This window comes from Coffea arabica, chromosome 2e (assembly GCF_036785885.1).
Source record: "Coffea arabica cultivar ET-39 chromosome 2e, Coffea Arabica ET-39 HiFi, whole genome shotgun sequence".
In the NCBI taxonomy this organism is placed as follows: Eukaryota; Viridiplantae; Streptophyta; class Magnoliopsida; order Gentianales; family Rubiaceae; genus Coffea; species Coffea arabica.
The window spans coordinates 1,448,961-1,576,817 of NC_092313.1; the positions used below are offsets into that span (position 1 = coordinate 1,448,961).

General features: G+C 36.9%; 14 protein-coding genes, 1 long non-coding RNA gene and 1 pseudogene across 32 annotated transcripts; 8 read left to right on the top strand and 8 right to left on the bottom strand.

Moving 5' to 3' along the window:
- The first annotated feature begins 2,382 nt into the window (after nucleotides 1–2,382).
- LOC113729954 (probable trehalose-phosphate phosphatase 2) lies at nucleotides 2,383–6,931 on the top strand. Of its 3 annotated transcripts, none has more exons than XM_072078033.1 (9): nucleotides 2,383–2,518; nucleotides 3,797–3,986; nucleotides 4,143–4,283; nucleotides 4,430–4,501; nucleotides 4,698–4,823; nucleotides 4,927–4,983; nucleotides 5,199–5,300; nucleotides 5,444–5,662; nucleotides 5,798–6,931. In XM_072078033.1, exons 2-9 carry the CDS (start codon nucleotides 3,807–3,809, stop codon nucleotides 5,939–5,941), a joined length of 1,041 nt encoding a protein of 346 aa, XP_071934134.1. In that variant the 5' UTR covers nucleotides 2,383–2,518; nucleotides 3,797–3,806; the 3' UTR covers nucleotides 5,942–6,931. The 3 variants fall into 3 exon arrangements, with proteins under 3 accessions (XP_071934134.1, XP_027110120.1, XP_071934133.1); XM_027254319.2 differs by lacking the exon at nucleotides 2,383–2,518 and adding an exon at nucleotides 2,951–3,112; XM_072078032.1 differs by lacking the exon at nucleotides 2,383–2,518 and adding an exon at nucleotides 3,144–3,710.
- A 2,755-nt stretch (nucleotides 6,932–9,686) lies between these two features.
- Nucleotides 9,687–12,656, top strand: LOC113729956 (abscisic acid receptor PYL8). 3 transcript variants are annotated; one of them, XM_027254326.2, is made up of 4 exons: nucleotides 9,687–9,874; nucleotides 10,295–10,545; nucleotides 11,404–11,619; nucleotides 12,131–12,656. In XM_027254326.2, the coding sequence occupies exons 2-4, from the start codon at nucleotides 10,417–10,419 to the stop codon at nucleotides 12,347–12,349; spliced, it is 564 nt and encodes a 187-aa protein (XP_027110127.2). In that variant the 5' UTR covers nucleotides 9,687–9,874; nucleotides 10,295–10,416; the 3' UTR covers nucleotides 12,350–12,656. The 3 variants fall into 3 exon arrangements, with proteins under 3 accessions (XP_027110127.2, XP_027110125.2, XP_027110126.2); XM_027254324.2 differs by having other exon boundaries at nucleotides 9,693–9,874; nucleotides 10,201–10,545; XM_027254325.2 differs by having other exon boundaries at nucleotides 9,727–9,881; nucleotides 10,201–10,545.
- A 1,848-nt stretch (nucleotides 12,657–14,504) lies between these two features.
- Nucleotides 14,505–24,407, bottom strand: LOC113729955 (ATP-dependent zinc metalloprotease FTSH 11, chloroplastic/mitochondrial). Of its 3 annotated transcripts, XM_027254322.2 has the most exons (18): nucleotides 23,528–23,957; nucleotides 23,164–23,449; nucleotides 22,733–22,886; nucleotides 22,307–22,399; nucleotides 21,987–22,075; nucleotides 21,782–21,905; nucleotides 20,734–20,853; nucleotides 20,603–20,653; nucleotides 19,352–19,413; nucleotides 18,780–18,837; nucleotides 18,452–18,577; nucleotides 18,293–18,373; nucleotides 17,522–17,651; nucleotides 16,887–17,035; nucleotides 16,168–16,449; nucleotides 15,946–16,035; nucleotides 15,809–15,862; nucleotides 14,505–14,910 (listed from the first exon to the last, which is right to left on the bottom strand). In XM_027254322.2, exons 1-18 carry the CDS (start codon nucleotides 23,835–23,837, stop codon nucleotides 14,752–14,754), a joined length of 2,418 nt encoding a protein of 805 aa, XP_027110123.1. In that variant the 5' UTR covers nucleotides 23,838–23,957; the 3' UTR covers nucleotides 14,505–14,751. The 3 variants fall into 3 exon arrangements, 2 of the variants coding, with proteins under 2 accessions (XP_027110123.1, XP_027110122.1); XR_011840044.1 differs by having other exon boundaries at nucleotides 16,862–17,035; nucleotides 23,164–24,189; XM_027254321.2 differs by having other exon boundaries at nucleotides 23,164–24,407.
- Nucleotides 24,408–26,438: 2,031 nt separating this feature from the next.
- LOC113729957 (uncharacterized) lies at nucleotides 26,439–36,790 on the bottom strand (annotated as a pseudogene).
- Nucleotides 36,791–37,090: 300 nt separating this feature from the next.
- LOC113733396 (bidirectional sugar transporter SWEET3-like) lies at nucleotides 37,091–39,095 on the bottom strand. Its single transcript, XM_027259767.2, has 6 exons — nucleotides 38,856–39,095; nucleotides 38,699–38,735; nucleotides 38,244–38,466; nucleotides 37,939–38,100; nucleotides 37,566–37,685; nucleotides 37,091–37,464 (listed from the first exon to the last, which is right to left on the bottom strand). The coding sequence occupies exons 1-6, from the start codon at nucleotides 38,890–38,892 to the stop codon at nucleotides 37,285–37,287; spliced, it is 759 nt and encodes a 252-aa protein (XP_027115568.1). The 5' UTR covers nucleotides 38,893–39,095; the 3' UTR covers nucleotides 37,091–37,284.
- An 8,658-nt stretch (nucleotides 39,096–47,753) lies between these two features.
- On the top strand, nucleotides 47,754–51,103 carry LOC140037313 (uncharacterized). Its single transcript, XM_072081462.1, has 2 exons — nucleotides 47,754–48,636; nucleotides 48,729–51,103. Exons 1-2 carry the CDS (start codon nucleotides 47,754–47,756, stop codon nucleotides 51,101–51,103), a joined length of 3,258 nt encoding a protein of 1,085 aa, XP_071937563.1.
- Nucleotides 51,104–51,211: 108 nt separating this feature from the next.
- On the top strand, nucleotides 51,212–52,154 carry LOC140037319 (uncharacterized). The gene is made up of 2 exons (XM_072081463.1): nucleotides 51,212–51,354; nucleotides 51,443–52,154. Exons 1-2 carry the CDS (start codon nucleotides 51,212–51,214, stop codon nucleotides 52,152–52,154), a joined length of 855 nt encoding a protein of 284 aa, XP_071937564.1.
- A 123-nt stretch (nucleotides 52,155–52,277) lies between these two features.
- On the top strand, nucleotides 52,278–54,587 carry LOC140037327 (replication protein A 70 kDa DNA-binding subunit D-like). The gene is made up of 10 exons (XM_072081464.1): nucleotides 52,278–52,421; nucleotides 52,518–52,788; nucleotides 52,872–52,968; nucleotides 53,078–53,202; nucleotides 53,302–53,380; nucleotides 53,477–53,583; nucleotides 53,780–53,843; nucleotides 53,948–54,068; nucleotides 54,141–54,369; nucleotides 54,460–54,587. The coding sequence occupies exons 1-10, from the start codon at nucleotides 52,278–52,280 to the stop codon at nucleotides 54,585–54,587; spliced, it is 1,365 nt and encodes a 454-aa protein (XP_071937565.1).
- Nucleotides 54,588–59,341: 4,754 nt separating this feature from the next.
- Nucleotides 59,342–63,791, bottom strand: LOC113729958 (RNA polymerase sigma factor sigE, chloroplastic/mitochondrial). The gene is made up of 6 exons (XM_027254327.2): nucleotides 63,586–63,791; nucleotides 62,009–62,819; nucleotides 61,747–61,893; nucleotides 60,825–61,061; nucleotides 60,103–60,366; nucleotides 59,342–59,694 (listed from the first exon to the last, which is right to left on the bottom strand). The coding sequence occupies exons 2-6, from the start codon at nucleotides 62,753–62,755 to the stop codon at nucleotides 59,497–59,499; spliced, it is 1,593 nt and encodes a 530-aa protein (XP_027110128.1). The 5' UTR covers nucleotides 62,756–62,819; nucleotides 63,586–63,791; the 3' UTR covers nucleotides 59,342–59,496.
- A 3,670-nt stretch (nucleotides 63,792–67,461) lies between these two features.
- On the bottom strand, nucleotides 67,462–70,816 carry LOC140036491 (uncharacterized). 3 transcript variants are annotated; one of them, XR_011840047.1, is made up of 3 exons: nucleotides 70,677–70,816; nucleotides 68,760–70,353; nucleotides 67,462–68,149 (listed from the first exon to the last, which is right to left on the bottom strand). It is a non-coding gene; the product is annotated as an uncharacterized lncRNA (long non-coding RNA). The 3 variants fall into 3 exon arrangements; XR_011840045.1 differs by lacking the exon at nucleotides 70,677–70,816 and adding an exon at nucleotides 70,497–70,635 and having other exon boundaries at nucleotides 68,760–70,385; XR_011840046.1 differs by lacking the exon at nucleotides 70,677–70,816 and adding an exon at nucleotides 70,497–70,629.
- On the top strand, nucleotides 69,421–71,416 carry LOC113729959 (probable WRKY transcription factor 53). The gene is made up of 3 exons (XM_027254329.2): nucleotides 69,421–69,797; nucleotides 69,910–70,038; nucleotides 70,577–71,416. The coding sequence occupies exons 1-3, from the start codon at nucleotides 69,421–69,423 to the stop codon at nucleotides 71,202–71,204; spliced, it is 1,134 nt and encodes a 377-aa protein (XP_027110130.1). The 3' UTR covers nucleotides 71,205–71,416.
- A 7,364-nt stretch (nucleotides 71,417–78,780) lies between these two features.
- On the bottom strand, nucleotides 78,781–80,900 carry LOC113729223 (transcription factor SPEECHLESS-like). The gene is made up of 3 exons (XM_027253546.2): nucleotides 80,432–80,900; nucleotides 79,550–80,056; nucleotides 78,781–78,966 (listed from the first exon to the last, which is right to left on the bottom strand). The coding sequence occupies exons 1-3, from the start codon at nucleotides 80,873–80,875 to the stop codon at nucleotides 78,901–78,903; spliced, it is 1,017 nt and encodes a 338-aa protein (XP_027109347.1). The 5' UTR covers nucleotides 80,876–80,900; the 3' UTR covers nucleotides 78,781–78,900.
- A 7,542-nt stretch (nucleotides 80,901–88,442) lies between these two features.
- LOC113729960 (dihydrofolate synthetase) lies at nucleotides 88,443–92,698 on the bottom strand. Its single transcript, XM_027254330.2, has 10 exons — nucleotides 92,157–92,698; nucleotides 91,631–91,728; nucleotides 91,363–91,513; nucleotides 91,106–91,168; nucleotides 90,703–90,864; nucleotides 89,827–90,018; nucleotides 89,563–89,662; nucleotides 89,176–89,307; nucleotides 88,926–89,057; nucleotides 88,443–88,834 (listed from the first exon to the last, which is right to left on the bottom strand). Exons 1-10 carry the CDS (start codon nucleotides 92,445–92,447, stop codon nucleotides 88,491–88,493), a joined length of 1,665 nt encoding a protein of 554 aa, XP_027110131.1. The 5' UTR covers nucleotides 92,448–92,698; the 3' UTR covers nucleotides 88,443–88,490.
- Nucleotides 92,699–93,981: 1,283 nt separating this feature from the next.
- Nucleotides 93,982–97,563, top strand: LOC113729961 (uncharacterized). Of its 6 annotated transcripts, XM_072078037.1 has the most exons (4): nucleotides 93,983–94,161; nucleotides 94,261–94,384; nucleotides 94,552–96,365; nucleotides 97,056–97,563. In XM_072078037.1, the coding sequence occupies exons 3-4, from the start codon at nucleotides 94,672–94,674 to the stop codon at nucleotides 97,246–97,248; spliced, it is 1,887 nt and encodes a 628-aa protein (XP_071934138.1). In that variant the 5' UTR covers nucleotides 93,983–94,161; nucleotides 94,261–94,384; nucleotides 94,552–94,671; the 3' UTR covers nucleotides 97,249–97,563. The 6 variants fall into 6 exon arrangements, with proteins under 6 accessions (XP_071934139.1, XP_071934138.1, XP_027110132.1 ...); XM_027254331.2 differs by having other exon boundaries at nucleotides 93,983–94,384; XM_072078034.1 differs by having other exon boundaries at nucleotides 94,261–96,365.
- Nucleotides 97,564–102,698: 5,135 nt separating this feature from the next.
- Nucleotides 102,699–108,370, bottom strand: LOC113729963 (mitochondrial carrier protein MTM1-like). Of its 5 annotated transcripts, none has more exons than XM_027254334.2 (11): nucleotides 108,163–108,370; nucleotides 107,287–107,585; nucleotides 106,716–106,805; nucleotides 106,068–106,196; nucleotides 105,795–105,854; nucleotides 105,509–105,679; nucleotides 105,172–105,271; nucleotides 104,640–104,731; nucleotides 104,381–104,530; nucleotides 103,597–103,655; nucleotides 102,699–103,124 (listed from the first exon to the last, which is right to left on the bottom strand). In XM_027254334.2, the coding sequence occupies exons 2-11, from the start codon at nucleotides 107,503–107,505 to the stop codon at nucleotides 102,989–102,991; spliced, it is 1,206 nt and encodes a 401-aa protein (XP_027110135.1). In that variant the 5' UTR covers nucleotides 107,506–107,585; nucleotides 108,163–108,370; the 3' UTR covers nucleotides 102,699–102,988. The 5 variants fall into 5 exon arrangements, with proteins under 5 accessions (XP_027110135.1, XP_027110136.1, XP_071934140.1 ...); XM_027254335.2 differs by having other exon boundaries at nucleotides 107,287–107,601; XM_072078039.1 differs by having other exon boundaries at nucleotides 108,159–108,370.
- Nucleotides 108,371–115,777: 7,407 nt separating this feature from the next.
- On the top strand, nucleotides 115,778–118,845 carry LOC113729964 (plastid division protein PDV1-like). Its single transcript, XM_027254337.2, has 2 exons — nucleotides 115,778–116,400; nucleotides 117,994–118,845. The coding sequence occupies exons 1-2, from the start codon at nucleotides 116,020–116,022 to the stop codon at nucleotides 118,507–118,509; spliced, it is 897 nt and encodes a 298-aa protein (XP_027110138.1). The 5' UTR covers nucleotides 115,778–116,019; the 3' UTR covers nucleotides 118,510–118,845.
- The last annotated feature ends 9,012 nt before the right edge of the window (nucleotides 118,846–127,857 follow it).

Below are 127,857 nucleotides of genomic sequence, written 5' to 3' on the forward strand. Positions count from 1 at the left end.
GATGTGATAGAAAGGGTTAAAAGTAAAACTACGCTGTACTGGTTTGACCCTTGGGCTTCTTGTTGGCTTCAGATTGTGACTTGTTGGTAGTGGTGGTAATGACTCTGCCGACCACGGTGTAGTGCTAAATTATTTCTTTTTATTTTTTCCCTCTTGGCGTAGTGGCGAAGTATGAGAGTTATGCTAAGAATATTTATTTTTTACAACAATTTTCGTTAGATAGATTTCCCTACTGAAATTAAGATCAACGTGAAGTTTTTCCCTAATTGTTTTTCATCACAAAAGAATTGATGCTGTCTATCCGTCATTTTTCCTTCTTAAAGACGTCCACGATGACAGGGCTCTGGCCTTGTGAGAGCAAGCGATTGTTGGGTAAGTTGCGGGTCCGGAATTACCCTTTACTTTTGTCACTTGTATGTTTATCTTATATGCATATATATATATATATATATATATATATATATATATAGAGGATAAAATGCAGACGCGAGCGAGGCTTTATAATTTGTTCCATTTTGTTTTCGTCTAGCCGTCTCGGTGCTAACCGGAGCCATTAATGAAAGCATGGGAATCAAGAATTTGTCGGGGGAGGCGGAGGTGGGGGGGGGAGTTTGAGGGGCGTATCATCATGCATGTTGCCCTTACGGAGATGGTCCAGTAATAAACGAGTTCTTAAGGACTCTTATGATTTTGAATTTGAATATTACTCTGGATTTGAACTTTCGTAACTCGTTTGGGGTTGTTGTGTAGGGCCATAACGTACTCCTCTGGTTTGATGTGCCGACTCGAGTCCTAAGCGCTCAAGTTGGGACATGTTTCGAATTATCAAAAAAAAAAAAAAGGGCTCGAGTCGCAAGTATGTTCGGAATTAAAAAAAAAAAAGGATCATCATGCATGTTGCATGCTAGTTTTATGACACTAAATGACAGGTGGTGGTAGAATGGTGTGCCGTAAGCATTGACGTATATGCTGATCTTATCATTTCGGCTCTGACAAAAAAGAAAAAGAAAGAGAAAAAAGACTTCTGGTTTCCATGATGAACTTTGGTTTATTCTACGAATGGTTTTACTAAAGATTCATGCACTTGTTAAACAGTGTTGTGTTCACTTGATCAGCTTTACAAGTAAAAAATTTTTGGGGTTTTGTCTTTTGATGAGAAAAATCTGATTGTACGATCCATACTAAGTCCCCCCTGGCAGCTTCTACTACAATATAATTTCCTTTACCGACTTTCCATGCTCAGCTTCGGATGCATTATTAACATGCTTCCGTTATTTGTTCTTAAGAATCTTCTTGTTAATTTTACCAATGCAGTCTTTTCTTTCTTTTTAAGTAAACGTAATTTTCATAATCAATTTGAATGCGGACACTTACCTTTTGTTCATCCCTATCATATATATATATATATGTATGAACCCTTCTTCCATTTAACTTTGCCTATTAAGAATCTTGCACCACATCTCCATTTAATCCACCTATTGAGGGTTACACCTATGAGTACTCGTTAACAAATTTAAATTCCACCCGACCTACTGTATATATGCCAATACTAACAATTACTATTACTCTCTTTTATATTTTTATACTTTTTGTAATTAATTTTATATTTTTAAAAGTCTAACGTGCTAAAATATTACATCTTGACGATTGTCCAATAGATACGGGTCAAAAAGACCCATATAAATTTTATCTTAAAACCGCACTGTTGCACGGACTTATTATCGCCGTACCGGTAAGAGAAGCAACTTAGAAACATGTAATAATCTTGCGAAAGATGCTGAAAACGCGCAAGAAATTATGCCTGTCATTTTCATTCTGCGCGGTAGAGACATATGTTTAGATCTCCCAACGGTTTGGCATTCAGTTAAATGGAATCAGGGTCAAGACGGTAGTTAAGTGGAGCCAGCGGCATTTATCGCATCGTATGAGTCCTTTTTTTGGGTATTCGATGGGGTCTGGCGATTAAACCTGTAGCTCATGTCGGTGTAACCTCAGCCATTTGATTAAGACCTTACTTGACTAAAGCAAAGTTTTCTACTTTTTCCATATCAGGTCGAGTCATCAAATCTAATTTCCGCATCGTCCTGCTGTGGTTCCACCTCTCCCTTCTTCTTGGTCTCCTCGAGTTAAACTTTTGTCGTAAAATGACTTCTGAAACTATAATAATAATAATAGGGGTCCCGTACAATGGTCACACAGCTAATCACCTGGAACCACTTGTAACCTTGCTGCGTCTTTCTTCTACTACTCTATTTGGATTTTCGTTCGACTCACACGTCAAAGAAGTTCTTTTTATTGAAGCTTATTATACACTATTTTTCATATATATATATATAGTCTCATAGATGCAGGGACTCGTTATTAGCACTACTGTTTGTGAGGTGTGAGTACTCGGAAGCTTATCGTCCACTCAACTCGTTTGGCAAAAAGTTAACGACTACTTTTTGGGTTTTAACTCCTCACCAGGGTTGAGTATTTAGTAGGTTCATTTGGCAAGTGCTTGCTCCGGAGAATCCAGGTGCGTCTTCTAACGAATTTCTCATTATTGTTCGATTTTGAGTTACTCCACATATATGACATCATATGTTGAGGTGAGAATTGTGGTCGGTTTAATGATGAACCTCCCGAAATTGGTGCACCCACCCCCCAACATATTGCTTGCTTTATTCACAGTACGTAGAAGTGGGGTGGTGCATTGCATCTAAATCGCTCCAGTGAATTAGATATTGAAGTGGAGGACTACCGTGTCCAATTTAGCAGCTGGTTGGAAAAATCGTTCGTTCCTTATTTAGGAAGTATGATTAAAGTGGAACTCCTTTTTGAATTCTTTTTTTTAAATAGTGGGGTCCGTTTCAATATATTAGTTGGGGCTTTTTCCTCTTCTTTTCCTTTCTTTCTTTTTTTTTAAATCTAATTTTGAAGAAACCAATTTAGTGTAGGTAGGTGTTCGAACTTGGTTAGGATTGGTAGCCCCGAAGTATTATATAAGATATCCGAGGCGCACGAGCGTATTTAGCGCCTGCCTCAGCCTTCTTCTTATTCCGTCTCTTTCATCCTCCAGTTTTATTGTCGGTTACGTTTGCCCCAACTTAAAAAGTCTCTCCATTAACTGGTATGCTCACCACAACTTTCTTTTCCTCTTATGCTCCAATCTTTACTTTTGCTATCTTAAGTTGAATTCTTACTAGTATATACATACATATATATATATATACAGGAGTACATTCGGAATTTTTCATGAAGAAGTTCTTCGTCTAATTTACTGGATATCCTGTGTGTTTTCCATTCGTAAGATATTATCCATTTAAGGCTGAAGCCCAATACAATCCATGTTATTAATTTTTCTTTTGGGTCTAGTCCATTGATGGTTTCTTTAAGTTGGGTTTCTCCGAACGTGGGAAAAAAAATCTGTTTTCTGTTAAAGGTTTGGTCGGTTTCTTTCCTGTTTCTTAGCCGTGATGGAATTGTTGTTGTTGTTGAGATGGCAGTTATATACTGTAGAATATTCTTTTCCCCCTAAGTAGAAATACAATACCTGGGTCATGTAGAAGACCCGTATGGACGTTTACCATTGTAAGGCCCAACGAATGAATAGTACAATGCCTGACAACTAGCCCGAACGAACGCTATGGTCAAAAAATGTTCCCTGGTTCAGATGAGTAAATGGCCTAGAAAGCCTTTAACCCAACTCTTGGTGGCACGCAGCGCAGGCAAATTTTAAGAACTCTTCTCTCTCCTTTGCAAATGCGCTCGTCAAAAATTTGATGAAGTTGTGCATGTTAAACTCTTGCTACAGGTAGTAGAAGATGAGGGATAATTTTGACAGGCTCTATATGGGATTCAGCAGATTGTTTGGCACGACGGCGAGGTATGGTGTAGGTTACTTCTCAAGAGCAAGAACCGATAAGATTGAACCCCACGAATACATTGAGGATGGTAACCCCGACGAACTCAATGCAGCTGATTCCAAGTACAGTTATTGGTTGGTGAGTAAATAAAGCATTGTGCTCATCTCCTCAGATAGCAAAGAAGAATCCAAGATGATGTTTTCCTTTGGAATTCAATTCCTTAACTTCCTTTATTTATTTATTTTTTTCTTGGGATCTGGGTATATTATTTATTATGTTTTAATTTGAACGTAGAAAGAGCACCCTTCTGCATTGAGAGCATTCCAAGGGATCATGAAAGCAGCAGTGGGAAAGCAAATTGTCATTTTTTTAGATTACGACGGGACTCTAACGCCGATTGTGGATGAGCCCGACCGTGCATTTATGTCTGATGCGGTAAACATTTGGAATTATTCAGACAGCATTTGATAAGAAGTTATAGCCATCAGTCCACCACTAACCGCCTATCGATATCGATATCATCAGCGCAACCGCCCATGACTCTTTTCGCTTATACAGTTTTGAAATGTTGTGATATGCAGATGCGTTCGGCTGTAGGGGGAGTTGCCAAGCACTTTCCGACCGCTATAATAAGTGGTAGGAGCCGCAACAAGGTAATAAACTGCATGTAATAATGCAGCAATATTTACGTTCATTAAAAAAAAAAAATATTTTTTATTCATTTACCTACTTCTTATCCGAAAGGAAGCAAAACATAATTTGCTTCTTCTTTCCTACATTTAGATCCAAATATTTAATTACAGTATGTTATTTTGTTTCTTGTGTTTAATTTGTTTTTTCGCTTTTCAGGTATATCAATTTGTTAAGCTAGATGAGGTATACTACGCTGGGAGCCATGGGATGGACATCATGGGGCCTCCTACGAAATTGAAGTCCTATGAGGGCAAGTATCACACAAACGCCCTTGATAAGAAAGTATGTAAAACAGGGGTTGACCGTATAATGAAAATACTTGTATGTATATATATATATATATATATTGACAAACTAGCTAATACCGCTGGATAAAAATTTGCAGGGTGATGAACTATCCATCTTCCAACCTGCCAAGGAGTTTCTGCCTGCAATTCGGGAGGTGAGCTGACTCAAAAACACAATATAGGTTTTTTTTTCCCCGTTATTCGTTCTAAGCTTAAATCTTGACGTTGACAACTACAGTAGTAAATATGAAGGGCCGACCTTTGATGTTTTGTGGCGAATTTTGCTTTGAATTTCCTGTGATGGTGATACAACTGCTATATTTTGTTACTTGTTCGGATTCAATCAAGCAAATTTCTTGTGCTTCACCAGATATTAGATAAGATGAAGAAGGGAACCAGTGACATCGAAGGTGTCTTAATCGAGGATAATGGGTTCTGCATTTCTGTTCACTACCGACATGTTGCCCACGTTGTAAGTTTTACAGCATCGTTCTTGTCACTTGAATAATCAGCCCAAAAATGATGACAAATTCGGACTTTGTAATAAATACCCATTAATTATACGTACTTAATGCTCAAAAAAAAAAATTTTTTTTTTTTTGGGGTTTTCCGCAGGATTATGGTCCATTAGAAAAGAAGGTTCTGTCGGTACTTGCAGGGTACCCACGCTTTCATCTGACGAGAGGCAAAAAGGTTTTAGAAATCAGGCCATCGATACAGTGGAACAAAGGCAATGCACTGGTTTACTTGCTTGATACCCTTGGCTTTGCAAGTTCCAGCAGTGTTCTCCCAATTTATATTGGAGATGACAAAACTGATGAAGACGCTTTCAAGGTAATCAGTAGTATTTTTTGAAGAACCGTGATTTTTACTGCTTAATATGTACTGGTAAATTGTCGAGATTAGACTGTTTGATGGCTGTTAAGGCACACGAAACACGAAAGTTTAATTCTTGATTGGATTGTCCAGGTACTTCGACGCAGGGGACTGGGATATCCTATTATCGTCTCTTCGGCCCCAAGAGACACTCTGGCTTTATGCTCCTTGCAAGATCCTTCAGAAGTGTTATCTTTCTTGATACGTCTGGCGAGGTGGGTGTCAGCTTCTGATTAATTTTCTCTTCAGAAGTGTTTTCGGGGATGTGGCTGGTGTACATAGATGAGAGATACATCTTCATATGGTGACAGCAGCATATCATGGGACTTGAAGTTTTAGGCAAGTCCCAATAGACACTAGGTTATTATTTCGTGTACAGCAATCGGAAGGTCTGCACTGCGGTTTTTGGTCTAGTGCAGATATCAGCAGCAGCCTGAAGTTTTTCAACCCAAGACTTTGATGGATGAACCCATGACAACAAGAATAAAGAAGAAACAACACCCCCTGTCCTTAGTATTATGTCTGAGCTGAATTTTAATTAAATTTATCAACCATCCTGAACTCCTGATGCTAAACTATCCATTTCCATGCTCTTTGTAATATATATATATATATTTGAAGTTGGCTGTATTCAAGTATAGAACAACTCTTGGCAGCAAAGATTTGCGATGCCCATGGATGCAGGTTTCTTCCTTGTACAATTTTCTATTTGGGTCAAGAAGTCTGGGCTGGTTTTGGAAGTCCTGCTGATGACGAATCTGTGGAGATTTTGTCCAGTTTATCGCCTTGCGCTATAAGAGCATCTTTAACATTTTTGAAGTGGGTATTAATTCAGCAATGATCAGATTTTCACTGGCGGCCCATGTTCTTGTTCTGTTCACTAGATTTGGACAAACGGAGCTTGAAGCTCTGGGTATAAATCTACGCCAAATAGGCATCAATCGTTTTATTATTAGCTTGGGCAAGAGAAGGAAACGTGGGCGAATCATAATCAACCCTCAACCCCCTCTAGAAAAACCTACGTATGGCGGGTGGTACGGTGAGGATGTGTACCCTCCAATGATTGGGTTGGATGAAGCCCAGCATCAATGTCACGTATTCTCACTTGTCTTCTCCATCTACAGGCTACAGGCTACACGCTTTTTTTTATAAAAAAAAAAGAAGAAGAAGAAAAAGGGTGGTAGTTCCATCTTCTATGTAGAATAACGTATGTGTATGATTTCACTACTACTGTCTCTTACCTGTCGTCACTTGCCTTTGATTAATCACTTCACCCACCAAATATTTTTCTTTGTATGATTTGCAACGGCACGCGTGATAACCGATCGATTGTCATTGTCAATTGGTAGTTCTTTCAAAACCTGTCCGTTTCAGAAAACAAAGAGTGATGATACCCAAATTACAAAAGTTCAAAATTGTTTGGATCGCTGATTTTTTCAAAAACTAGTTTTTCAAATACTATTATTAAAATTTTTAAAAAATATCTCAAAATATATTCTAAAAACTCTTCTACTCTTGAATACTCCAAAATATTTTCTAAAAATATTTCAAAATATATTATAAAAACTCTGTTACAGTAAAATTTTTCAAAAAATTTCAAAAACAGTTAATCCAAACGCAATAGCGTATTCTTCCCTTTTTTTTTTTTTTTTGGGGACTCAGAAAAGGGTATATATATATATATTTTTTTTCTTTATTGTCATGTCATGGGGACAACATCAATCAAATAATTTTAGCTCACTTCATTCTCTTTTGTAGCCTACTATACTAGTAACTAATAATAACAAGTCGTAGTTGTACATCGTGGATGCTCCTCCCAACCACCGCTTGGGATGTATCAAAAATTAGAACTACCCTTCTATACTCGGATGCTAAAAAAAGCAAGGGCGGCTAAGCAAGGCCATTGGCCCCTGGCCCAACTTGGAACTCTTTCTTGGGTTGGACACGTTTTGACTCTTTTGCCTTTCCCACCCAAGCACCCCACTCAGGATCCTCGTGTCTTCAGCAATCGCAGCTCAAGCTAAGGCAGCTGACACATAACTACCAGCGACTATGATTCCCATTAATTCTTGAAGTAAGTAATTTAACTAATTTTTTCTTTGCTTTTTTTTTTAAAAAAAAAAATAATAATAATAAATAAAGCGAGTATGATTAATTTGGTGATTTACCAAGTCCACTTGTGGATTGATTATCGATTCAATCCTCATTTTCTCTTCTAGAACAGAACCTAAGGTACAATTGTAAAAGACTTTCAAACAAACGCATTTCATGTATGTCCAATGAATGGATTACCTGTTAGAAAGGGTTATCATCCGTTTGTTCTGCCGCAGAATCTAGTCTAGTCAATGGAGCAAGTCCGTGTCCGCTTGTTGACAATCAAACAAATGGTACTCAAGTGCCAGTCTCATCCGAACAAAGAGTGGAAATAACGGATGACAAAGGACCTACCATTCCAATTCTAACCCAAGTTGAATTCGCGGTCAATTCTGCTTTAAAAAACCTTTCTTTACCGTAAACAACGAGTCAAGTAATTACAAGAAGAGGATTTTTTTTGTTATGCATCTTTTTCTTTTTTTTTTTTTGGGTTAGGAAATTAATTGTACGTAGTGATGATATTAGAGGAGTCGGGTTTCCTCACATGGTTGCTAACAACTATATTACCAACTAATTAACATATTCCCTTTTTCTCGCCCAAAATAAATAAATAAATAAATAAACGATGAGTTAGTTACTTTTATTGCAAAAAAAAATCGACTCTTGTCCAACCATGCAATACATTTCATCTGTTAAACATACATTTCATGTACGCCAAGGAACGTGAGAAGAGCCGCCCAAAAAAAGGTAGTACTACTTTTCTATATTTCTTGGGCGCGGCAGGCAAATTGCATGTGTTGAATGCATGCTGAACACGTTATATATTTACTTGAGAGTGATAAATTGAAGCGAGTTTCAACTCGCCTAAAAAACTTAGTTTTATTTATTTAATTCAAATGTTCTATCTTTTGTTATCAAATGCATTTCAACATGTTAAAATTTGAATTCATTAAATTTAAGTGATGGAGTAAGTTATACCAAATAGTGTCTTAGTGCTGAATAATTCAATATGTTAGCGGGTTCAGATTTCAAATTTCAGACAGATTTCAGTTTTATCAAACAAATCCGTAACACAGCTAGAAAATTAACAAGCCATAGGAAGGACTTATCACCTATATAAGTCGTCTGGTGCATGAGGTTGAGGAAGTGATTAAGGAGTTTCAGTTTTTGTAAAGTGCCTCGTGTTTGTGGGATTGAAAATCTTTCATCCCATTTACTTGCTTAATATATATGCCTTTGGAGTTGGTTGTGCCATGATACGGTGATAATTTTCCTTCCCATAAACGATTCGATGAAAGAATGGACATCTGGTTTTTCCTAAAAAAAAAGAAAAGAAAAATCAGTAATTATTAATACATTTAATGGCGCACTTACTAATAATAATAAAAAAATAGTATTGATACAATAACGTGTCAACGGCGCTAACAATGTGGTACCTGCTTAAAAGGAGCATGCAATAGCCTTCCTTTAGGAACAAGGAAAAAATAAATAAATAAAACAGAGCACAAGTAATTCCGTATTGGTGGAGCGGGGATAGGGATTGGGAGAATAAATATGAAATACAACTAACAGCGGTAGAGCGTGGCAATCTCAAACTTAACGCTCTCGGCGGCGGAAAACGACAAAATGAGCTGCAGTCCCCCCGCCGCCCCCGGGGGGCTGGGTTTGGATGTAACCGTAACGGTGAATAATCAGAATGAGCCAGCCATGACCACGAGCACGAGCCAGCCAAAAAAAGAGGAAAGCCACGTGAACCGAAGACGTAAATACAGGGCGAGGTCGGGGTTATTTTGGTCTCCATGAGATTTAATCTCAATGGCAGCGCAAGACGACAAAAACAGTGGCTCGCCTCAACAGATATAAAGTGTATTAGGAAGGTATTGAAGGGCAAAACGGGGAAAGGCAAGAAAAGCCGCGGCCAGTCTCTCTATCTCCCTCCCTCCCTCCCTCCCATACAAGGAAACGGAATGGATGATTGTGGATTGAGTGAGATGAGAAGCATCGGCGGCAGCAAATACTGCTACTACTAGCAAAGACGACGGCGACGATTTATGCATAAGACTCGACCACACCAGAGTAAGAAGTATATTATTATTCATTCTCTCATATAGAATACTAACGAATGTGTAGTAGCAGTCTGGTATTATAATCATAAATAAAATAGTATGTATCCTCCAATAAAAATTTCGGTCCCGTTAGTTGAATAGATATTGATGAGTACATACATGGAATAAAAAATATATATATTTTGATAAATAAAAGCGTGATTGCGTGAATGTTATTGAGTGCCCGCAATTTATATATTTTTAATTCCTGAAGTGATAGAATAATAATGATAATTTTAAGCAGTTAGTAGCAAGTATTATTGGGAATTGGCGATGAATTGGTGAATTCAATTACAGATTCAAGTCCTTGCTGCTTACTGCTGCTGCTGAGTTTGCAAGCCTTCGTCTGAGTTGAGTTGACTCGTCTCCTCTGTTCTCGTCTCCTTTGCAGCGTCCAAGATTCAACCGTACTTTCCTCCTCAGTCGTTTCTTCTTTAGGAGCAGTCTTTCGGCTTCGTGCATTACGGATACGGAATAATTTCGCCGGCGGGTCGTTGATTGTTGGATGTCAAGATGAACGCGGCCGAGAACGGATTTAGCGGAGCCGAGAGAGAGTACATTAGGAAGCATCACAGTCATCATCCGGCTGACAATCAATGCAGTTCCATTCTCATCAAGCGCATCAAAGCTCCCGTTCATCTCGTATGTTTTCCTTATCCTTTTAAGTCCTTTCTGTCTTCCGTTATAGGACTCTTGTTTGTTTGTCTGCTCTGTGACTGCTTCTTGTTGGATCGGCTGATTGATTAGTTTGATTTCTAGATTGAGCAGATTCGGATGAGGCTTTGTTTTTTGTTCTTTTCGACGAGATTTCTTCACGTTTTACTTTGCGATTCGTGAGTTTTGGATGATTTTCTTGTTCTTGAGTCTTGATGTTTGTGTTTCATCCGTTGACCTACTTTTACCCGGTGCTCTCTGTTTGCTAGAACGGGTTTGATTAGAACCTGCGACCAATTGGAATTGAAAGAAAGATTAGGAAATTCTTCTATCCTTTCTATTTTTTCAATATATTGTGATAAAGTTAAAATAGAAGCCAAGGATTTGGATCAAGTGCTGCTAATCTGAAATTATTGCTTTCCTCTTTTGTGTTCATTAAATTCCGTAAAATAGGAGATGAAGGGAGAGATTCAGAGTTCGTGTACTTATTAAACGTGATGAGCGGCATGCATTGGCTTTTTCTACGGGGACAATTACAAATTCTTGACACTGTACTACATTTCATGAAATTCATACGAAGACAATATTGTAATTTATATCAAAAATAGATTGAGAATTTTTACCATGATATGCCATATTTGTTGAGAATCACTTATAAATTTGTTGAAGAAGTGCAGATGAAAGTCGTAGTTCATTTGGAAGGCCAATATGTGTAATTTTCAAATTTGTTACCCTGTGTATTTAATTTTTATCTAAACATGAATAGATATTAATCTTTTCTGGTAATTCTTTTCTTCCCAGAGTCTCTTTTATGGTCTAACATTTGGTATATGCTGGTTTCTTAAGGTTTGGTCTCTGGTTAGGAGGTTTGATCAGCCCCAGAAATATAAACCATTTGTCAGCAGGTGTGTTGTACGGGGAAATCTTGAGATTGGAAGCCTTAGGGAAGTGGATGTCAAGTCAGGGCTTCCCGCCACTACCAGCACTGAGAGGTTAGAGCTTCTTGATGATGAAGAGCATGTGCTCAGTGTGAGATTCATTGGAGGTGATCATAGACTCAAGGTATAGTTCCCCATCTCTGCTCTTGAATTTCTCTTTCTTATGACCTCTTCACAATGACTAGATGTTTTACCATTATGGTGATTGATACATACTCTCTTGATGGAGTGGTCACTTTTTCTTGAGCGTTATGGTGATTGATACGTACTTGTGTATCAGCTTTCTAGTGGAGTGTGCAATAGTTTGGGCCTTATGTTGATGCATTTGTATAACAGTTTTCTAGCACAGTTTGAAATGGCTTGAACATAATGATGATTCATTTGTGTATCAGTTTTCCTACTTTCATGAAGTTCATTGAACATAGTATTATATTTACAGAGTTTGTTAAAGGAAGAAGAAAGGGGGGGGGGGTGGTTGGCCTTCTAATGCTTAAGTGTGAACGTTTTCCTTTTTGTATTCTGGCAACTTGTATTAGTTCCTTGAAATTCTGTTAGACTTCAAGTTGCTTGCCTTCCTTCTTCAGTAATACATCCATGGCTTAACACATAATTTCATGTTCCCTGCCCTCTTTCAGAACTATTCCTCAATTATTTCAGTCCATCCAGAAGTCATTGAGGGACGACCAGGAACCCTCGTCATTGAGTCTTTTGTTGTGGATGTGCCTGAAGGAAACACCAATGATGAGACTTGCTATTTCGTTGAAGCAGTGATCAAGTGCAATCTTAAATCACTTGCTGATGTTTCAGAGAGGCTTGCTGTGCAGGACAGGAGTGAACCCATTGATCGGGAATGAGGAAACTGGGAAGATCTATTTTAGGCTATATTCGCCAAGGATGAAGCTTCTATCAAGAGTTATGATTTTCTGAGGCTTCGGAGGCTGACTGGTGGAAGCTGGTTGTCCATATTGCAGAGGCTTATGCTGCTTTCTCGTTCCTCTTTTGTTCACTATGTTACACTTTTTTTTATTTCAAGTCTTATTGAACTCTCTGTTTGTAGTAGCCCAAGAACCACAGATTTTATAAAGGTTTCAAACCCCAAAAAGAATGTCAAATGCACGAGCAAAGCAATGCTTGATGTGTCTGTCTTTCTGGTTTTGACTCTGTTGGTATGTCATACTTTTTAAGAGTTGTAAATATAGATGTATGTGGCGGAGGGTACTAATGTAGCTATATTCTCTCTGCTGAACTTTTACTTCGCGTTACAATTGCAGTTTGGAGGAAACTATTCTGGGTGTCGGAGTAATGTTGTACATGCGTCTACTTGCATGCAATTTAGTGATTTGTGGCACTATGTGAACAGCTACATCGTCGACTTGCTGTACCCGTGTCTTATAATATCCATTCTTTATCAGTAGCTTGAGACTCGACTTTTAAATTTTTTTTGTACTTGAATCAATTTAAAGATCATGCACTTTATAAACCCTAAACCCTTGGGGTTATGCTGGATGAAGAAAACAGGCAACAAAGGGCCGCACTCTCTTGAATTGTCCTCGATCTTATTAGCATTCGACTAAAAAATGTAATTGAATCAAAATAACCAAAAAAAAAAAATTTCCGAAAAAAAAGACGAAAGAAAAAGTAATTGAACCAAAATGACAAAAAAGGCCCAAATACTAAAAGAATTAGTCATCTTCTCCCTCAAATACTAAAAGAATTAGTCATCTTCTCCCTCAACAATCAACATAACTAATTAATGCTGTAACAGTTAACCATTTAATCAACCGCAATAGTTGTTTATCATCCCTTGTGATTGTGAAAAAAAGACTTATCAACAAAACCATGAAAGTCAAGTCAAATATTTCACGATTCTCTAGATGTCCGACCACTGAACTCTTTACTCAAAGGCGAACAAAGTAGAGATAAGCTCATGTAAGATTCTATTCTTAGTAAGAAGAGGTTGAAACATTAGAGCACATTTTTTTCAACTGTAAAGCTAGAGAAGAGGCTTGGAAGACATTCCCTATCAAACGGGATGGTATTCAAGAAAGCTCGTGGAATTTCTGGAAGTGGTGGGAAGCGTTACAGGGTGCTAGAAATGGAGTTAACGGCATCAGTCATATAGAAGCCACAACAAACTTCTTGTGGCAATTGTGGAAAGCAAGGAATGCCTGCAACTTCAACAAGGAAAGTATAAAAGGTAACCTGATCTCAAGTAGAGCTCTAGAAGAATGGCTGGAGTACAAACAGATGTGAGACTTGGAGAAAGGGGAAAGCAAAAAGGATGATCCAGAAGCACCAACGATGACCATCACAAAAGAACTTCAAAATCAACATGCCATTCTTATGTTCACGGATGCAGCAATGGACAAAAAGAGAAGTAGAGGGGGATTGGGCATCGCAGCAAAGGACCATAATGGAAAACTTGTGAAAACTTGGGCAATCCCTACTGGAATGATGAAGGATGCTGCCATACTAGAAGCTGAAGCAATCAGATCAGCCATGCTCAAAGCTCTGGAAGAACTTGTGAAAACTTGGGCAATCCCTACTGGAATGATGAAGGATGCTGCCATACTAGAAGCTGAAGCAATCAGATCAGCCATGCTCAAAGCTCTGGAAGAAGGGTGGACATCTCTACTCATACATTCAGATTGTAAGTGTCTAGTGAGTAAAATTAATCACAGATGTTTTGGACTATCTCTGTTAGATGTGTTGATAGATGATACGTACATCTTAGTCGATCCTTTTGGCGATGTTCCTTCATATTTATTGGAAGGGAATACAATCGCACTAGTTATGGTTTGACAAAATTTGCCATTAACCTAATTGATGAAACAAGGTAAGAGCTTGACTTCCCTGTGTGGCTTAGAATTGAAGCCCAAAAAGATGTCCTGGCCGTGTGCCAGTGGTATGTATATACTAGGAATATTGTAACCTTGCTCACATATATATTAAATGATGACATTTTGACAAAAAAAAAAAAAAGATTCTATTCTTAGTAAATAATTTCAATTTCGTCAAACTGTAAGCGTCAAAATTTCTACCCTAAAGGTGGGCGTATTATAAACGAATATCAAAACTCTATCAACCTAATCGTTCATTTACAATTTTGCCATGAAGAAGTTCCTTAAATATGCTATAACAACAAAGAGGGCAGGAACAACTATAGACGTTTTATATGAATATTGCTGTGGGGTTTCTATACGCTGTACACGTCTGCCTGCCGCTGCAAAACAACCAGAAGAGATGCAGTGCCCAATTAAGCCAAAACAAGCTCCTCTTCTTCGTTTTGTTGCTGCTGCTGTTGATCTGTTAACAATCCTTCACCATATGGAAGGAGAAGCCGTTTAATTTGCTCAGAAGTTAAGGTCTCGTACTCAAGAAGTGCATTGGCTAGGACATGCAATGCTTTCTCATGCTGGCAAAAAGAACATCGAGAAAGATCAATTAATGTCCAGTTAATAATCAGATAAAGTTGATGCTACAAACAAATACACATGCAACGATATGTGACGTAACATGCAATTCCTTGGGTGACAATGTTTTGGCCAATCAGTTTCAAGGTACTGACTACTTATTTTCAGTCGTCTCTTGACTCTTAGATCTGCAGACAGATTTACTATGCCAAAAGAATGTCTCTCTTCCTGGCTCTCACTCTTTCGATCAGTTCAAACACATTTCAAATATCAGAACTTCACCTTTGACTCAATAACCGCATCCGTGCAGGAAGACTACAACTTTTCTCTTAATTACAATCCTGAAACCTGACAAAAGGATTCTACCAGTTGAAGTTTGACTGGCCAGCAAGATGTAATACATGGGATCAATCATTGCTGCAACGTTGTTGTCAACATTAAAATATAAGCTCTTTTTCCTCTACATTAGTCAATGAAATTGTTAAGACTCGGACATCAAAAGTTTTCCAAACACAAATATAGCATCTCTTTTGGCCATCTTCCCCCAAAACTCCCTTTCACAGATACAGAGACGTGAAAACCGTACCTTGTTGGCATTGGAAAAAAGCATATAGCAACCTAGAGCGTAACCATCCACTCCCTTATCCTACTTTTGATAAATGCACATGTTTTTGTTTTCTAATCTTAAAAGAAATAGCCCATGTTTAAATGCTCAAGGATATTTACTACTTCCCAATTAGGCATTTTGCCATGATGGTGACAAAATTACTAATTTGACTACTACAGAGATTCAGAGTGAAAATTTGCTAATGTGTAATGCATTTTGCATGAAAAGCACTTTACAACGTTTGCAAGAATCAAAGAAGAAAGGTCATATAGTCATATGTATCTAAGACCAACCTTTTTTAGCAGTGCTTTTACACGATCATAAGCTTCTCTCAAGAGCTTAACCACCTGTAAATGACCAAAAATACAAATTGATTACCAGTGAAAAACATTTCACTACACCCTAAAAGCATCAAAATCCAAAAGCATACTTCAGCATCAATCCGTGATTGCATTTCTGAACCCGGCCGCTCTTTGATGTGGATTGGTCCAATTGCATCACTCATCCCACAGGTAGATACCTGAAAAGTAAAGGAAGTACATCTCATACAGAAGAACAATGGAGCTTTTTCTTAGATGAGGCAGACAGAAGAACAAAACTAATATTAGCCACTAAGTTTGGAGAGAGATAGGAACATGAAACAAGCATCAACCATATATTGAGCTAATTCTGTAGCTGTGTGGAGGTCACTACTAGCTCCAGTAGTAACATGGTCCTGACCAAAGATAAGCTCTTCTGCAACCCTTCCTCCCATACAAACATCAAGTCGAGCTAACAACTGCTTCTTGCTGATTGAGGTCTCATCATTTGATGGAAGCTGTGTAACCATGCCCAAAGCAGATCCACGAGGCATGATTGTTGCTTTGTGAATTGGATGTGCACCTTCAGTATTAAAAGCAACAATTGCATGGCCACTCTCATGATATGCAGTGAGCTGGAAAGATAAGTTCAAAATAATGTAACATTATAATGCCACATAACCTACATCATTCAAGCATTAAAATAAAGGTAAAGCAAAAATGATAAATTCAGGCCTTAACTGATGCTATTTAATATAAGTCCACCGCAACGCATCAAACAAGTCTTTTAAATACTCCTGTTTTCAACAAATCCTTCTTTACCATATTCTTTGACCATTAATACTTTCTCTGTACCATCTCCAATTTATCCAGCAAAAATTAATACAAAGAATCTGCAGTACACTTAAGCTGTCTATGTTGGTCCTGAAGCCTAATCCAGAACAGATACAGGAGGAAGCAAGAAGCATCTTGAATTTCAAGTACAAACTAGCTTAAAAGAATGAAAAGCTAAACTTCAGAAAAGCTGTCTATATTCTTAGAACCTACTGTTTGTAATAGGGATTTGGCACACCTTTTTTGACTCTTCAGACAGATACATAGTTTTCCGTTCCGTACCCATGATGATCCTGTCTTTAGCAAACTCCAACTGCGTTGATGTTAACTTCTCAGCACCTTCAACTGCAGCCTTGATAGCAGCAATGTTAACCAAGTTTGCAAGATCTGCTCCATAGTCATGTTTTAAGAAATAAGATCAGATGTAGTTCCTCAAGTGACTCACATGATCACAACCCCTTCAAAAGAAAGGGTGAACCAGACCAAATTCACAGAAGTAAAATTCAAACTATGTCCAGGTAACTGATTTTTATACCCTTTTTAGACAGATTATTAGCAAAGTAGTTGGGTTTGGAGGCAATTGACAGAAATTAAAGGATCAGGGATGTGATCAAGCATAACTAGTTTTGTTGCCAACGAACCTCAACCATGTCTAGACAGATAAAATGACCCAGATCAAGCAACTGGTCTCTTATGTGGCCCTAATACCACTATATGGTGAAAGTAACAATGACATCATTGGCGAGATACTGACTTTAGGAAGGAAAAGTAATTCAGGCCCGGAACTTCAAATTAACTCAAGTTGCAGAGATGGTTCACCTTGCAGAACTTAGTGAGGAAAAAAGAAAATGAAAAACATGAACAAAAACATGCCTGCCCCATTGAACCCTGGTGTACCGCGAGCAATTGCTTTCACATCAACATCATCAGCTAATGGTTTATCCTGTAAGTAAAGCTCCAATATCTCTTGGCGACCCCGCACATCTGGACTTGGAACAACAATCTAGAAATATTTCATCTCATTGTTAGTTAAAGAGACCTGAAGATAATGATTTAATTGTATCTCACTTTCATTTTTATTTTTGGTAAATAAAATTACTAAATTCAATACAAACATCTAACAACGTTGCAAGGTGGTTATTGCTGGAGAACTCAGAAAGACGAGCCTAACAGTTCCCTCAACAGGTAAAGAGGGTAAAACCAGAATGCCAATTTACTGCAGCCCAATAAATTGTTCAAGAGAGATGCTCAATAAAATAAAATACCTGAAGAAATAAAATTTTGGAACTTACATCAAGATTTCACTGTCAGAGCAAGGAAGTAAAAGAAATTTTAATGCAGTGAAATCTTTTCAAATAACAGGTACGTCAGTAGAGATTACAAGTCATTCTTGAAATGACAAAAGATGGGCTAATGAAATAAAGATAAAGAACTTTTTAGAATGACAGCAAAAAATTTTCGGTGTACCATCTTGCAGATGTAGAACAAAACAGATATTGACTAAACTTTAAAATTGACCTGACAATGCCCTATATCAAGTTCGATAGTAATCAACGATGAAACAAGAAATACTCAAGATCTCATGTCATCGTCTTTGTAGGTTTATTAAAAGACTTGCATGACCAGGTTTATCAAAAGACTTACATGACGATCAAATCTACCAGGTCTTGTTAAAGCTGGATCAAGTATATCAGGCAAGTTTGTGGCAGCCATCACTATTATTCCCTGTAATGCACAAGGAACATATTTGTACTCCACAAAGGTTGGAAAGAGCTAAATTTCTTAATGTCTAAATCAGTGTACCTCATTCTGTTCAAAACCATCCATTTCAACAAGTAGTTGATGAAGTGTTTTCTTCGTGTGACCTTCCCATTGCTTTCGAGTTGATCCAACGGCATCAATTTCATCAATAAAAATAATGCACGGAGCCTGGTGAGCCAAGAAGTTAAGGTTTAAATTTTGGGAAATTGCACATCTCAAAAAAAAATGTTTCACATGTTTCTCATGCAGTCAAAGGGATTTAGCGCATCTCAAAGTAAAACATTCAAACGGTTTATTTAGAGAAAGAAACACTTTTTATGATGATTAGTTTCATTCATATATCAAAGAAAGAAGCAGAGACAAAATTTACCTTTTTCTTAGCTGCTTGGAACAAGGATCTTACACGTCGGGCACCAACTCCGACAAACCTAGGATAAAGAAGAAAAATGAAACTTTTTCCCAATAAAATGGAAATTAATTAAACCCAATCACCGGAAATATTGGAATACATGAATTTAAAAGTCCTGTGAAACTGATGCATGTAGTAATCCAGCAATTGGCGGCATTCTTGTCTTCCATAGTTCCATTAACTGAAAATATATTCCCATTGTTGGAATGACTTAAAAGGAGGCTATTCCACCAGATATGGAATTACTTAATGAATGATATTCATTTTCATTTCCAGTAAAGCATCAAAAGTCGATGCTCATTCCTTAATCTTTAATTTTTAAGACAGATACTATCGAACATGGCAACAAAATGAAAACTTAAATTCTGGGACTCATACAAAACATCCAAAACGCATATGGCAACATGAACAAGCAAGATATCAAGGGTCATTATTGAATGGTCTCACTAAATCATCATGACTTACAAAAGAAATTACTCCAAGCCACAAAGACATGTAAAAAAGAAAATAAAATAATCAAACAAGTGGCTTACATCTCTTCAAATTCAGAGCCTGCTCTATAAAAGAACGGTACCCCCGCTTCTCCAGCGATTGCCTTCAATTGAGACACACAAACCAAAACTCTTAGAAGGTAATCAAAATATCAAGAAAAGGACGATAGAAATTTCAAAAATGGAAGTTTTGATTAAGTATCCAAAATGAGAACATGAGAAATTATTTTAGCACCAATAACAAAGTAAGGAAAAAGCATGTCTCTCAACTAAGCTTGAATAAATGTGTTACTCCAACTCCAATTTCTTGCCATTTACCACAGATAAATTTTTAAGCATACACTTGTAGTTTGAGATTGTGGTTTTTATACAAAAATAATCTTGAATTCCTTGCACTTTCCAGAAAAGTGTACTTTGTTTCAGAATCCTCAAATTAGCAAATCTTAAGCCACATAAGTTTAACTGCTTAAAAATGTACTGTGTTTCAGAATGGTAAAAAAAGGGAAAAAGAAAAGAAATTACTCTAAAAGTGAAAAAGACAAAGCAAGATCAAAAATTTCAATTGATAAAATGGGTAACCTTGGAAAAAGTTCTTACTCTAAAAGGGAAATAAACAAGAGATTTGGCATATCAAAACTTTCAAAACTATAAATAGGCATGCACTAATTCATAAAGCACGAGCAAAGGAACAAAAGGCAGGGAGCAAATAACCCGCACATGAACACTAAAAGAAAATACCAATTGTATGAGCTAACAGTTGCTACCCTAAATGGATCACAATAACACTTTGGCAAAACACACACACACACACACACACTTGGCACTGATCTAAGGTCATGAAACACACACACACACTTGGCAGTGATCTAAGGTCATGAAGTCTAGTAAATATTTTCATAAGGTCATGAAGTCTACACTGATTCCATATACTTCTTCAGGAGTTCCTATCTTTTTTTATATTTATTTTCATTATTTCGGGAACATGATTTACACTGATACGAGAATTTCAAATTGTTCAAGTGTAGATAAAGCAGTTCTGTTTTTTTTTCTTTTTCATACAATAGTTCCGTTAGCCAAGAATAGATTCCAAACACATAAGATCCTATGAATTGAAATTGTAAAATACCATGGACCAATGAAACATCACAAAAAAGGCAACTGCACCAACGTATGACTGAAGCTATATCAGGGGAAAGCAGGAAGCTGAATGATAAACCTAGCGATAGCCGCATCCAGATGTTCAAGCACACACAATCCATTATAAACAAAAATTTCAGGAATGCAACAGCTTACCTTGGCCAGTAAAGTTTTTCCAGTCCCAGGTGCTCCAGTTAAAAGAATTCCCTGAAACCCATTGCAATCTAGTGGATAACAACTTAGACAGACAGCTTTGATAATGGACAACAATATACAAATGGACAGACCTTTGGCAATTTGCCTCCTAGTCGAGTAAACTTTGAGGGGCTCTTGAGGTACTCAACAACCTCCTCAAGCTCTTGTTTAGCATCATCACAACCTTTAACATCCTTGAAAGTTTTAACATTCTGCAATTAAAAGAAATATGGAAATTTGAATTTCAGTTTAGTAGTCCAATACGTGCTATAAACTGAATTAAAATCCCATATCAATTCAGATCACATGCACTACCTTTGCAAATTATCAGATGCAATGCAGTACTTTATCAAATCACCATGAGCAGTAGAATTCGTAAGAGCAAAAATTTTGTAATTTATTATAGAATAGAACCAAAAAGATATGACAATTGTCAAGTTAAGAATCCACATGGCATAACATGCTGTGCAATCATCACATTTTAAGATATTGAAGCATGCCTTGCTGTGAAGCATTTTCAAGTGGAAAGTGTAAATGAAAAATCAGATCGAAAGAAGGGGGAATTTTAAACAGGTGAAATTTCCAGCTCTCTTCTGCTACTTTCATATATATATATATATATATATATATATATATATATATATATATGTAACTATCAAGAGTAAAGAAGGAATGAAAATATTCCTTTATGATAAATAAAAGCGAGAAAATTCAGGTCAAACCCGAATTTTCTTACTTAACTTTAGGTTAATTTACTTTGACGAAAGGGCAGAAAAATGTCCAAACCCTTTTTTAGTTTAGTTAGGTTTAAGTCTGTCGAGAATAATATTCTACGACTAACAATTCATTTATTTTCAAACCGACCCATTTACTATCTATTATTTGATTGACTAATCCTTTATATTGGAATGGGTGAAGGGTCAAATGGCTTGGCAATTCCTCTTGAGGGGATGAATCCAGAGATTTTTGAATCAGATCAGTTAAATTACCAAGCAGTTCTCTTATATAAAATACCAATAATTTAAAATAATGTGAGGCAGTGGACTCTGCCAAAAATGGAAAAGTAGACTTTGACTTCATATGAATTGGATGAAGGAAACAAGTGAAGAGAGTTTGACAATAACAGGTCCAAATACCCACCTTTTCAGGCATTACTTCTTTATTCAATTCTTTCGGGGCATAGGAAGAACTAGATCCAACACCTGAAGTTCCTATCCCACCTAAGCTCCCAATATATTTCTGAAGCGCAGCAGCACCCATCAACCTAAAACCAACTCAAGATTCCATAGACATTATAATTGCGCATATATCAAAACAAATTTGAGGAATAAACACAAAACCTTACCACACCAAACCAACAGCTATAGTGAACAAGATAGTAGAGATAAGCTCTTGTGCAAAACGTGATGATCTGTTGGAGACTTTAGGATCAACCTACAACAGAAAGCAGTTACAACCAAGATTCAATATAACAGATAGTGAAATGTAGATCAAAAACTATGTGGAGCAACTAGAAGGAGAACGAGGAAAATATAAGAATCCTACTCCAATGACCAGAGTTATGCTAAAGAGTTCTTTTAACAACACAAAATGCACAAGACTTTGCTCTTAAATGAAGAATTGGTGACAGGAAATTCCTGCAATTGCACTCATTATAATCATTACCATTACAACATGTAGTGGCTGCTTATCAGATATGCCAGGGCTAAGAAAAGGTTCATCCATGTTGCCTGAGGCACGTTGTTTCAGCTCTTGCAACTACATAAATTCAAAGGTAACCAAATGAGAGAAAACTGGCAGATAAATGGAACTAGTTAGACGAACAACAATGGAACATCTTCGGCTAATTGAATAGGAGCAATGGCAGCAGTGGAAATATTAATTGAAAATTTGATGGTTTCTATCCAAGGCATTGCAACAAAAGCTCATAACTGAGACACATCAAGACACAAATGGACTTTGATTTAGATGAGATTGGGCTCAACGAGCAGTCCCTATCACTTCCTTCCACTTTTGACGTTGCCATTAAGTCAGAGAAAAGGAATGGAGTGACTGAAGCAAAAATGGAATAGACAATCTACAAGCTAATACCAAGGAAGGAAGACTAGAAGGCTTTCCAGATTGCTCATCAGGAAGATAATCAGCAATGGCATTAGTTGCCACAAGAGCTCGGATGTACTCTGCAACCCCCCTACTATCAACTGCATGATCTCTTTGCTCAAAACGGCGAATAACTGACTCAGGGCTGAAATACCAGAACAGAAAATTACCACCAGAACCTAAGAACCAAATCAAAGGGAATAATATTCTAGCTGCAGGGTATTTGCTTTCGCTCAGTTTCTTTGTCCAAACATCAAAACCAAAGTAAATAACAAAAAAGGATATGCAGTCAACATATCATCCTATTAATGTAAGCAATACAATACTCCAGTTAAATTTTTTTTTTTTTTTTAAAAGTCCACCCTTAATTCAAGCTCCGAAACCAATAAGTAACAACAATATAGAAAAGCCAGGGGCCAAACCTGTGCTTATTGAGCTCGGCTAACAAAGCACTCTGCTTGGCTGCATCCTTGGGATTTGAGTCCGCCTCTGCAATCAAGCGCTCGAGGCGCTTCTCTTGGCGCCAGAAGGGCCACCAACTAAACCAGGCTGGCAACATAAGCTTCTCGAGCCCTTTCCTCGCCGTTGCAAAAAGTCCCATGAAAAACACCACAATTGGCAACTTACTCCTCACCCCCGTGGCGCCGCTGGCATTATCATCAGGTGGCCCCTCGGTGGCCTGAGGCGGTGCCGGTTCAGTCCCCGTAGCTTCACCAGAAGAAAGTTGACTACTAAATAAGGATTCATTACTACTAGTATTAACATTAAGTAGTTGTTTTTCAGAACCTGAATACAAATCATTCTTATCGGAAGAAGAAGAAGTTAAGTCAGTAAGGTCATCGGGATGAAACGCACAGGCGACAAGCAACGGACAATGGCGGCAAAATCGAGAAGTTGAAGCAGGATAACGATGAAGATGATTAGTGAAATATAGTTTAGAAAGTAGATACAAATGATGATCAAAAGGAGGAGGAGGTAAGGGACTAAGATGGTGGAGGCGTTTATAGGAAGATGACGAAGAAGATACGTTACGGCTAGAGGGGATAGGGAGAGAAGGGGGTTTGTAGAGAATAGAAGCCTGAAGCGTAGTGGTCATGCCTAGGCCTTCACTTGTTCGTAGGTTTTTAAATTAGTTGAATGCCGGAATAATTAATGTGATTACCGACGGTAATTAGGGTTTTAGGAAGAAGAAGAAGAAGAAGAAGAAGAAGAACTAATAGGGTGGGGTCACTTAATTGAATTCCCAAAGCAATAAATAGAATTTTGGTTTCACCAGTGGAAGTATATAGGAAGCGAGTGGAGGAGGAGGAGGAGAGGGTTTTGCAGTGCGAGCCAGACGACCCACACGAAATATTTTCTTTGTTCAACGCTTAACAGGCAAAGTGGAGTGGGGACTGGAGGCTGGGGAGCGGATCCGGTGAGGAAAATCTTCTACTACTCGCTAGTCGCTTGAGAATTGAGATGGACAGCCAGAGAAGAAACCTTATCCCCTACTCTTTTAACTCGACTGACTGAAATTGGCGGTCTGCCTTCGTGCTCCTTTCTCTTTACTTCTTCATTTTCTTTCTGGTTTCCTTTGTCGTTTCTTTAACTTAAGCTAATCCTACCATTGATTTCCAAGCGCACATCACTGCTACCTCCAAAATCCCTTTTTTCCCCCCACCCTAGTGAATACAAGAACCTCGCCACATGATAGTCCCAGCCAACTCAATCAATTAGGTGATGGGTACGTCCCATTTGTTCTATTCTACTCTTCTTTTGTTTTTTTATTAAGCTTATTGCGTTCTATTTAACTTGTCCTTTCGCCTAGTGATTAAAGGAGAGTTCTTAGGGTTTTCTTTTATGAAGTTCAAGTTCAAATCCTGTGCTTAACAAGAGAATTAAAAAAAAAAAAGTTGAAAAAGGAAAGTTGCCCTTGATTTTTTTTTTGGTGTCAATTCTCATCATATCCTTCGATTTTTAGACTGTAACAATTAACCGTTGTAATGTATACAACTGTTAGTCTCAACCCCTGATACTTTGGTACTTCTCTAAATTTTACCAGCGGCATTTTCTTGAGTCTTCTTCTGAAGTTAAAACTCGGGGTTCTTATAGCTCTGATTCATTCACCTCAAGGCACAAGTGATTTAACTGCTGTCTACTCGTTAACACGACTATCACAATGAAAGAGTGTTACGTAATTTCTTTAAATGTTAAAGTCAATCTTACATCTCTGCTTACACAGAAAGAGGTATTGCATAATTTTTGTAAATCTCAGGAGTTGTTTGGTAAATGAGTTTCAGGTCCATTAATGGGGTATCAAAGGCAATGATAGACGGAATTTTTGTTTGGTTAATGTCGATTGGAATGAATTAATCGGATTGATTACCCTCCACTGTGGGTTTTTTGATTACCTACTTTTTTGTCTACTTTCAACCTCATTCACCTTACTTTATAAAATATGAAAAACAAAAAAAAATTCAGAAAAAGCTCCCCTCTTTCTACTCTCTGATCCAATTTATTTTCTCCCTTTCCCTCTACCTCGATCTCTCTCACCCCATCGCCACTCTTCCCCAATCTTTATCTCTCTACCCCTCTCCTCTATTTCCTTCCCTCTCCTCCAATCTCTCTCTCCCTCGCCTCCTCTCATCACGCGATTTTTATTTGTTTACTCCCTCATTTTTTTTTAAATTTTAGTATTTTCTCCCCTTTCTCTATGCCACTCTTGTTGACCTTCCTATCTTTTTTCTCCCCTTTCTTCCACTTGTGAAATTCCCCCCCCCCCCTCTCTCTCTCTCTAAACACCTTCGGGTGGATGACAAACAAAATTTTATCAACCAGAGGCAAATTTCGCAAGCTTGATGGACCGTTGTTTTGGTTTCAAATTTTTATGATTGAATCTTATTATTTGGGTTGATTTTGATGCCTAATTGGCTATGGATTTTACTTTGTACGGTGAGGACCATTTTTGTTCGAAATTTCAAGAGTTTGGTCTTAATTTAGTTGGAGCGTTAGTGATGCTGCTGAAATTCATGATTGTGTTAAAGATTTTTATTTTTTTTCAAGAAATCAAATATGTATATCGAAGTCAGAATCGATGGCGTTGGGAAATATCCGACGATCTATGGCCGCCACTGGTAGTTGCACTTGTGGAGGTTATAGTACTTGTAATGTTTAATGGTCAAAGGGGAGGAGGAGGAAAGAGAATAAAAAGGCGGGGAAAAGAGCAAAAGCAAAATCAAAACTCTTGAAACTTTCTCCTGAATTTATATAATTACCAAACACTTTATGAGTTTTTATGCAAAACCATTGTGATTAACTAATTAATCATACCTATAGTGATTGTGATTGAAGAACTTTAACCAAACACCTCCTTAGCATCAATCTTACATCTCGACCGAACATTCAGCATAGCTACGTACACAAAACGCACACAAAGAAAACTTCAAGTGCCCCGTCATGATACTCAATTGGTTCACCAATGAGCCAGAACGAGTCAGAGCATAAAATTAGAAACAGCAGATATGCCGAGGGACTAAGAAAATTTGAGCTTGCCAGCCAAGGTCTACCGCTTTGTCAAGCACTATGAACCAAAATGCATGCTTACTACTACTTGGAAAGCTGAATCTGGGAATATAAATAGGAGAATTCCCTCCCAGAAGCTGGTCCAAGTAACAAATGCGGCCGTGCGGGGACTACAACTAAACGTAGCCGGGAAGAGGCGAAAAGTAATAAATTAACTGCAAACTAGTACGCCTGACGGCGAGAAAGTTATAAAAGTTAATATACATTACACCCAAGTCTACCGAGAGTTTTCAAAACCCATTTAAATCCACAAGAAGTTGAAGAGCAGAATCTTGCCGTTGAAATCCTAGATAACAGGTAAAAAGGAAAAAATATTTTATATTTTAAATTGACATCTCCCCATATCAGCCAGGCTTCACTTTACCTCTTCGAACTCTGCTTATCAGACGAATCACTTCAGCCTGCTCCAAACAACACACAAATCTATGATATCAAGAAGATGCAATTAATTGCAATGCTACTGTGGATGATAAGGAGGCATTGCTGCAGAATGTGGCAGACCGTTCTGGCCGTGCAATGGCATCATCCCAGGGCCCATTTCAGGTGGCATGTAAGGGTGATTATGCATTTGCATGGGCATTGGTGGAGGTACTGCCGGGGCAGAAGTGTTCCAGCCTACTGAAGGCTGCGGCATTGCAGTACTTTCAGGAGGTGGAGGATAGTGGGCTCCATTATATTGGTGAGCAGCAGGACCACCCATTGCAATTGGCTGCTGCCCCAAAATTGAAGGCTGAGAGCTCATCATGGGGGCATTTGGAATTGTGTAATCTCTACTGCGATCGTTGTTGACCTGAAATCAGCTTACGCAAAATTTAGGTACCAAGGATCGTAACAAATAAATTGAAGTTGTAAAGAGAAGGCTTTCTTTGCCTAAAGATTTTGCACCACAATTCTCCATTATTAATTTAAACAATAATTTATAATGCCAACAATTCACTTTCATGCAGAAACAGTCGTAGATTATCCACGTAAGCCTGAGCTCAAATTTTGCCATGCATCTGTGTGAAGAGCTAGACATGATTATGTAAACCACACCAGAAAGATGTAAGCAAGCTGATTTGTTTGCCTAGTCTTTTATTGAACCGATAAATCATGCAGGAAAACTATCCTTGATCGTGATATTTAGATGCTGCATCTCAGGTGGACTAGCATCAAGGTTGACAGAAATATTCCCCTACTCAAGATACATCTCATGAAATGACACTGTAAACCTCCCGATCTGTGGATTATCTGGCAACAAGATCGAGGAGGAAGAGTGATACATATGAGATGCAGCATCAAACTGCAGTGTATCTGAAAGAAATGTTCTGCTCATTCAAGAAAAGTAACTCTGGGGAAACAGTGAACAGGTAAGCCTTAATTCTTTCAATTTGCTGGAGATGAGTCAGATTTACAGGCAGAAACAAAATTCGATTATTAAGTTGTCATGTCATTTATTATCAAATCCTAGGCCACCTGAATGTAGCAGCAGAACAAAGTCTGACAAAAATTTTAACCAAAAAACATCTAGGACACATGGAAGATCTCGCTGATGTAACTCCATATCCTTCTCCTAACAGCAAAAGAAACATCTGACTCTAATTTCCCTTTTCCTCCTTTCAATTTTCTTCTTTTTTATATATTAAGAAATTTTCTGTCTCTTTCCCTTCTTGTTTCCTTTTTTGTTGGGCAGGAGAAGAGGAATAAGGATGAGGGGGAATTCTTCTTCCACTTTAAATAAAAAAATGCAAAGATAGAGCACATAAAATTCTAGTAAATTGTTGCTGATAAGAAACAAGAATAGCCTAATCAAAACTCCAGGCTACTTCCCCAGTTTAAGAAATATAACACAGCATGTTCACTACTATATTGCTCAAATATGGAGATGCAAAGCCATATCATTAAAGCTTAATTGTAGTACCATCTCTGAGGTTTCTTGCCTTCATGATAAGAACTAGGTGCAAAATGCCAACCATCGTAGGATGTGGAGACCAGAAAAGGAAATATGCATCAAGTGCTAACCTTTCTCTCATAGGAAAAGCATTTCATAAAGGATTTTCATGAAAGATGAAAATACTTTCTTGCTGACTAATGGATTCAAGATAAGACAATTGATCTAACTGTTCAGCCACCAAAAAAAATGGAACGAAAGAGAAAAGAGTGATGTACCTTTATACTGAGATCAGTGTGGCGAGAATAGGAAATATGAAGCTTGCAATACCCACCATCATATATGCAGTGTCCCTCTAGGGCTTCCTTTGCAACAACAGCAGTCTGGACATCTGGAAGACTATTGGTTAGTACTTACTGCACAATCTAAAGATATGCTAGCAATCAAAAAACAGTTTTTGCATTTTATATGTTCCTTTTCTTTCTAAAGTTGATTGGACCAATGATTGATGTTTAAGAAAACATGATATTCAGATAAAAGTACCAAGAGTTTTAGACATCAGAAGAATGAAATAAAACTGACAAACTGAAGTTAGATGATCAGATTACTCTGTTAATATTTTTCCCCTTAAAGCAATCAAGAAACCATAATAACAAGCATCTAAGCTCTTTTCTCAGGAAAGCAACCATGAAAATAGGAACTAAACACATCATCTTACTGAAGATTACTACTATTTCAAACTCATTACGACCTGTGCAGACTTATTTGGTTAGTCTCAATGCTAAAGAGAACCAAAGAAATCTAATCCCAATAACCAAAAGAATAAGTATAGGCTCTATGTTTTATTACCAGGATACTGTATCAATGCCTGAACGCCACCATTCTTATCAAACATCGCAATCTTTAACACAGGGCCAAAAGCAGAAAAAACCTGAAAGCAGATTAAATACAACAATCAACAATTAAGCAAAGTTGAAAGTTACGAATTATTTTAAAGCTTTCTCACAGCCATAGGGCTTACCATATGCAAAACATCCAAGGTCACAGCATATTGCATGTTCTCAATGGAAGCAAGAAGAACATTACTCTCAGGCTCTAATTTCTTCCCATCTAACCCTAAACTGAGCTGAAGTCAGAAAAACATTAATTAGATTATAGTACCAATGGAGTCCAATATTGAAGAGGCCATTTGCTATATATACTTATATCACCAAAAGCAAGCATGTAAGTTTAGAAATTAGAAGAAGACATCCAAGGCTGAAAGAATAAGTGCAATTAAACTACTGTATCCAAAAAGGAAAAAAATTAGATTACCAATTTAAGTTGGTCGAAATCTAATTTTGCAAGTATGCAAAAGTAATAAAAATAACATATGATGGTTATTAAGCCTGTTTCATGCTACAACGGGTGGACAAAGAGGCAATAAGACGCAAAATAGAGGGCATAGTCCCAAATGCTATCCCCCAGGTGATACTTACTATCCATGACTAAACAAACTTCAAGTATTGTAAGAAACAGCTCTTCCAATTGCTTACCTGACCACTAGCATCTATTGCAGAAGGTGCCACAGGGAGGTTAGGATTGGTGTAATCCCTGAATAAAAGAAGTTATGGTGCAACACTTCAATCAAGAGACATCCAGCATAAGACAGGCATAAGAGAAAATAAAAAACATGAAACAGGATGAAAAAAGTATGAAATGATTGACAGAAGAAATTACCATTAACAATACCTGCTACGATGGGACTGAAATTTAACACTCAAATCAGTATGTGCAGAATATGTGATTCTAAGGGTACAAGGTCCCAGCTGCGGAATTAAATACCTGATACATGGACAAAAAAAAAAAGAGTCAATTAATGCACGTGTCAACAGGCTGAGCATTTACTAGCAAAAATAAGGTTAAGAATGTACTCTGAGCACATAATTGGGATGCAGGACGCAGATAAGTTAAACAACAGGAAAATGGCAGTTCATTTTCAAGCAATGAACGAAAATCACTTGGATAACCTATCAGGTATATTTTCCACGGAAACATGATGATGGAAGAAATGATTTATAATCAAGATCATTCCACACACAAGGAGCATGCACAAAAGAAGGCAACTGTGAAGACTACATCAACCAGAAAGTTATAAAGGCCTCTCTATCAGTTTACCATAGCAGAAATGTGGAGTTACAGGGCAACAGGGGGTATGCTAAACCAATAATAATTATCATTACTCAATAAAGTGATGTGAAATGATAAAAGAGCAAGAGGTAAAATGGGGTAAGGAGCATGCATGTACCCCGTTATGGTAGATTCTTAAAAAAAGCTCCCGAAAGATGTCCAGCCCCTACACATTAATGATCCACAAGACTGGGCTACACCCCAAGCCCAAAATTAAATTCAACATCACCTGGGAATGCTTCTTCCATCAAGGGCATCCTTCGCAGAAGAAGCAGTTTGAGCATCAGAAAATTGGACTAAAGCCTGGAAAAGAAAATAATTCATAAATGTGACAAGTTGGAACCAAAAGTACCTAGTATTAAATTCCAAAGTCGTAGCAGTTACGCAAACCTGAAATCCAGCTGTCTTCTCAAACGTTGTAATTTTGTGCACAAATCCAAAGGCAGAGAATACCTGAAAGATAAATTTAACTTTCAGGAGAATAATCCAAGTTGGAAATTTTCGAGAGAATAAAACAACCAGAAGTACACAACACATCCTCTGCAGTTAAACAGGTTTTTATCCATGACCACGCTGAGGATATCGTACCCAAAGAAACCAGAAAACTTGTGGAAGTTCCAATTTCAGTGCCATAATCATAATTGAACATTCAGCTTCCACAAGAAGTATTAACTACAACGGAAACAGAAACAAGGCAGAAAGCTGGTAACATGCAACTGGAAAAAGATGAAGGGCAAATAGACCAACTTAACTGTACCCAAGCCAAAGGAAATGAAAGAAATTTTAAGTTTCAGGAGGGTTATCCGAGTGGGAAAAATTTTCCAGAGAATAAAACAAGAAGTACGAAAATATCCTCTGCAGTTAAGACAACTTTTCATCCATGACCATGCTGAGGATATAGTACCCAAACAAACCAGAAACTTGTGGAAGTTCCAATTTTAGTCCCATTACCATAATTGAACATTCAGCTTCCACAACAAGCATTTACTACAATGGAAGCAGAACAATATAGAAGGAAGAACACATGAAACCGAGAAAAGGCAAACAACAAATAAACCAACTTAACCATACCCAAGGAAATGAAAGAAATGGTTTTAACAAGAAAAAAGAAGCGATAGTAAGAAATTATTTAGACTACCAGAGAGAAGAAAAAAATAATTCTCCTTTACAAATGTTAAAAGTTAAGAGAATAAAGTGTTGAAATATTCTTTTTCTGTATATAGTTTTTCTTGATCGAAAAAAGATTTATTTCAGTGGCATTGGTAATGAAGAAAATAAAAAATTTCACTAAAAGACCAATTTGTGTCTCATGACTTCTCTTCATTAGATCTTTTTCCCTGTTCCTAGTTCTGTCAAATAAAGTTTGAAACTTGAATGATAATTAATCCAGAATCTAAGGATAACACTGCACCTGGATCATTAAACTTAACAGCTGCACAATGAAGTCTATCAAACTAAAGAGCAAGAAAATTGCAACAAAAAAGAGGACTACGACATTACCCTACAAAGAGATGGAACAATCACATTGTTTATATTCAGCATCTAATAATTCTGCAACGAGGTGACGGGAGAGACAGGGCGTATACAGGAAACAAGAAAAAGAGTTAAAAGTATTTCACACCCTTCAAAAGAACTAGTCACGGAAATATGAGTAGGAAGTAGGGTAGAAAGAGCCAGGAAAGAGAAAGAAGACAAACACACATTCGCTCTTTCTCCCGATGCAATAAGCTGCCATTGAAGATATTTCCTTGACATAAGCCTGCTGATCCATTCACATTCTAGTCAAACAACAGCTTCACAAAGCAGGACATATACTACAGCCAAACCACCAAAAACCCTAGACATTTGGTTCTACTGAAGATAAACCTTCTAATCAGGAACTAATAACAAAAGGTACGTTATTGCTTACCAAGTGAAGAACATCAATGCTTACGAGGCGTGCATCATTACCCTCAATTGTCACCAAGAGTACATTCCCAGCAACATCTGCAGTAGTTTTGTTGTTCACTATTTCTTGCCTGTTCGAATACTGTAGGTAGACGGTTTTCCCTCGTACCTGAGCTGGTTCGGAAGATGAAGCATAGTATGATATCATTGCAATTGCTTGATTCAATTCTGCCTGCACCATTGATAGAGAGAAGTAAGAAGATTAAGGTCGAAAGTAGAGCAGAAAGAACTAGGGCAACCAAAAAAAAACAATGAGTGGGAAAACTTACAAACTCTATAAAAGCTTGATTACGATTTGATCCAACATTACACTTTGTATTGACGACTTTACCAAATGGCTTCCCCAATTCAATCAGTTCCTCCTCTGTACACTCCCATGGTAAATTTCTTAAGTGGAGAACCTTGGATGGGGGCTGTGTGTAGCGGAATTGAGGCTGACTGGAAACAGATGCCATTCCGCACCACAAAGCCTAGCTACAAACAAGAGAAATTCATGGTTTTATCTTACTTGTACTAAAGATCGTTAAAACTCATATATCATCCATGAAAATTGAAACTTAGAATCGTTTGACCAATCAATAAATCAATCACAAATTACATCGCAAGTTATGCATTACAGATTCTCTTACTACAGTGACCCCCACCAAAGCCACCACACTCAGATTAATACGAATATGTCAAAGTCGATGGTATAGTTCAGCGGTAAAAGAAGGACGAAAAATGAAAATCAGACCACGTCAATAACCTCAAGTAGAGAAACCAAAAAACTAATTCAAAGAAAGAAAGCAATCGACACATAAAACTGAACAATAAGCAGCAAATTACTTCGGTACATAGCAAATATTTAAGAATTGACAGATTATCGACGTCAATCCAAAATCGATCTTGGATAAAGACTTCCACATTCAACGGCAAACAATATACAAGTCCGTAGACGGGACCGGGAGGCGGTGCTTAGGCGGAAAGGAGAATAAATTGGAATAACTGAAATTAGGGCACCAAAGGGGAGAAAGGAGGAAATTGGAAAAATTCGGCTGAGGGAACTTTTACCTGAGAGATTAGAGACGAACGTAAAAGTCGATGGAAGCTGCGAGGATATAGACGGCTGTAAATCGGTAGGTCGGAATTGCCGAATCGGAAGTGGGAGTCGAGATGCGAAACTTGGCGCCGGGTGGGGCGTAGGTATGCACCCTGCGGAGGTTAGCGCAATGAGATAGGAATCTCGAAGCTGGAGTTTCCAAGCACAGGAGGCCCGGCCTTATGGAATGAGAGTCCTAATACCTAATACCTAGTTGTTTCTTGGGATAATTTCAGAAACCTCCCTTGAGATTTCTGACAATTTCATTGACCTCCCCTGAGGTTTCCACAATTACACTGACCTCCCCTGACAGAACTTGGAACCCAATTGCTGACATCATATAATGCAAAATTACTATTATACCGAAGATATTGTGTGGTGTTATGAGACTAAAATCTGATAAATAAGTCATTAGGGTACAAATTAAATCTTTCAATTTCATTAACCAACTTACCAGTTAGAGTTCATCCTTTCCATGTTCTGCATATTAACAAGATGTTGTCATTTGTTGGGTACTTTTATGGGAAAAAATTGAAACAGGAATTTTAACAAGATGTTGTAAAATCAATAATATATCGATCGATACTGTAAATTGTTTCATTTCACACGCGCTCAGCCATTATGGATATCCCTCTTACTTGATCTGCTACAGCTTTGCTCGGCCCATTCCCTGTTAAATTTCTCTAATTGGGCTTCAACGAGCGGAAACCCAAAATAAGGAAAAAGGGTTCACTTTTTGCCCCGAACTCAACCTATTATTAAATATATTATATGCAAAAAATACTAAGCTTATATATTTATGAAGTATAATTTTAAATTTATTAATTATATATTACTTAATTAAAAGAATAATGCTTTAAGATAAGCACACAATTATTTTACACACTCTTATTTATTTTGCAACATGTATAAGTATTAAACATATGAAATATTTAATTCACTATTATTATTTGAGTCTGACATAGTTTATGTTGAATCCACTATTATGCAATAACTTCAATATTATATTGAATCCTAAACTCATCAATTATTTTTTTTTTCACAAATAAATATGAAGGAAATTAACGAGTGTTCTCATTCTCGCCACCAATGGCACATTACGAAGAGCCAACTTGGAGAAGCATTCAAATGATTAATCATAAGGAAATTGCATGTACAAACGAGCGCTAGGAACAAATTGGGCAGTATGATTGGTTACATATTTCTAAAATATTACTACTTCAGAATCATGCGGAGAAAAAACAGGTATAGACAGACGATATTGAAGCACCAAATACTCAGGTCTGACTAAGGAGAACATCTTTGTAAGGAGTTGCAGGGACAATAGCAATCTTCCCTTCCTCCGCAGGCCTTTCCCTCCTCCTAGAGGACTCCTCTAAGATGAACGGCACCTGGCCTTCTCTCAAGTCAAGCAGTCGCTCTTGTGCTCCACCTCGCAGTTTCTCCAACTCTAATCCATCACCTTGCTGCATCTTGAACACTTTTACAAGATTTGCTAGGCCCCCAGCGAAGAATAACAGGCTCCCAAATATGCCAATCCATACCCACGTCAAACCCTGCGAACCAATACGTGAAATATAGAGATCAACTTCCCGAATAGAAGCAAAGCCGGAAGATCAGTCAAAAAAGTTTCAAGCATGGGTACTACTCTTGTCTCTGGCCCAGGATTTTGTGCTCAGCCATAAACAATTTGACTTACCAATAATTTCATACCGTGATGGATATGTCCTGTCTGCTCTCTGCTGTTAAGGATTGCTCCTACCAGAAACAACAAGCTTCCCATCAAGAATGGAATCTGGATGCTCTCTTGCAAGATCTGAACATGCCCACCAGCTCTCTCATAGATCTGACAGGAGTTTTGGATTGAACCAAGTAGCCATAACGCTGAGCCAGCAATCAGCATGTTCAACGCATGCCGCTCTTCCTTGTAGTAGTAGCCATAGCCTCTTTCATCCTACGCTTGTGAAAAGGTTTCCACACGAAGGAATTACCAAATTAAGTTATCGAGTACAGAAGCAATGTGTAATAAACGTCTTCGACCTTTATTATAACCTTCACACAGCTTCAATATAATTAAAAATGGTTACGAACCTAAAAAGCAGCTTAATTAGCTAACATTTACACATGCCTTTCAAGGCATAAATTGTGCGTATGAAAAAAATCAACGAAATGCAGTCTCGCAACTCTTCAAGAACTGAAAAATTGTGTTGCAACATTTATCAACAGTCACCACGCATTGGATGCAATAGACAGGAGCTAACAGTCAAATGTAGTGTAAGGGATTAGCTTGGAAAAAAAGTTGATAATGCAATTATATGATCGAATTCCAGGAGATCACTGAAATTGGGAATCAATATTGCAGCTATATGTTCCTACCGGCCAAAAAAAAAAGCAGCTATAATCAGAAATGATAAACCCTAAATTGGCAAATTTCCTCCACATGTAAGCCCATTATGGGGTTCGAGTTGGAATATAAAACATCTCAATCCCAAAAACTATTAAAGCTGCAAACAGAAATTGATCTAATTGATCCTAACTAGCAACTGGAAAGGCTTTCTCTGCTTAAAGAAAAGCTGATGATCTTCTCCTAGTCGTAGTATAACTTCTTGATTTACCCCGTCAGACAGTCTGCTCTGCTTACATGTAACCAGACTGTAGCGTCAGATTTGATGCTTTTGACGCTGAAGAAAGGGGCATCTTTTAAATTCGAAGCCCTTGGAGAATAAGATGTCCATGCATTCCTCAAATGATGAGCAATAAAAACAGGAAGTGCAGTGAATTACAGTGCCGTCATTTTGGCTGAAGCCAATCGGTATTTGCTAACCAATTCACCGGCAGGGAGAGTATAATTGGTTCCCTATCCTTTGGATTTACCAAAACAAACAAACAAATAAATAAAGACGTAGCGAAGTCGGAGAGTTACCCGCAAGAAAAGAAACAAAATTCCTAGGAAAAAGAGAACGGTCCCGAATGTCTGAAGTACAGGTGCAGCAAACTCCACAGCTGCGAACTGGGTATCAAACTTCAATATGTTCAATCTACAATCGATCCCAGAAAGGTGAGCAATAAGATCGTGTACATTCACTAAAGCAATAACCGGGAGGGCTACGAGTAAAAGAACCAGCCCTGATCTGGGCTCTCCGGAAAGCTGAGCGGCAAACCCACTCAAAAGCACGACGGTAGCAAACGCGTATAGCCCAGCGTTGATGTACTCTAGCCTGTTCCGGGAAGATCTTGGCCCGTACATTCGGCTCTCCCGGGCTGATGCAAGCTTCACCATACTCAGCAAACACGCGAGGGATTGTGAATGTGATTTCGCGAGGAGGAAAAAAAAAGAGTGCAGCAGATGAATGTAGAATTAGTCAGAGATCGAGTCTTGCGAGCCAGAGGAACTGGAATGCAATATCCGCTTCAAATGGAAGAAAGAATTGAGAAGCTTGGGGGGGGGTTACGTGTCTTCGTGCATGTAGTACATCAAAGCATCCTCCTCCTCATCCCTCACGGTTTTTTTTTTTTCTTCCAATATTATAAATCGAAAAAAAAAAAAGAAAAGAAAAAACCTGAACCCGGGATTCCGATTAAATACTACACCAGTACTTAAGACACTTATGTGTTATCTTGAGAATTTTGTGTTTAGATACACCAATTAACTCTACTCCTCTCTTGTCTCAAATTCATTCGATACTTCTCCAAGCTAGCTTTGATTGACAATATTAGTTCATGGATTTCTTAAACCATGACTTCCTTTAAAAACCGAACGAACGTACACAGTCATCATCTTCTTAGTAGTTTAGTAAACTTTATGGACAAGCGGTACAAAATTCTTGAATCCTTAACATTTGAACTGAATTTCACATAGCCCTTATTCAGGGAGAAGTAGCAGTAGATTAATTTCATATCTTGGACTCGGCAACCTCACTGAGCAGAAGCTGCATGGAGTTGCTCTTTTGGCTTCTCAACATCTGTCGCTTCACTTTTTCGCCATCCTTTTGCTGCATCCCGTTTCAATGCTTCTTCCATGAATCCATTTTTCCTGTACTTGCAGTAGAGCAAAAGCTGAAAGATGCCTAAAGGGCTGCCAACCAGATTTGGGGACTGCAAATATCATAATTGAATTACTTTCTTAAGTAACAAATTCGGCTGGAAAATCCATAAGGAGAAAAACTATTCGTTGAGCTCCTGATATTGAGACAAACCGCGAGGAAAAGATCATGGCTCAGTAATCCGTAAGTCATCCAAAGGGAACTGGCAAGAAACGAGAAAAGGGACAAGTAGAACGGCATAAATTCAACGCTCTTGGTTTGTATCACTTGTTTCTGTCGCACCACACAACAAATATTAGTGGTCAAATTAAATACTAATGATAATAATAATAATAATAATAATAATAACAACCCAGCTGATAAAAATGTGCCTTGTTTCCAGAACTTCCCTTGAAATGAACCCCCCCCCCCCCAGCCTTTTCCAAAACAACAACAACAACAAAAATCGTTAAAACCACTATAAACATGTCGATTTTGAAGAAGCTGAAAGACCTGAAACTGGATTTTGCATTGGAAAATGACTCACCACAACCACCAGAGGAGAACCATACATTGCCACTGATGCTATCAATCCAATGGTTCCTACGAGTATCTTTCGGTGGGAATGATCGTGAAATGCAAAGACTGATAGTAAAGCAATGACGCAGAATCCAAGGATAACTGATGTTGTTAACATTGCAACCTTCTTCTGCACAGCGCTCATCAAAACAAAGAAAGATCAGAACTTTGTTTGTTTCAAGAAAAGGCCAAATGTTACAGTGCAAAATCATCACAATGGAATTGTGTTGTCGCAGGGTGCTTTCCATTATTCCTGGGCTAGAAGTAGCTTGCCTTGGCATTTGCGGGGGCAAAACAGAAGTATATGAATACGAAGGAGAGCTCCAAAAGAATTCCTAAGCCATTGATCGTGACCACAGGGACGTTTTCCCAGCCATTACTCACAACCGGCAAGCCGTACCATGTATAGAGGAAACAGTTCAATAACGCAATGGTGTATGGAATGCAAGAAAACTCTTCAGTACTTCTCTTTCTCATGACTCGAGAAAAAGTCAATCTGCAAGAATAAGTATGAAGATAAAATATATATCAAATCAGTAGAATGTTATAAATTTCTTGAAATATTTTGGAAACTTGTAAAAAATTAACACATGCACGAGCATGTTTGGATCTTTCAAACAAAAAGAATGGTAAAACTTTATGAGATTCAATTTGCCCGTTGAAGCTATTCTTTCCCAAACCAAAATATTAACTTCAAATAAACATCAGAGCAAATCAGTTTGAGTTACATAGGAGCAGCATAGAGTAACATGGAGGCGGCATTCCCTGCAATAAGAAACACCGTGCAGCCAATAAATTCCTAGACACAAAAACCAATTGAAATTCCATGTCATAATAATTACCTGGAAGACAAGATGAAAAAAAAAAGAAGATACGTAGGTATACCCATAATTCCCACAGCCAAACGCAACCTATCTCCCATGTTATAATCTTTGGAAACGAAAAGTCGAGGAAGAACAAACACACCAGAGGAAGCTGGGCAAATGGCAAGGTATGTTGGAGTGTTGCGCCTTCACAGTTTCAGTGTCAGGGTCATATATATATAAAACCATGAAAATAATATATTATCCAAATACATAAATAAAAAAGAAATTAAGTAGAAAAAATTGTGGATGGAAATAATCAGTGTTTTTGCATCGCCCGCCGAATTTATACATGGAAATGCTCCATAAGCAATAGTGTTAGCTTTTGATAATGAGACAGAGAATTTATTTTGTTGCTAGCAGTAATATTTTGGTTGCGTCAGTGGAAGTGTCACTGGACTTCCCCTAATTTTTTAGGTTTTGTTTGGCAGATATAGCACAGGAAAAACTAGAGACCCAATACTTAACCTTTGTCATGGCACTGGTTAGCATGTTAAACATTTAATTTCAAACAGCTCTTCTACAACTACAGGATCAACCTCTAGTAAAACTTATACAATTAAATTGGCAAATTCCGCGTGTTGAGGTCTAATATTTGCTTCAATTTTCCCAATATTCAGAACAAGCATCATAATTGAAGATGTAGCTCTGAATTTTCAGAACAGGTATCATCCTCTAATGTTTAATTTATGTTCCTCCATATTGTATAGAGAGATCCTCAGATGCTTGGCGGCCAGGAGGAAACAGTTGTCGTGGTTCCTCAGATGCTTTGCGGAATCCATTTGATTCTGCAAGTGATCAAAGAAGAAATTCTACAGCAGCGGATCAAACTTCTGGTGGGTTCTATTCCATGGCGAATTGGATTTAACTTTTGGAGCAGAAAATCAATCAGAATGAAACCAGAGTAGTAGTCTACTAGTATTAATGGGCTATTATTCATTTACAGGGAAGAAGCAGTTGCTAATCAAATTCTATTATGTACTGTACGAACTGCGAAGATGGGACACCTTTTAAGGATGTCTTTTTCATCACTTCGGGACTCTGATGCTATGCAGCATTTCTTCTGATGCCTGTGAGGACTAAACAAAGGGAAAAAAAAAAAGGAGATGATGAGATATGGTTCCCTTTAGTTCTTCTACCAATAATAAAGAACATTCTCTATCTCTTCAAGCCAAGCATCAGAAGCAATCAGCTGTTCTGATGCTTGATGCCAACATTATATTTAACTCTGGTGCTTGAATGTTATTCCAAGAAATAGACATATTAACTTTTCTAGTAATGATATTGTTAATATCCCCTTTGGGGCTCAATGTCATTGTCAAATCTACCATAGTGATTCCGGGTTCAATATCGTTAAATTACAGCGTGCTTTTCTGCAATTTTGTGGTTCTTGACTGGCTGAACCATGTCCGCTTTAAAGTTGTATAGGTGTCATGCAGCAGTTAGTTGAGTCAACCACACTCCAATTGATATAAAAATGTACTAGTAAGGGTTGGCACAGCCAGTGCCCGCCTTGAAGCGTTTTTTTTTTTTTTTTTCCAAACGCTTGAAGCCTTGAAGCGTTTAAGGTTAGCAAAATTTGATGGAATGTTTGTCAGTAGAGTCTCGAGTGTGAAAGAATACGTAAAATATGTATATTACTGAAATTGAGAGAAATTGGATTATCAGTATTTAAATTTGAACAAATTAACTTTGTCATTTTTTTGTCAATTTTTTTGAGTCATTAATATATTAATATTTAGTTAAAATATGAGTCATTAATGCTAACTGAAATTACCACCAAGTATACCATGCAAATTTGATGAGAAAAATATATACGTCTTTATTACATTTCATTAAGATACTTTTTTTTCCTCTTTTAATGATAGCTTTCAAATATACATTTTTTTGTCATTGTTACTGGATTTATAATTGGCTACATTTTTCATTTAACAAATTTAATTCAGTGTCCAAATTAATAATATACTTATATACTCTTTTGTTTTAAAATTATATGTATAATTTGTTTAGCAAATATACATTGAGAAATTGAAAAACAGTAGGATTAATAATGGTTAGCATTTTTGCAGAAGTTTTTTTTTTGTTTGATAGAGGGACATCTATATATGAATTGGATTTATAGCTTATCAGTAAATTTGCTTTTCAAGGCAAAAGAGAATAAATTGAAGTACATTAACATAAAGGATAGACAAATACAAGATAACAGAATTAAAACATACGATAGGTAGCAAGTCAAAGCAGCTAAGTCGAAGTACATTAACACAAATGATAAATAGATACAAGATAATTAAATTAAAAAACAAGTAGTTCAATTATTAAGCACATAAGCATTATATTGTTCGAAACTAATTTTATGCATAATCATTGTGAAGGTTCATTTAAGTCTTCTGGCCAGCTGGGACTTGTTCAGCTTCATTAGGGTTAAAAACGAATCGAGCCGCTCGTTCGAAGCTTCATTAGGGTTAAAAACGAATCGAGCCGCTCGTTCGAAACTAATTTTATGCATAATCATTGTGAAGGTTCATTTAAGTCTTCTGGCCAGCTGGGACTTGTTCAGCTTCATTAGGGTTAAAAACGAATCGAGCCGCTCGCGAGCGGCTCGATTCAAGCTCGAGTCGAGCTCGAGCTGGAACTGGCTCGAGTCGAAATCGAGCTCAAAATATTAAGTTCGTTAGCTCGCGAGCCAGAGTATATATATATAATATTTTTTATTTTTTTATTTTAAGTATATATATATTTTTTATTTTAAGTATATATATATTTTTTATTTTAATAGTAAAATTATATATATATATCCTTAATATTTTTATTATTTATTAAAAAATATTATTTTATTTATTTTTTAAAAAATAAAATAATTTTTTTTTTTATTTTTTCGAGCTCGAGCTCGAAATTGCCGGCTCGTCGAGCTTGGTAAAATTTAGTCGAGACTCGGCTCGATTAGCCCAAAACTCGATTCGACTCGGCTCGTTTGCAGTCCTAGCTTCATAGCTTATGACAATGGTAAAAGATGTTCCTTTGATTACTTTTTCTCTTGGAGTTGTTTTCTTAACAAAGCACAGGAGTCTCTTTCTTTGGAATATATTAAGTGGCAATGTTAGTTCAATTGTATAACTTTAAATGACAATAAAAACATGAATAAACATAAAGTCAAATGTTACTAAATATTTGAACATGAACAAATCAAAATAAATTTGACACAGAAAAATGTACATTGCATTAAGCAAAAATAATAATCTTGTTCTTTATAATAGGATAGAATAAATTTTAAATAATATTTTTCTTTACATTAACTTTAAACGATAACTTATTTTGACAAATATAATTTTAAATAATAAGGTTGAAAACTCGAATAGAAATAATTAAATCTTAAGTTAATTTGTCAAATATAAGTTGAAATGTTAATGTAAATAGTAATAAATATAAATTCTAATTGAATTATATGTGTTCAAAATAGAGAGATTGAAAAGTCTACTCAAAATAATTCAACCTTATAAAGAAATGGTAAATGCAATATAATTTGGATCATTGAGCACATTTAAAGCAATGCAAATCCATAGAGAAAGCAAAAGAGAAAACTCAAAATTCAGACAATAAAAATATGAATAAACATAAAGTCAAATGTTACTAAATATTTGAACATGAACAAATCAAAATAAAATTGACACAGAGAAATGTACATTGCATTGAGCAAAAATAATAATCTTGTTCTTTATTATAGGATAGAATAAATTTTAAATAATCTTTTACTTTACATTAACTTTAAATGATAACTTATTTTGACAAATATAAATTTAAATGATAAGGTTGAAAACTCGAATAGAAATAATTAAATTTTAAGTTAATTTGTCAAATATAAGTTGAAATATTAATGTAAATAGAAATAAATATAAATTCTAATTGAATTACATCGGTTCAAAATATAGAGGTTGAAAAGTCTACTAAAAATAATTCAACCTTATAAAGAAATGGTAAATGCGATCTAATTTGGGTCGTTGACTACATTTAAAGCAATGCCAAGTCCATAAAGAAAGCAAAAGAGAAAGCTCAAAATTCACGCAAAGTGCCATGTGTCAGCAAAAGGGATTGCTACAGTAACTATGGCCTTTTGTTTATGTTATAGTACTAGGAGGTTATTGGCTGTGCTAAGCACAGCCTAGGCCCCTATAATCTGTTGTCATATCCAAACTTTTTGCATGTTTGAAGAGGGTTGTTGACCTGCTAGGTTTGGTAGCATAGGCGGCTGGAATTGGACTTGCTGAGGATAAATGTGCCGAATTTGTGCTCAGAAAAGCCGTGTGGTAGAGAGAAAGGAGGAAAAGGGTTCAACGGCAATTTGGGAAAGAAACAGTGCAATGGCAAAAGAAGGAAAAGAAATAGAAGGCTTGAAGAGGGGTGTTGACCTGCTGGGTTTGGTAGCAAAATCTCCTCTTCTCCGTTTCTTCCACTCAGATAGCCGAATATGAACCTGCAAAAGATGCTACTGTTCTACCAATTTTCTGAACAAAGCATTGTACTTTCTCTCAGTTAGAACCACAAAAACCCTCCACATGCACGTGATTGCACTTGCCCCAAGAATCAGCTTCTTTTAGGGATTGTACTTGGTTTGAATTTACCAGTGAATTCGTCCTTTTTTCTGCTGCTACGAAGTGATTCAACGGCAATTTGAGAAAAAAAACATTGCAATGGCAAAAGAAAGAAGAGAAATAGAAGGCTTCGGACAAGAGAAGCTTTAGATTCAGACAATTTGCAAGAAACATTTTACCCTGCCATTCCTTAAAAAAACAAAAGCATATATTTTTTGTCATTCAGAAATTATTGCATTCATTTGCTCAACAAAAATTTTTGTTGTCAAAATAAAAGACAAATGTTCACATATCAATAAATTAAAATAAAATTTATTCGAAAGTGTGTATTCTGTTAGTTGGCTATTTCATTTTTGCATTTATAACAAATTGGAACCAATTTCTTTTCTTCTTTTTTTTTTTTATCATTTTCCCACTTTGAAGATATCTTTTTCTTTTCCTCCGAGTTCAAAAATAGCCAAGGTTTGATTAAGAAAATTTAAATATTTTTTTAGCATGTAGATTAAAATAATAAAATTCTTTCTATCAAATTTGGATATTTCTTTTAATTTTTGAAAATGTGACAATTTTTCTATCATTTTTTGACGGCTTCTAAAATAGCAAAAGTTATATTAACAACGTAGCAAAAAAATAAAAAAAATATAAACTTTCAAAAAGACGAATAGAATTCTATGATTTTTAATAAAGTCAAGTTAATCTGTGAAATATAAGTTTAAATGATATTTCAAATCGTAATAAATATAAATTCAAATAATGATAATGATAATAATATTATAATTGGATTACATCTGTCCAAGACCTAGAGCTTGAAATCAATTTTAAATATTTCTTTTTGTTTTTGAAAATACGATGATCTGAAAAATACTCTCTCAAATTGGCATCATAATAAATATAAATTGAAATAATGATAATAATAATAATAATTTGTAATTGAATTACATCTATCAAAAGCTTACAAATTGAAAAATTCAATAAAAATAATTGGACCTCATACTTGAATGCCAAGGCCAGACCAAATTTGGTCATTGTGCAATGCAGTCCAATCTATCTATCTACCGTTGCCTATAAAAAGAAAAGGAAAGAATGAAAGCTCAAAAATTCACCAAGGATACCATGTGTCAATGAGACAGCATGCTACAGTAACAGTGCAATGGCAAAAGAAGGCAAAGAAATAGAAGGCTTCGGACAAGAGAAGCTTTAGATTTAGACAATTTGCAAGAAACATTTTACCTTGCCACTTGTCAGATAATTAAGAAGCCATGTGGCAAGAGGAAAGAAAAACACTAAACCTTGCTCTTTTCTTATATACAAGGTAGATTTTCTTCTACCTATATAGTAAAAGCGCAAATGGGGTTGTCAAGTGTGGTGGTTTTGTGCTGACGTGGCTCGCTTTTATTGGCTGAAATTTGGTCGTCAATCGCGTGGGGCTTGTGTGCTCTTGCTGGGAAGTGTAATTCTTCTTCTCTTGCTTTTGTTTGTCCAAGAGAGAAGAAGAAGGACCTTCGGTTTTTTGGCTGAGATTTGGTCGTCAATCGCGTGGGGCTTGTGTGCTCTTGCTGGGAAGTGTAATTCTTGTTGTCTTGCTTTTGTCCGAGAGAGAAGCAGAAGGACCTTCGGTTTTGACAATATATATAAACGTTGCCAGCTGAGTGAGATTGGCGCCTGCTGATGGTTTGATTGATGATGATAGCTGTTTGGTGATGGGCTCAATGTGGTTGGTGTGCTTTGACGATACTGCCCTTCTTTTAAAATCAGATTCACCGTTACATCTGACTGAGTTTCTTCCTTCTTCCTTCTCTCTGCGCTTTGGTCAGAGAAAACTTCAGCTCTGCTCTATAGAGCTGCCGAAAAAACACTTTTCCCTCTTTTCTTTCTTCTTTGATGATTGACAAGACTAGGAGCTCTTTGTTTGTCCGATGTATGCAGGGGTTTCTAACCTCCTAATTTGGCCTTTTCCAGCGCTCGTCATCATGCACCGCGGTAATTGTGCCTCATTTCCATTGCTCTTTTTTCCTTGCCCTTCAGCTGCTTTCTTCTTCATTCTGAGCTATTGTCTTCTTTCTTTCCCCCGCTTTTCCAAGCCTTTCTGAGAGCTGCTGTCTTGCTGCCTTCTTGCATAAGGTTTATTTCTGTTGTTATTATTTAATTTTAGCTCCTTCTGAAACCCTTGTCTGCATTGTTGTGGTTATTTGTTTTTTTTAGCGGCTAAATTTTATGCTCTCTTGAGTTGTTACTGTTTAGTTGCCTCTTTGATTTGCTTTTCATCTCATTTTACTTCTTCCCTTTTCACTCATTCGCCCTAATTTAATTTGGTTTTTTCTGCCAGAACCTTTTCCCCTGCTTTTCCCGTGTTCCCCCTGTGAACAATTCTTGCATTGCTGTGCTTTCTTCACGTTTTGTCCTGCTACTCTTACTGCGTGCAAGTTATCCTTCCCCGCCTTCTACCTATTTTGAACCTCTTAGTAAGCATTTCTTATATTATACGCCATATATTTTCAGACAGCATTCTGAAGCGTACCCCTCCCTCTCTTACAGGAGGGATCTATTTTGTGAGAAATGCTTGTAAGGATTACTGTTTCAGAAATACTTATTAAGAGGTTATCTTCCCCCCCCCCTTCAGAAATGCTTGCAAAAATAAACCTGCCATCCATCTTATTAAGAGGTTTCAGAATTGCCTGCAAGAAATGCTTGTTCTACCGCATTTTACTCTTTGGAATTGTATCTTCTTACCCTTTTTTCCTCTTGTTGGTTTATTGGATGCTGAAGCAGGTTCTGGCCTCTTCTTTGTTGCTCTGCTGTTGGCTGATAGAGGCTTAAGGTTAAGGTGACATTACTTATCCTCCCTTTCGTATGTGCTTTTACCTTGCTCCTGTCCAATAATTATTTGTTACGTGGTTTTATTGGTTCACTTTTAAATGTTACCAGCTTGGCTCGAACTTTTATCTGCTTTTCCTTATGTGCTCTGTTCCATGCTCCTGTCCGAGGCCTGTGCTTTAACTTTGCTTCACTCTTATCCTTTTAAATAATAATAATACTTACTGAATTCCATGGTTCTGTGTAAGGACTGCACTTATCTTTCTTTTTTTATGTCTGCTGAGTTTCATTCTCCTGTGTGAGAGCTGCACTTTAGCTTTTCTTCCTCTGTTTTTATGCGTCGATCTTGGTTGAGCTTTGCCCTGCTTCTTACTTATTTAGTTACCGCTGTGGTCATGTATTAGACGTGTACGTTTGGCTTTCTTTTCGCCTACTCAAGTGTGTACCAATCAGATGGATAGGAATGCTATCCGCCGCAAAAAATATGCAGAAATACCGCCTCTGAAGAAAGCGGAGCTTCTGCGCTCTCGAAGGCAAGCTCGGGCCTCCAAGAAAGCTGGAAAAACTCCAGCTCCTCGTGTTCGCAAGGTCCCATTAGGATATGTGCAAACTGGTGTGTCATTCCCAAATGCTCATCATATGCCATGTCATAGTGAGGATCCTACGGCTGCTCATTCTCAGCCATTGGGAAATACACATGTTGTGTTTCCAGCTGATGATGACTTTGCGATTAGAGAGGGATTAGATTTCATGTCGTGTCAGCCATCTGGTTCATTTACTGGTCATCCTATCCCCGCCTTTGGAACAAAACTCAGTGATGAACCAGGTAGAGGAAAACATAAGCTCGTATTCTCCCTTCCGCCTGAAAATGAACAATCTGTTAACCTTTCACATCCTGAAATTATGCTAGGCTTATTTCCTTTGGATTCATCTCTTAAGAACTCTGAACGATCGATTCCAAAAGAAAATGCTTCTGCGCATCATTCTTTCCCTGCTGAAATCCCAGATTCTCCTTTAGAACAGCCTTGCGAAGGTACTGTCTTGCCTTACCATATACGCTGTGTTTGCAAACCTCCTGGTCTGTTTCGGCCAGGCTATAAATACTCAATAAACAACTTTATATCCTGGCCTTCCGGGAGCCTTCTTCCTTTGTTAGCCGGTGTTCCTTTAAGGGAATTGGAACTCTTTTGCCTACCTTATTCGGTTGTGCAATTCGCAGACAACTTTCCTGCTCACACAGAGGAGGTGTCCAGGTGTGAGCCGACATCTGGTCACTTGAAGAAAAAAACCAGAGAAGTAGCTCATTCTTCTGATCCATCTATTGTTCGCTCCCGTTACAAAAAACGCAGCACCCCTGAATCTGTAAACAACCGCAGCTCAGGTTTGGATTTGCTCCTGATTCTCTTTAACCGTTTGTTGCCTTCCATCCTGATTTATCCAGCTCACCAGTCATAATTAATAAACTCGTTTGTACGCGCAATAAAACTGCAGCGAAAAAACGAACTCGTGCACGTTCAACCATGTCTCGTCTTGGCAATATTCCCGATGCATCTCTGGTTCTACCTCGTGTTCCTGATTGTCAGCATTGTGGAGCGAAAAGGTTCCATTTGGAACCTCCTTCCTTTTGCTGTTCAGGAGGAGAGATTTCTATCGTTGCTCCTCCAATGCCTTACGATTTGAAACGTTTATTCATTGGCAACGATGAAGAGAGTGCTCACTTTAGGACCATTGTTCGCACTTATAACAACAACCTTGGCTTTACATCTTTTGCTGCAAAGTATGACTCTGAATTAACAAAGAACACAAAAGGTGTCTATACCTTCCGTGTTCAAGGTCAGGTTTACCACTTTCTTGATGGTCTTGTTCACTTAGGTGATCGACCATCTGGAATCCAATTATATTTTTTTGACACTGCTGAGGAATTAACAAAGAGGCTTGGTAACTCAGATAAACTACGCGAAAGCACTTTAAAACTGCTTATGCGCATCCTTTCTGACAATCCTTATGCTCGGTTCTTTAAAGGCCTTAGGGATGTTCCACACCTTGACAGCCTGAACATTATCCTTAATTGTTATCCTTCACTTGACCAGCGAGTATATAACCTTCCCTCAGCCTCGCAAGTAGCAGCTATATGGACTGAAAGTGAAGATCAGTCGTCCGATAGGCGCGCTCATATTCAGGTTTATTCTCGCTCGGCTGGTAGCCATAGGATTCAACATTACTATGGCTGTTACGACCCTTTACAGTACCCTCTCCTTTTCCCTCGTGGTGAGTGTGGCTGGCACCATGGAATTAAAAGGCTTTGCAAGAGGCAAAGAGGAGGGGACGCTTGTGAGAATGATATTAACATTGATCCAACTTCAGTTAGCTCCTCATCGGAGTTAATCGATTTAGAACAAAGAGGCGAGCACATTTCTCTCTTCTTATAAACTGCTGAACCTACCCATTGCGTTCCATTATTTAACCATGTACAACATCTTTTTCCTTCTTTATAGCTGCTGACCGAGGAAAAACAGAGGAAGGTACTGTATCTGCTAGGGAGTACTACTGTTATAGGTTCCAAATAAGGGACAATGATGATTCAATGCTGTTACACACTCTTAGGCTATTACAGCAGTTTTCAGTTGATGCTTATGTCAAGATTGAAACATGTAGGCTTGACTTTCATAGGCATCGACAAAACAATATACGTTCCGAAATTCTGCAAGGAGTTCTGGACAGTGTTTCTGTTGGCCAGACTGCTGCTTCTAAGGTTGGTCGTAAGGTCATTCTTCCAGCTTCCTTTATAGGTGGTCCGAGGGATATGAGGCGTCGTTACCTAGATGCGATGGCCCTCGTGCAAAAATATGGAAAACCAGACATTTTTCTTACAATGACGTGTAATCCAGCATGGAAAGAAATTCAGGAAAATTTGAAATACCATGAAAAACCTCAGGATCGGCCAGACCTTCTCGCTAGAGTTTTTAGAGCCAAGTTTGAAATGCTTAAAGCAGAAATTCTCAATAAGCAGATCTTCGGCGAGGTTTCAGCGTGTGTTTACGTGATTGAGTTTCAGAAACGCGGCTTTCCTCATGCCCATTTATTATTGATCTTAAAACCTGGTCATAAGCTGCTTAATCCAGAGTCGTACGACAAAGTAGTTTGTGCTGAGTTGCCCGACAAAGTTAGATATCCTCACTTGTATTCTCTTGTTGTGAAACATATGATCCATGGTCCTTGCGGAGCCATGGATACATCTTGTCCTTGTATGAGAGATGGAACCTGCAAAAATCGCTATCCAAAGAGCTTTTGTTCTCAGACGACTCATGGTGAGGATACCTATCCGTGTTATAGGAGAAGGGATGATGGCAAAAGAGTGAAGGTTCGTAGATTTACTCTTGATAATAGGTGGGTTGTGCCTTACAACCCTTACCTGCTTGCTTTATTTGATTGCCACATCAATGTCGAAATTTGTTCTACTCTTAAGCTCGTGAAGTACTTGTATAAGTATGTTTTCAAAGGACACGATCAAGTGAGCTTTAAGATTATTTCCTGTGCATCAGCGGATGATATTGATGAAATAAAAGACTTCCAGAAAGGTAGATGGGTTTCACCCCCAGAAGCTTTTTGGCGCATTTATGAATTTAAGTTGAGCGAAATGACCCCGGCAGTTTACACCCTTCAGATTCACCTTCCAGATCAGCAATTCATTTCCTTTGACAAGAACTCTGACTTGCTGCAATTACTGAGTAAAATTGACTTTTCAAAGACAATGTTAACTCAGTTTTTTCGCATGAACAGAACCAATCCTAAAGCACAGAATCTGAAATGCTTGTACAGAAATTTTCCTGAGCATTTTGTTTGGTCTGGTAAATATAAAGAGTGGACTGAAAGAAAGCGTCGAAAGGTGATCGGTCGCATGGTCACTGTTAGTCCAAAGGAAGGAGAAAGATATTATTTGAGGTTGCTTTTGACACACATTGCTGGCCCGACCTCTTTTGAAGACCTTTTGACTGTTAATGCACAGAGATTAGGTTCTTTTAGAGAAGCTGCTTTAGCTCTTGGCCTTCTACAATCCGATGCTTATATAGAGGAGACACTTCAGGAAGCGATAGCATTTCAAATGCCGTCTTCATTGAGGCTGTTGTTTGCCACTCTCCTTGTGTACTGTTCTCCAACAAATCCTAAATCGCTTTGGGAAAAATTTGAACATGAGCTTTCTGCTGACTATCATCACCAGCAGCCACTCCATGGCTTTTCTTCAGCTGAAATTAGGCGGAAAGTTTTGCAAGCTATTAACAGTTCACTTGAACAAATGGGGAAAAGCATTACTGATTTCCACTTCGTCTCTGACGATTTTACATGCAATTATGCTGAACGGTTAACAAAGGAGATTGAAAGTGAGAAAAGCTTAGCAGTGACACCTGAGGATCTGCTTTTGCCTCAGATGCTAAATTCTGAGCAAAAACATGCCTATGATCTAATCCTAGCAGCATGTTTTTCCTTAGACGGCCAGGCTTTTTTCGTTGATGGCCCCGGCGGCACCGGTAAAACGTTCCTGTATCGGTCGCTTCTCGCGACCTTACGGTCGCAGAACCATATTGCAATTGCAGTGGCAACATCTGGAATTGCAGCATCGATCCTTCCTGGTGGAAGGACAGCTCACTCGAGATTCAAGATACAACTTGATTTCTCAAAAAGTAAGAGTTGCCAGCTTAGTAAACAAAGTTCTACTGCAAAACTCATTTCAGAATCTAAGCTTATTTTGTGGGATGAGGCTTCAATGGCTAAGCGGGACACTATTGAAGCCTTCGACGAATTGCTGAAGGATTTAATGGACTCAGATTTACCTTTTGGAGGAAAGGTAATAGTTTTTGGAGGAGATTTTTGACAGACCCTGCCTGTGATTGAACAAGCAACTAAACAAGTTCTCATCCAGTCGACCTTTCCCATGTCTCCTCTGTGGCCTAAACTGCATAAAATCCGACTCGCACAAAATATGCGAGCTATGTTTGATCCTGAATTTTCGCGATTCCTTCTAAGAGTAGGAGAGGGAAGAGAGCCTGTTGATGATGAGGGTGAAATAACTTTATCATCAGATATAGTTATTCCTTATTACGATAAAGAGAAGTCCTTAAACAGGTTAGCTAAGTACATACAATCAAATTTAGTTTTTGTTTAGCAGCTATTCCTCCTGCTTCCCATTATCAATGCAGCTTCTTTTACACAGGTTACTAGAAAGTGTCTTTCCAGATTTGAACACCTATTCACCAGATCCTTATAACCTAATAAATAGGTGCATCCTTGCGCCTAAAAATAGCTCAGTCGATGAGCTCAATGAAATAATGATTAGGAGATTTCCTGGAAGCCTTCAAACTTATATTAGCTCCGACAAGACTGTTGATCAGCGGCACCAAGGTGATTACGAAGACTTCCTCAATTCTCAAAATCCTAAAGGTCTTCCTCCTCATAAGTTGCTGTTGAAGGAAAACTGTCCGCTGATGCTTCTAAGAAATCTAAATCCAGCTGAAGGCCTTTGCAATGGCACAAGGTTAATATGTAGGGAACTTGGCCAGCACACAATTTCTGCTGAAATTGTTTTTGGCCATCATCGAGGAAAAAGAGTTTTCATTCCAAGGATACCTCTTCAAACGCCTGACAATGACAAGAATGGGATTCCATTCATAAGAACACAATTTCCTGTCCGCATTTGCTTCGCTTTAACTATCAATAAATCGCAGGGCCAAACTCTTGACTACGTCGGCATCTATCTACGGGAACCAGTTTTTTCTCATGGCCAGCTGTATGTTGCTCTGTCCAGAGCTAAGACCGCTGCCAAAGTTAAAGTTCTTCTTGTTCCTGGAACATTTGATGACACAAAAGTAGATTGCAAAACACGAAATGTTGTCTTTGATGAAATTTTTAGATTAGCTCAAGCCTAAACCATTTTCTGCTTGGCTTATCCTAAAGTAAGCTCGCCATACATATTTTTCAGTGTTGGATTACTGTGTTTTTTTTATCTTTTAGTTCCTGTTCATATATCCATCAACCTGTGTTTTTGTAGGATGGCTAACTTGCTGTCGATGCGAGATATCATACCTCACATGAAAAATTGGAGCTGCATCATCACTGTTCAAGAAAAGCAACAGATCACAAGCTCAATGGGAACGCCAACAAGAAAGCAGAAATTTGTTTTCTACGATTCAGAGGTTAGTTGAAGCCACTCCTCAAGTTTAGATTCTAGCATTTAAGTACACTATTGTTTTGATTTCTATATGCTGCATTAACTTCACCTCTTTACATAGGGATCAAGAGTCGAAGGAATCATCTTCAATGATGACATTCCTAGAATGAGCAGCATTTTGCAGGTCTATAAAAAATATAAAATATCCAATGCTGAGGTCAGAACCATACCACCAAAGTTCCAGACATCTGAGCTCACCGTTCAATGGGTTATCAGCACCAAGACTGTCATTGACGAAATTGCTGATGATGATGAAGTCATGCCTGTAAAATTCTGGTATTCAAAGTTTACTGACTTAGTTCAATACATGGATGACAGAACTAAATCAGTGGGTAAGTCTTTCAATGCTTTACTCTTAATATGTTTACATTCTGGCCAAAGTTTTTCATAATCCCATTTTCTGTATTGTTCATAGACGTGCTGGGAGTTGTGATTAGTGCGCTTGAGAAAAAAACTGTTACCAAAAACTCAAAGCAATCAGATGTTCAGAAATTTGTTCTTCTTAATGAACAGTAAGAGCTTCAATTCTCAGTTTATGCAAAACTTCACACTACCTTTATTTCTTTTTCTCTGCAACCATTTTTTTCGGTTTGTAACTGTTACCTCTTATCACGAGCACAGATCACAGACGGTGCTCCTCTCTCTATGGGATAGTTTTCTGGCTAATGAAGGACAGGAAATACTATCTAAACTTCACAGCTATCCTGTCATCATTGCTCGCAGAGTTAGAGTGAACAACTATAATGGTCTGTTCCAGTTTTAGCTTTTAACGTTTTTACTGTTTAGCTTTTTCTACCTGCCTGCAACACCTGTAAAGAAATGTGTACTTTACTTTCACCATACAGGAGTTGCACTTGGTACTTGGTTTGATTCAGCGATTCTTGTTGATCCACCTATACAAGAGGCAAGAGAACTCAAGAACTGGTGCGATATATTTCAAATCATCGACCTCTATACAGTTTAGCTTAAATTCTGTCCCCACTTTCAGGCTTAATACTTTTTATGTCTCCTTTCACCCAGGGCATTGAGGAACACTAAGTTGCTTAAAGAAGCTGCCGAAAAAAAGGACTATATTAAATACAATCCACAGCTGTCATTAAAATCAGATCAGAAAACTACCTGGATTTGTAACATAACTTCGTCACAAAAGATTTGGGACTCAAACATGTTGCCCTGTTTTCATTCTCTTTTCATGTGCAATCATCTTTTTTTACTCATGCTTGCTCGTCTTTAAGACTATATGGGTGAAGGCACAGTTCTCTTTTGAGCATATCTTCCAGAAATATTGGTACATGAGCTGTAAGAACTGTTGCCGAGCTACAGCGGCAGCCTATCAAGTTGAGTTTACCTGTAACTCGTGCAAAGAGAAACATCCTGCAGTACCTAGGTGCTAAAAAATATACCTGTAATATATTGGTTTGTATTTGCTTCTATCTAATGCTGTTTCACATAAAAAATATGAATTCCTGCATATTGCGTCCCTATTTTTAGATGCCGCTTTGATGTTGATTTGATCGATAGCACCGGCGTGATACCAGCTTCAATATTTGGCGAATTAGCAGAGAACTTACTGACGTTTAGTGCGCTGGAAGCAATGCAACACTTTAATGAGGTTCTTGCTCCCTAAATCTTGATGATAGAGGTATTCTATACTTTTTATTCTTACTTTTCGTTCCCTTAACAGAATGTTGCACTTCCCCTCGAGTTTGTCCACAAGGAGCTCAGTTCAAAGACGTTTCTGCTTCACATCAAACCTGTGCAAACGCAGCTGGCAGACGCAAGGCAGCGCTACACAATTATATACTACTCTGAAGTCAATGATGATGCCGATTCTGCGCAGTTAACAAGTGAAACGAAAGATGCACCTCCTTTTCCTAGCAAAGAATCTGACACTATACAGCTCGGGACTCCAGGTAACTCACAAGCACTACACAATTTAGCTTCCTGCATTTATATTTTACTTCAACTGAATCATGTGACATATCAAACAAATATGGTCGCAGGAGAGAGTAGCGCTCGTTCAAAAGTTTGTGTTCGCCTATCTGAAAGGTTTGATGAACCACAGAGCACTCAAGCTGAAGAAGATGAAAATGCAGAATGCAGCTCTAGCAAAAAGCAAAGAATCAATTGACTTGTTACTGTTGCCCCTTTTGTCGACCAAATCTCTGCTTTCTATGTCTGCCATGCTATCCTATATTTTTGCAGGATTGCTTTTGTGTTCCTCAAAGAGTCATTGATGTATTAGTCGAAGCTGTCTTTTGTTGACGAATGCCCCTTAAACTGCTTTTGATGTTAAACCTTTTACGTTAGCTGATAATCTGCAATCAGCCCCAGCTATGTATTATGAATTGATGTTTTACAGCTGTTATGTACTGGTCACAGGGTCCTTTGAATTCACTTTCTACTCTATTTAGCTTATTAACTGACCTTGTGGTGAATGTACTATCTGTTATTCGCCAGCTTTTACTGAATGCTTTTATCAAAGCTATTCAAATTTTCTCCTTCACATAAATCTCTTATTAAATATCGCACCCACTATTGTCAGCTCCACTCACTCTGCTCAGCAGCTCAGACTTAGTATATCTATTAGCCTTAAATTGTGTAGTTGTGCAGCCTTCAGTTCTTTTGTAGAAACTCTACTTTTTTCGTCACCATAACTGTGTTATACAATAGATATTACCCTGCTCTGCATTCACTTCTTAGCTGTGACCTTACCAGTCACTTCTTTTAATATTACCCTGTTCTACTTCTTTGATGTGACGAAACATTGAACCACTCAGCTCTGAGATGAACTACAGCAAGCCTGACCATAAACAAATTTACTAAAAAACTCTGTTACCCATTCATTGTTTATATATAGCTACTTCTTGAATGGCTCATACATCCCAAGCAAACCACTTCAAGTTAACCTTTCTACTTGCTTCCCTCAGATTATCCCTAAGGTTCACTTGTTCCCTTTGCCTTCATATGCCTGCATCTTTGCCACTTTTTTTTTAATTAGCTTCCCCGGTCACATCAATGGCAGAAGGTCCATCTACCTACGGACTAACAAATAGCAGCTCAATGGCCTGTTGTTTTCTACTGAAATGCAATCATAGAGGAGAGGTCTAATTTTCTTCTATGCAATAGAAATTACTTGTTAGCAATGTGCAGTGTAGATATATATGTTCATTTGACATTTCCTATTTTTATCTCCTAAAACGCAGATTCTACCTGCTCGATTCAAGGAATTACTTACTCAGCTACAGCATAATACAATTATTCTCAGGCACGGAACTTATAAATGGCCTGTTGTAGTCGGTGATCGTTCATTTCAAGAAGGTTGGGATGAATATTACCATGAAAATATTGCAAACAAACATGATATGTTGCTTCTACGACATACCGGCGATCTCATCTTTGATGTCATACACTTTTCCGAGCTGCAAGAACAGGTTTACCTATCTTGGACAGTCCCATTACCAAATTTATTGCAGGCTGTTCGTGCTCATGCACAAGGTCAGTTTATACTAACCTTTATATCATGCAGTTAGTTGTAGTAAAATCTTCTCTAATTTATTATCTGCTAAATAACTTCAGATAGTGCCGCTTCTATAAAAATTCAGCAGTTAGTGGCTTCATCAATAAACCCAAATTTAACCCAAAATCTCGTTGATTCGGTTTGCTTCTATCAAACCTTCAATACAGCAACCCCAAACACATTGGTAACCTATCCATACACTGTTTCTTTTTCCATCTCTTACTGCATTACTTTAAACCAAAGCTATATATTATGTTCTCGGATCTGACTTTCATTCTTTTTGTATCAGATAATTCCAAGATTCGTCGATCGCTTTGTTAATGAACAAAGAACTCCAACACTTCTTATTAGGACTGGAGAGAAAATTACATCGATAGGTGTAAAAGGGAAAAAGCTAAAAACAAATTGGAGAAGCTTCGTTCTTCAACATCAGTTACAGCACAATGAAGTCCTTGTCTTCATTCCAGAATCATCAACTACCTTCACGCTTGCAGTCTTTGACGATAATGGAGTCGAGAGAGTCTTTCCATGGTCTTGCACCTTCAAAATTTATTCTAATTGTCCTGCTTGTACCTAACTTCTGCAATATGTTTTCTCTGTAACCGAAGTTCCCTGTTACCTTCAACCTCTCCATCGCATATGTTTCAGTTTTTTATTTCGTTGAACCGCATTCTTCATAACTACTAAATATAACTGCATTGCAATAAAATTAAACATGTAGCAAATATATTATGAATGCCAAACATCTATTATGAGCTTCAATTTTATTCACCAAAATTGTTTTCTTTTCAATCTTTTCCTTAATGCCGTGTTGAATGCAAACCTTTATTCACTCACATTTTCCTGCAACCTCGTTTATTTAAAAATTTAATCATTTCATAACCAAAAAACTTAAATACACCCCATGCGATTTGTGATATCTTCACTTGAAAATTGGGCATTTTCTGGGCAACATGAAACCAACACCGCGCATCGCGCGGTGAACCCCTCCTAGTATATACAAGGTAGACTAGGAAACCATGCTGTGCAAGGCACAGCTTGGGCCCACCTGAAATGTTGTTTAAAATATATATAGAAAAATAGCAGCAATATAAGAATTAAATATATGGCAAATATAGTTTCAACATGATAGCGCTTTTGTTTAGCATTGCTAATTCGAAACATTAGCCCAAAAATAAGATAGTCCTAAGTTAAAAATTAACTAAAAAAATAAAGCATGAATTTTTTTTTTTGTAAAATTAATTCTAACAAATACATATACCTTCACATGTCCTTATTTGAAAATATAATAATAGCATGAAAAACTGTGTCGATATCGTTAGAAAAAAATAACTCATTCAACTCGCAACTTAGAGTCTAAAAGTATCATTTAACATATAATGTCCCACTGAAAAGTATAAATGAGAATACATTGACCTCATTTAGAAAGAAAATTAACAATATGAGTTATGTTAGCAAATTCGTCTCGTTTAGAAAAAGAAAAATGAAAGAGAAAGGTTTAAAGCATGGGAACAGTTAGAGAGATAAAGGGTGGAAAGGAATGAAGGACGAAACAGTGGTACATTAAGATTTGTGTAGGTTTTTTTCATCGTAAAAATGGAAAGAGAAAATAAGGAAAAAATTAAAAAAAGAAAGAAATTAAATCACCTTCCTCAAAAAGAGTATGCCACTTGTCAAAAAGAAGAGGAGCCATGTGGCAACCATTGGGACTGCTACAGTAACTTCCCTTCTCTTTTTATTATACTCGAGGGATAAGTAAGTTCCAGCGTGGTCTTACTTTCTCAATGCGCAGAACAAGAAATCGAAGTCCATTTTACAGCATAACTAGTCACATTTTTTGTTCATTTCTGCTTCAAATCAACTATATTATAATCCGAGTCATGAAGACAGCAAGGGCACCCCACGAATCCGACGATGGTCCTCGGTTGCGCCAATCACTTTTCCTGCTGCCACAATTGCTCCTATTGAATTGAGAGTTCGACGAAAATTTGGCATCCTCTCAAAAACCCTTCAGTTGTGTGGATGACTTAGGAGATATTTGGATTTATAGCCCCTCAATTATATTAATAGTTAAATGTATTTAAAGAATTGATAGATTACATACCCAAATGCCTTTTAAAGTAATCAAAACAACTTAGTTGCGATAAGATTGAGGGATTTGATAATTGATTTGAAAATTTTCTCATATCTCTCATGTTGTTGTTTTGATTACTTGAGAGACATGGATTTGTAATTTGTAATTCACCAATCATCCAAACACCTTTTAAACACTAAAACAATTGGTGAATTACAAATCCAAATGTCTGTTAGACAATTCAAACAATTAAAACGAATTGGTTGAATTCCAAATCTTCCATCAAATTTTTTCATCCAAAAGAAGCCAAAGAAATTTAAGAAAATTCTAAATATCTTCACGGAATCCATCAAATTAATGAGTTTGTTTGGACAAAGAGAATTTGGAAAAAAAAAATTTGCCTCACAAATCTCAATCACCTTTTTATCTCACATACATCACATCACAAAAAGTACTACAGTAAATATCTCAAATAAATCATCCAAATAAACTCTTATCCAAACAAAATGTAGGAGATGGAGAGATGACGCAAGCTAGCACTGCCAATTATTACTAGGATGATGGTCTCAAACTATGCTACGAGTATACATATATTAGGGATAATTGCAGAAACCTCCCATGAGATTTCTGACATTTTCACTGACCTCTCCTGTGGTTTGAAAAATTATACTGACCTCCCCTTAGGTTACTAATCCTTTGCAAATTCAGTCCAAACAATTAAAATATTATTTTAGGGAGTGAAATTAGAATTTTTTACCAAATTTGTCCTTTGTACTACATGTCCAATGAATGACAAAATACTACAAATCAATTAACAATTAATAAACTTTAAGGAGTATAGTTTATAGGTAAATACGCATTACCTATTTAAAGTACCGGCTCTTTATGGGTATTTTACTTTCAAACATTAACCGTACCTGATTAGTAACCTCAGGGGAGGTCAGTGTAATTTTTCAAACTACAGGGGAGGTCAGTGCAAATGTCAGAAACCTCAGGGGAGGTTTCTGCAATTATCCCTATATATTAATCCTACACGACCAACTTGCATTAATCACTTTTGTCTGTCAGAACCCCTCAAAAGTTATCCAGTGCCATTTTGAGATTCGAGTATTGAAACAGCAAACACTTGACGTAAAATCACTATCAGGTAAGGATAATGCCGTATACGATAAAAATGCACCATTCTTCCTATCTTTGAGCATCAATCCCCGAAGGAATGTAACAGAATTAGCGTAGCCTTTGTCCAATTACTTCTTTACATATAATCTAAAAGTATGAAGAGAAAAGAAAATGAGAACAAAGAAATATATGCCACCAGAAAGAAAATAAGAAATTTTTGTGACTATGATACAAGTGTCTAGTGTACAACAATTAGTAGTATACGGCTACAATGGAAGACTGCAACGACGTGGAGCAGTCTCTGCGTAGATGGATGGAGGTGTTCTTCTAGTAAACGTAACGGCGAAGATAATCCACTCGAGCTGGATGCTTGAGCTTCATGAGAGCCTTTACTTCATGCTTCCGAACCATTTCTCTGGAGATATTCAAGTTTCCTGCAATCTCCCCCAGTGTTCGATCACCTTTACCATCAAGTCCATATCTCTGTCTGATTACTAAACTCTCCTTAGGCTTCAAAGAATCAAGCTGTTGACCGCCAAAAAAATAATAATGATGATAATAAGCAGGACATTTAGTATCAAGAGGTGGAAATCAAGCAACAACATTTCCAAATAAAGAGAATTGAAGGAGTAAACTAAATGCAATGTAGGTCTAAATACAGGTTAATTAATTAAGATTTCAGTCGCTTGCAAGGAGCATACAAAGCAAAATTACTGATAAATACGCTACATCAACCACGGTAAGTAAATCCCAAGAAAGAACATCCAGTCTATAATATCATTAAACCCTTTCTCCACAGGAAATACAAAATACTCTATTAGTATTATCTTGAGCAACACATTGATAGAGAATGCAAGTACGATCAATCTGGCAAAAGGTGATGAATTTGATCAAATTAAACCCAAATGACTAGGCCAAAAAAGATAAAATTACCACATCATCAAGAGCAAGCCTGAGAAGAGCAGGTTGCCTCCGCTTTTCTCCTTCAACACCATCAACATCCGTAATCCCATTGATGAACTCTTCCTGAGTTGTTGAATGCCTTGCATGGAGCGACAATATAGGTTTGGACACCCTCATCACTTCATGGTATCTTTCAGGGGAAATTCCAACCCTTTCTATTATTTCGTCATCTGTTGGCATTCTCTGAAGCTCAAACAACAATTCCAACTTGGCCCTTTGTATTTCTATTCTGACCTGCAGCAAAGGATACCTTAAGGGTTTGTTTCATATAAAAGGTAGTGGAATATACAAAGGGAAAAAAAAAAAAGAGGCTGACTATCTTCTACAAAATTTTGAGAAAATGCAAACACTTCATGAGAGTACAGTGTATTATATCTATAGAGAGATAAACAAATTCCTTCTCAATATCAATGTTGATGGGGCCATTTATCTGTATATTTCTTGACTCAGGTGGTGAGAACCATATTTGATTTTTCATCCGAATAAATATTAGAAACAGTTTCATTTTCTCTCCCGCACCATCCACTCATGATTTTAACCACAAAAAGAAACCCCAAGACGTGATTTTGTTTACTTAAGATGAGATGACTGCCCAAAGATAGAATGGAAACTGATATATCATGTCTAACGAAGAGAGTATTTGACCATTTCAATCAGTCATGACCAGAAAAGAGAAGATTAAAGAAACTTACCGAATCAAGACCAAAGGAAACCTTGGTGAAGCTTGAAAGTGTCATTGAACGAATGATGGCATGTCTGATCCAAAAGAGGCCATACGTTGAAAGGCGGAACTTTCGTTTCGGTTCAAAGCGGTCGATGGCCGTGATAAGTCCCTTTACTCCTGCCTGACAGAGGTCTTGGAATTTAGGCCCATTCGCAAAGTCTTGAAAATATTTGTTCATTACAAACAAGACGAGGCGGAGGTTATGCTGCAATCAACGAGGAATGGTGATCATGGCTTTTCAGCATTACCAAAAAAATATGATTCATAGGGCACGTCAACAACTATTACAACTGGCTTTATTTGAATCAGTTATATTTAAAAGTAATGTGGAGGTTCAAATTTAAACTCAAACAGGAATAAAGGTCTAAACAGATTTGCATCACAAGCTTTTTCAACTATCAGATATCCTGTTTCCTGACTATCATGATACCTAATGTCCAGTATTTTAAACTGAAACCTGTTGAAATTACAGAAAGATATCAGAATCCAAAATCCAGTAATTGACAACCAGGTCGAATGCTATACTAAAATATGTTAATGGCTTTGCTTTACTTCAAAATAATAAAGTCAAAAAAGTAGTCCACTAAGCATCTCAATGTGATACCAATGGAGTCACGACTGGTAAATGCCCCGCTAGACCACACTTTCCTAAGCAGCTTGTACAATTGCTGACGACTAGATGATTCACATTATTTCTGATAAATAATTGAGTAGAATTCGTATCCCATCAAAAATACGTGCAGCACACATCTCGATTTTCATTTTGAAAAGGTCAAATTGAGAACTGTGTCGAGACTTCCCCAGGATCTGCCAAAAGTTTCCATATTTGGCAGCTACATCTAATAAAAACATCATGCAATGCGGAAATGCTCCCCAGAATAAGTAGATACCTTAATCAATTTGTTTCTTGCCGCTTGACCAACTTTGATGTCTTTCCTCAGACGAAGAACGTCCAAGTTTGTTGCCTCAGCTAATTCACCATCGGTTGGTTCTCTTCCCAGATCATTTGGCAAGTTCTCTTTCACTTGAATAATTGCCTAGATTATTGTAAACCCAAGTTCAAAAATATCAAAATCTTGCGCTCATATACTCAAGGCTTAGATAGTTCTTAGCGCGCATTTCTGTTTCTTGCATAAAGAAATTTGTTCTCACCTTCATTGGTTGCATCAATTTGAAAAGCCACGAGTGCTCAGAAGAAGGAAGAACTGGCGGAATCTTCATCTTCTTCCAGTCTAAGCTAGTAAATTCAGTAGAACCCGAATATTCTCTTAAAAGTCTATTGATTTTTTCATCTTCATCATCCTCACTTGATTTTCTATTGATTTTTTCATCTTCATCATCCTCACTCGATTTTCTTTGCTGGGATGAAGTAATCGCTTCACTATCTCTTTTCTTTCTCATAGCAACTCTTTTATCGAGACTCAATCTTTTTGACTTCTTCCTCAGACTTCTTACCACGGTGTAATTAGCTCCCTTCTCTGTCTCCACATTGGCTTCTTTCATCCTCTTTCTTCTCTGTTGGTCTCTTTTCATGCCGAGGTCTTTAACTTCCATATCTGAAACTTTAGTTGCCGGACTGAGCTTATAGATATTTTCAAGCCTGGCAGCAGCCTCATTGTAGTCTAGTTCTAAGGTACTTGAAGCGGCTTCCTGAGCAGAGACGGCCTTTACTCTTTCAGGACGCTTTACCACTCGCTTTAATCTCTTCTCGTTTACGTTAGATCCCTCGACAGGTAAAGAAAGAGATTCCCTAGGGGCAACCAAAGCAGCATTTTTTGTTTTACCATTTTTGAATGACACTAGTGATGGTCTTCTGGGCTGAGATATGCGTGTTGCCAATTTTGCATTCAATCCCAATGGACTTCGTGCAGCAGAGCTAGAAACAGTCACAACTCCCATGAGCAGTGCAAATTAACCTGATAGTTGGTACAGAGACAGAAGATCTTCTCGAGATTCCTCAGTCCTGCAACACCATTTACATCGAATTACGAAAAAAGGAAAAGCTTTATACTGAAGAAATAAATGCCAATGCCAATTTTCATTGAATATTCTAGGACTTAAACCAGATAACTTGCCCCCAGTGCTAGAGAATCACCAGCAGCAGAATCATATTAGTCACAATACCAGTGGGTGTTCCACTGGAATCCTTAACAACTTTGGTTGCATATAATTTGCCGAGCAATTTGAATTGATAAATAAAAAGTATCTGCACTCAACCTGCAAACTAAAATATTGCTGTAGAAGTACTGAATTATGACATCAAACCTCGTGCTCTAACACATAACGACCTATCTGCTCTTCTCCCTTGAACCCATGAAAGATCAGACAACAAGAATAAAATCAACAGCTCCAGTCGGATTTGCATTCATCTCAAAAATATCCCAGACATTTTCCTTCCTCCTTTCTACTAATTAGAAGTAACTTACGGCAAGTAAACAACGCTACAAGAATATCAAACTGTCCTACACCGCTCCGGAGGAGAACAATGGTAGATCAGACCCAGTTAGTACTTGAGTAAATAACTAAACATCGCATTCATCCCAGAGGTTTGTGTGACAAGTAATTGCAACCAAATACTTAATCCCATACAGTATTTTTATCAAGATTATATTAGTTCTTTTGCTACTATTGAAAGATTGTAGTATTTATCAAGACGGATGCAATTAAAGCAAACCTTTGCAAGAAAATAATCACAGAGAAACATATGATACAAGTCCAAATTACCATACCAAAAATTAGTGAAAGAAATGTTCTCCTGACTTCTGAATTATCGCGCGAGTTGAAGCAGTAATTGACTGGCGATAAGAGATTCCGGTCGAACTTGGTTATAGAACGAAGAATCTGGACATTCTTGCACTGGAAAAATACTATCTTAAATCGAAAACACACGCCAAATTACGGTATCCACAAGCACTTTCCGTGGAAAAATCGACGGCGAGAAATGGTGGGGGTTTAGGACAAGCGGTAAAGAAAGTGTCCACGAGGGAGGGGAGTAGGAGTGACGTGGGCAGTGCCACAGCAGAGAAAGATGTGTGGGAATTTCGTCGTGGCAAATTGAGAGTGGAAGTTGAGATATTTTGTGGAAGTTCATGGATATTGTTCTTCACACGTAGATAGTCCTCGCTCGGGTCAAGATTCTTCCAAAACACCAGGTAGGACCTACCTCTTGTATTATGGTGGTCTGGTTCATTCGTACGTTGAATAATACCAGCCACTTAAAATTATAGAAGACAGGTTCAACCTTTTCCTATTTGCCTATTTTTCCTGTCCTGGTGGACAGAACTTTCAACCCTCAACCTGTTTGTCATGCAAAATTTCCCCAAAAAAGAAATATAAGGACTAACTCGACTTTGCATACACCAAATTCTATCATTTTCCTGCTTTTTGTCTTAAATTTTAATTTTAAACACTTTGTATCTTAAACTTCTAATTTTTGACAGTTTGCATTATAAACTCTCAAGTTTGTCTCGATTAAATCTAATTAATAACAACATTAGCAAGGTTAAGAAATAAATTATCATAGAAATCAATAACAATATGTTAAAAATGATCAAAAGGAGCAAAGGGGTTGTAATCTAGAACAAATTGGTCAAAAGTTTGTCCCATTCAATAAAAAAAAAAAACAAGACTAACAAGATAATGCATTTTTTTTATAATGTACACGTTTAATTTAATGTATTTTTTATGCTAATTGCAATTCCTTTGCACTATTTGACCACTTTAAGAATGTTGTCATTGATTTTTATGATCCTATGGCGTTGTTTGGCATTTGAGTTTTTTGCCAAGTTTGTCTGCCACAAGTTTTTTAAAAACTTTAGCTACAGTAATCTCAAAAAACTTCTTAAAGTACAATAAAGTTTTAAACAAACATCCAAAAAACTCACTTGTCAAACGGGGCCTATGTTTCATTAATTTTGCTAATGCTATTATTGATTGGACTTAAATAAGACAAATTTGAACTTTGATGGGGACTGAACCACCATCAGACCAGACGAGTGCACACACCCGTATGGATTTAGAACAAACCTCATATTGAGGGACATTGATGGGAGGAAAGGTTTGAACCCTTGACCTCCCACCCCACAATTAATGTGATGGCCAACTCCACTAAAGGAAGTTGGTTGACAAATTTGAAAGTTAGAGTGTAAAGTTTTAAAATTAAGAATTTAGTATAAGTTTAAAAGTGCAAAATGAAGTTAGCCTGAGCAACTGTAGGTTATGTTGCGAATAGCAAGGTTGAAAATAGAATGTCAAGGGGGTTTTGGTCAGCATAACAAAGATTCTTTCCTTCTAACTTATTAGATAGTAGGCCTCATAAATTAGAGGTTTTGGGTTTTAATTTTCCTGCCTTCTTCCGCTTTTTAAATGACACATCTTTTTTGATAGAAAAAAATTAAAAGAAAATGTATCAAATAGCATAAGGAAGAGTCATTTGAGTGCATATCAATATCTATATTCCGAATGGAACAGATAAAGTTGCTCAAAAAAAAAAACACAAATAAAGTAACGTCGGACCAAATTATTAATACCTCAGAGAAAATTAAAGTTTGTAATAAACGCATTCATTTGGCCCGGAGATTATGAATCACTAAAAAGTGGCGTTTACAGCATAAGGGTCTTAACCATGAAACAATTAGTCTGGATTAAAGTTTTTTGATAGAAAATATCATTTCATTGAAACAAATCTGCACTAATGATAAAAAAAAATACATCAAATAAACATGACATAGATACATATAAATTTAAAATCAATAGATATAACAGATCTAAGAAAATAATACAAATAAAGATAAAATTAATGCGCCTATATATTTTTCATCCGAATGAGTCACTGTAGCACAATACATCAGTGCATGTCTGCTGACAATCAGATCTGTTTAAAACTGGTTCAAGTCCAAAAAGAAATTTCAATCTGACAATAATGGAGAAATTACAAATTTGAGAAACTAGATTCTAGATATACACAATCTCAAATTTCATAAAGATAAAAACTTAAGAGAGAAGAAACTCTCACTAGGAGATCATAGGAGAGAAAAATCTCTCATTAGGAAATCTTAGAAGAGAATTTATTCAAATAAGATAAATTAAAAACTATAAAGAGTAATTTCTCCCATGGAAAAAGACAAGATTTGGTCTCTTTGCCCTGGAAGAAATGCAGAAGATTTTGATGGAAGAGTTAAAGAAAAGGGAGAGAAAAGAGTTTTAGAAAGAGAAGGGAGAGGAATGAGTCAGTCACGACTCACGACTCACGACTCATGCATTATATAGTTAGATATAATAGAGATGCCTAATCCTCTTGTTACTGTTGTTCTCGTTTAAAATAAAACGTAGGCGTAACTTAAGAAGTTAGACCTTTTTTGGCATTGTAATCTCCCGGAGACGTTGGAATGTAGCGCATTAGGTTACATATATCGACAATCGAAATTCCTGTCCCACAGAATTTCCAACCTCTTGAATCGAATGGTTGGTTACATAGTAGACACACCTGTACTCAATGTTATCCTTGTTCCTTTCCTTCCCCAAACAGATTTTAACTTTCCCCATAAATATTAATTTGTTGACTCGGGTCATTTTGACACTGAAGTTACAATCAAATTCCACCAACCACAAGGGAAACCAAACCAAAAAAAAAAAAACAGGAGGATACTTCTATCATCAAAACTGAGGAAGAGAAAAAAAAAAGAGTGCAACCATCCATGGCTTGTTGTCCCGTGAAGTACTTCCGTCTTTGTACCAAGTCAATGGAAATGAATTTACGTCTCTAATTTATCTTCAAATGCTGTGTTTTTGTTTTGTAGAAGGTCCGCTCCGCTGGTAGTGGCCCACGTTTGGATTCTGCATCCTGTTTCATTTCAGACCTTATTTTTTTTGAATTTCCAGAACTAACGACCGACCGGCATTTTACTTTTCAACTTTGAACAAGTCCAACTGCCAAATGGTAAGTGGTAACAACAATCAATTCCTTCTTGTTGCCAATTAATAGACTGGTGCTAATATGTAGTCCTAATAATAAGTATTCTGATTGCAAATCCTTCAGCACGAAGAGTACCCGCTTCTAGACTCGAGACACGTTAGTTAGCACCAAAAAAAAAAAAGCCACATTTCATTTATTCTGATTGCAAATCCTTCAGCATCATCATCATCAATACGCCCGTGGAAAAGTCATCCCCCAATTTTTTTTTTTAAGTGGAAAAGTCATCCCCCACTTAATGGAGTAAGTTGTTAACAACCCTTCACAGAGAAAGCTACTTTTCGCCCTACAGACGAGCTCAATTTGTTAATTTTCAAAATTCCTTTTTTTTTTTTTTTGGGGTAGCAAGAGATAAAGAGCCGTCATTGTCGATTTCATCAACACAAATATGATGATTAGCAATCAGCTAAGTTTCATAGTTTTCGTCTCAAGATTAGACACCAAGCACTCTTTTGGGTTTTATTTTTTTTAAAAAAAAATTGTAATAGTAGAGGGTGAAATTTAAAAAATGAATAGGAAAAACGAGAATCCAGAACTTTTAAATCGAGCAAACACTCGATTAAGAGGATGGCGGAGCTTTGTCTCTTGCAAGTAAAATAATCTTCAGTCCAAGAAGAGAGTTCTGTTAGTCATCTTGACAAATCCGGATTTTATTGCAAGTTCATAATTCTGGGATTTGTTACAGTTTCTTGCAAGTTGAGATGTTTTGTCCATGATTTGTATTTGGAGACCTGATCAAACTTCAAATACATGCACAGCGAGACAAAAAGGGTCCAACAACCAACAAAAAAAAAAAAAAAAAAAAAAAAAAGAAGAAAAGAAAAAAAAGGCTCAAGCTGTCAACCTCAACGTAAGCCCGGGGGATCGAGTCTTACGCCAATTGCGCGTCATCGCCCTCAATCCTTCTTTACTCAGGAGTTGCTAACTAAATGTGTTGGTTTGTGGCATAAATAATATGGTAATGGTACCAGCAGAAGCAGCAGTAACGCGGAAATCAAATTGAAAATTCTCAGTCGTCCCCTCCGAAACACTCCCCTTCTTTCGTTTCTTCCTCCTGGTCTTCGGCTCGCTACTTCCCGGTTCCTACAATTGAAGAATCGTGGTAACTTTTACTCCTCATCATTGAATCCATCCTAATTCAGTCCCACAAAGAAATGAATTAAGTGGAAGAAAATGGGCACCGTACAATAAGCAATGGAGTACCACCACGAACAGCAAGTAGAATGACACTCTAATGCATGTATTAGAGCATGCATGTATTTCAGGTTTTTGTTGAATTAGTCAGCAATTGGACTCCCCCATAGAATTTATGCCCTTAAAAGCTCTGTTTTCAAACTCGGACCGGACCGGCCGGTCGAACCGGTTGAACCGGGAACCGGCCAGGTAGCCGGTCCGAGTCACATTAGAAAACCGGAAATTTAAAACCCGGTCAAAGCCGGTCAAAACCGGGTTTGACCGGGTTTGACCGGGAAAAAACCGGTTTTTCCGGTTCAACAGTATTTTTTTAAAAAAAAAATTCAAACTTTTTAATATTATGTTTTGACCCCCTAAATTGTTAAAACTTATTGATATACCTCAAATATTTGATACTTTATAAATATTGTCCTAAAATTTGATGTTATTTTTCAATTAAATTCATAATTTTAATTCTAAACTTGTTAATATTTATTAAATAATATAAATTGCTACTTGATTGTTCTAATTTCTTTGTATTTTCTTGTTAAATATATTTGAAACATCAAATATATATGAATATGCCTTTATTAATATCAATATATTATTAGATATTATATATATAACATTTTAATTTTAAAATAATTTTTATTTATGACGTCATCCGGTTCGACCCCTATCGACCCCCGGTCGAACCCATTGACCCCTGACCCCTGACCTCGGCCGAGTCGCTATCCGGTCCGGTTCTGAAAACATAGCTTAAAAGGCCTAAACCCAACAACACTTTCGCAATTCTCACGGTTGACCAAAGACCGCTGTTTGAACGAAGAAAAATCACTCGCTTTCCTCGGTCAAATTTTCAATTCTTCCATTCTGCTTCTGTTATACTACTCTACTCTTTTCCTCAATTGCCTTCCTCTTCCAAAAAGCTCGTATGTATATATATACATATATATGTATATATAGAATAAACCTCAGACTCCTCCATTCCACACCTTCGAACTCACAATCGTCACCTTAAAAGATAGAGCGCACAATCTGATCAGCATCCCATAAATTTTCTCTCTCTTTCTATCACTGTTGGTTCCCACAAAACAAAATAAATTTGCAAAAATAATAACTTGAGCATTCCTTTCCTGCCTGGTTGCTCCTTTCTGCTACTAAGTTCCGGACGCAGATTGCATGATTTCAAAAGCAAAGATCGATTTTCCTCAACTCAGAGGCTTCCAGCTTTTCTTGCATGTTCATTTTGCCCGCAATCGCGCAAGTTCTGGCATTAAACACTGGTTGACGTGCCCGCTGCGCGGTGCTTGACTTGACATACACTTAAAACCTTTCTTAGCGTGCACAGCTCGCTTCTGCTTATTGGACAGCATTCCAGAAAGAACTATACTGGTGCTTCTCTCTTTGTAATTTGAGGATGGAGAATTCAGCAGATTGGGAGCTTGGGAATCTGATAAATGAGCTAATGCTAGGGAGGGAGTTGGCTAAGCAGCTTCAGGTTCGTATCAATGCCCCATCTTCTTCACCCGAGAGTCGTGAATTGTTGGTTCACAAGATAATCAACTCCTACGAGAAGGTGTTGAACATGCTCAAAAGTAATGCCGCTGTCAGAGTGGGAGAGAGGGAACAAAGTACAGGGACAACCATCGCAATGTCTGAATCCCGCTCCCGCCAAAATACAGGGTTGGCAATTGGAATGCCTGATTCCCCAAGATCCTTGAGCGCAAGTCCGCACAGTGATGATTCTGATAGAGAATTCAGGGATCAGGACTCCAGAGACGTCACCAGGAAGAGGTAATCAAATCAACTGTTGCTCTCACTTCAGCTGTTTTAAGAATTTGTTTCACAAAACTTTGTTGTATCATCACTTCCTATTGCTGCTAACACTCCGGAGTCCCTGTTGCAGGAAGGCTATGCCACGGTGGACAAAACACGTTCAAGTTTGTCCTGGGATGGGACTTGAAGGGCCTCTAGATGATGGCTTCAGTTGGAGAAAGTATGGGCAGAAAGATATTCTTGGAGCCAAACACCCAAGGTAAGAAACATTTTCACTGCCAGCATCTACCATTGCCCCTTCTAATTTGCTGATTTCCTGGTACCATTGAAGTACAAAGACCAGCATGTTGTCAGAATCTACCTTTCAGAAAGTTGCTAGGATACCCCTTCTTGAGAGGGAAAAGCCAAAAAATGCCCAACTATATGCAACTTCATTACATCAAACAATAGGCTTCAGTTCACTGACTTTTGGCTCGATGATCCCAAAATATTTGCCCAACTACCCTGCCACTCCTACCATGCAGAGTCTTCTTTCTTTCCCCAAGCTGTCATTCTTTTGCATTGAACATCTGGCCTGGTCATTAGGGCAGTAACTGGAGGTAAATGCTGGAGAATAATCAAAAAGGCAAAATAGATTTTACAGCAGAAAAAAAAATGTTCATCCATGACTTGATGGAACTGCGAAAACACTTTCTAGGGTATTAAAATTAAGCATACCAATTATTTCTCATGCTTTAAGTTTGTGTAACCTTGCTATCTACAAAGAAAACATAGCTGACTTCACCATATTCTTGCAGAGGTTACTACAGGTGCACTCACCGACACGTCCAAGGCTGTCTGGCTACAAAACAAGTTCAAAGATCTGATGAGGACCCAACAATATTCGAAGTTACATACCGTGGAAGGCATACATGTAACCAGGGTTCTGAGCCAAAACCACCTTCAGCAGCAGCTGAAAAGCCTGAAACTAGCTCGCAAGGGAAACATCGACAGGTGACCTCTCAACCGCAACAAAATCAACAGGGAATACTCTTGAGTTTCCAACGAGACCTAAAAGTTAACACCAAGGACCTAGACTCCCACAACCAACATTTCCCTACATTTGACTTCGCTTCAACATCAACTACAAAGCCAGAAACTCATCCTTTCTTGCCATCTCTGACTGATAACAACTTTGCAGGAGATTTGTCTCCTCCATTCATGACTCCCCTAACATCAGGGTCAGACTACTTCCCGGTTTCACCAACTCACATAAGCAGTTATGCAGAAAACCAAAACTCGTATGCTTCGGAGTCAGAATTTACAGGCTTGATCTCAGCAGCAACTTCCACTACAAATTCTCCCACTGTTGGCTCAGACTTCCCATTCAGTCAGATTGGCTTTGACACGAACTTTACATTTGATAATTCAAGGTTCTTTTCCTAGTCGTCACAGTAAATTTGAGAAGAAAACAAGAGTAGAATCGTATGAAATTGTAATTCCAGGTAGTGGACAAAGAAGGCTTTTATAACATCATCATGTGAAGACGTAGTCTGGTGGAAACCAGCTGAGTAACTGGCATAGAAAGAATATTGTAAACTTAGAGTATCTAGACAGAGGTTAGTGAAGAAACGGTAACAATTTTGTTGGATTCATGACCCGAAGTCCTTTTGATTTTCGTCTCATGCAGTTGTCTGCACTCTGATCAAACTCTGAAATCAATTAGAATTCAGGTAAGAACTTTGTATCTGACATAACATAATCTTGTTGCAAGCTTAAATACCTAAATACAAATAGTTGGCAGTCTTTAAGAGCTCAAAAATTCAATGGGCTCTGTATGTTTTCAATCTTATATTCAAAGTTAGCGCTAGATGCATATTTTCTTCACTTCTCAATATCATTAGATAAACGGAAGTTAATCAACAAATAAGGTTTCCCCACAAAAGACTTCCAAGGAAATCTCTTAATTAAGCCACTGAATTTGCTTCATATTTTTTTCCCAAATGCGGAACCATGCACGTCCTGGGTATCTGTCAAATCTGTATGCAGCAGGACGAAATTCAGCCTATGTAACTCCAACTTCAACCATACAAGTACAACAAACAGCGAAATTAGCGTTTTGTCTCATCCACTTTCAATTCCAAAAAAACTAACAGTAAGCAACTGTCAAGCCAACAGGAAAATCACACTAAAAATCGAACTAGTCGACTTCTCAAATTAGTTTCAATTTAGTACGGCCGCCACAAATTCCATCTTTAAAAATTCGTGATTACAACGGCACCCAACATTTTCAGGGCAAAAGTCTTCATATGTGTGTGAGTGAGAGAGCGGAGGCAAACAAAAATTAATTCTAGATTTTCGGTCGTCAGAAAAGTACGAAGCAGGAGAATAAAATTTACAAGAAAACCAGCGGAAAATGGAGAGGAGAAGATAGGGTAGAGCTAACCCTAACTTTTTCTTTCCAGAATATCGAGCTTGGCCCTGCCCATCTCCGGCTCATTGTCGTTGTTACGGTGCCGCTGGGCGGGGTGGCGGTGGTTGCTGGAGCCACATGGAGCAACTTGATGCGACGTCAGCTCTAAACTCTAGAGCAATTTATTTGGGGCTCAGCAGAGTCCAAGATGAAAACCTTTCGGCTCAAGGACTCTCAGTGAACTGGACGGCCCCTAACTTGACCCAATCCAATGTGGATTTTTGCCCATTCTTAAGCTCTGTACTCGGATCATGTAGCGCGGGAATGGACAGGGGCAATTTGGAAAATCAGGAAACTCTCGAGTCAGCGATTAGGTTTCATTGTAGGAAAGAGTAATGAAGGGATTTTGATATATGTAAAAGTTAAAAAATCTGAAATACATCCGTTTCACTGTAAGTATACAGGTCAATTAGTAGTTTAGAGTATATATCGGGTCGATCCTACGAGCTTGGTTTGAACAATTATCGGTACTACTAAAATTTCTCTATTATTTAGACTATCAATGAATTATAAGAAATGAAACCTACTGAACTTATGCAAAATAACAAATGAAAGCTCATTAGGTTATGGTATCCCTAATTACTCATGCAAGTGCTATTTTTTGATTATTGAAAATTACTATCTTGGCTAGCTATGATGTAATTTCCTTATGCATATGAATCCTACTTTCATAATGAATAAATTATACTCATAACTAATCCATACATATTCTCATGATTATGAAATTAGCTACAAGTTTATTTCTTCTGTGAAATTACATGAAATGAATCACTAAAACCACATAGGTGCACCTCTACTCTCGTGAGTATACTCCCTATATTTAGTACTTATTGAACCAATGTTAAATCTCAATTTTCATTGCAGAAACAACACCTTAGATAATCACAATTAATGGTACCAGATTAATCATGATTTAAAGAATTAAAGTGCTAAATAACTTGCTCAAATAATAGCATCAAATAACCAAATAATAAACACTAGCAATTATAGAAAATTTAACCAAACCCAATGCATAAACTTTAGAAACACATAATAACATATAAATCCATAACTTGTATATTAACTAAACTTAAAATTAAGTACAAAAGATAAAGAGTTGGAAAGGAATGTAACCCTTGTCACATGAGTTCATCTCCTTGCCTTCTTCATCCTCCAACCTCTTCTTCATCTAGCTAATAAACAAGATGGATGAACTAACTAACTAACTATCCTATACTATACTAACGTAACACTCAGAAAATGGAAGAGTTACATTTCTGCAGACTTCAAGCTTTCTCCCGTATGTCTCTCTCTCAATCTTGCAATGGTTTTGGCTATATAAAGATAAAGATGGTCAAAGAATGAGGCTTACACCTCTCTTTTACAGCTGCAAAGTGTTTGTCACATGTCTAGCATTACATGTGACTTGTTGGAGGTGAAAACAAGCTGTCCGCGTAGAGAGCAGCCTTTTCTGAGCACAATCCGACCAGAAATCCGGCCAAATTCTAGCCAAATTGCTACAGTGACTTTTTTGTGCAATTTCTGTTCAATCTTCACTGCTGCTCCGATTTTGCTTCAACTTCAACTGAACTTTTCTTGATGATAGAAGCTGATTTAACTATTGACCAAAACATAAAACTTGTAGCTCTTTGAGTTAACTTTCCAATGCATTAAGAATCACCTCATTTGGACTTGTGTAGGCTGAGAAATGACTGAAATACCCTTAACTGCTCAATGCCCTGTTTTAGTTTCGACTAATAGAAATTAGCTACTATAATTCAACTTTTTGACCTGAAAAACCTTCAAACTGGATTTCAATGTCTTCACCAAAGTTGTAGGTCTATCTCTTATCTTCGAATTGGTTCAAGAATCATCTCAAACCAATCACTGTAACTCAAGTTATAGCCGAAATACGAAAATGTGTCAAAACTGTAAAAAATGCACAAAATACAAGTAAAAAGTGATAAAAACCTCATTAAATCACTTAAGACATTTTTCCCCAATTATAGCCAAAATGATTCATTTTCTTCCAATAATATAACCAAAGTGATTAAAAATAACATAAAATGTCATTCAACTATTACGTAAATTAGTCACTTATCAAGTAACAATATCAGTGGCCAAAAAAAATGACAACGAAAATTATAAGCCAAAATGATGATCATAATTTGGTAATCTCAGGGCTATATTAGAATATCGAGAGAGCAAGATGGTGAATTTCCAAATGGTGGATAGTAAGGAATATTTTGTGTTGGGACCATAGCTCTTGTGAGTTTTTACTTCCTCTTTGTCATTTGTAGCTTTTGCAGTCATGTTTACGAGACTATGAGAATCGGGAATTAAACCACCATCGAATCATACGGATGCAATAAGCACTTATATGGATTTAAGAGAAATCATATTAAGTGACAACTTTGATGGGAGGTAAGATTTAAATTATTGACCTCCCACCCCACAAGATATGTGGTGGCGGATTATTGTAAAGATAGTTGGTTAAGTTATGTTGTCACTTGCCACAGCAATTTTGCTCTCAGTATCTATATTCTATAGTACCTTTGCTGTGTGAAATTTTGTTGCTCATATTTCGAGATTCTAACTTTTTTAGAATAGCAATTTTGATAATGATGTTATTGGATTTATTTTTAAAATTTAAATTGAATATAGTATAAAATATAGATAAAGGTAAAATTAAAATTAAAGGAGAGATCAAAAGTAACTTTCACTTCAATAAAATAAAAAATATTTTGAAATATTCAAAAATGAAAACGTCACACTTTTAATTGACTGACGTAGGAGTAGTATTCAAAACAAACAACTCTAGCATTAAAACTACAGGAGCTATTGCAATATCATTTGTCAATAAGGACTATTACGAGCCCCCACGGGCAGCTCAGCTGGCTTGTGTAGCCTCTTCAGGTGAGACAGGTCTGGGGTTCGACCCCAAGGCTTAGTGTCTGGGGTAATACTCTCGGGGATCGGTGGGGCCCGCTCTCCCCGGACGATGAGAATAGTGGCACAGACGGTATTACCAGTCCGGAGTGACCGATACCCAGCGATAAAAAAAAATTAAAAAAAAAGGACTATTACGATCCTATATATAATCCCATTACTACCCCTAAATGTTACTCACGAGTCTCGACAATAGTTGATTTGGTCCCCTTGGGAAGTGGGAGCAGTCCTCCGTAATAAATTGGTCGGACGGCCCAACACAACACTTGCATCCCCACAACTCAAGTCCATGCATTTCATTGTGTTGGCCATTCTGATTCATCTATGTGCTATTCTGCACCAAGATTTATTAAAGCAAAAGATATATAGGATTTCTGGCTTGATTCTTAATGTGTTCCTTTTTAACACGTACCCCCTTGTACCTTATGATACACTGACTAATTAAGGAGTAGGCCAAGCCTGGATTGGACCCCGCATCCTGTTGTGGCTTTTCATGCAACAACCGGCTCTAGCAAGAGCTTTTACGGTCTCAAGAGTACTACTGCTTGGGGGACCATTTTTTTCTTTGACTTGCTTATTAACTTTTTGGGTCTGGCATAAGGGTTCTCAGACGCCACGAACTATGCCCGCTCGGTAAATGAGTTTTTTTGATGTTTATTTAAAATTTTATTATAATTTATCATAAAAATTATAGAAAATTTTTTAAAAGTGTGTAAATTTTTAAATATTTTGAAATATATAGTTTAAAAAATTTAAGAAATTTTTTGAGATTACTGTAGATAAAATTATTAAAAAACTTACAGCAAACAAATTTAGTCAAAAACTTGCTTGCGAAACAAGGCCTATATTACTAAGATGGAACCACTAAAAAAGAAAAATAGTTATCGTCTTCGAATATATATATATATATATAAGGCTGGCTGCATGCACGTTCATGCCTTGCCTGCCAACCCTAAATATTTTTTCGGGTAAGCTAACCCTAGAATGAGATGCCAAATGCATTAAGAGAGGTCCAATCTTGGATTGTATCTATTTGCTTATACATATATAAGAGCATCTCAGTCCATTTCCTTCAAATTGAAATGATGCAATATGTGTCTCAGCCCTGAAAATATACATAAGGAATGCAGAATCTCTTAATGGTAACAGTAACAGTCCAGTTGTTACTTGCATTCAAAGATCCTATTAATTACCAGTTATAATTAGTCACTCGTATCTCATTTCATGAACATCATTCACAGAGTTGTTATTCCCAAGTATGATGATATTACCTCTAGTAGAAGTGGTACAAAGTGAGTTAGTTGCTGATTTATGATAAGCTCATGCCAAAAATTGATTCCTCGGTGTGTTAATTGCATTCATTCGACGGGATGGATCACTTCATGAGACAGATTTCTTTTGGTTCTGGTCATTATTTTCGCAAAGTGTAAATCCGCATGACCATCATCACTCTTGAGTATTCTCGTGAAATCATTATAATTTCTTCATGAAACAAGGTAGTAAAACGTGGGGCATCCAGTCTTGTCAATGGGAGACTGGGGCAACAAAGTTGCCCTTCCCTCCCGAGAGTACAATAAAGAAAGGACTTGGCACCCTTGACGACCTCTGCGATTTTCTGTTTTGAATACTTGTTTTTCGAATATCCTTCATCTGGTGTGCATCATTCACTTGATCTTACGATTACATCGTTGAGGCAACACTTGAATTAATCCGCTCATGATGCTCTTTTTTTTTTTTTTTCTTTTTTGGGGGGGGGGGGGGGGGGAATTACTTAAGCGTACCGTACAGGATTGTGACTCATCATCTTAAAGAGGCAAGAAGAGATGCTCCAGAGTCCAGACCTTGCATTGCTTGCTCTTATTTCATAGGATTTATATAGGAAGATTTTATAGGCCCTTTTAAATAAATGTATTTTACTGTTAGCTTGTAACAATTTTAATTAAAAAAATATAGATCAATCTCATTTTTGAAGGATGTTAATTCAGGAAATGATTCCCTAAAGGGATCATAGAATATCCAGTACGAAAATTAAATGCCTCTGCAAGTCTTTTTTTTTTTTGCCTACTCTATTCTCTTCTTCATTACTTGGCTGATTTCAGATATTTTGGAGTTAAGATATAATTGCAGCTTTACAATATGAGGTATATATCCAAATAGAAATTTCCAGACCAAAAGTGAGAACTGATATTTGACCATGGTGCAGCAGTTTTGCTTGTGCAGTAAAAAAAAAAATGCTCTAGCGCCACATTTCTCACGTTATAGATGATAATTAGGGAATCAGGGATTGCTATATCCTTCTTTCAGCGTAAGAGAAAGTACGAGAACAGGTGTCTTCAGTCTCTAGCATGCATCACCGGACCAGTTCCCATTGTCTCCGGCATGCAAAGCCACTAAAGCTGCTATTGAATGGACATAAATATCGTAGTCCAAACTGTTGCTTCCCGCTAAGTTCGCGGCCTATATAGGCAGAAAAGACCTAACGTTCTTGGTGTCCAGTGCCATCTAATTACTTCATTCCTTATGGTAATAATATCCATGTCAGTATGTTAAACTTCTCTTATTCTTGTAACTGGAAGAAACACCCCATCTAGAACTGAGATCCGCCATACTACGACGACAACAACATTTACAATAAGAATACTAGAGGAGGTTGTTTCTTTATTATTATTATTATTTTTTTTTTTTTTGCCAACTCGGTAACAGAACTTTCATTAAACCAAAACAACTGTACAAGAGTTCAAATATCTGGAGCACCTGCTCCTACATCTTCTTTGACTAAGGTCACTAGCCAAACTGGGAAGGAAAACCTCCACTCAATCTCAACTGTTATGGTAATCACATTCCCTTCTCTATGATAAAAGGAAAATAGACAGTTACCAAAACCCTTACTCAGCTTTAATATATCTTCAAGAAGCACTCGGGTAGGAAGAATTATTTAGTCATTGAAAAATTATTTTCGTCTCGAACTCTATCCATCCTATAAGCATCATATTCATTTGTAGGTTCTTGGGATGGTTTGATGTTGTCGGGTAGTACTGATTTGAGAAAGAAAAAGAGAGTGCTGAGTGTTGTACAAGGGCTTAGAGCCTCTACGCAAGTGTTACTAGCAAAGCAAGTGAAAGTTGCAAGATTGCTCTATGACAGATTAGGGAAGTGGAATTTATCTAGTACAACAAGTATATATATAGAGAAGAAGTAGGACCATAAAGAGTGTGGTCGCTTTTTATCTTGGTCTATTTACACTTTCGTAGCAGTTGCATAGTCAGTCGTAACTAGGTAGTCATCTTCCTTTGAGGTTTTTAGGTCCAAGTTGCATATGTTAAGCATATTTCATTTCTAACCAATTTTGTACCCTAAAAAATCATTCGTCCCCTCTTCGCTTCAAATTTTCGTGTGGGTGTGCATCAAAACTCTCCACGAGCAACTAGCCACGAGGGTACATCAACTTTAACAGTTCAAACAAAATAAAAGGGCAAGCTAGATTTAAGAGACAAATTAAGCTAGAGAGATACTAGTACAACTAACGAGCAGCAATCCACTAGAAAATATTAGAAGTCAAAGTTGATCAGCCAGTTGCTCTATGTCAACCGCATATGTTTCAATTATATATGTATCTTTTATTGAGAGAGATCCAGAGAGCATAACTGTGTTAGAGTTACTGAACGAAATGCAGCAAGACAATTAACCTTCTGTTAAACGCTGAAGGAGGACTGCTACCCGGAGGATTTGGGGGAATCTTAATTAGCAAAATGTTTGCTGAATTTGTTGAGCCAATTCCTCCGCGCTAAGTTGGCACTCAATTCCAATCTGTGAAGAAGAAAGATGAAAGGAACGCGTACGATCACATCAGTCAAGCGAGTAACATTTGTTGGCAACAAAATGCTTGTAGTAATTATGGCCCCTACCCAATTCAATAAAAATTTACTGATGGAAATTAAGGACTGCAATGGTTTTTAAATTCAGTTTTAAGGACCATTCAATAAATTGCATAAACATTTATAGCATAACGTTACACAAAAAGGACCATTCGTGATTTACTGATAGAAAGATAAGATTCTTTGTTGAATTGGAAAAAGTAATTTCTGGTAAAGCTTAAAAGATTACTTTGACAGTCAGTACATGTATTCACCCTCGCCATGTACCGTCAAGGATTAGAAGCTAGAACCCCAAGTGCAATCTCATGCCAAAAAACAAGAAAAAAGAATCCCAAAGACAGCTGCTTCTTTAATCCCGACGAGCTGAACAACCACAAAAATCTTGGTTCCACTTTTCCAATATTGGAATATTAACCAAGGTCTAACAACTTTTTAATCTACAGCAAAAGAATATTACGTAAAAGGTAAACAGATGCATGATAAATAGCACCAGGGTTCAGTGTTTGCAGACCTACCTTAATGGTGAAAGAATTAATCATGGTTTGATCAGTAGCGCTCATTTCCACCTGGAGGATTTCGAGGGAGAGGTCTTCAATAGCAGAGACTATCTTAACCACTTGGCCCGGTAAACGTGGGGACAAGGTCTTTAGGAGGACATTTGGGCCAGAGAACTTCACCTCCACTTCGGCAATTGCCGATTTGGAATTTGCAACCAGCTCATTAACACTGTCAACAGTGGAGGAGGTACTGGAAGAGCATGGAGATGGTAAACCATGCTGCTGCAACCTTGGCTTGTAGGGGCTGCTGGGTTGTGGTGTTCTTGGGCTTATGGGCAAGCTTAATCTGGGGCTTAATGGTGGCTTTCTAGGGCTCAGCGGCGATGACCGTGGACTAGAAACAAGTCTAGGACTTAAAACCTCGCTGTAAACTTTTCGTTGCTTCTTGGCCTCGAGGGATTGTAGAACCTGCTGCAGCTCGTTGATGTAATCCACAACCCCACCTATGATTGACGCTTGGTCACCCTACAGTATGCACACAACAATAACATATAACCAATGAATAAAATACTTCAGAATATCAACTTTCTTGAGCCCTCCAAAAATTAGACGCACGCATCATACTGGAAAGCTGCCTTGAAGAAGGAAGTACCAGCCTCCTGGACATGCATGCATATGTGGGATGTGTAATACGATTGCCAAAAATGAACTACATTAATTGGGATAAGAAGCTCAAATCTGGAGAAATTATTGTGATCAAATGAATGAAAAAGAAAAGAACTCACTTAGTCTTGATCTTTATAATTTAACAATAAAAGTAGTACTACTTAGTTTGTCAAGGAAAAAAATATAGAGGAAAGGATAGTAGTAGTACTATCACTTACTAAGAGAAGCATTTACCCTTTTGACATAAAAGCAAGGCATCAAAGAACGCAAGACGGTTAAGTGCTCGTTCATCTGCTTCCTCCGATTCCTCTCCACTGTTATATGGGACATCCTTTGCAGTCCATCTATGTTGGCTTCCTCAGAAGAAGCCGTTGCTGTTGGCTCTACTGTGAGCTTCCGCCTCTTGCTCTTTTGCGAAGTTTCGAGCTCATTCTCGGACTCCTGTAGAGCACTTGAAGATGTGGATTTCTGGGAAACCAACCTGGTGCTGCCCGTCTCCTGATCCCCACGATCTTTCGGGTTCGAACCGCCTGCAGCTTCATCCAGTGGGGTCATCTCATTAAATTCCGAAACCCCTTCCAGAGCCTCAAGAACACTAAAGATATCATCAGGAGAAGTTGGACCAGCCAAGTTGGTTTCGTCGAACTCAAAAAGCTCAGACAAATTTTCTCCATCCATTTCGAAAACGCCCCCCAGAAAAACAGCCTTGTTAGGCGCGGGTGACTCAACTCGAAGACGGCGCTGAATGCTAGAACGCAGCAGCTACGGCAGGCAAAACTTTAAATTTAAAAAAAAAAACAGAAGAAGAAGGTAGTGACGATGCTTTTGTTGTCAAGATCATGAAAAGGCAATTTATTAATATAGTAATAGAGTTGAACGTACTGAATGGGACTAAACTATCACCATCAGCACTCACTAGCCTTCATGTGGGCCTGCTAGGAGCTGGCTGGTTACGGATTGTGTAGACGATGATGTTCCTAAATCTGATGTCCCTTCTCCTTCGAAGTTCGAAATGGAGGAGCAAAGAAACTGGAAGAGACAAGGGAAGCAGCAGCAGCAGCAGCAAGGGGCACTGACACTCAGGGTTAGAATTGAAGCAGACTGCACGATGGGAAAGGATTAGAGAGCCGTTAGACTTGCAGTCTAATGGGTATTTCCCAAAACGAAATTGTGAGGCCTGATGGGGAATGAATAAGATGGGGTTTATAAAACCCGATTTAATGTGCACAGGGAAAAAAAAGGTTTGCCTACCTGACTGCTAGAACTGGGTGAGAAGGTATTTAATGTTAGTTTTTCGGGTGAGGCGAAATTAAAACAAAAAAAAAAGGATCTAAAATGGAATAGGAGTAATAAATATGACTTTGTACATTTAAACATCAAATTAAAGTATGAAATACTAACCGGTGTCCATTGAGCATCCATTGAAAAATTTTATGAAAAATATAAGAAAAATATTTAGATAGATTGCAAAAGTCCATTTTCTCCTTCTTCTTTTTTTCTATCCCTTCTATCTGATAAATCCCACACAAGATATCTCTCAATATATAATACTGAAGCAAGAATGATATGCATTGTTTGAAACTTTTCAATGCGCCACTATCCAGCAATAGAAATTTAAGAGGACAAAAAAAAATGGTTAATCGCAAAGTATATGGTACAAATGCCAAATTCTTCACAACAATTGTAGGCAGTGATATTTGATGAGAAATTCTATGGTACTTTTAAAGTACCATTCCTTTCGTTTAAAATTCTCTGTCTCGAAATTACCTTTTATTTCGTCCGTTCCATGTTTATATTAGCTGTCACGTGTATTGATGCATTCATAATAGGTTTGTTTGAATCATGAATGCATCAATACAGACGATAGCTATATAATACTGGACAGAAGATAATTTCGGAACAAAAGATTTGAAGTGCATTCCTTTAATATCTATTTTTGAACGATGATAGTAGTTTAAATTTTAAAATTTTGATTATTACAATCTAAAGATGAAAAATACTTATTTCACCATTCATAGAGAATTTAACTTGAGTGAATGATACCCAAAAGTGATGTTAGAATCTCTCGATTATTGGATATCCTTGCATTAAATTGTTTGACGTTTTAAATGTAGCTAAATGCAAAAACTCTCTCCAGTAGTGATCAGTTTTTTTTTTTTTTTTTCAAAATTTGAAATAAATCTAATCATAATAACCAAGTTTTACTGCAGAAAATGGTTAAGACAATTGGTACCACAACCTTTTTTTTTTGGGTAAATGTACCCAACCTTTGAGAAGCTATTCAAATTTAGCCAATAGCATGATCACATGCTGGACCTTCAGGACTTGAGCACATAAAACCCCGACAGACGTAGGGGATGTATATCTACCTTGTAGGATGTATATCTACCTTGAACCTTCGTTCTCATCAAATGATACTTTCATATCACGATGACGGATTACGTCGAACAAGAATCTTTCCCTCTACATGTTTGAATATCTTGTCACATACAAACCTAAGCTAACAAGAATCTTTTGGGCAGCCGCGGAGCCAGAAAAAAATTTCAATAGCGGCAAAAGCAATTCTAAAATTTTTATCTACTCTTTTTCTAGTTTTTTTCTTTAAAAAATATTCACCAACAAGTACAAATGATTCATATATTCCATGAAAAACAATAATTCATAAACTAAACTATTTACAATTGTTCATGACGAGTTTTCATAATTTGATAACGGTTTACAATTTTTTCATTTTGAACTTCACGAAATACATTTTTCTTAATGTAAATAACTAAACAATCATTCATCCAAGTGTTTTTCATTTTATTTCGTAACCGATTCTTCACTATATTCATAACTAAAAAAGCCCTTTCTATGATAGTTATAGCAACAGACAAAATTAAAACCAACTTTAGGAGCATATAAATCAATGGATACACAAAATTTTAAGAGATACACTTAAAATTATATCAAAATTCTATGGATACTACATAAATTCAAGAAAGCAGTGGCGCCCGTGCCTTCAGTGCCCCCAGCCTGCTTTTGGATACGCTGTCCAATCCCATTTGTACGGAAAATGAATTATAGATTACCTCGAAAAGGAATGTACGTCTAACGCCGTTGGCATTTTGTAACTCCCTAAATGCAAATTTTTATATTTCGCAATGGTTTAATTTCTACTCATATGAAGCCTATAACTGGTTTCTTTCTTTTTTTTTTTCCCTTTTTTGTTCCAAGGAGGCCAAACAATCAAACAAGCAGAATTATCATAGTGATAGTTTTTGGGTACAAGTTTATGTTGGATTCGAGAGCTGACAAAAGTATCCTATCCCAATGTGTATACTGTATAGCTAGTTAGCTACTACTGCATGAAGAACTTCAAAACTGCAACTCATGATGGCTGTGGAGAAGACTGTCATTAAACTTTAAAGAAGAAACAAGAAGAGGAAGCGGACGGCGATACGTCGGCATTTAAAAAGAGAGATGCATGTCTTGGCACTTAAACACAGACCAACGCCAAACAGTGAGAGATAACTGCATCTGAACTGAACGTACGTGGGAGCTGGAAGAACTAATATTTAATCTTGAAGCCATGGACCTGACGGAACATATATATATATATATATATATATATATATATATATATATTTATTCAATTTGGCAATGGTCATGAAGTTGTACGATGCAAGGTTAAATGTCGCTTCTTCCAACGAGGATTTAGTTTGCAGAGGATGCCCGAGAGGCAGGGGTTGCAGGAAGCGCAGTCATCAATCCATATATAACCCAACATATAGATTGGTATATGATCCCAATGAGCAGCTTTAGCCCTTTATGTGGACCTGAAGAGCGGCAGTTTTAAGAGGCGCTAAACCCTACATAGGTTTGATTATTGAACCTCAAATGCGTGCATGTTCCTATCTCTGAGAAATGGGAATTACGCTAAGAAAAGTTCAAGTTCATATATATATATATATATATATATATTCCTACAAGAACTCAACAATTAATGTTATTTTCTTCTTTAAACTTTGGTTGGATGAGTGGTTAACATGATGACAGGAAACCATGATACGATACTTTTAAATGCAATGCGACAAAATGCCAAGCATGCTTCAAATTCATTTTAGTGTGTGTGTGTGTGTGTACTAGTACAATACTGAAAGGGAAGTAAATGGACATGAAGAAGGCAGATGAAGGAGATGAGAACGGGGTACTGGGAAAAATCTGCAACTTGTCTCCTACTACTGCTAGCATACTATTACTAACAACTTTTAAGAGAGAGAGAGAGGGTGTGTGTGTGTGTGTGTGTTTTCTGAAGGAAGGTAAGAATGCAGCAGCAGGGTTGGCCTTGAATGCGCAGACACGGCATCTCCGTGCCTCGCATGATTTGCAATTTAATTTGAGGATCAAGTGGGTGGGTTCGATGCATTATGTGCTTCACTCCACATACATACAAATACAAAAACTAGAATGTGTGTAAGGCTGCTGCAGAGATATAAAGAGTGAGGAGGAGGAGGAGAGGAGTAATTGCATATGTCTGTCTGCAGGGGGAGTGCATTGCTTTTTGTGAAGGAAGCAGAGGGCTTCTGATTTTATGATGAACACAACTCACCAGCTCCCTAATGAATCCAATTTTTGTCTATGAACAATCCTTTTTCACATTTACCATCCTCAACCAACTCTCTCTGACACCCCCAACATGCGCAGACCAAAATGTTTTCCCAATCACTTCAAATTATTATCAGATTCGCTCCCTAACTACTCGAGCAATTAAATCGCACCACCATTTATTCCTATGGTGAAGTGCAAGACAGTGTCACCAACCTTCCTTTTTCAAAAAAGGCCTTAAAAAAAAACCTTTTTCAAAAAAGCAAATGATATAGCCTCCTCCTCCTGCGAGTAGTTCGACTGGTTCGATAACCTGATATTTATCAGTAGGTTTCGTGGTCGACTCCGTGTACTACATTACTGTGTGTATTCTTGGGACAAAACTCTACACGGCCTTAGAGTCGAAAGGAAAGGTTGGGATACCTTTAAGCGCAAAAAACAAAAAAAAAAAAGAAGCAATGATATATATCACGAGAGAGAGAGAGAGCGAGCAAATTATATTACAGGTAACATCACACTAAGACGTCTACTTAGGATGTGATACATCGGCGATAAAATTAATTGAAAAGATATTACATGTATCACCAGATAAAAGTTTAGCGGGAGACGAAGACATTCGTTTTTTCACTCCTAAGCTTGAGAATCATTTTCATGGATGGATTTGACGAACTCTAAATATTGTTCATTCATCGAAGCTAAGCTGTTACACTGAGTATTATTTAACTCTTTATGCATAAAGTTGGTATTTTTAAGAAAGTTTACAAAACTTCGATGAAAGTTCCTCCCATTTCTCTCCGGCTTTTGGAGAGAATTTTTTGTTTCATCCAATCTATGCTTCCATATCTTTTCTTTTTCTTCAAATTTAATTAAAACTCCCAAACAAGGAAAACTTTTTAAGTTTCTCTTGTTTTCTTTCCAAACTTGAACTCTCAGCTTAGGCCGAAGACTTTTGTTGCTATCCTATTCAAAAATAGAAAAATATTTCGAATTCTAACAACACTCGTCGGTCCCTGCGTGTATATATTTGCTTCGCATGTTCTAGAAGGATCATTATTGCCGGTGTACCATAGACTATTAGTAGTGTTCCGTAATCATGCATCCGTCCCTAATGATATCATCATCAGTAAGTTATCTTCCCACCTTTAATTCTCCTCTGGACTTTGGATTTTACGCATTATGCAACCACATATTTTTCTCGTGAGCTCATCAGTCGTTGCATCAATTTATTACTATCAATATTATTTTCTTCTGAAAAACATCAGAAAATAAGTCATGCACAAAAAAAAAAATCAGGAGGAGCAATGCTCCAAATTAAGATCATTCAAAGGTGTTTTAGCCAGATTGTGAGAAGGGGCAAATGTTGAATTTCAAATTTAAATTTTGCATAATTGGCGTTCATTTGACGTTATTGAGAGTGTATAGATTATCAGTGTAGGAAAGATTAATCCAATAAAAAAGATTAAATCTTATATCCCGTTAAATTCACGAAAACAAGATTACTTTGACTTAATTTAGTTATTCTCTACATGAATAATTAGCAAACATGAGTGCCAATCATTAATGATATTGCTCGGTGCCAATTTCTTTCTTTTTTTTTAAATTTTGTTTAGAAAACAAGAACGGGCTTTATTAATGAGATCGCGGGGACACCATTTATTTGACAAAACTCAACGAATTCTGCAAGATTGCACCGATTTTGCAGAATCAGTGCCAAAGGGTGTGGCCGTGCTGTATTAACTACGTAGCCTGTTTCCACGGGACATTGCATATTTGATTAATTACTCCACTCCGTATACGCGATTCAGTAGATTGACTACTTACGTTACGTACACTTGTTTAACCAGCCATGCACATACGAATAACGAATCCAAGGCATTCAAAATGAAAACTCGATCGGAATCTAGTGCGCGCAATTGATTAAAGCCCAATTGTCCTCTGTAGTCTGGACACCATATGCAATTAAGGAAGAATGTAGGACAAATTTTCAAGCCAAAGATGAATTCAATACGTGGGTCCTTCATACTTCATTCATTTCCTTCTGAAACACCATTCAATTCGACCACGAAACCTATGAATTAGTGTTGAGTACTGTGGCACCAAGCATTGGTTCTTCTTCTTTTTCCTTTTTTTTTTTTTTTTTGCTTTTTCAGTGCCTGCAATAGCATTTAACGATAATTAATCTTGTTGAATCTTCCTCTCACCTCACGCTACCTGCTAGGAAATTGGCTTAATTTCTTTTAGGTAGGTTTCTTGTTTTGTGTAGAAGTAATTAGTATTCTAATTGATTTTAGTTACTTGAAGTAGTAGGTAAGAAATTTCCTATTTTGTTTAGGATTAGAAGTTATTTCTTATTCTATACAAGTTTAGAAATTAGATTTGGTTTCCTGTTGTTATTTGAGCTTTTGGTTAGATAATGTTCTCTATAAATAGGTGGGTTGACATACTACACAAAGACACGCAAGGGTGACATGTAGCCTTATACATGGGTGGTGAGAGAGGGTTTTTGGGAGATGAGATGTGGTATACAAGAGTTGGGTTTGGTTTCAAGTTATATTCTTGAATAGAGTTTTCCTCTCAGAATAAAGAACAGGTTTCTCTTTGTGGACGTAGGCTCAATGGTGTAGCCGAATCACGTTAAATATTGTGTGTCGTTTATCTTTCATGCTTATGACTTGTTTGTTATTAAATCGTTGAATACTTGATATCTTAATAGTTATTTATTCCGCGCTTGGATCCCAGCACTGCCAACTCCTTTAGAAATACATGGCAGATCAGTTAGCATTAACGAACAACCATTCCTTGCATATTTGCATCGTGGAATTTGTAGAAGTCACCGAGGACCCACCATCAATTGGTTTGATTGCCCAATCGATTTGATGTCCCATTTTTGGAGGTCAAGTCCCAATCCTGACGTATAACGGTTGGGAGGTGGCTGTGGATGTTGGCCCTTTTGGGTCTTGGTGCAGCGCCCCGGCCCTCCCTTTCGTTATTCCTCCGTTTTTCTTCATTATTCAAGGCACCAAATAAATTCAGATATTATTGTTTAGCACATCCGAAGCCCGACCATGCTGCTTCCGGCTGTTAAATTTTTGGCCCTCTTAAAACACTTTCGACAGAAAGGAAAGGTTTTCGGGAAAAGCTGTGAATGGGATGGTCTTGAAAACTATGCACGACTCTCCTCGTACGTAGTTGCAGGCCTGCAATGCGATATTTTGTTACTATTTGCTATTGTTTATATATATGTATGTATATATATATTGATGAGTCGTACGCAATCAATGGCGTCTTCTAATTTCATATGTACCTGTACTAATAAAAAAAGAAAAAAGAGAACGCGAATTTGGAAGGGTAGAATGTTACCGTTCTTCTTGGAAAAAAAGAATGAAAGGTAAAATCAGTAGGATAATTTGCATTTTTTCAAAAAATTTTTTTTTTTTTATTGATAGCGACTGAAGAGGAAGCGAGGTGGTTGGCAAATGTAAATTTAAGCCAACTGCATATGTTTCTTATTTTAGGAATTTCTGAAACTTTATGGTCCCCAAGGAAAGGAAAAGATTCTCTTTCTTTTCCAATTTTTTTTTTTTTTTGGGTGTTCGCTCTATAATTTGTTTCGTTTTTTCTTTGAAAACAAAAACGTTTGGCAAGAAAGATACACAGATAACACAAAGTCAGTCAGTTATTCATGATTCATGACAAATAAATGTCTTTATCCCTGTCGAGAGCCCAGCACGGCTGCTACAATATGCAGAGATCCAGTAACTACAATGACTCCAGTTTGACATCCAGAACCAGGCCCAAGCATCTGACCTCCAGCTTTGATAGAGGCCATTAAGGATCCCTCAGCAAATAATATGGCCTGGCGTTCTGATCTCTCAGCGTGATTAAGATTTAGATCCTTAACCTCAGGTTCATTAACGTAATCCCGAATATCAATTCCCAGCTCCCTTGATGCTTGGGTCCAAGAGCCTCGTAATGAGGATGCTGATGCTGTTCGAGATTTTTCTCCAGCAATGCTGGCTTCAGCAAAAAACACAGCCTCCAGATATCTAGCTGCGAAGTAGAAGACAGAAAAGGCATATATGAGGGGAAGCACATCCAACTGTTGAGCGGTTAGTTTTCCCTATTCCAGATGTAGTCAAACCTGAAAGCAGTTCTTTTGCAAAACCCAAATGATCTTTGTCATTTGCCATGGCAACAACTAGAACTAATCTTGCTTTCGGAAATGCCATCTCGATGGTGTTGGCTAAAGCTCTAGCAGATTCCTTGGTGTGAGCTGAAAACGATAAGGCAGCACAGCACCATCATCATAATCCTCAACAGAAAAATTTTAAAATCATAACAGCTTTACAAAGAAATATTTGCAAAATAAAGTGAAGACTTCACAAACCAACCTCCATCGAGCAGTATGGTTGCTCCTGATAGTCCTAACCTCTCAGCTTCATTTTGTATCAAAATTTGGCTTCTTCCAATCAAAAATGCATTTTCTAGACCAGCACGAATAGATTCATCTGATAATTCCCATCCTAGAATCACAAAACAAGAAATGCGAAGAGAAATGATTGGAAAAATGAGCATATGCAATCATGAAAAGCCTGTAACAAATAAGATAATATTGTCTAAAGAATCAGCTTGCGACATTGCAAGACTTAAATACTCAAATTTTAAATCTTAGAATGGACGTGATCCTATTATGTTTTCTATTAGAAGCTCTGAAGTCTCAATGATTATGTTACTTTTGAAACAAGTGGGTCATTTCAATTACATTCATTGTTTCTCACCTTGACCACGAAGACATAGTGCGGCACAAGTGGCAGTTGAAGCGTTTTTAAGTTGGTGACGACCAAGCATGGATAGCTTAACATTGAATAATTCAATAAACTGCACAATTGGAGCAATGAGCAGATAAAATGCACAATTACCACGAAGAAGTAGATCAGATGCTAGAGCACAATGATTGATGAGTCACATAAAGCAGCTAAGGAAAGGCAAGTGAGACTTAAAAACGAGTAATCAAATGAATGCAAAACTAGTAACTTATATACCAACTGAAGATCTTTCTCAATCTGAAGCACCAAGTCACAATATTGGAAAGGTCTGCCGCTCATTCTGTCAAGGCTTTTGAGAGTACTTCTATTTCCAGTATCAGATGCTGACACAACAGGAGAAGACATGGAGCATGCTTTATCACGAAGAATACGCTCAATATGTGGAAGGAATGGCCCACCTAGAACCAACTGAGATTTCCCCATAATCAGAACTCAGGTGTCATAACTAATCGCGATGCAAAAGGTAACAGGAAAACATATTCAAGCAAGTACAACACTAACTTATGATTGAAAACCATAACTGAGATTTCCCCATAATCAGAACTCAGGTGTCATAACTAATCGTGATGCAAAAGGTAACAGGAAAACATATTCAAGCAAGCACAACACTAACTTATGATCGAAAACCAGAAGGCAAAAGTTTATAATGGACAGGAAAAAGTTTCCTCTATCATACTACAGTTACTATGAAAGTATAAACCACCTTAGAAAAACAATGTTCACCGAACAACTGATCTTGTATTGAAAATTTACAACCAAACAAGGAAAAAGAACATCTCTTACAATATGTTAGGCAACTCAGGTTGCAAAACTATTTAGGTGGTCTATCCACATAATGAGTCCCAGTTCTTAACTATCTGCTATAGAGTTTACCTTACTCTTCTTAAACCAAAACACAAACTTTACAAGCTTCAAAACAGCAATGCAGTGCTTCCATTACAAGAAACCACTTACTCCACAACAAATGCTTAACCAAAGAATATTGTGAGAATGGTATAGTCACCTAATGCAACTCAAGTTCATGAGTGTAAATCTGGTAAAGTCCACTGCTAAACTAGCATACAGAAGGAATGTGTAGAAGAACCACCTAACTGGTCGCCCATCTTTAATAATTCCTGATTTTGCAACTGCAATACTTTCCAAGGAACCTCCAAGTGCATCCAGATGTTCCTCACCAATTGATGTTATGATTGAAGCAGCAAGAGCAGACCTTGGAATTACATTAGTTGCATCACGTGCTCCACCTAGTCCCGCCTATGTGATAGATGAAAGGGGGGAAAAAAGTTAATACCAGTTCAAACAAGAGCCAGAAGCATTTTATTTGAAGATCACTTTGAAGAAGAGACAGGTGGAAAGGGAAATTAACAACCTGTGAAATGGTTAAGATTTCCAAAAAAACAATTCCGAAATAGAGATAGTATTTGGGACAAAAAGAAAGAGGCATGGAAAAAAAGTAAAGACTCCAAAACATAGGAGTCAAAATAAAGTCGGATACCTCAATAACTGCGATATCAACACTCTCTCTCGCAAATAGGCTGTATGCCACAGCAGTGAGAACCTGACCAAAAGACAGAATAAACACACAGCCAACAGAAATTGGAGTACACAACACAGAAACTCATGGAAAGATCAAGACTGAAATATAAACTCAGGCACCAACTTCAAAATTGCCTAACTGCTCGAATGCCTAAAAAGACATAATCACTCTTCAAATGGTCAACTAAAAGAAAGGTGTTGTACACAAGCTCATACTTCAAAATGACTAAGACAACCATTTTCAAGTTCTATTGCTTTTTCAAGAACCATCCTCAAACTTTGGAAATGATGATTCAATGTCTTTGCAGGTATAGGGTCTCCTGATGCACCCAGTGTTATGCGTTCCCTGATAGTTCGTATATGTGGACTGTTCAAAGAAACAATGACTCGTCAAATCCAGAATTCTGAGAGACAGAATGGATATCTGTTCATCTTAATCAGAATGCTAACGTTAGGAAGAAGGGGAAAAAGGGATGAACCGCACCTAGTATAGCAACCGACTGAATACCCTTGTGCCCGTAAAATGCTGGAGAGGAAAGCAGCCGTTGACCCTTTTCCCTTTGTCCCAGCAACGTGAACAGCCTGTTTTACATATCAAGCCAATCAAAATTCTAGCATGGTACAAATTAGTGGACGTTCAAAAGGTGCTGTAAGGAAAAATTAGTAGTGCAAAGAAACAAGTATCCTCCGCAACAGCTAAAAACTACTAACACAAAGTATCCGTAGTCCATCAAAGTATCCAATCAGCAGATGTAAAGCTTGCAAAGGCAGAATTTTTCGCATTCGCCAATAATTTCAAGAATTTCAAAAAGAAACAAATCAAAACGTCGTATATTTTGATAATGATAGAGCATTACGGAATATAATTTGGGGGGGTTTTTTTTGTATACCAAATTATATTGATACCTAAACAAAGCAAAAAGAGCGGATAACAGAAGCTAGCAGCTGTTCAGCAAGAAAAAGAGTTCAAGGAATTAAAAGAAGGATGGTAAAGGGAGGAGAAAACAGACCTTAAAATTGCACTGAGGATTACCCAGAAGTTGCATTAGCCGCCTCATCCTTCCAAGATCGAACCCATCATCAGAGTCAGTTCCTGCGCCTTTAGGGACACCAGCCTTTTCATAGTTCTTGAGGTTGTCAATAAAATCTATAAACTCCTTCAGTTCTGGTTCCTCTGAGAAAATACACATGGGTTGCGTCTGATCTAAATTGTAGGAATGCTTGAGAAATTGAACGGCTGGAGAAGCTGGGATTTGTCTGTGAATTGTGCTTAATCTATGAAATAACCCAACAGATTTCATCTTCTTTGTTCAGCTTGCTTCGTGTTCTAGTGCTCTTTGCTCCAGGCTTTTCTCTTCTTCTTCTTTTTTTTTTTTCAAAGAGTTATTTTTAGGGCTTTAAGGAGTAACGATCTGAACCCAAATACTACTACACAAGCTAAAAGGAAGCCCCACAGCCCTCAGGTAATCTCCTTTCGAAGTACCACAGAGTACTTCTTGGTATCTAAGCTAGGAAAATACACTTGCTTGCTATGATTATACGGAGGAAAATGTTATTCGCACTCACTCTCATTTTTATTAATTATACTCTTATTATTATTTTAATTATATAATTTTTATTTATAGACTATATGATAAAATAAATAAAAATTATTAATTATACTCTCACTGTTGTTTTGATTATATAATTTTTATTTATAAATTATATGATAAAATAAATGATAGAATATAAATAATAAAAAATACAATGGAAATAACATTTTTCGTATATAAAACCAACAATTAATAAAAAAAAAATTGTAATCGGTTAATCATGGTACTTGAGTTTTGCGCATAAAAGAAATGACATGTGTATAACTAGTTATCTCCTTTTTTCTATCTTAATTAAATAACCAACAAATTTCCAAAAGTTTCGAAATACTTTAAACCTACTAAGTGCACTTTTTTTGTGTGTGCTTTGGGTTTTGGGGGGGGGGGGGGGGAACTATGAGTTTTAAAATCATAAAAATGAACTTGCACACCCTATTATGTATTTTGAAAAAAAAAACACTCAAAAGGTGTGAAAAGAAACTAAACAAGGTCATGATTTAAAAAAAAATTGTGAATAACCTACTAAATCGAGTGTGCTTTAATAGGAGTTAATTTGAGATATTATTTGCAAAAATTACTATTGCATTTTTTATAATATGATATATGTAAAATAAAAACATATGTTACAAAATATATTTGTAATACAAATAAATAATTTTTTTTATATATAAATGCTATCCAAACACTTGCCAACTTTTGAATAAGACGAATCAAATATGTGTGTTTGGACAGGAGATTATTTGTCCAAATTTATTTGCTTACATCAGCATTACAATTTCTAATACACCTTTTTATCATTCTAATTACCTTCTTATCTCATATACATCACATCACAAAAAGTGCTACAGTAATTATTTCAAATAATCTCCTATCCAAACACGATATTTCTATTCCAATTTTTGCCTCTTTTTCTTCTGTTGAATCAAACTTTTCTACTTGTAAAATATGAGAAAGTCGTACATGAATATTCTACCAGGTATTCAAGAAATATTTTGTGTTTGTATAGTAAATTATTTGAGATAATTTTGTAAAAAAATATTGTAATATTTTTTTGATGTGATGCATGTGAGATAAAAAGATGATTGAAAAATATATTGATGATACAAACAAATTAGTATATTTAAATAAAATGAAAATAATATATAACACACTGACGCGTTCATTTTTAGATTACGTTCAAAATTTAATCAATACAAAGGGTTTTTTTTTTTTCTTTTTTGATTGGGGTACTGAATTTCAACGGATAGCCAATATTTTTGTCGCCAACTGGTGTGGATTATACTAGTAAAACATTTTACTCTTGGTGATAATTGAAATTCCCACTTTCACTTTAGCAATTTAGCCCTAGCAATTATTCCCCGCTGCTGCTCCTCCAGTCCTCCAGTCCTCCCCCTCCCTTACCCTGTAAGTAATTCAGTCTTCTAAGGTACGCCTTTTTTTTATGTTTTTTTTTGTTTTTTAAAGTTTATCTGTTTTCTTGCCAATAAATTCGTTCCTAATGCGCAAGTTGCTGCCTGGCTTTTAGTATGAAACTGTAATATGAGTTACAGAGACAGAAACAGAATTGACTGGCAAAACGATTTTAAACACTAATGCAGAAGCAAACTTCGGACTAGCTTGCCCTTCTCCGGCCGTCCGCCCCCTCCCCTGTATGTCTCCTTTTTTTTTATCTGTCTTGGACGGGTTCTTGGTTTTAATATCTTATTCTACTTAGTAGGGCATGTTTGCTTGTGGGTTCCATGTGCTTGGATTTTTAGTCAAAGGGTTTTTAGTTTTGTGTACAAACTAGAGTAAGTAGTAGTTTTTTGGAAACCAGGGTTATATGGAATCAGGGTCTGGTCCTGAAAGTAGTTACTAATAGACAACGTATCAAAAGGAGGTTGTGATCCAGACATAAAGAAGATGATGCATATAGGCGAAATACTACCCACGGCTGATGCTGGGGGTTAAATTAGAAGTAATGGAAAACAAAGAAAACAATCATGATACTTCGTCTGTAAAGAGAGAATTAGAGTGCTGCAGTAACTGTTGGGGATGGGAAAAGAAGTTCAAGCAGGCAGAAGAGAGGCTCGTGGCGTTGATGTCCCAGTTTGAGAAGAAGATAAGTGAGCTTGAATCTCTGGAGGGAAAGCACAGTGCACTACAACTCGAAAAGCTTGTGACAGAAGATGAGGTTCAATCTTTGAGGAAAAGAAACCAAGAGCTTGAGGAGAAAGTTGCTTGTTCCTCGAATGGTAAGAGGTCTATGGATGGAGTGGAAAAGGGGGTAGAAGGTTTTGTTGATTTAATGGAAGATGCAGGGGCTGACAAGGTTGTGGATTTGATGATTGAGAATCAGGTTTTGCTTTGTGAGAAGAAGAAGGCTGAAAGTGAGGTTGAAGTTTGGAAAGTAAAGTGCAGAGAATTGGAGTCCCAGGTATTGGAGTTGGAAGAGCGTTTGACCTCTGTAGAGGGGGAAGGTAACTTGAATGGAACAGCCAAAGTAGGCATGGCATCACCTGGAGCATGCATGGAAGAGATTACTGGAGCAAAAGGGTTTCCAGGTGGAGTCAATGGTGCTGCCACTCCTAGAGCTGATGCATTTTGTACAAATTTAACACATGTAGACGAAGGAAACAGAGGCATTCCTTTTGAAAATCGTATGGGATCTGGTAGTCGAGCAAGGAAGCAGTTAGTTTTTGGAGACGAAGGGAGCCCCAGTAAGAAGATCGCTCCTACAACACCAGGTGGTGTTAGACCTTCTTCCCTTGGTATTATTGACATCAGTGACAGTGAGGCTGAAGAAAATGTCTCTTATTTGAGTACTCTTGATTTGCACACAAGTAAAAAGGCCTGCGAATCAACTGATTATGGAGGAGCGATTACTCTGGATAAAAAGCAGTTCCCTTGTACAAAGAATTTGGCTAGTGCTATTGACCAAACTAATGATGATGATGTGTCTTGCCAAGTTGGAATTGCCCCCTTTATGTCAACTTCTAAAAGGAAAAGAGCTGCCAAAATAGTTGCTAGTGACAGCGAAACTGATACGGATGATTGCTTGCCTATTAGTAGGCTAAGGACAAATTCTAGGATGGCTACTGCTTCCCCAGACAAACAGGGGGAACCTGCAGTTAGGCGGCGCTTGGTGACGTTGAGAAATTTGAAAGAGAAAGGCACTTCAAAGAAAAGCTCGCCTAGAATTTCAAAGAGAATCCGGACTGAGCGACTTTGTGGAATACCAACAAATATGATTTCATCAGATGATGAAGAAGAAGAGAATGAGTCAGACGGTGAAGAAGATGACTTTATTGTACATGACTCTGAGTCAGAAGGAGGCAGTGCTTCTAAAGATCCTAAAGATGATGACAACTGTGATGGTTTATTGTCTGGTGGTGATTTTTCTGGTAAATCAGATGATGCATCTGATGACAGTCTTGACTATAAAGCTATCATAGCCACCATTGGAAGGCACAAAGATCATAAAGTGAAGTGGGAATTCCAGGCAGATATGCAAGCTGCTTTTGGTAAGGACATTCAGCTCTGTATGAAGGCTGTCTGTGCTCTTTATCGCCAGCAAACCTCTGAGGAAAAGTTTCATAAAGCAACAATAGTGCGTAATGAAAGAGGATTTAACCAGTGTGATGCACGCAGGTATGCAATATGTCAATCTCAAGATATGAATTGCTCATGCTTTAGGAATTTTTCACTCTCAATATGCACATTTTTTGTTCCTAATGTACATTACAGACGTGCGAATGTAAATATGCATAATGTGTTTGCTGTTATATATACACACCCGGGCAGATACAGAGCTTGCATTTGGGTGTTAAATTGTACAAAGATAGTAAGTTGGGGAGCCACCTGATAGATAATATATATTGGTCATCTTTTCATCCTGGGAGGGTGCAGGTGTTGAGACATTTAGCTGTCTATGTATCTATCTAGGAAACTTTGTTATGAATCTTAAAATGAATCTATTGCATGTATTTGGTTTCTGGTTCTTGAGTGTGCTTCTTTTGCATGCTGGCATGTATTTGCAAAGTAAATTTTTTGCAATAAAAGGTTCTTATATATTTTGTGCTTATTAGCAGTCACTGTGCTAAGGTCTACCAAAAGAAACAAACTAGAGCCCCTGCCACAAGGAGTGCTTCTTACTGATTGAAAATGTAAATGCTGATGTGTTCTCGTCATCTTTGCTAAAATTTCTAATTGCCTTGAATTTGATGCTACAGGATCCCTTGAGATCTACAGCACGTCAATATTGAGTTATATAGTTTATTTGATGAATGAAGAAGAATGATAGGTTGTATAGATTGCAATAAGCTGTTTACGACTTTGTAGGGGTACGTCATTGGGTGAATTTCTTACTGACGGGGATCCACAAGGTGACCTGGTGAAATCTGTAGAAGAATTGGAAGCACGTGATCCAAAATGGCTCGAACAATGTAGAACGCTGGCAACACGTTATGCTAAACAATTGTATGAGATATATCAGAGCAACGAGGATCCTCTTTGGACGGCCTTAAATGGCTGAGATAAAGGCGTTTAAAGTTGTGCATAAGCATCAAATGTTTTAGACGATAGGGAATTGGAGGCAAAACTACTTTTTGAGGTATCCTATGTCTTGTCAGCTGTTTTGTAAATGTTTTATCCTGTTTCGTTTTGCATATGTTCTGCAGATTCTCATGGTTTGCTGCATGTGATTAGACTAGAAAGTGTTTTTTCTCTTCTCTGACGTATTATCTTGATGAGTTACAGAATACCCTGACTGTAGTGCGTAGTACTAACTGCAGAAAATGTACTATCGGCCACTGGGGTTCTAAAAACTTTTTATAGTTCTTTGTGGCAACTTTTTGCATCTCTGGCAGCTGATTCCTGAACTAATATACATGGGTGACGAATCTTATATTTGCAACATGGATAGGTGGATGCATTCTAGGCATGACCTTTGTTACTGTACTATTACGCCTTTGTGTTCCCTTGGCTTCATTTGCACTTTTACTCGAGGAATAATTGCCCTTGTGCCAATAACCATCTCACCAAGGATATAGATTTCCAGGAGAGGTTCGGTTGGTCACTTCTACATCTATGAGCGATGCTCCGGTTCGCAATAAGCCGAAGCCTTTTTAATGGTACATTCATATTTCACCCCTTGAGTGGACTGTCATGGACCTTGTAAGAAGGCATACCTATATTATCCAGAGTGTTTTTAATTCTATTTCTACTATCCTTGCACATTCACTGAAGAGTACAGACCTTTAGTACTTGCCGTATGAGCTCTAACGTATTGTGGTTTCTCTGTAGATTGGTTGGGTATCAAGATTTGGTGTGCTTTTAGGTAATTGAACTTCAATGTTTAGCTATTTAATCTTTACTGCCGAGTTTGCGAGATGAGATTTGAGCAGAAAAGAAAAGAAGGGAAGAGAGGGGTAGCATCTCCCACGTTTGACAGTTTTAAGTGAAATAGGAAGGAAGAGAATCTAACAGATTTGGAAGGAAGAAGAGGCAGCTACAGTTTAAAAAAATTTTCGGCCCAAATCGGGCAGAAAGCAAAGTAAAGGCTGCAAAAAATTTTTAAATTACCCATTCTATCCTTAAAAAACTATTGAATAAATATTTATTGATCAATGTATCCAAAATCACCTCCTTTCTTTCGTAAAACTTCCAAACAACATTAAAATCTCTTCTCTTCTTTTCTTATTCTTTCTTTTTTCTCCTAACTTAACCTTTGTCTTCTTTTCTTTTCTATCCTCAACTCACAAACTAGCTACACAGGTTTGCTTGCATCGACATCTATGATCTAACTATCTAAGAAATGCTTTGTTGATTTGCTAGTCAAAGACGTTAGGCTTCCTCTCTGGCCGCGCCACAATTATCGTTGGCGGCTGTATAACAGTGATAAACACCTATCACACCCAACCCCCAACCCCCAGCTGAAAAAAAAAAAGATAGTGATTGATTCGCAGCTGACAAGTAAGGGGTTCAAAATAGATGATTGGATATATTTGAGTGGGACATAATTGGGTAATCGATATAATAGGCTCAACCTATTTATGTCCTATTTAAATGAATGGATCTCATTTATATCCATTTAATAAATGGATATGGATATATCCAATTATCCATTTATGAGTTACTAAAAATTTCACTTATTTTTTTTTTTTTGTATTTTATTGTTATTAGATTGGTAAGAAATTCAAATTTATTTGCTTAATATTCATTAAAAGTTGAGTTTAAATGCATAATTGGGTATAAATGGGTGAACCGAGTGAATCCACTATCCACCAATTAAATGGATTTAATTGGCTACCTCTTTAGACCCATTAAAAATTAATGGATGAATTTTAACAAGTTATTAGTGAGCGAATTTGGACGGGTCAAAATAGTTGGATTGTAATTGATACCTCGATTTTGACGTGTGAATTCAACTTTGGGTGGGAAATAGAGGAGGTGGGGAGGGTTTAAAAATAAAAAAATAATAATAATAGTTTAGCTAAATACTTCATTTTGGTTTAGGATCATGAACTGCATATCAGTTGTTGGAAGAAGGATCTAAATGTATATGGGCATATGACCCAATTTTTCGCTTGTCTACTAATAGAAGCGTTGTTTTGGACGAAATTAAGAAATAACTTGTCACGTGCAAAATTATATAAGATTCTTCTAATAGAAACACATTCTCTTGCACAATTTTATTTGTTAGTATCATAAACACATTTTTCAACTATTTTTTTTTTATCTCACATAAATCAGATCAAACAAATGTTGTAATATCTTTTTAAAATATTATCTCAAATAATCTCCTGTCTAAACACACTCAATGCTTTTGCGTGGACTAGTGATCTTTCAGTGATTACCCATTTGATCAAGGGACAGCAATAAGATTCTTGAAAGCTTAAACCTCTAATTAATCGGTTAAAAACAGAAGGTTCCAAAAAGTGGGAAAAAAAAAAAGACAAAGAAAGGAAAACATGACAGAGTGGCACTCAATAACAACGCAGCATCAAGTGCTGTAATTCAAAGCGCCACCCAAATTTTGTAAAAAAAAAAAAAAAAAAAACAAAGAAAGAAAGAATGAAGTTAGGAAATATACAAACAACAATAAACTTATAAAGAAAAGAAATAAAAATTCAATGGAGTTGTCTCAAATATTTGAAAGAGGGGTGGATGGGATAAAAAAAATCAAAAAAAAAACAAAACAAAAGAAAAGGAAAAATTCAAATAACGGTCACATGGGAAAGTGCGGTCCAGTGCACGCACTGCAATTGCGGGGGGCGTGGGTCCCACAACGGGAATGGAAGGGTGATGGACATCGTTAATCGTTATGCGTTATGCGAATTTGGGGGCTGGCCGCCTTCCTCTCTCAAGTCTCAACCTCTGCGCTGTCTTATATATACTTTGGGGAATCTCATTCGGATGAAGTAATTGAAGCCGTAAATCCCTGGAAGGAAACATATAGCCATATACATTGTTCCTGTCACCGCTTTCTTGTCTCCCATACTCTGCGGCTGCGGCTCCTCCTCCCCCTCCCTCAACCAAAGGCGCAGCCGCTGTTCGCAGAGGAACGGGTGTAAAGAAATCCAATATTCTTCTGTTCGCATCGCACAGGAACGGAAACCAATATTCTTTCGGAGACAAAACTACTCTACCCAACAATGGAGGTGGTGTCAAGGGCTTCAATTGCATTGGTGGCTGTCATCTGCCTCGTCTTAGCCACTGCTTTCCCCACCGCCGCTGCCATGGCTAATGCCCCTGCTCCTGCTCCCACCAGCAGCGACGGTACAGATTCTTTAACCCCATCCAACATTTTACTTACCTTTAATCCCTCCTCAGCAACACTAGTAATATATTCAATAAATGTATTAATGGTTTTTTTAAAAAAAATTAATTAATTTTGGCAGGTACAGCGATAGATCAGGGGATAGCCTACTTTCTGATGCTGCTGGCATTAGCGTTGACATACATCATTCACTAAATAATCTTTGACGTGCTTCTTCATCAATTATCATCTTTATCACGGCCTTCATTCAAAATCACTTGTACAAAATCTGAAGGAAGAGGGAAAGCAAATGGAAGAAGCAAATATCCAATTTTCAACCAAATTCAACATTGATTTTTGATGGCACATTAGACAGAAGAGGCAACATTCATTCAAAAATTTGGACTCGGATGATGATTTTTATTTTATTTTGTTTATCCTTTATCATTTTCCAGAGTAGCCAGATTTTTTTTTAATCGGGTTTTTGGTCTGTATAGTTTCTTCGTAGTCTTCTTTTCTTTTTTTATTTGATTTCTGGGATTGTTTTTTTTTTCCAAATTTTATCGGGTCTTTCAATTTTTTGTTTAATTAGAAGAGTATATTTACTTAATTTTTTTTCCTCTTTTGTTAGGGACCAGCAGTAGTACGGACCTTTTATTTATTTATTACTATTATTTTTCCATATTTTTGGGTTTCGCATCCATCAATTGACATAATAGTTTTGTGGCCAAGAAGCGTTGGAGTTGGAGGAAATATGAACATTCCCATGTTGAGCTAAGAGAAAAAGGATTCAGACTTTGTCAGACAAATTTACAGATATCTTCAAGCCAAAAAGTACATATATTTTGATTCCAAAAAGAAGAAAAATTTGTTGCATGTCGAATATTTCACTTAACGGTTGATGATTTAGCTAAATTCTTCTGCCTCTGCTTCTCAGCTGGCTTTAAAATTTTGGTCAAACAACAAAAGATAAATGAAGGGAACCGTACAAATTTTCTTCTTCCATCGTACTCCGAGCACAACAAATTCGCTCATGTACCAAGAGCACATTATTAGAACAATGTCGCCAATAACTAGTTTGGCCATTCACCAAAAATTTAATGGGGCAAAAAAAAAAAAGAAACCTAGCCCGCTATTTTCTTTACCCTTCTCTTGCCACACATGAGAAACAAATAATTTTCATTACTCTTCCGCCTATTTGATGCGCTGGTTAGGTGATGGATTTTAGCAGTATTCTTTAGTTCCATAGATGTTCATAGTGCTCTCATGGTTGATGTATTGTGTTCGAAATTTAAGTTAGGTTGCCAACCATTCACCATTTTATTAAAGAGTAAATATTATATGTATTGATAATATGTACACAACCGTTAGACGAATGTTGTATCAGTAAAACTTACTGCTAGTTTAGATTACAATTTTCCAAAGAAAAATTACTACATTTTCTGTAGACATATTTTTCAATTATCTTTTTATCCCATGTATATCAAATCGTTACAATATTTTTTCTATAAAAAATACAATCCAAACAAAGCCTTAGATTTGAAATTCAAATTCAATATACGTAATATTCATTTAAACATAATAATGTATGCAGCGTTCATAGAATATTAATCCTTTATTAAATCAATTAATCTTTCCTGCAGTAACAATACATACACTGTTAATGTTGGATGAATGACAACTGTATAAAATTTGAATTTAAATTTAAAATTTAATTTTTACATATATGTCATGGATCTAATGATAATAGTATACGTACTATTAGTGTATATAAAATTTACTCTTATTAAATATTACTAGTTTATTTAAGTTGTAAGCATGCTATCCACAACTCAATGGGCTGGAAGGAGACCAAAAAAGTCCTCTATCCCGAACCACATTCGTTTTGGCTCTTGCTTACAATCCCCAATCAATCAGTAAGCATTTTCCTTTTGGCACACTGACTGGAAGCGTTCTTGATCCGCAGATGGACCTTTTACTTAGCAGAATTTTGTTGAATAGCCTCTCCCATACGAAGCGTCAATAGCATCCAACTGTATTGATGGATGCTTTTATGCTTTAGTTCAATTTCAAGTAGGGTCGAGGCGGGAAATTGGGGACTCCCCACGTCTCATAATGGAATCCAACTAATCCCTCCATTACATAGTAAACTTCCACAGCTCAATTAGTTGGAACAAATAAAAAAAAATTTCCCAAGCCCGGATCCCCATTGAAGACGCAAGACAGAAAAATATGTTTCCTGCTAACTGAGATGTTTATGAATCCCAAGAGAAACCTGCTAACCGGCCAAAATTTTTTTTTACAAAATATCATATCAGTTCCTAAACCACCCAAGAAGGTAGAAACACAACTGAGGAGATAAATTATTTGTGGCATTCGCAGGTTGGACGATCTAACATATCACCAAAACTGCCTGTAACGTCTTAGGGAGTTAGCTTCAAATAAGTCAGCAACTACGCTCTTTCAACAGCGGAGAACCAACCTTCAAATGATAAATAGGATTGTTCTCTGCATGTTACACTTCAATGGCATACTGTCGATGAAAAACATATTTAACGACTTCATAGAATGAAACCACAATTCCAACTGAAGGGCCAGCACGAGCAACACGAGGACCCACACCAGTAAACAGTCCTTTAATTCCCCAATCTCTGTGCGATCAAATTTACAAATTCAGACTCCGAAACGTCAGAAGCGAAATATGAAACAGATTTTGGCAGGAAGATGGTCCAACAGATATTTCTACTGAGACAACCAATTCTGCTGATTCCCTAAATTTTCATAGTTCTACAGATGCAACATAATTGACTTTTACATAGTCCAGCAAATTCCCAAACCCAACTTCTTGCAGACAGCAATCAAGAAGATTAAATGGGTTAAAAAAAAAACCATATAAGAAGATGATAACAAACAACAGACCGCAGAAAAGTTGAAATCTGTGAATCATGCTCTAGGGAAATCGAGCTTCTGGTTTCTTTAAACTGAAGCATCTATTCTATCTGTCTTAAAAAAATGCAACATGCCTAAATGGATTTGCATTTGATCTAAACAGGGATAATGTCATGAGCTACGTGTAGCAACGAAAAAAAAAAAAAAAAAAATTCAAAAGTCAGAAGACGCTACCTCCAAACCTCCAGCAGTGTTTGTCTAGTGGTCATCCTTAGTGCCCTGACAGGATCCTTCTGTGTACACAACAGGTGCAAGGACAAAATGAGTGTTTATTATTGGCCTAAGAATTTAGAGAATAGAATTAGATAACAATGAACTTAAACTTCATTCTCAATGATTTTTCTCAGAGAGCATATATTCATTCAACAGGCATAGACAGGTACTACTATCAGAAAACAGCCTGAATCGTACCTAAAAAACCACACATATTCCTACAGCTTGATGATCAATCAACTAAGTGGGTCATGATACTGTGAGCATTCTAAAAACTTGTCCCTCTGAAGCAAAGAGTGAATTTTCTTTTAAATTAGTTTCAAAGGTGCCCTCCTGACACACAATAGAATCAGGTCCACAACTCAACTCTTCTTAGACATTTTATATGGGAAAGGATGCTTAGCCATCCACCCATTTTGATGCACTATAGATAGTAAAAGAGCGCATACCAAGTTCATGTGACACCACATAAAAGTAATGCGGTCCAATTATATTTACTACTATGGATCATACAGTAAAACATGTTATATGCTTGTGATAAGTGAATAAAATTGCTGACGAAGAGCATGTTTACCACTTCCTGTCAGTAAATTTTTATCGTCATTTGGAATCTTCATTTATGTTCGGGATAGTCCAAACAAAAATAAATGTTAAAAGATGAATTCAAGTGGTACAATGATTTATCTGAAATAAGCCGTCAAAATTCCAATTATGTAGAATAATCATTCTTTTTTCTTTTCCATACCTCAATTTGTCTTCGTGTTTTTGCAACATCAAGAGGACATGTAGCACCAGCAGCAAGGCTTCCGGCAACAAAACCAGCGGAAAAGTTTGCCCCAAGGACACTCACAACATTAGCATCATCTTGCATCAAACCAAGAAGCCTCCTCCTTACCTACCCAAGTGTCATTTTCAAATTTAGCACCTCGTATCATAGCAAATGAGTTGTTATAAGAACCAGTATCAGTGAAGAGTCAGAAGAAACCAAGAAAACAGAATCTCACCGGCTCAAGTGTTGACCAGCAGATTGCGGAGAAAGGAACATCACGTGCAAGCTGAGCACCAAGGCCAGTCCACAACACACGGTAGCTTTGTACTGTAAGAGTTTATAATACATTGAGAAGAACAAGACTACAAAAGCTTGTAACTGATAGAATAAGCAGAAGGATTAGTTATCATTGAGAAAGAAATAGGATGAACTTGTATAAGTGCTAGTCTAAAGCTTTGAAAATAAATTTACAAATTCATAAAAACTTTCTAAGGGTGTTACAAAGTAATCCAACTCTCCAACATTTTTTTTTTGTTCGACAAAAATGAATATCGATTGCAGAAACAGAAGCAGCGCATTCTCTGAAGAAGTCAGACACATACAAATGAAGGATAATTAATTCTTAGGGAAATTTCAAAAAGCAAAATATGACTGACACAGCTTACATGGATGAAAGTTAACACCTTAAAAATAGACATGCAGCTCAAACATCATGAAATAGGCATGAATCCCTCCTGAACAATCTGAAGAAGCACAATTCTACTTACAGCTCTGGTTATTAGGAGTGCTCTTGACATTGGAGATAAGCTCAATTAAAGTCTTCCAAATTCCTGGAGGCTTCTTGGTAATGTGGGTATCCTTGAATGCCTGAACTGACAAAAGGAAAACATGGAGACACTTCTTGCAAAGTAGGGAAGCAACAAGTAAGAAAACAGGAAACTTAAGAATATTGAGCCTGTATATAGCAGTCCAAAGCCCTACAATCCAATTCTAGGTATATCTCTTTTGTTGTACACTCAAAACCATTCAATCCTCCAATTACAGAAAACACTCTCCAGATTAAACAAAAGAAAACCACATATTAGCTAATATGACTAATCATACCTGCATCCGCGTTTTAGCAAGTTCGATAGGATAACAACTTATGCAAGCCAATGACCGTGCTAATGAACCTGCTACTAATGGTGCATATAATGTAAGGCTTGGCGCATTCTGCGAAGTGAATTCCTCTAACTGATTGCGGAAAATATCATAGCAAGGAAGATAGATCCCAACCTGTTGAAAACATTGATGCACTCACGTTTATTAGAAACAGAACTGCAAAGATGTTCATGCTGAACCCAAAAAAAGAGGGTATCCAAGCATCTAAACTGAGCTGCAAACCACTTACTGTTGGTACAGCCAACGCTAATCCTGCATTTGTTCCTCTCCATAGCCTGGCAATTCCTTCCTGCAAGAGAAATCTACATTAGATCTAAAGGATTATAGAACAGAAATGACAAACAAGAGGACGAGTACTTTTATGGAACATGAAGCTATATCATGTCCTCATAGATGCTATGCACCAATCAGAACCTCTCAGTTCTACCAATTAACCTTTGTAGACAGATTCAATCATCACATACAGCCATCTCTCCAGACATCAAACAAAGGGAAAACTAACCTGTCGGATTATTTTATAAAACACATCCAAGGTCCCTTTATAGTGGAAGCAATCAGGTGGGCATATTGATACCGTACCATGGACACCAGCACGAGTGCATGAAGGAGAACATCTTAAATCTGCAAACATCTGAAGAAACAAATCTCAGCAAACTAAGACAAGCAAAAAGAACAGAATTGACAAGACAAAAGCAAAAAGAAAGCTAGGAAAGCAAAGAAATTTCAATCAAACATGTTAAACCAGTTACTAGTATTAAGTCAGGAATCCATCAATTTAAATAAAGATTATGCCAAACAGCAAGATGACCTGTAATGACATACATGCTTATACTTTCTGTGGACTCAAGTACAAAATGCAAAAGGAAAAATAAATTCCAGTTACATGGTGACTTGGAAAGGAGGAAACAACAATTATGAGAAATAGGGAAAAAGAAAGCAGTTAATTCTTTTTTATTTTTATAATGATAAAGTTCCTTATAAGTACAATCTCCCCTCTCCAAAACAATCACATAAAAATTAAATAATAAAAAAAAAACTCTTGTGAACAAAAAGATAATCCAGAAATCTACAATTATTTCTCTGAGGTTCAGATTACTAAGGAATAAAAGGTCAACACAAGGCATAACCAAGAGAGGGGTACAAAAGTCACCATGTTTGGTCCAAACACTGCCATGCGACTTGTAAGGTTACTTAGTGGATGTGAGTATGGAACCCCGGCCGCCTGTGCTTGCAATCTTGTCTGAAATATGATTGAACAACAGTGAGTAAACAAAATGCATGAAAACATAAACAAACAAGCACTCAAAGATAAGGAAAAATTATTCAACTACTACACATTATACTTTCAACCAGACATCCTAAATATATTTAAAAAGGAAAAAAAGTTAGAATGCAACGGATTTACCAAAATCTATAACATAAAATGAAGACAAAATGTAAAATTACACTATTCAACATGACTGCCTCATCAAACAGAATTCATTTCCTGTAGCCTCAAAGCTACATTGACTTAAACACTAAGCAAAAAGTCAATTCTACTAAAGAACTGTAAAAAAAAAAAATAATAATAAATAAAATTCCCACAATCATAGATTACAGCGTTTGCTGATTATAGCACAAATTACAGAAATATAAATTAGATAACACCCCGTGACTGGGTTCTCCGTGACCAAATGACTTATGCAGCTATTAAAAGAGTATAACATGCAAAGAACTAGTACCTTGGCAACATCAAGAGGGTTGACAAGAATAGCCGAGAAAACAGCAGCTCCTGCAGCAGAGAATGCTCTCTCAAAGAAGTCCATCTTGCCATCAGAGATAGTCGTGGAATGTTGCAGTTGATGTTCCTGAGGCTGAAATGCTTCGATGTCAACTATGCTTGAGGACTGCGCTGCAGTATTCAACCATAGATTCTGGCTCTGCTTCAATTCGTCTACCATCTCCTATCTCTCCCTTCCCCTCTCCCTCCTATATCTCTAACCAAATAATCTTTAATCCTCGAGAAAAAAGATTGATCAGCCTGAAATAACAAAAATCTAAACTTTTTTATTTCTCAGCTGAACAAACTATAAGGACAACAATGCCTAATTTTGAACAATCCCACCTCCCAATCAAACCCTCTGTATAAAAGAGGCGATCTTCTGGTCCTAGAAATATTGCTTGATTTTGGCCAAAAAAAAAAAAAAACTAAAAATTTGGCGAGCCCTTCTGGATAGACAATCGTGCAGCTGACTAATACAATATGCTCTACATCATCGAGTTTCGAGTTCTAAACCAAAAAATAAAACTAAAATGCAACAAAATGATTTAAAGCTTAACCCATTTATAATTCATTCAAAGAGTTGTTAATATGTCACGGGCTGTTTATAATTCATCATTTTGGAAACTGAATCATGAACAATCTTTTAAAAATAAATTACACCTTTATTCTGAAGCAAAAAGACGCAGTAACATGCCCTAAAAAAAGGCAGGGATTTACCACCCAAAAAAAAAAAAGAATAGACATAAAAGAAAAAAGAAAAAAAAAGGAAGTGAAACCCTCCGACCCTGACTATGATGAAGTGCTAGTGCGAGGGTACGACGAACACCTTACGTACTAAAGCGAAGTGGAAGGACTTCCAACTTCCAAGTTGCTTGGAGAAGAGGATACAGCGAGAGACAAGTCTTTTTCCGCCCACGAGAGCGAGAGAAAACTGCTACAGCCTCTACAGAATCCAGAGAGAGACCGAGAGCGGGGCAAATACCTATCTCACTTAGGGCTGCGTTTGGGCCACCTGTATTTTTCTAGCCTATAAATCGACTTTACATGTCTCCAGAGCCACATTGTATGGTATGGTGTAGGCGAATTATAAACCACGCCTTCCTGGTCAAGCACTTCGGACTCCGGAGGCAGGACTAGAAATACTTTTTTTTAATTAGGTTTTTTTAATTAGATTTAATTATGAGTATAAACACTGTGTCAACTTAAAAAAAAAAAAATCTCTGGTCTTGTGAAGAAAAGATAATTTAATATTAAAGAGAACTTTCAGGAACTTTTAAGAATTTTTATCAGTTAATCCATAATACAGTCTTATTTTACTTTTCCAATTTGTCAAGCGAAATGGAAGAGTACTACTAAAAGGTGTGACAAACCTTTTTGGGATAATTTCAGAAACCTCCCCTGAGGTTTCTGATATTTACACTTTCCTCCCCTGTGGTTTGAACAATTACACTGACCTCCCCTAAGGTTATTAATACTTTACAAATTCAGTCCAAATGATTAAAATATTATTTTAGAGAGTGAAATTAGAATTTTGTACCTGATTTGTCCTTTGTGCCACATGTCCAATGAATGACAAAGTATTACAAATTAATTAACAATTAATAAACATTAACGAGCGTAGTTTATAGGCAAATACGTATTGTCTATTTAAAGTACCAGCTCTTTACATGAATTTTATTTTCAAACATTTACTTTATCACAAATATTTATTCTCAAATACATATTTGTATTTACTCTCAAATATTTAATTTTTGTTAAATACAAAACTTACCAGTTTTTCTTTCGTAGAAATACTAATATAACTTTTTGGGATAATTTCAGAAACCTCAGGAGAGGTTTCTGACATTTACACTTATCTCCCCTGTGGTTTGAACAATTACACTGACCTCCCCTGAGGTTACTAATCCTTTACAAATTCAATCCAAATAATTAAAATATTATTTTAGAGAGTGAAATTAGAATTTTGTACCTGATTTGTCCTTTGTGCCACATGTCCAATGAATGGCAAAGTATTACAAATTAATTAACAATTAATAAACTTTAACGAGCGTAATTTATAGGCAAATACGTATTGTCTATTTAAAGTACCAGCTCTTTACATGAATTTTATTTTCAAACATTTACTTTATCACAAATATTTATTCTCAAATAAATATTTGTATTTACTCTCAAATATTAAATTTTTGTTAAATACAAAACTTACCAGTTTTTCTTCCGTAGAAATATTAATATAACATTTTTTCAATTTCAGTTACAAATATTTATATATTTAACATAAATTAAATGATTCAGAATAAAATACTCATAAAGAGCTAATATTTTACTCATGTAATGGATGAAAGCCATAAAAAATTAACATTTATAGGCCATTTCTTTTTTTAAAAAAAAAATTAATTTATATTAAATAGATTATCTATCGATTTTCTTTTTACAAGAATATTATTGTAACACCTTTTAATTTTTAATTACAAATATTGATATATTTATTGTAAATTAAATATTTAAAAATAAAATACCTGTAAAGAGCCGGTACTTTAAATAAATTATAGGAGTGTAGTTTATAGGCAAATACGCATATCCTATTTAAAGTATCGGCTATTTACAAATATTTTATTTTCAAATATATAATTCATGATAAATATATTAACATTTGTAATTAAAAATTAAAAAGTGTTAAAGTAATATTCTTGCAAAAAAAATCAGTAGGTTATCTATTTATTATAAATTAAATATTTTTTAAAAAATAAATGGCCTCATAAACTATTAATTTTTTATGACTTTCATCCATTACATGAGTAAAGTATTGGCTCTCTATGGATATTTTATCCTGAATCATTTAATTTATGTTAAATACATAAATATTCATAACTAAAATTAAAAAAGTGTTATATTAATATTTCTACGGAAGAAATACTGGTAGGTTTTGTGTTTAACAAAAATTAAATATTTGAGAGTAAATACAAATCTGTATTTGAGAATAAATATTTGTGATAAAGTAAATGTTTGAAAATAAAATTCATGTAAAGAGCTGGTACTTTAAATAGGCAATACGTATTTGCTTATAAACTACGCTCGTTAAAGTTTATTAATTGTTAATTAATTTGTAATACTTTGCCATTCATTGGACATGTGGCACAAAGGACAAATCAGGTACAAAATTCTAATTTCACTCTCTAAAATAATATTTTAATCATTTGGACTGAATTTGTAAAGGATTAGTAACCTCAGGGGAGGTCAGTGTAATTGTTCAAACCACAGGGGAGGTAAGTGTAAATGTCAGAAACCTCCCCTAACATTTATGTATTTAACATAAATTATGTATCCCTAACATTTTTTCAATTTCAGTTACAAATATTTATGTATTTAACATAAATTAAATGATTCAGAATAAAATACTCATAAAGAGCTAATACTTTACTCATGTAATGGATGAAAGCCATAAAAAATTAACATTTTATAGGTCATTTCTTTTTTTAAAAAAATAATAATTTATATTAAATAGATAACCTATCGATTTTCTTTTTACAAGAATATTATTGTAACACCTTTTAATTTTTAATTACAAATATTGATATATTTATTGTAAATTAAATATTTAAAAATAAAATACCTGTAAAGAGCCGGTACTTTAAATAAATTATAGGAATGTAGTTTATAGGCAAATACGTATATCCTATTTAAAGTATCGGCTCTTTACAAATATTTTATTTTCAAATATATAATTTATGATAAATATATTAACATTTGTAATTAAAAATTAAAAAGTGTTAAAGTAATATTCTTGCAAAAAAAATCAGTAGGTTATCTATTTAATATAAATTAAATATTTTTAAAAAAATAAATGGCCTCATAAACTATTAATTTTTTATGACTTTCATCCATTACATGAGTAAAGTATTGGCTCTTTATGGATATTTTATCCTGAATCATTTAATTTATGTTAAATACATAAATATTTATAACTAAAATTAAAAAAGTGTTATATTAATATTTCTACGGAAGAAAAACTGGTAGGTTTTGTGTTTAACAAAAATTAAATATTTGAGAGTAAATACAAATCTGTATTTGAGAATAAATATTTGTGATAAAGTAAATGTTTGAAAGTAAAATACATGTAAAGAGCTGGTACTTTAAATAGGCAATACGTATTTGCTTATAAACTACGCTCGTTAAAGTTTATTAATTGTTAATTAATTTGTAATACTTTGCCATTCATTGGACATGTGGCACAAAGGACAAATCAGGTACAAAATTCTAATTTCACTCTCTAAAATAATATTTTAATCATTTGGACTGAATTTTAAAGGATTAGTAACCTCAGGGGAGGTCAGTGTAATTGTTCAAACCACATGGGAGGTAAGTGTAAATGTCAGAAACCTCAGGGGAGGTTTCTGAAATTATCCCTAACATTTTTTCAATTTCAGTTACAAATATTTATGTATTTAACATAAATTAAATGATTCAGAATAAAATACTCATAAAGAGCTAATACTTTACTCATGTAATGGATGAAAGCCATAAAAAATTAACATTTTATAGGTCATTTCTTTTTTTAAAAAAATAGTAATTTATATTAAATAGATAACCTATCGATTTTCTTTTTACAAGAATATTATTGTAACACCTTTTAATTTTTAATTACAAATATTGATATATTTATTGTAAATTAAATATTAAAAAATAAAATACCTGTAAAGAGCCGGTACTTTAAATAAGTTATGCGTATTTGCCTATAAACTACACTCCTTACTTAAATCAATAAACTACACTCCTTAACTTAAATCAATAAACTATACTTCTTACTTTAAATAGTGTAGTTTATAGGCAAATACACAAATCCTATTTAAAGTATCGGCTCTTTACAAATATTTTATTTTCAAATATTTAATTTATGATAAATATATTAACATTTGTAATTAAAAATTAAAAAGTGTTAAAGTAATATTCTTGCAAAAAAAATCAGTAGGTTATCTATTTAATATAAATTAAATATTTTTTAAAAAATAAATGGCCTCATAAACTATTAATTTTTTATGACTTTCATCCATTACATGAGTAAAGTATTGGCTCTTTATGGATATTTTATCCTGAATCATTTAATTTATGTTAAATACATAAATATTTATAACTAAAATTGAAAAAGTGTTATATTAATATTTCTACGGAAGAAAAACTAGTAGGTTTTGTGTTTAACAAAAATTAAATATTTGAGAGTAAATACAAATCTGTATTTGAGAATAAATATTTGTGATAAAGTAAATGTTTGAAAGTAAAATACATGTAAAGAGCTGGTACTTTAAATAGGCAATACGTATTGCCTATAAACTATGCTCGTTAAAGTTTATTAATTGTTAATTAATTTGTAATACTTTGTCATTTATTGGACATGTGGCACAAAGGACAAATCAGGTACAAAATTCTAATTTCACTCTCTAAAATAATATTTTAATCATTTGGACTGAATTTGTAAAGGATTAGTAACCTCAGGGGAGGTCAATGTAATTGTTCAAACCACAGGGGAGGTAAGTGTAAATGTCAGAAACCTCAGGGGAGGTTTCTGAAATTATCCCAACCTTTTTTCTAAAAGCCTTGCATCCTAATTCCACGGCTTTGAATATTACGGTTTGTTTGGATTGAGGATTATTTGTCAAAATTTATTTGTTTACATCATCATTATAATTTCCAACACATCTTTTTATCTTCCCAATTACCATTTTATTTCACATACATCACATCACATCACAAAAAGTGCTACAGTAAAAATATTTCAAATAATTTACAATCCAAATAGAGCCTTAGATATTTAAAGATTTGAAATTTAGGACAGAGAATGGCACTTACTAGTGGAGGGATAGCTTCGAAACTTTGTATAAAATTTCTCACGTTTTCACTTGGCTTAGTTTTGGTCCTAAAATACATCTATTTTCCACTTTCCATATGAATGCAATGATGTCACACCATATCCATGAAGAGATTATACTAAATGCCAACAAGTTTTGCAAAATATCTTCTCATGATTTATATATATAGTAAACTTTATATACATCAACTCAACTGCGTATAAAAGCTGAATTTCAAATTTAAATTTTATATAGTTGTCATTCATCAAACGCTGATAGTGTATACACTGTCAGTGTAAAAAAAATTAATCATATATATATATATATATCAGCGTACCAAATCTTAATTGAAAAGAAAATTTGAAAATGCACAGAGAAATTAAATCACTTTATCTTGGAAACTTACACACAACAAGCTACACAAAGAGAATGATAGGTTAGTTATATCAAAACCATCGAAAAAGCTAATATTTAAAGTGTAATGATTGAAAGTAATAAGGCTCCCAAAACATTGAAATAACTAATTTAACTTTCAAAAAAGACTTGAAATTGCAATAGGCCGAATGATCATGCTTAACACTATCTATGACTTAAACCGTCTGATAAAAAAGGTTTGGTACTTTTCTAAAGTATTTTTTAAGCATTGAAATTTAGATTTTTAAGTCTGTCTAGAAATATGTCATCGTTTACCTTATTAGTTTGTCATTAGTTAATTTCTAGGATCAACTTAAATGTTTAGATTAATTTCTCATATGAATATCTTAAATCACCGTTTAGCACTTGTATTAATTTTCTAAAATAAATGGTCTGACTTTATTACAATAAAAGTAAAAAATGAAAATAATTGAGGGGAGGCTTCTAAAATCTACTAATAAATTATCTATCCCTCATCCATTTATTCCATTGTCAGTAGTTTGTGGTGTGGACTATGCCACTCTCTAGAGCTTTCCCTGCCGTATCAGGCGTGATCAAAAGCGTCTGTAAGTATAAGCCCGCCCCATGGCTGACTCCGAACGAGAAGCATAAACTGATTTATCCTCTATGCATGGCCGAAATTTCGGTCCCTTGTTTGCGGATTATTAGGTTCAAATTTTTAATGGGTCTTAATCTTTAGGATCCTAGAAATAATTTGATGTAATTTAATTGCAACTTTAAAGTCTGGGTCTCGTGGATAAAATAGAGCAGAAAATTTGGAGTTTTGAATTTCTCATTTGATCCTTTGATTTATGTTTATGTGATGATTTTTTTTTGTTCGATTTGAAGCTTATAACACGTTCGAAATAATTTGAGAGCTTGATTGACATCAAAATCAAGTTTTAAATTTTGTCAAAATAATTTTCAATGAGTTAGATCAAAAAATCTGCAAAACCCAATGGAAAGGTGAAGGATCCAGAATTCGGCCAAAATTTAATCAGAAAAAAAGTTGATTAACAACCAAAAGCGAGCGTTTTATGTTTATTAATGATTAAAATAACTCATTTTAATTTTGAGAGATTAAAATGCACGAGGGACAATTGGTGTAATTTTCCCTCCTCGTTTTACTTCTTTACATTTGCTTTTGCTGCAGCTATCACTCCGTGCTTTTCCAGTTACCGTCCGACAACAGTGCGTGCACCATGAAAATTTAGGGACCGACCCGGCCAACTTGTGAAATTCCAAAATGTTCTGTAACAGATTCCCGCCAATTTGGCGGGCGTCAGTCACCGTACACCAAGCATGCATCGCATGTTGCGCAACCGCTAACTATTAGGAAAAGTTAAAGTATTAATTGCAAGATGGCCCCTTAGACTATGGGCATTTGAAGATTATGCCCCCTATCTATGAATTACCGTTTGTTGAATATTTTTCATTCTTCAATACAAAATAAAATGCTATTGGCAAAAGATCATCAAAGGGTGTGATTGTCTTAGTATATTGGGTTAATTGTGATTTCGCCCATCAACTATACGTGTGCTAAGCACTTTACACCCAAAATATTGATCTCTTCATATTGTTATCTTAAATTTTCAATTTTTCACACTTTAGTTTAATTACCCAAGCTTAATCAGTTTAAGGAATTGAGTAAGAAATTTTTCCTTCTCAATGTTTTGGCCTACTTCCTAAAATACACTCAAGAGGCATGGTTTCTCAAAACCTCATTCGTTATCCCAACTACCATGTTCTTCATTTCTCTCTTATTTCTAAAAAAGAAAAAGAAAAAGATAAAAAAAAAAAAGAGAATAGATTGGTGTCAGAGTTCCATTGAAAAAAGTACGATTGATCGGATTCAGCAATTTACCATAGGAGCTCAGGTCATTGAACCAGAGCACAAAAACTTGGACGTTCAAGCAGCTAAGTGCTGAAATTGATGACTTGGGCTACACAGTGCTAAGTGCACACAGTTGAGTGGTGCAAAATACAGTGATCGTAAGTTTTGGGCACTTGGCTTTTGCATTTGGAAACTGAAGGTGGCTAAGTTGTAATTGTTCAAACTGATTACACAGGTTAGCCTGGTGGATTATTGTGGGTGATTTGGGAGTTGTGATTCTTGAGTTGAGAGAGAGGGAGAGAGAGAGTGGAAAAAAAGAAGGGAAAAACGTAAGAGGCCCCCCACAGTCATTGCCCATCATCATAGACAGCGACTACACCCCAGAAAAAAGAGGAAAAAAAGAAAAGAAAAAGAGAAGGCCAGAACCCTAAAGACACCGGATTTTCTTTCCTCCCTTCCCCAACCCAGAAGCTAGGAATCGAACGAGGTTTACTGCTAGTAGTGATAGTATCTAGGGACAATTACAGATACGACTACTAGATAAGTTCTAGGACTGTAAACTGCTGGTAGTATTTTTTTTTTTTTGTTTTGGGGTCTTTTTTCAATGAAATGGGAGATGGAAGTGGAAGAGATCGAAGCGGTGCTAGAGAAAATCTGGGACTTGCACGACAAGCTCAGCGACGCCATTCACTCTATTTCCCGAGCCCACTTCCTCAGTTCCATCAGGTCCCACAACCGCAAATCTAACGACGACGCAGCCTCCTTCCAATTCCACCCCAGAAAGAAAACCACTCCTGATGCTTCTTCTGCTAACGGAGATCATAACTCTGACAATAATCGAACCACTGGATTCGTTTACATTAAGGATTATAATCTTGGGATGGGGGTCGATGCTGATGACGCCGCGGCGCTTCAGGAAGCCAAAAGCCTAAATGCTATCCGCACCGCCCTTGAGAACCTTGAGGACCAGCTCGAGTTTTTCCACGTAGGTCCTAGATTTTTCAATCTCCATTTCTTTTATTTTTAACTACCATACGATGATTTTGTTTTTTCAAACAACTCCTCTTAATTTGGCCTTTGAGATAAGAATCGAAAAGCAGGTTTCTTGCTGTTGTCATTGCTTACGGTGAATAGGTTGATTTATTCGGAAAGTGCTAGATTACAAATATTCTACATAACAGGAAATTTCGTTACTATCGTGCTATTGTAAATTTCCCCTTGTTGAAGCTATTTTAGGTTATAATTACGTATTAATCTCTTTGGAAATCTGTAATGTATCGCTGTTTTGTGCTGTGGATGTTAGCTTAATCTCAGACTTGGTTGCTCCTTTGAGATAAGAAGAGGAGTGGGGTTTGGTTTATTTTCGAACTTGGGCGTTTAGGATATTATTACTTACCTGGCCCTTACTGGGGAGTGAGCAGCTGAGGAGGCGAATACGCACAAAAAAGAATACGTGGACTTAATAATTGCTACATTTTGCAGCAATATGCTTCCTTGTTTTGCTGCTAGCTTCATTCGATTGGTGAGTCAATTGACTTGTACAGATATAGTTGCTGTGTGTGCTAGAGCATTTTAGTTTCTGCCCAATGATGTTTAGAAGGGTGAATCATTTGAACTCTTCGCATAGAACCAGCCTTTCAAAAAGGCATGTTATAAATTTTACCAATCATACCATCTTTTACGTATCACATTGTGAAAAATCACCTGGGGATGACCATCTGATTCAGTTGGCGTAGTTTAGCTCTCAAGAGTCTGGGTAGATAACCTAGAAGCTGTATGCATTATTGGTTAAGTGAGGAAAAGTTTTGATGTTTTTTGATTCTTGAGGTTGGAGTCCTATCTTCATATGCTACACCAATGATAATTAAATTCTTCCTTGGTGCTGCGACGTTGATTGAAAAACAGAAACTGTGCTTTTGGTGCTGTCTGACTGTCGAATTCTGTGCTTACCATGGTTGTGCTTTTATAGAATACAAATTGTTCCTCTGTTTTGGTGATGGGTTGTTTCAAGATTTTTTATAATGCAAAGTAACAGGCTTGCTTTGGAGAGAGACGAGGCTATTGTTTGTAACAAGATGTTTTGGTTCTCAGATTTGTGAATGCAAATTTGGGTCTCAAATTCTGGAACTTCGTTGTTATAGCTGAGAGCTCCATTATGCGGAGAAATCAAGAATATGCTTTTAGAAATTCTTTGGACAGATGGATCTTGTGATGCCGTGCCTTCTTAAGAATCTCTCTGTTCTTCTATTCCCTAAAACTGTTTGTCGTTTTCTCATTATAACGTCTTACATCCTGGTTGATTTCCTTGTAGTTTTTATTCTCATGGTGCTGGATATAATTGTGCCATTGTTTGTAAGTGATCATTACTATTGGGTATTAAAAAGAATTTAGAATTCCAGTTGGCGAGGGGCATTTCTTTTCAGTAGACATGGAAGCAGTTTTATTCAGTTAAAAAACATATTGTCTTGAGAGAGTATCATTCTTGCTTCTAAGGAACTTTCGGCTGACCTTCATTTTAGGATCGTTGCATGAAAAACTTGTCATTTTAGAATGGTTGTGTTGTTGTTCTGTTTTGCAGACTGTACAAGCACACCAACGGGCAGAGAGAGATGCTGCCCTTGCTCGCTTAGAGCAAAGCCGCGTTGTTCTTGCAATGAGATTGGCTGAACACCAGGGCAAGAAGTATAAAGTCATTGAGGAGGCACGAGCTCTGGTGGGAGATGTCTGCAATGCTAGCTGCTTTGTTTCACCTGAAAATACACCAGTGGCATCTCCCACTGGTGAGAAATTTGCATCACCGAAAGGGGATAGGTCGAACGCATTCGTCAAGGTCTTTCTGTCTGGTTTTAGGTTTGTTAAAAAATCTCTAAAGCTGGATCAGGTGGGTGGGATTCTAGGAAATGCAGCTCTGGTGGCAATGAGCATGCTTGCATTAATGCATCTGCATCAAGTGGGCCTCAAGGACAAATACATTATGGAGTTCCCACAAAGGCAGGAAGATCTGTACAACAGAAACATGACCAAAGTTTCTCGACAAGAGGGTTCCCGTAGTGGTCGTTCAACCCAATTGGATGTATTGTTGGCGAGGGGCTAAATGAATGGCGGGGGGTTGGACTTAGTTGATAATTGTGAATCTTTTAGGCGTGCACATGTGTAACACGGAAATATAATAGATGTTACGGGAGAGTCAGTAGGATATATCTTGCGCTTGGTTTGCTTAGCAGTCCAAAATGTCGCGGCTCCAGCTTTTTTTTAATTTTTGCCTGCTGAATTTTGGTCGTTGCGTTCCTTCTAAATTGTCCATTGATTGTATACGGTATAGCTTTGCGTTCCTAAATATGTCTGTGATATAAATACTATATCCCTGAAGGTTTTAATGGTTGGATGCTATATGTATTTATGTTGGCGACTGAGAGTGCGCTCCTGGAGACTGTCTTTGTGATGATATTTGCCTCGATTAACCAATTACTTCTAGAGTAGTTGGTTGGCCATCACGTGTTCATGTTCTTGTGGGGGTGAGAAGCTAGGGGTTTAAATTTTTTTTTTTCATCAAAAAGTTGTCATTTATGACTTCTCTTATATGAATGTCTCTTGCATTCGAATGAATTGACAGGCGGTTTAGTTTCTGTCGGATCTCGGTAGCTCTGTTGGATCACTCTCTTAGTATAGGTTAGATTGGATCCAGAAACGTGTATACAATTGTTGGGGGGCTCATGCGTGTGCATCAGCTGTAATCAGAGATATAGAAAACAGAACTAGCTCAGGTCACGAGCCTGAGTGAATGTGAACCCGGATGCGTGCGGCCAGGCTTGTCGCAGTGGCCTAAATCTGTCCCTGGAAAAGGTCCAAGGCCCATTGACAGCTCTTTGGACCGTTGTCTTTAAATGTCATGTTTAAGCCATGAATTGTGAAGCAGCACAAATGGGTAAATTTGTGATGAAACTTTTCTGAAGCGGAGATTTTTTCTTAATTGAATCTTGGCAAGCTCAGCTACTGATTTGTTTCAAGCTATCTGGCCATTGAATATTATTGAATAGAAATTTCCAAATTTGGGTTGCTTTGTTAATGTTGATTAATATTATCTAATGGCTACTAATTGCAGATGGCAAATGCAGAAAGAAAAGTGGGTCTTAGCGAGTGTCCTTTGGACTTTTGAGACTTTTACCCGCACCGCAGCCAGGACCAGGAGTGCCGATCAGAAGTCTCCTTTTGACTCGCAAAAGGAATGTTGAAATAATATGGAAAGGGGGCGGGGTTACGTTTTCCATTTTTCCCCGTTGTTGGTTGGGGCATCATCTGTGATGTGGACACGGACCGAGACGACGCTCGATCGACGGCCACACATTCGCCTTAGAAATAAAATAAAGAAAAAACGAGAATTTGGGATGGGGACCAGAAAAAACCAGCAGGAGGCTGTCCTTTTTCCCTGTCTTCTCTTCGATGAACGATGCGATGTTGGTGCGTTTTCTTCTTCTCCGAGTGGCCACCTTTTTCTTTCTTTCTTTTTTTTTTTTTTTTAATATTTCGAACTGACAACTGGAAACACCTCGACCTTACAATTTTGCTATCGTCATAAGAGCTATATTGCTTATTCTTTGCTGGAAAGAATTTACTGCACAGTGGTAAGTTTCTCTGTCAAAATATTACGAAATGCTTGCACGACACACAGCCAACTTGTGATGCCGTCTTAAATCAAACTTTCCAGTGGAAACACGGCGGTCCAGCTTCCGACTTCTTCTTTTTTTTTCGTTTTTTTTTTTGGTTTAGGAGATGATGATGGGAATCATGCTATAACAGAGTAGTGTGATGTGCAAAATGTTCTAGTCAAGAAGTCAACAGGTATGCAGCGCCACACCAAGTAAAAATTAAATAAAGCCAGTAAAATAGTTGCGGATATTTTGAATGTGAAATGCCAGTTGTTACCTGGAGGCACCCTTTCCTTCATCTTTTTTTTTTTCTTTGGGTATAAATCTCAAGTATTCACATCAGCAGCTTCATGATCTGTGACTAATCCTGTTCGAATCGAATCGATCTCCTGCAAAAAAAAGTCTCCTCCTTATTTTCACGACTCAAATTCGAAAGTAAGTTGCTTTCACTCGCACCAACATGTGTTTTTTCAAACCGATGAGGCGAAGCACAATAGGAGATGGTTGGGTCCAGTCCACTACTATGACTAGGTGGCGCTTCGCACCTGATGGGCCATACATGCTAAGAAGGCTTTCAACGTTTTAACCACTCAGCCGTAGATGATCTGCTTGACTAAACCAGCAAGATCTGACTCAAGCCACCACGGTGGTCATCCTCCACGTATTTAGACAGGCATCTGCATTTGTTGACCCGTGAATCTCAAAAACCACTAAAATCATCAATCATTCATACTCTCTCTTCACATGTAGTAAATACCAAGACAAGACAAACAACAGATTTAAACACCAGGACAATAACCTGTAAGAACACAACACGATAAATTTTATTACCCATCAACAACAAATGTATTTCACAATCAATTTTACTCATCCAAATTCGAATTAAGCCATCAATTACACAGTCCTGGTAACTGTTAGGGAGGACCCGTACGCGTATCACCGTCCCACAGAATCCAAGAGAGGGGCAGGATTTTGCAAGCAAGGTGGAAATAAAGTACACATTATTTCTATCAATCATCATTTAGGCGTCAAATGTTGCAAGGGCAAAAATTTCAGGTGGAATAATCTATATAATTTGCACTGGCCGTGCCTTCGGCGGGAGAGAAAGAGGTGACAACCGGCTGGAAAAAGGCCAAAACCGCAAACAGTGTCGGTCAAATTTGGAATAGTGATGATCAAGGCAGTGAGGAACGCTAATAGAGGGGCGGAAACTGGAAAGTGTGGTTGGCGTCGGTCGTTTTCGTCTGAAATGGTCGGCAATTAATGCAATGATGGTCAACCTCCGGGCATCTGATTTTGCCGAAAGAAATATCATTGCCGTTAGTTTAGCATGATTTGATGGCGTTGTAGGTTAAAACTAATTCTTGAGTAAAAAATGATAGTATGTACTACTCTTCGCCAAGGACCTTTTTCGTCTCATCTTGGATTTTTCTTTCTTTTTTTTTTTCTGGGGTGTAAATCCAAGAAATATTAAATTAAACTTAATTCAAAGATACAACAGTTCTGGGGAAACCGTATACTCCTGTATTCTTTTTTTTTTTTAAACGGCAACAATTATATTTCTGTAAGCTATTGTATCTTAATATAGGGGGAGGAGAATCTAAAGAGATTGTGTATAAGGGTTTAGTAGGTATAAGAACCTACTAGACTAAAGAGATATTATGACATCTCTTTTGAATTTTTTTCATTACAAGTAAGATTCGAACTCCTAACCTACCGTCCGAAGAGGACCTTAGTCCTTTTTTTGTGGCTCCTGAATCAAAGCTCATTGGCTTACATCCCTGTAGTCTTGTTCCCAAATTGGGCGAGGACAATTAGCAAAAGTACAAAAGCGAGCTACACGGCAGGGGACTGAGGCTCCATGTTTTGCTAGCGAATCAGCACACTCATTTGCTTCCCGAAAGGCACGTTTGACAGAAATTCCTTGGATCCTAGAGAGAAGGATCCTGAAATCGGATGGAAAAGCATCAAAGGAACTTTCAGATTGAATAACGTGTTAGAGTTCTTATCTTGGATGATGTACTGATATTTCCATTTTGCTCTTATCTACGGTAGAGTTTCTATCTAATTTCCCCTATTGACTTTGAGTCTTTGAATAAATTTTGTATATTTAGAACAAAAAAAAATATATATAGAAGCAACAGGCATGTTTATGTTGGGACTATATTAAGTGGAACGGATGAGTGTGATAAGATAAGAGTAAGACATTGTGTAGCAAAAAGGTCTAAAAAAAATTAGGTTAGAATCCGAAATGGTTGTGTTGAAATGCTTTTTTTTTTTTTTTTGTTAATTATACTTATGTATTAATTAAATATTTGTAATCTCGATGTCAGTAAACATTTATTATGCTAAGAAATTCTCGCTCTAGTGACTAATATTGAAGTTTCAAGAATTAAAGGTTCTGAATTCGAATTCCCTTACTCTTACGTGTAAAATTTTTTGCATATGATAGGAAAGATTTACCCTTTTTCTTTAAACATATATCTATTCCCAACAGTTAATTAAGTTTTTTGATATATTAGCCCTTTTTTTTTAGTCATATTTAGAAACTTAAACGAGTCTTCGAGTTGATACCTGTATCGAGCAAGATAGGGGGACTTGATCCTCTCCAAGAAAAAAGAAGAAGAAGAATCAATAAATAAGAGGATAGAATAACTTGAAATAAATGAGCAGCATGTGTGTGTGTACATGCAATATACTACGCATGTTAACGCAGCAAGCAACTACCAAGAAGAAGCAGAATCTATGAGAAATGGACGTAAGATTGTGGGATGGGGACCTCTAGGCCTTTGGCGGTTGGGGGAGGATGATGCGATGACGTGGAAGTGGGGACCGAAACCAAATAGATGAGCTGATGTTTTACGAACCGATGGACTGGGATTGAATTGTCATTGTTGTTCATTTAATCGCATTACGATCGAACACTTTTGATGAGGGGGTGCTCCTGTTTCCTTTATTATTATTTTTTTTAGCAGACTTTGTAAAGTCGGCTCTGATCATCACAATTCATATCAAGTATTCATGTTCAACGGTGGTTCAGATCTCTCTTTTCTACGTCCTATTTCTTTCTTCTTCTTCTTCTTCTGGTCTTGGTTTTAAAAGCCTGTAGTCAGCGGTCTCCCAACACCAAGACCAATATATCAATCTACACGGCCAACTCCTGTGGCCTTCCTTTCATCCACATGATTTCACTCCCAGGAGGATAGAGGGTCTGCCAAGAAGTGTGTGCCTTGAGCTCATCTTCTTGCTGCATAAATGCTCTCTACAATACCTTAATTATCCCTACACTGCAAAGTTTTGCACCTGCTTATCTTTTCCATTGAGCTGTAAAATAAGGAGTAAGAATTCTGTCAAGAATTTTCTTCTGCTGCCAATGCACCAAGTCGTTCAAGCATTACAAGGCCTGCAGAGCATAAAAAACTATTTTAAAGAAATTTGAGTAAACGTATGAAAAATTAAAAACGAGTTACAATGGCGCAGAAAATCCACTTCCCAATTCATTGATATGCAACTAACTTCCTTTAGAGGAGTTGACCACCACCTTTAGCGTGGGATGGGAGGCCAATGGTTCAAACTTTGCCTCTCATCAAAAAGTTATCACTTAATGTGGCTTTGCTTAGATCTATGTTGGTGCTTTGTACTCTTATGGTCCGATGGTGGTTTAGTTCCGTACAGCCTGTAGGCAGGTAGGACATGTTTCTATCAGTTATTCACATGATTAAGGAAGAGATACCGAGTTTAGATGGGACCAAAAAGTTGCTCTAATTCCTACTTGTAACTAGCAAGTGTCCTAGGAAAAGTGTGGTTGTTGTCCTCTTGAGCTCTTGTAATTCACGATTTCTTCTCTGCCAAATTAAAGTAGTGCGCTGCTGTGATTATTATAGCCAACTTGCATAACCTATACCGGGCAAATTAATTAAGGGCAAAATAGAGTACTAGTACAGATACTCTTGTATCGTTCATACTTATAATTTTACCGGGCAATGGGTAAAAATTATGAAAGCCAGCTCACGTGACAGAAGATTAGAAGGACATGATGACGACAATTAACCATATATGGCAGGGCAAACAGGCTTTAGAAACTAGCTAATAGTATAATCTAAAAATCAGCACAATCATAACGTGATGATTTTGCACAATGGTGGTGTCTGGGTAGCAGCCCAACAGCTGGGGCATTTCCCCGTGTGAGGATTGGTCCTCTTGTTACGTCCATGATTTTTCCCTTTGCCTAAGCAGTTTTAATTATGAGATGATGGCCCAGGCCAGGCCATGGCCTGCTCCGACACTGTAATCTTTAACCTTTTCCGGCTCTATGACCCGTAAGATGCCGACGTCTGTTAACTTGCCCACCATTCGCAAGGACGCACAGACAGATAATGGTCAGAATTTTTTTTAAAAAAAAATTACTACAAAGATAACACTAGGATTTCAGTTTGCGGCTAGCAACTGAGAAGTTTGCAAAGCTACACAAATGGTTTTCGTGTCAGGGGATGCCTGCAAAGCATGCCCCCTGATCGATATGGTGGAGGGTTGCCTTTTTTCTAATATCCTGTCTTAGGATATTGACGTTTAAGAGCAATCTTCGGGCAAGATGGATATTTGATTTTCGAGGATTTGTCTTTTGTTGTAATAAAATAATAAGGGTGCGGTGGTGCATTAACAGGTTTTCTGAGATGGGGATTGGGATGTTCTCGTCTTCTTCCACGGTGGGATTTCCGTCTTGTTACCGAACTATCTAGCCGCTTGGAAACTGGACTCAAATAGAAGGAGCTGTGGTCCTGGACTTTTTGGGACAACGTTTTTCTCGTCATGTGTTCTTGAATCAAGAAGATCCAAATTGCAATCCGGCAGCATCCAGTCAGCGACGACGCCACGATCGATGATCAATTTTACTCAACTATTTAGGAGTAAGAGTAGGCTAGACTAGATGTACCGTTAAGCTAAAAAAAAAAAAAAAAAAAACTATTTAAGAGTTTTGCCAGACTATTGATTTTGTTATATATATATATGAAATGAGAGGCAAGTAAATGCATTGCCAAAGTTAATTCCATTCCCTCGAAGCAAACAGTGACTTAATGTCAGAGTCATACTATTACTACGCCCCAAGTATGTCTCTATTGACCAACTGCCTATTTCTAGCCAATTTCAAAGGCAGATCTAACCAAAAAGCTAGAGAACCTCAAATCATAATTATTATTTGCAGACAAGATCTCAATTAAGATGATTCTACCCCAACGGGTATCAACTTTTTCCAAGGCTTTTGTGGCGTTTACATTCTGCTCAGTACTCGCACGTAAAAGAAGTAGATCAAAATTCATAATTTATCAGATGAATCGTCTCCAACCAGCTTTAATGGAATCCCTCTCGGTCCCATTAACTAGGAGGACGACGGGATTTAGAGATTTGCTGAATAAGTTGAAAGGGCACAAAAAGGCAGATCGTCGTACAAGTGAATTGCAAGAATTCTGAAGATTTGTCTCAACTTATATTTGAGCAACTACGACGCATGACTTGTGTATTTATCTGAATCGTTGTGCTCATTTGGTCCCAAATCTAGACCAATAATAGCACGCCCCCGGTACTGTTTCTTCAGAGATCCTGAGAAGGAAGCCACATACGGAAGTTGAGACAACGCAAAAAGTATCCTATTACTAGGCTGTCCAGTTACTTGCCAGCCAGTTGATTTGCACCGTCATAAAATTTTTCCACTCCCAACATACTGATGATGATATAGCAAAGGTGGCTGCCCGCTCTGTTTTTGACACGCATGTGCATGTTCAACGATTTGCAATCTTTGCTGCCTAAGGCTACTGAATCAGCCGTCCGATCCTACCCAGGGTGGTATAGTAGAGGACAATCGAATGTTGGATGTCCAAAAATCATCTGAAAATTCCAGGGTCAAATATTTACATTTACTCGTAGCTTAATTGCCTAATTGACACAATACCTATAGGCAGTCGCGGATTTAAGGTGAGAGCACTGGGGGCGCTGGCCGCCACTGCCCCTTAAATTTCTATACTATTCATAGGATATTAATGTAATTTTAAGTGTGCTTTCGGAATTTTCTTATGAAAGAAGTGAAAGAATTGCGTGATCCTCTAAGTTGGTTCGTAAACTAACATTCTAAAAGGATATGTGGGTCACAAAATTTCATTTGAAATAAGTTAAATTTTTTTTTTTTCATTTCAATTTGTTAGTGAATATTTTTTTACTTAAAAAACTAGAAAATGAGTAGGTAAAAATTTTTAGTGTTACTTTTACCTTCACTGAAAATTTTTTCTGACTCCGCTGATTCCTATAGGCAACAAACGGGAGGGAGACAAAGCCTAATTCTGTCTGACGGTCAGCTACTTCCTCCTTACTTGTTATGGTATATTATGTATGCTTCAGAGCATTTGCAGCAAGGAACCAGAACACATAAATTCCAAAGTTTCCAATCCATTGTATACTGTTGAGGCTGTTGATTTCCTGGAACAATTTCTATTCAAACGGGTGCATTGTTACAGAAATGATCTGGACGCATCACATTAGATCATACCCGTAAAACACATACAGAAAGAACAAATGAACAGAAGAAACACGCTACTTTTGGAAACTTTGCTTAGTTTAGACATCAAATCTAACAGTGGTGTCTGACTTTTACCAGAGAATGGAAAAATTAATAGCGGCTGACAATGACAAATAGGAGTTGTTTTCCAATTCTAGTGCAAGGTGATGTTGATAGGGGTGGGAACTAATTAAAGGATTTATTACATTCCTTAGGAGTGTCACTGTCCGAACACTTTGTTACTAAATCCCACATGAGCGACTTCATAACTTCCTTAATTTTTTTTCCTCGGAGAAAATTTGATTTTTAGCGAACTAACCACTTATGAACCTGAAAACAAAACAGAAAAACAAAGGGATTAAGGTTGGGAGGGAATTATATATAATTTGTAGCACCTTTTTCTGAATTACTCCTTTCGTCATATTTTGACAGTCCTGGTTTTTTTTTTTTTTACACATTTAAGAAAAAGTAGTTAATTTTGTTGGAAAAATAAATTTACTTTGTTATTTTTCTAAAATACCTTTAAATTAAATAAAGTACAACTTTATATTAATTATTCATGAAATTTTGAATTAATGATTTATGGGAACTTGAATTGATGATACAGAAAAAATCAATCCTCATTCATATATCAATATGTTTTGGAAAATCTAAATGTTTTAAATGAGGTAGGTTATATTCAATAACAATCTATATTAAATAAGTTAGTTTATGCTAATAATAACTTATACTGAATAAGGGTATTTTAGAGAAATTAAAATATAAACTACATTCTTTAATTAGAAAGTGGATTGTAATTTGAAACAGATAAAAAAGGAAAATGTGACTGTAATTAGTTTTTTTTTTCTTGTAAAAGGTGACTAACTAGTAGAGCATTTAAGTTCAAACCAGGGATGAAGAGTGAGTGCCTGAATAAATGCAAACGGTTAATGCCGGCTGTAAAAATGATAAAAGCACTCTTCAAGCTCACTTGGGATCCTCGGTGACATGTTTTCTATGCCAACTCAATGCCACCAATAGTGTTGCGCCAAGTGTCATGTTATTATTTACACTTTAATTTTCTAATAATTCAGCTTGGCTTGGTTTAACACAAGTGTAAATAATAACATGACACTTGGCGCAACACTATTGGTGGCATTGGGTTGGCATAGAAAACATGTCACCGAGGATCCCAAGTGCTTCAAGCTAGCTAGCAATAGCAGCATCCCCCTTTCATTTCTTTTATCTTCTCCCTTTTTCACTGCTAACT

Bases quoted from the DNA above. Each gene is read 5' to 3' on its own strand.
- LOC113733396 (XM_027259767.2), bottom strand. From the start codon at position 38,892: ATGGGAGATAGGTTGCGTTTGGCTGTGGGAATTATGG. The intron at 38,736-38,855 runs GTATACCTACGT...TTCTTATTGCAG, and splicing joins TTTGGCTGTGGGAATTATGG to GGAATGCCGCCTCCATGTTA. The intron at 38,467-38,698 runs GTAACTCAAACT...TTATTCTTGCAG, and splicing joins TTACTCTATGCTGCTCCTAT to ATTGACTTTTTCTCGAGTCA.
- LOC113729959 (XM_027254329.2), top strand. From the start codon at position 69,421: ATGGAGAATTCAGCAGATTGGGAGCTTGGGAATCTGATAAATGAGCTA. The intron at 69,798-69,909 runs GTAATCAAATCA...TCCCTGTTGCAG, and splicing joins AGAGACGTCACCAGGAAGAG to GAAGGCTATGCCACGGTGGA. The intron at 70,039-70,576 runs GTAAGAAACATT...ATATTCTTGCAG, and splicing joins CTTGGAGCCAAACACCCAAG to AGGTTACTACAGGTGCACTC.
- LOC113729958 (XM_027254327.2), bottom strand. From the start codon at position 62,755: ATGGGAGTTGTGACTGTTTCTAGCTCTGCTGCACGAAGTCCATTGGGA. The intron at 61,894-62,008 runs GTGAGAACAAAT...ACAATAATCTAG, and splicing joins AATTGATGCAACCAATGAAG to GCAATTATTCAAGTGAAAGA. The intron at 60,367-60,824 runs GTAAGTTTCTTT...CCTTTGCTGCAG, and splicing joins TTTCCTTTGGTCTTGATTCG to GTCAGAATAGAAATACAAAG.
- LOC113729223 (XM_027253546.2), bottom strand. From the start codon at position 80,875: ATGGATGGAGAAAATTTGTCTGAGCTTTTTGAGTTCGACGAAACCAAC. The intron at 80,057-80,431 runs GTAAATGCTTCT...TGCATACTGTAG, and splicing joins CTTGCTTTTATGTCAAAAGG to GGTGACCAAGCGTCAATCAT. The intron at 78,967-79,549 runs GTAGGTCTGCAA...TCTTCTTCACAG, and splicing joins TTAATTCTTTCACCATTAAG to ATTGGAATTGAGTGCCAACT.
- LOC140037319 (XM_072081463.1), top strand. From the start codon at position 51,212: ATGCGAGCTATGTTTGATCCTGAATTTTCGCGATTCCTTCTAAGAGTA. The intron at 51,355-51,442 runs GTTAGCTAAGTA...TCTTTTACACAG, and splicing joins AAAGAGAAGTCCTTAAACAG to GTTACTAGAAAGTGTCTTTC.
- LOC113729955 (XM_027254321.2), bottom strand. From the start codon at position 23,837: ATGACCACTACGCTTCAGGCTTCTATTCTCTACAAACCCCCTTCTCTC. The intron at 22,400-22,732 runs GTATTAGCTTGT...GAATTTATGTAG, and splicing joins CTTCTAGTCTTCCTTCCTTG to TTGCAAGAGCTGAAACAACG. The intron at 18,374-18,451 runs GTACACTGATTT...TGTGCATTACAG, and splicing joins ATGGTTTTGAACAGAATGAG to GGAATAATAGTGATGGCTGC.
- LOC140037327 (XM_072081464.1), top strand. From the start codon at position 52,278: ATGGCTAACTTGCTGTCGATGCGAGATATCATACCTCACATGAAAAAT. The intron at 52,422-52,517 runs GTTAGTTGAAGC...CTCTTTACATAG, and splicing joins TTGTTTTCTACGATTCAGAG to GGATCAAGAGTCGAAGGAAT. The intron at 53,381-53,476 runs GTGCGATATATT...CCTTTCACCCAG, and splicing joins GCAAGAGAACTCAAGAACTG to GGCATTGAGGAACACTAAGT.
- LOC140037313 (XM_072081462.1), top strand. From the start codon at position 47,754: ATGTCTCGTCTTGGCAATATTCCCGATGCATCTCTGGTTCTACCTCGT. The intron at 48,637-48,728 runs GCGAGCACATTT...CCTTCTTTATAG, and splicing joins AATCGATTTAGAACAAAGAG to CTGCTGACCGAGGAAAAACA.
- LOC113729956 (XM_027254326.2), top strand. From the start codon at position 10,417: ATGAACGCGGCCGAGAACGGATTTAGCGGAGCCGAGAGAGAGTACATT. The intron at 10,546-11,403 runs GTATGTTTTCCT...TGGTTTCTTAAG, and splicing joins TCAAAGCTCCCGTTCATCTC to GTTTGGTCTCTGGTTAGGAG. The intron at 11,620-12,130 runs GTATAGTTCCCC...GCCCTCTTTCAG, and splicing joins GAGGTGATCATAGACTCAAG to AACTATTCCTCAATTATTTC.
- LOC113729961 (XM_072078038.1), top strand. From the start codon at position 94,672: ATGCTGGGGGTTAAATTAGAAGTAATGGAAAACAAAGAAAACAATCAT. The intron at 96,366-97,055 runs GTATGCAATATG...ACGACTTTGTAG, and splicing joins AACCAGTGTGATGCACGCAG to GGGTACGTCATTGGGTGAAT.
- LOC113729963 (XM_027254334.2), bottom strand. From the start codon at position 107,505: ATGGTAGACGAATTGAAGCAGAGCCAGAATCTATGGTTGAATACTGCA. The intron at 103,656-104,380 runs GTATGGAAAAGA...TTGTGTACACAG, and splicing joins AAACACGAAGACAAATTGAG to AAGGATCCTGTCAGGGCACT. The intron at 103,125-103,596 runs GTAGCGTCTTCT...TTGATCGCACAG, and splicing joins ACACTGCTGGAGGTTTGGAG to AGATTGGGGAATTAAAGGAC.
- LOC113729960 (XM_027254330.2), bottom strand. From the start codon at position 92,447: ATGAAATCTGTTGGGTTATTTCATAGATTAAGCACAATTCACAGACAA. The intron at 90,019-90,702 runs GTTAGGTGGTTC...GGGAAATCTCAG, and splicing joins TTATTAAAGATGGGCGACCA to TTGGTTCTAGGTGGGCCATT. The intron at 89,663-89,826 runs GTATATAAGTTA...CCAATTGTGCAG, and splicing joins TTGAGAAAGATCTTCAGTTG to TTTATTGAATTATTCAATGT.
- LOC113729954 (XM_072078033.1), top strand. From the start codon at position 3,807: ATGAGGGATAATTTTGACAGGCTCTATATGGGATTCAGCAGATTGTTT. The intron at 5,301-5,443 runs GTAAGTTTTACA...GGTTTTCCGCAG, and splicing joins ACCGACATGTTGCCCACGTT to GATTATGGTCCATTAGAAAA. The intron at 5,663-5,797 runs GTAATCAGTAGT...TGGATTGTCCAG, and splicing joins CTGATGAAGACGCTTTCAAG to GTACTTCGACGCAGGGGACT.
- LOC113729964 (XM_027254337.2), top strand. From the start codon at position 116,020: ATGAAATGGGAGATGGAAGTGGAAGAGATCGAAGCGGTGCTAGAGAAA. The intron at 116,401-117,993 runs GTAGGTCCTAGA...TCTGTTTTGCAG, and splicing joins ACCAGCTCGAGTTTTTCCAC to ACTGTACAAGCACACCAACG.